General features: G+C 48.8%; 4 protein-coding genes and 1 long non-coding RNA gene across 6 annotated transcripts in view; 2 read left to right on the top strand and 3 right to left on the bottom strand.

The window, feature by feature from the left end:
- Positions 1–30,237: 30,237 nt before the first annotated feature.
- Positions 30,238–66,363, bottom strand: cct7 (chaperonin containing TCP1, subunit 7 (eta)). The gene is made up of 12 exons (XM_069923407.1): positions 66,274–66,363; positions 50,261–50,414; positions 48,907–49,013; positions 48,663–48,788; positions 47,741–47,793; positions 45,583–45,754; positions 44,585–44,749; positions 39,185–39,373; positions 38,218–38,315; positions 36,172–36,304; positions 33,168–33,374; positions 30,238–30,687 (listed from the first exon to the last, which is right to left on the bottom strand). The coding sequence occupies exons 1-12, from the start codon at positions 66,277–66,279 to the stop codon at positions 30,463–30,465; spliced, it is 1,635 nt and encodes a 544-aa protein (XP_069779508.1). The 5' UTR covers positions 66,280–66,363; the 3' UTR covers positions 30,238–30,462.
- An 11-nt stretch (positions 66,364–66,374) lies between these two features.
- On the top strand, positions 66,375–69,895 carry LOC138756656 (basic proline-rich protein-like). Its single transcript, XM_069923042.1, has 4 exons — positions 66,375–66,460; positions 66,591–68,579; positions 68,919–69,081; positions 69,644–69,895. Exons 1-4 carry the CDS (start codon positions 66,375–66,377, stop codon positions 69,893–69,895), a joined length of 2,490 nt encoding a protein of 829 aa, XP_069779143.1.
- A 1,516-nt stretch (positions 69,896–71,411) lies between these two features.
- smyd5 (SMYD family member 5) lies at positions 71,412–115,619 on the bottom strand. The gene is made up of 13 exons (XM_069923408.1): positions 115,509–115,619; positions 109,708–109,816; positions 106,390–106,529; positions 103,502–103,623; positions 100,526–100,595; positions 97,074–97,178; positions 85,452–85,514; positions 84,687–84,757; positions 81,458–81,564; positions 79,395–79,451; positions 78,765–78,859; positions 74,435–74,505; positions 71,412–73,938 (listed from the first exon to the last, which is right to left on the bottom strand). Exons 1-13 carry the CDS (start codon positions 115,599–115,601, stop codon positions 73,800–73,802), a joined length of 1,242 nt encoding a protein of 413 aa, XP_069779509.1. The 5' UTR covers positions 115,602–115,619; the 3' UTR covers positions 71,412–73,799.
- A 14,256-nt stretch (positions 115,620–129,875) lies between these two features.
- On the bottom strand, positions 129,876–131,889 carry LOC138756037 (testis-specific serine/threonine-protein kinase 1-like). Its single transcript, XM_069922723.1, has one exon. It carries the CDS (start codon positions 131,730–131,732, stop codon positions 130,335–130,337), a length of 1,398 nt encoding a protein of 465 aa, XP_069778824.1. The 5' UTR covers positions 131,733–131,889; the 3' UTR covers positions 129,876–130,334.
- Positions 131,890–132,018: 129 nt separating this feature from the next.
- The window catches only part of LOC138756944 (uncharacterized), a 25,459-nt gene continuing 13,298 nt past the window's right edge, over positions 132,019–144,179 (top strand). Inside the window, exons 1-2 of one of the 2 annotated variants that reach the window (XR_011353240.1) lie at positions 132,019–132,080; positions 136,238–136,371. This is a non-coding gene — a long non-coding RNA (uncharacterized lncRNA). Of the gene's footprint in view, positions 132,081–134,844; positions 136,114–136,237; positions 136,372–144,179 lie in introns of those variants that run through there. The other variant, XR_011353239.1, reaches the window with a different exon arrangement.

Consider the following 144,179-nt stretch of genomic DNA (forward strand, 5'->3'; position numbering starts at 1 on the left):
GTATATTAGCTTGGAGGAAGCCCTGAGAATCGGGACACGGAGTATAGGAGCTTGGAGGGAGCCCTGAGAATCGATACACGGTGTATAGGAGCTTGGAGGGAGCCCTGAGAATCGGGACACGGGGTATATGAGCTTGGAGGGAGCCCTGAGAATGGGGACACGGGGTATATGAGCTTGGAGGGAGCCCTGAGAATCGGGACACGGAGTATAGGAGCTTGGAGGGAGCCCTGAGAATCGGGACACGGGGTATATGAGCTCGGAGGGAGCCCTGAGAATCGGGACACGGAGTATAGGAACTTGGAGGGAGACCTGAGAATCGGGACATGGAGTATATGAGCTTGGAGGGAGCCCTGAGAACGGGACATGGGGTTTATGAGCTTGGAGGGAACCCTGAAAATCGGGACATGGAGTATATGAGCTTGGAGGGAGCCCTGAGAATCGGGACACGGGGTATATTAGCTTGGAGGGAGCCATGAGAATCGGGACACGGAGTATAGGAGTTTGGAGGAGCCCTGAGAACGGGACACGGAGTATAGGAGCTTCGAGGGAGCAATGAGAATCGGGACATGGGGTATATTAGATTGGAGGGAGCCCTGAGAATCGGGACATGGAGTATACGAGCTTGGAGGGAGCCCTGAGAATCGGGACATGGAGTATATGAGCTTGGAGGGAGCCCTGAGAACGGGACACGGGGTATATGAGCTTGGAGGGAGCCCTGAGAATCGGGACATGGAGTATATGAGCTTGGAGGTAGCCCTGAGAACGGGACATGGGGTTTATGTGCTTGGAGGGAGCCCTGAAAATCGGGACTTGGAGTATATGAGCTTGGAGGGAGCCCTGAGAATCGGGACACGGGGTATATTAGCTTGGAGGGAGCCCTGAGAATCGGGACACGGAGTATAGGAGTTTGGAGGAGCCCTGAGAACGGGACACGGAGTATAGGAGCTTGGAGGGAGCAATGAGAATCGGGACACGGGGTATATTAGATTGGAGGGAGCCCTGAGAATCGGGACATGGAGTATACGGGCTTGGAGGGAGCCCTGAGAATCGGGACATGGAGTATATGAGCTTGGAGGGAGCCCTGAGAACGGGACACGGGGTATATGAGCTTGGAGGGAGCCCTGAGAATCGGGACATGGAGTATATGAGCTTGGAGGGAGCCCTGAGAATCGGGACGCGTGGTATATTAGCTTGGAGGAAGACCTGAGAATCGGGACACGGAGTATAGGAGCTTGGAGGGAGCCCTGAGAATCGGGACACGGAGTATAGGAGCTTGGAGGGAGCCCTGATAATCGCGACATGGAGTATATGAGCTTGGAGGGAGCCCTGAGAACGGGACACGGGGTATATGAGCTTGGAGGGAGCCCTGAGAATCGGGACACGGGGTATATTAGCTTGGAGGGAGCCCTGAGAATCGATACACGGAGCATAGGAGCTTGGAGGGAGCCCTGAGAATAGGGACACGGGGTATATGAGCTTGGAGGGAGCCCTGAGAATCGGGACACGGAGTATATGAGTTTGGAGGGAGCCCTGAGAATCGGGACACGGAGTATAGGAGCTTGGAGGGAGCACTGAGAATCGGGACACGGGGTATATGAGCTTGGAGGGAGCCCTGAGAACGGGACACGGGGTATATGAGCTTGGAGGGAGCCCTGAGTATCGGGACATGGAGTATATGAGCTTGGAGGGAGCCCTGAGAATCGATACACGGAGTATAGGAGCTTGGAGGGAGCCCTGAGAATCGGAACACGGGGTATATGAGCTTGGAGGGAGCCCTGAGAATGAGGACACGGGGTATATGAGCTTGGAGGGAGCCCTGAGAATAGGGACACGGAGTATAGGAGCTTTGAGGGAGCCCTGAGAATCGGGACACTGGTTATATGAGATTGGAGGGAGCCCTGAGGATCGGAACATGGAGTATATGAGCTTGGAGGTAGCCCTGAGAATCGGGACACAGGCTATATGAGCTTGGAGGGAGCCCTGAGAATCGGGACACGGAGTATATGAGCTTGGAGGGAGCCCTGAGAATCGGGACATGGAGTATATGAGCTTGGAGGGAGCCCTGAGAATCGGGACATGGAGTATATGAGCTTGGAGGGAGCCCTCAGAATCGGGACACGGAGTAAAGGAGCTTGGAGGGAGCCCTGAGAATCGGGACACGGGGTATATGACCTTGGAGGGAGCCCTGAGAACGGGACACGGAGTATAGGAGCTTGGAGGGAGCCGTGAAAATCGGGACATGGAGTATATGAGCTTGGAGGGAGCCCTGAGGATCGGAACATGGAGTATATGAGCTTGGAGGGAGCCCTGACAATCGGGACATGGAGTATATGAGCTTGGAGGGAGCCCTGAGAACGGGACCCGGGGTATATGAGCTTGGAGGGAACCCTGAGAATCGGGACATGAAGTATATGAGCTTGGAGGGAGCCCTGAGAATCGATACACGGAGTATAGGAGCTGGGAGGGAGCCCTGAGAATCGGGACACGGGGTATATGAGCCTGGAGGGAGCCCTGAGAATGTGGACACGGGGTATATGAGCTTGGAGGGAGCCCTGAGAATCGGGAACGGAGTATAGGAGGTTGGAGGGAGCCCTGAGAATCGGGACACGGGGTATATGAGCTTGGAGGGAGCCCTGAGAATCGGGACACGTTTTATAGGAGCTTGGAGGGAGACCTGAGAATCGGGACATGGAGTATATGAGCTTGGAGGGAGCCCAGAGAAAAGGACACGGGGTTTATGCGCTTGGAGGGAGCCCTGAGAATCGGGACATGGAGTATATGAGCTTGGAGGGAGCCCTGAGAATCGGGACAAGGGGTATATTAGCTTGGAGGGAGCCCTGAGAATCGGGACACGGAGTATAGGAGTTTGGAGGAGCCCTGAGAACGGGACACGGAGTATAGGAGTTTGGAGGGAGCACTGAGAATCGGGACATGGAGTACATGAGCTTGGAGGGAGCCCTGAGGATCGGAACATGGAGTATATGAGCTTCGAGGCAGCCCTGAGAACGGGACACGGGGTATATAAGCTTGGAGGGAGCCCTGAGAATCGGGACATGGAGTATATGAGCTTGGAGGGAGCCCTGAGAATCGGGACGCGGGGTATATTAGCTTGGAGGAAGCCCTGAGAATCGGGACACGGAGTATAGGAGCTTGGAGGGAGCCCTGAGAATCGATACACGGTGTATAGGAGCTTGGAGGGAGCCCTGAGAATCGGGACACGGGGTATATGAGCTTGGAGGGAGCCCTGAGAATGGGGACACGGGGTATATGAGCTTGGAGGGAGCCCTGAGAATCGGGACACGGAGTATAGGAGCTTGGAGGGAGCCCTGAGAATCGGGACACGGGGTATATGAGCTCGGAGGGAGCCCTGAGAATCGGGACACGGAGTATAGGAACTTGGAGGGAGACCTGAGAATCGGGACATGGAGTATATGAGCTTGGAGGGAGCCCTGAGAACGGGACATGGGGTTTATGAGCTTGGAGGGAACCCTGAAAATCGGGACATGGAGTATATGAGCTTGGAGGGAGCCCTGAGAATCGGGACACGGGGTATATTAGCTTGGAGGGAGCCATGAGAATCGGGACACGGAGTATAGGAGTTTGGAGGAGCCCTGAGAACGGGACACGGAGTATAGGAGCTTCGAGGGAGCAATGAGAATCGGGACATGGGGTATATTAGATTGGAGGGAGCCCTGAGAATCGGGACATGGAGTATACGAGCTTGGAGGGAGCCCTGAGAATCGGGACATGGAGTATATGAGCTTGGAGGGAGCCCTGAGAACGGGACACGGGGTATATGAGCTTGGAGGGAGCGCTGAGAATCGGGACATGGAGTATATGAGCTTGGAGGTAGCCCTGAGAACGGGACATGGGGTTTATGTGCTTGGAGGGAGCCCTGAAAATCGGGACTTGGAGTATATGAGCTTGGAGGGAGCCCTGAGAATCGGGACACGGGGTATATTAGCTTGGAGGGAGCCCTGAGAATCGGGACACGGAGTATAGGAGTTTGGAGGAGCCCTGAGAACGGGACACGGAGTATAGGAGCTTGGAGGGAGCAATGAGAATCGGGACACGGGGTATATTAGATTGGAGGGAGCCCTGAGAATCGGGACATGGAGTATACGGGCTTGGAGGGAGCCCTGAGAATCGGGACATGGAGTATATGAGCTTGGAGGGAGCCCTGAGAACGGGACACGGGGTATATGAGCTTGGAGGGAGCCCTGAGAATCGGGACATGGAGTATATGAGCTTGGAGGGAGCCCTGAGAATCGGGACGCGTGGTATATTAGCTTGGAGGAAGACCTGAGAATCGGGACACGGAGTATAGGAGCTTGGAGGGAGCCCTGAGAATCGGGACACGGAGTATAGGAGCTTGGAGGGAGCCCTGATAATCGCGACATGGAGTATATGAGCTTGGAGGGAGCCCTGAGAACGGGACACGGGGTATATGAGCTTGGAGGGAGCCCTGAGAATCGGGACACGGGGTATATTAGCTTGGAGGGAGCCCTGAGAATCGATACACGGAGCATAGGAGCTTGGAGGGAGCCCTGAGAATAGGGACACGGGGTATATGAGCTTGGAGGGAGCCCTGAGAATCGGGACACGGAGTATATGAGTTTGGAGGGAGCCCTGAGAATCGGGACACGGAGTATAGGAGCTTGGAGGGAGCACTGAGAATCGGGACACGGGGTATATGAGCTTGGAGGGAGCCCTGAGAATCGGGACAAGGAGTATATGAGCCTTGAGGGAGCCCTGATAATCGGGACACGGTGTATATGAGCTTGGAGTGAGCCCTGAGAATCGGGACACGGAGTATAGGAGCTTGGAGGGAGCCCTGAGAATCGGGACACGGGGTATATGAGCTTGGAGGGAGCCCTGAGAACGGGACACGGTGTATATTAGCTTGGAGGGAGACCTGAGAATCGGGACATGGAGTATATGAGCTTGGTGGGAGCCCTGAGAACGGGACACGGGGTATATGAGCTTGGAGGGAGCCCTGAGAATCGGGATATGGAGTATATGAGCTTGGAGGGAGCCCTGAGAATCGGGACATGGAGTATATGAGCTTGGAGGGAGCCCTGAGAACGGGACACGGAGTATATGAGCTTGGAGGGAGCCCTGAGAATCGGGACATGGAGTATATGAGCTTGGAGGGAGCCCTGAGAATCGGGACACGGGGTATATTAGCTTGGAGGGAGCCCTGAGAATAGGGACACGGAGTATAGGAGCCTGGAGGGAGCCCTGAGAATCGGGACATGGAGTATATGAGCTTGGAGGGAGCCCTGAGAACGGGTCACGGGGTATATGAGCTTGGAGGTAGCCCTGAGAATCGGGACATGGAGTATATGAGCTTGGAGGGAGCCCTGAGAATCGATACACCGAGTATAGTAGCTTGGAGGGAGCCCTGAGAATCGGGACACGGGGTATATGAGCTTGGAGGGAGCACTGAGAATCGGGAAACGGGGTATATGAGCTTGGAGGGAGCCCTGAGAACGGGACACGCTGTATATGAGCTTGGAGGGAGCCCTGAGAATCGGGACACGGAGAATATGAGCTTGGAGGGAGCCCTGAGAATCGGGACACGGAGTATATGACATTACAGGGATTCCTCAGAATCGGGACACGGAGTATATGAGCTTCGACGGAGCCCTGAGAACGGGACAGGGATTCTATGAGCTTGGAGGAAGCCCTGAAAATTGGGTCATGGAGTATATGAGCGTGGAGGGAGCCCTGAGAATCGGGACACGGAGTATATGAGCTTGGAGGGAGCCCTCAGAATCGGGACACGGAGTATAGGAGCTTGGAGGGAGCCCTGAGAATCGGGACACGGGGTATATGAGCTTGGAGGGAGCCCTGAGAATCGGGACACGGAGTTTAGGAGCTTGGAGGGAGCCCTGAGAACGGGACACGGGGTATATGAGCTTGGAGGGAGCCCTGAGAATCGGGACATGGAGTATATGAGCTTGGAGGGAGCCCTGAGAATCGGGACGCGGGGTATATTAGCTTGGAGGAAGCCCTGAGAATCGGGACACGGAGTATAGGAGCTTGGAGGGAGCCCTGAGAATCGGGACACGAGGTATATGAGCTTGGAGGGAGCCCTGAGAATGGGGACACGGGGTATATGAGCTTGGAGGGAGCCCTGAGAATCGGGACATGGAGTATATGAGCTTGGAGGCAGCCCTGAGAACGGGACACGGGGTATAGGAGCTTGGAGGGAGCCCTGAGAATCGGGACACGGGGTATATGAGCTTGGAGGGAGCCCTGAGAATCGGGACATGGAGTATATGAGCTTGGAGGGAGCCCTGAGAACGGGACACGGGGTATATGAGCTTGGAGGGAGCCCTGAGAATCGGGACATGGAGTATATGAGCTTGGAGGGAGCCCTGAGAATCGATACACGGAGTATAGGAGCTTGGAGGGAGCCCTGAGAATCGGAACACGGGGTATATGAGCTTGGAGGGAGCCCTGAGAATGGGGACACGGGGTATATGAGCTTGGAGGGAGCCCTGAAAATCGGGTCACGGAGTATAGGAGCTTGGAGGGAGCCCTGAGAATCGGGACACTGGGTATATGAGATTGGATGGAGCCCTGAGGATCGGAACATGGAGTATATGAGCTTGGAGGTAGCCCTGAGAATCGGGACACAGGGTATATGAGCTTGGAGGGAGCCCTGAGAATCGGGACACGGAGTATAGGAGCTTGGAGGGAGCCCTGAGAATCGGGACATGGAGTATATGAGCTTGGAGGGAGCCCTGAGAATCGGGACATGGAGTATATGAGCTTGGAGGGAGCCCTCTGAATCGGGACACGGAGTAAAGGAGCTTGGAGGGAGCCCGGAGAAGCGAGTCACGGGGTATATGTCCTTGGAGGGAGCCCTGAGAACTGGACACGGAGTATAGGAGCTTGGAGGGAGCCGTGAGAATCGGGACATGGAGTATATGAGCTTGGAGGGAGCCCTGAGGATCGGAACATGGAGTATATGAGCTTGGAGGCAGCCGTGAGAACGGGACACGGGGTATATGAGCTTGGAGGGAGCCCTGAGAATCGGGACATGGAGTATATGAGCTTGGAGGGAGCCCTGAGAATCGGGACGCGGGGTATATTAGCTTGGAGGAAGCCCTGAGAATCGGGACACGGAGTATAGGAGCTTGGAGGGAGCCCTGAGAATCGATACACGGTGTATAGGAGCTTGGAGGGAGCCCTGATAATCGGGACACGGGTTATATGAGCTTGGAGGGAGCCCTGAGAATGGGGACACGGGGTATATGAGCTTGGAGGGAGCCCTGAGAATCGGGACACGGAATATAGGAGCTTGGAGGGAGCCCTGAGAATCGGGACACGGGGTATATGAGCTCGGAGGGAGCCCTGAGAATCGGGACACGGAGTCTAGGAACTTGGAGGGAGACCTGAGAATCGGGACATGGAGTATATGAGCTTGGAGGGAGCCCTGAGAACGGGACATGGGGTTTATGAGCTTGGAGGGAGCCCTGAAAATCGGGACATGGAGTATATGAGCTTGGAGGGAGCCCTGAGAATCGGGACACGGGGTATATTAGCTTGTAGGGAGCCCTGAGAATCGGGACACGGAGTATAGGAGTTTGGAGGAGCCCTGAGAACGGGACACGGAGTATAGGAGCTTGGAGGGAGCAATGAGAATCGGGACACGGGGTATATTAGATTGGAGGGAGCCCTGAGAATCGGGACATAGAGTATACGAGCTTGGAGGGAGCCCTGAGAATCGGGACATGGAGTATATGAGCTTGGAGGGAGCCCTGAGAACGGGACACGGGGTATATGAGCTTGGAGGGAGCCCTGAGAATCGGGACATGGAGTATATGAGCTTGGAGTGAGCCCTGAGAATCGGGACGCGTGGTATATTAGCTTGGAGGAAACCCTGAGAATCGGGACACGGAGTATAGGAGCTTGGAGGGAGCCCTGAGAATCGGGACACGAAGTATAGGAGCTTGGAGGGAGCCCTGATAATCGCGACATGGAGTATATGAGCTTGGAGGGAGCCCTGAGAACGGGACACGGGGTATATGAGCTTGGAGGGAGCCCTGAGAATCGGGACATGGAGTATATGAGCTTGGAGGGAGTCCTGAGAATCGGGACACGGGGTATATTAGCTTGGAGGGAGCCCTGAGAATCGATACACGGAGCATAGGAGCTTGGAGGGAGCCCTGAGAATAGGGACACGGGGTATATGAGCTTGGAGGGAGCCCTGAGAATCGGGACACGGAGTATATGAGCTTGGAGGGAGCCCTGAGAATCGGGACACGGAGTATAGGAGCTTGGAGGGAGCACTGAGAATCGGGACACGGGGTATATGAGCTTGGAGGGAGCCCTGAGAATCGGGACAAGGAGTATATGAGCCTTGAGGGAGCCCTGATAATCGGGACACGGAGTATATGAGCTTGGAGTGAGCCCTGAGAATCGGGACACGGAGTATAGGAGCTTGGAGGGAGCCCTGAGAATCGGGACACGGGGTATATGAGCTTGGAGGGAGCCCTGAGAATCGGGACAAGGAGTATATGAGCCTTGAGGGAGCCCTGATAATCGGGACACGGAGTATATGAGCTTGGAGTGAGCCCTGAGAATCGGGACACGGAGTATAGGAGCTTGGAGGGAGCCCTGAGAACGGGACACGGGGTATATGAGCTTGGAGGGAGCCCTGAGAACGGGACACGGAGTATATGAGCTTGGAGGGAGCCCTGAGAATCGGGACATGGAGTATATGAGCTTGGAGGGAGCCCTGAGAATAGGGACACGGAGTATAGGAGCCTGGAGGGAGCCCTGAGAATCGGGACACGGAGTATAGGAGCTTGGAGGGAGCCCTGAGAATCGGGACATGGAGTATATGAACTTGGAGGGAGCCCTGAGAACGGGTCACGGGGTATATGAGCTTGGAGGTAGCCCTGAGAATCGGGACATGGAGTATATGAGCTTGGAGGGAGCCCTGAGAATCGATACACGGAGTATAGGAGCTTGGAGGGAGCCCTGAGAATCGGGACACGGGGTATATGAGCTTGGAGGGAGCACTGAGAATCGGGACACGGAGTATATGAGCTTGGAGGGAGCCCTGAGAATCGGGACACGGAGAATATGAGCTTGGAGGGAGCCCTGAGAATCGGGACACGGAGTATATGACATTACAGGGATTCCTCAGAATCGGGATACGGAGTATATGAGCTTTGACGGAGCCCTGAGAACGGGACAGGGATTCTATGAGCTTGGAGGAAGCCCTGAAAATTGGGTCATGGAGTATATGAGCGTGGAGGGAGCCCTGAGAATCGGGACACGGAGTATATGAGCTTGGAGGGAGCCCTGAGAATCGGGACACGGAGTATAGGAGCTTGGAGGGAGCCCTGAGAATCGGGACACGGGGTATATGAGCTTGGAGGGAGCCCTGAGAATCGGGACACGGAGTATAGGCGCTTGGAGGGAGCCCTGAGAACGGGACACGGGGTATATGAGCTTGGAGGGAGCCCTGAGAATCGGGACATGGAGTATATGAGCTTGGAGGGAGCCCTGAGAATCGGGACGCGGGGTATATTAGCTTGGAGGAAGCCCTGAGAATCGGGACACGGAGTATAGGAGCTTGGAGGGAGCCCTGAGAATCGATACACGGAGTATAGGAGCTTGGAGGGAGCCCTGAGAATCGGGACACGAGGTATATGAGCTTGGAGGGAGCCCTGAGAATGGGGACACGGGGTATATGAGCTTGGAGGGAGCCCTGAGAATCGGGACATGGAGTATATGAGCTTGGAGGCAGCCCTGAGAACGGGACACGGGGTATATGAGCTTGGAGGGAGCCCTGAGAACGGGACACGGAGTATATGAGCTTGGAGGGAGCCCTGAGAATCGGGACATGGAGTATAGGAGCTTGGAGGGAGCCCTCAGAATCGCGACACGGAGTATAGGAGCTTGGAGGGAGCCCTGAGAATCGGGACACGGGGTATATGAGCTTGGAGGGAGCCCTGAGAATCGGGACATGGAGTATATGAGCTTGGAGGCAGCCCTGAGAACGGGACACGGGGTATATGAGCTTGGAGGGAGCCCTGAGAACGGGACACGGAGTATATGAGCTTGGAGGGAGCCCTGAGAATCGGGACATGGAGTATAGGAGCTTGGAGGGAGCCCTCAGAATCGCGACACGGAGTATAGGAGCTTGGAGGTAGCCCTGAGAATCGGGACACGGGGTATATGAGCTTGGAGGGAGCCCTGAGAATCGGGACATGGAGTATATGAGCTTGGAGTAAGCCCTGAGAACGGGACACGGGGTATATGAGCTTGGAGGGAGCCCTGAGAATCGGAACACGGGGTATATGAGCTTGGAGGGAGCCCTGAGAATGAGGACACGGGGTATATGAGCTTGGAGGGAGCCCTGAGAATAGGGACACGGAGTATAGGAGCTTTGAGGGAGCCCTGAGAATCGGGACACTGGTTATATGAGATTGGAGGGAGCCCTGAGGATCGGAACATGGAGTATATGAGCTTGGAGGTAGCCCTGAGAATCGGGACACAGGCTATATGAGCTTGGAGGGAGCCCTGAGAATCGGGACACGGAGTATATGAGCTTGGAGGGAGCCCTGAGAATCGGGACATGGAGTATATGAGCTTGGAGGGAGCCCTGAGAATCGGGACATGGAGTATATGAGCTTGGAGGGAGCCCTCAGAATCGGGACACGGAGTAAAGGAGCTTGGAGGGAGCCCTGAGAATCGGGACACGGGGTATATGACCTTGGAGGGAGCCCTGAGAACGGGACACGGAGTATAGGAGCTTGGAGGGAGCCGTGAAAATCGGGACATGGAGTATATGAGCTTGGAGGGAGCCCTGAGGATCGGAACATGGAGTATATGAGCTTGGAGGGAGCCCTGACAATCGGGACATGGAGTATATGAGCTTGGAGGGAGCCCTGAGAACGGGACCCGGGGTATATGAGCTTGGAGGGAACCCTGAGAATCGGGACATGAAGTATATGAGCTTGGAGGGAGCCCTGAGAATCGATACACGGAGTATAGGAGCTGGGAGGGAGCCCTGAGAATCGGGACACGGGGTATATGAGCCTGGAGGGAGCCCTGAGAATGTGGACACGGGGTATATGAGCTTGGAGGGAGCCCTGAGAATCGGGAACGGAGTATAGGAGGTTGGAGGGAGCCCTGAGAATCGGGACACGGGGTATATGAGCTTGGAGGGAGCCCTGAGAATCGGGACACGTTTTATAGGAGCTTGGAGGGAGACCTGAGAATCGGGACATGGAGTATATGAGCTTGGAGGGAGCCCAGAGAAAAGGACACGGGGTTTATGCGCTTGGAGGGAGCCCTGAGAATCGGGACATGGAGTATATGAGCTTGGAGGGAGCCCTGAGAATCGGGACAAGGGGTATATTAGCTTGGAGGGAGCCCTGAGAATCGGGACACGGAGTATAGGAGTTTGGAGGAGCCCTGAGAACGGGACACGGAGTATAGGAGTTTGGAGGGAGCACTGAGAATCGGGACATGGAGTACATGAGCTTGGAGGGAGCCCTGAGGATCGGAACATGGAGTATATGAGCTTCGAGGCAGCCCTGAGAACGGGACACGGGGTATATGAGCTTGGAGGGAGCCCTGAGAATCGGGACATGGAGTATATGAGCTTGGAGGGAGCCCTGAGAATCGGGACGCGGGGTATATTAGCTTGGAGGAAGCCCTGAGAATCGGGACACGGAGTATAGGAGCTTGGAGGGAGCCCTGAGAATCGATACACGGTGTATAGGAGCTTGGAGGGAGCCCTGAGAATCGGGACACGGGGTATATGAGCTTGGAGGGAGCCCTGAGAATGGGGACACGGGGTATATGAGCTTGGAGGGAGCCCTGAGAATCGGGACACGGAGTATAGGAGCTTGGAGGGAGCCCTGAGAATCGGGACACGGGGTATATGAGCTCGGAGGGAGCCCTGAGAATCGGGACACGGAGTATAGGAACTTGGAGGGAGACCTGAGAATCGGGACATGGAGTATATGAGCTTGGAGGGAGCCCTGAGAACGGGACATGGGGTTTATGAGCTTGGAGGGAACCCTGAAAATCGGGACATGGAGTATATGAGCTTGGAGGGAGCCCTGAGAATCGGGACACGGGGTATATTAGCTTGGAGGGAGCCATGAGAATCGGGACACGGAGTATAGGAGTTTGGAGGAGCCCTGAGAACGGGACACGGAGTATAGGAGCTTCGAGGGAGCAATGAGAATCGGGACATGGGGTATATTAGATTGGAGGGAGCCCTGAGAATCGGGACATGGAGTATACGAGCTTGGAGGGAGCCCTGAGAATCGGGACATGGAGTATATGAGCTTGGAGGGAGCCCTGAGAACGGGACACGGGGTATATGAGCTTGGAGGGAGCGCTGAGAATCGGGACATGGAGTATATGAGCTTGGAGGTAGCCCTGAGAACGGGACATGGGGTTTATGTGCTTGGAGGGAGCCCTGAAAATCGGGACTTGGAGTATATGAGCTTGGAGGGAGCCCTGAGAATCGGGACACGGGGTATATTAGCTTGGAGGGAGCCCTGAGAATCGGGACACGGAGTATAGGAGTTTGGAGGAGCCCTGAGAACGGGACACGGAGTATAGGAGCTTGGAGGGAGCAATGAGAATCGGGACACGGGGTATATTAGATTGGAGGGAGCCCTGAGAATCGGGACATGGAGTATACGGGCTTGGAGGGAGCCCTGAGAATCGGGACATGGAGTATATGAGCTTGGAGGGAGCCCTGAGAACGGGACACGGGGTATATGAGCTTGGAAGGAGCCCTGAGAATCGGGACATGGAGTATATGAGCTTGGAGGGAGCCCTGAGAATCGGGACGCGTGGTATATTAGCTTGGAGGAAGACCTGAGAATCGGGACACGGAGTATAGGAGCTTGGAGGGAGCCCTGAGAATCGGGACACGGAGTATAGGAGCTTGGAGGGAGCCCTGATAATCGCGACATGGAGTATATGAGCTTGGAGGGAGCCCTGAGAACGGGACACGGGGTATATGAGCTTGGAGGGAGCCCTGAGAATCGGGACACGGGGTATATTAGCTTGGAGGGAGCCCTGAGAATCGATACACGGAGCATAGGAGCTTGGAGGGAGCCCTGAGAATAGGGACACGGGGTATATGAGCTTGGAGGGAGCCCTGAGAATCGGGACACGGAGTATATGAGTTTGGAGGGAGCCCTGAGAATCGGGACACGGAGTATAGGAGCTTGGAGGGAGCACTGAGAATCGGGACACGGGGTATATGAGCTTGGAGGGAGCGCTGAGAATCGGGACAAGGAGTATATGAGCCTTGAGGGAGCCCTGATAATCGGGACACGGTGTATATGAGCTTGGAGTGAGCCCTGAGAATCGGGACACGGAGTATAGGAGCTTGGAGGGAGCCCTGAGAATCGGGACACGGGGTATATGAGCTTGGAGGGAGCCCTGAGAACGGGACACGGTGTATATTAGCTTGGAGGGAGACCTGAGAATCGGGACATGGAGTATATGAGCTTGGTGGGAGCCCTGAGAACGGGACACGGGGTATATGAGCTTGGAGGGAGCCCTGAGAATCGGGATATGGAGTATATGAGCTTGGAGGGAGCCCTGAGAATCGGGACATGGAGTATATGAGCTTGGAGGGAGCCCTGAGAACGGGACACGGAGTATATGAGCTTGGAGGGAGCCCTGAGAATCGGGACATGCAGTATATGAGCTTGGAGGGAGCCCTGAGAATCGGGACACGGGGTATATTAGCTTGGAGGGAGCCCTGAGAATAGGGACACGGAGTATAGGAGCCTGGAGGGAGCCCTGAGAATCGGGACATGGAGTATATGAGCTTGGAGGGAGCCCTGAGAACGGGTCACGGGGTATATGAGCTTGGAGGTAGCCCTGAGAATCGGGACATGGAGTATATGAGCTTGGAGGGAGCCCTGAGAATCGATACACCGAGTATAGTAGCTTGGAGGGAGCCCTGAGAATCGGGACACGGGGTATATGAGCTTGGAGGGAGCACTGAGAATCGGGAAACGGGGTATATGAGCTTGGAGGGAGCCCTGAGAACGGGACACGCTGTATATGAGCTTGGAGGGAGCCCTGAGAATCGGGACACGGAGAATATGAGCTTGGAGGGAGCCCTGAGAATCGGGACACGGAGTATATGACATTACAGGGATTCCTCAGAATCGGGACACGGAGTATATGAGCTTCGACGGAGCCCTGAGAACGGGACAGGGATTCTATGAGCTTGGAGGAAGCCCTGAAAATTGGGTCATGGAGTATATGAGCGTGGAGGGAGCCCTGAGAATCGGGACACGGAGTATATGAGCTTGGAGGGAGCCCTCAGAATCGGGACACGGAGTATAGGAGCTTGGAGGGAGCCCTGAGAATCGGGACACGGGGTATATGAGCTTGGAGGGAGCCCTGAGAATCGGGACACGGAGTTTAGGAGCTTGGAGGGAGCCCTGAGAACGGGACACGGGGTATATGAGCTTGGAGGGAGCCCTGAGAATCGGGACATGGAGTATATGAGCTTGGAGGGAGCCCTGAGAATCGGGACGCGGGGTATATTAGCTTGGAGGAAGCCCTGAGAATCGGGACACGGAGTATAGGAGCTTGGAGGGAGCCCTGAGAATCGGGACACGAGGTATATGAGCTTGGAGGGAGCCCTGAGAATGGGGACACGGGGTATATGAGCTTGGAGGGAGCCCTGAGAATCGGGACATGGAGTATATGAGCTTGGAGGCAGCCCTGAGAACGGGACACGGGGTATAGGAGCTTGGAGGGAGCCCTGAGAATCGGGACACGGGGTATATGAGCTTGGAGGGAGCCCTGAGAATCGGGACATGGAGTATATGAGCTTGGAGGGAGCCCTGAGAACGGGACACGGGGTATATGAGCTTGGAGGGAGCCCTGAGAATCGATACACGGAGTATAGGAGCTTGGAGGGAGCCCTGAGAATCGGAACACGGGGTATATGAGCTTGGAGGGAGCCCTGAGAATGGGGACACGGGGTATATGAGCTTGGAGGGAGCCCTGAAAATCGGGTCACGGAGTATAGGAGCTTGGAGGGAGCCCTGAGAATCGGGACACTGGGTATATGAGATTGGATGGAGCCCTGAGGATCGGAACATGGAGTATATGAGCTTGGAGGTAGCCCTGAGAATCGGGACACAGGGTATATGAGCTTGGAGGGAGCCCTGAGAATCGGGACACGGAGTATAGGAGCTTGGAGGGAGCCCTGAGAATCGGGACATGGAGTATATGAGCTTGGAGGGAGCCCTGAGAATCGGGACATGGAGTATATGAGCTTGGAGGGAGCCCTCTGAATCGGGACACGGAGTAAAGGAGCTTGGAGGGAGCCCGGAGAAGCGAGTCACGGGGTATATGTCCTTGGAGGGAGCCCTGAGAACTGGACACGGAGTATAGGAGCTTGGAGGGAGCCGTGAGAATCGGGACATGGAGTATATGAGCTTGGAGGGAGCCCTGAGGATCGGAACATGGAGTATATGAGCTTGGAGGGAGCCCTGAGAACGGGACATGGGGTTTATGAGCTTGGAGGGAGCCCTGAAAATCGGGACATGGAGTATATGAGCTTGGAGGGAGCCCTGAGAATCGGGACACGGGGTATATTAGCTTGTAGGGAGCCCTGAGAATCGGGACACGGAGTATAGGAGTTTGGAGGAGCCCTGAGAACGGGACACGGAGTATAGGAGCTTGGAGGGAGCAATGAGAATCGGGACACGGGGTATATTAGATTGGAGGGAGCCCTGAGAATCGGGACATAGAGTATACGAGCTTGGAGGGAGCCCTGAGAATCGGGACATGGAGTATATGAGCTTGGAGGGAGCCCTGAGAACGGGACACGGGGTATATGAGCTTGGAGGGAGCCCTGAGAATCGGGACATGGAGTATATGAGCTTGGAGTGAGCCCTGAGAATCGGGACGCGTGGTATATTAGCTTGGAGGAAACCCTGAGAATCGGGACACGGAGTATAGGAGCTTGGAGGGAGCCCTGAGAATCGGGACACGAAGTATAGGAGCTTGGAGGGAGCCCTGATAATCGCGACATGGAGTATATGAGCTTGGAGGGAGCCCTGAGAACGGGACACGGGGTATATGAGCTTGGAGGGAGCCCTGAGAATCGGGACATGGAGTATATGAGCTTGGAGGGAGTCCTGAGAATCGGGACACGGGGTATATTAGCTTGGAGGGAGCCCTGAGAATCGATACACGGAGCATAGGAGCTTGGAGGGAGCCCTGAGAATAGGGACACGGGGTATATGAGCTTGGAGGGAGCCCTGAGAATCGGGACACGGAGTATATGAGCTTGGAGGGAGCCCTGAGAATCGGGACACGGAGTATAGGAGCTTGGAGGGAGCACTGAGAATCGGGACACGGGGTATATGAGCTTGGAGGGAGCCCTGAGAATCGGGACAAGGAGTATATGAGCCTTGAGGGAGCCCTGATAATCGGGACACGGAGTATATGAGCTTGGAGTGAGCCCTGAGAATCGGGACACGGAGTATAGGAGCTTGGAGGGAGCCCTGAGAATCGGGACACGGGGTATATGAGCTTGGAGGGAGCCCTGAGAATCGGGACAAGGAGTATATGAGCCTTGAGGGAGCCCTGATAATCGGGACACGGAGTATATGAGCTTGGAGTGAGCCCTGAGAATCGGGACACGGAGTATAGGAGCTTGGAGGGAGCCCTGAGAACGGGACACGGGGTATATGAGCTTGGAGGGAGCCCTGAGAACGGGACACGGAGTATATGAGCTTGGAGGGAGCCCTGAGAATCGGGACATGGAGTATATGAGCTTGGAGGGAGCCCTGAGAACGGGTCACGGGGTATATGAGCTTGGAGGTAGCCCTGAGAATCGGGACATGGAGTATATGAGCTTGGAGGGAGCCCTGAGAATCGATACACCGAGTATAGTAGCTTGGAGGGAGCCCTGAGAATCGGGACACGGGGTATATGAGCTTGGAGGGAGCACTGAGAATCGGGAAACGGGGTATATGAGCTTGGAGGGAGCCCTGAGAACGGGACACGCTGTATATGAGCTTGGAGGGAGCCCTGAGAATCGGGGCACGGAGAATATGAGCTTGGAGGGAGCCCTGAGAATCGGGACACGGAGTATATGACATTACAGGGATTCCTCAGAATCGGGACACGGAGTATATGAGCTTCGACGGAGCCCTGAGAACGGGACAGGGATTCTATGAGCTTGGAGGAAGCCCTGAAAATTGGGTCATGGAGTATATGAGCGTGGAGGGAGCCCTGAGAATCGGGACACGGAGTATATGAGCTTGGAGGGAGCCCTCAGAATCGGGACACGGAGTATAGGAGCTTGGAGGGAGCCCTGAGAATCGGGACACGGGGTATATGAGCTTGGAGGGAGCCCTGAGAATCGGGACACGGAGTTTAGGAGCTTGGAGGGAGCCCTGAGAACGGGACACGGGGTATATGAGCTTGGAGGGAGCCCTGAGAATCGGGACATGGAGTATATGAGCTTGGAGGGAGCCCTGAGAATCGGGACGCGGGGTATATTAGCTTGGAGGAAGCCCTGAGAATCGGGACACGGAGTATAGGAGCTTGGAGGGAGCCCTGAGAATCGGGACACGAGGTATATGAGCTTGGAGGGAGCCCTGAGAATGGGGACACGGGGTATATGAGCTTGGAGGGAGCCCTGAGAATCGGGACATGGAGTATATGAGCTTGGAGGCAGCCCTGAGAACGGGACACGGGGTATAGGAGCTTGGAGGGAGCCCTGAGAATCGGGACACGGGGTATATGAGCTTGGAGGGAGCCCTGAGAATCGGGACATGGAGTATATGAGCTTGGAGGGAGCCCTGAGAACGGGACACGGGGTATATGAGCTTGGAGGGAGCCCTGAGAATCGGGACATGGAGTATATGAGCTTGGAGGGAGCCCTGAGAATCGATACACGGAGTATAGGAGCTTGGAGGGAGCCCTGAGAATCGGAACACGGGGTATATGAGCTTGGAGGGAGCCCTGAGAATGGGGACACGGGGTATATGAGCTTGGAGGGAGCCCTGAAAATCGGGTCACGGAGTATAGGAGCTTGGAGGGAGCCCTGAGAATCGGGACACTGGGTATATGAGATTGGATGGAGCCCTGAGGATCGGAACATGGAGTATATGAGCTTGGAGGTAGCCCTGAGAATCGGGACACAGGGTATATGAGCTTGGAGGGAGCCCTGAGAATCGGGACACGGAGTATAGGAGCTTGGAGGGAGCCCTGAGAATCGGGACATGGAGTATATGAGCTTGGAGGGAGCCCTGAGAATCGGGACATGGAGTATATGAGCTTGGAGGGAGCCCTCTGAATCGGGACACGGAGTAAAGGAGCTTGGAGGGAGCCCGGAGAAGCGAGTCACGGGGTATATGTCCTTGGAGGGAGCCCTGAGAACTGGACACGGAGTATAGGAGCTTGGAGGGAGCCGTGAGAATCGGGACATGGAGTATATGAGCTTGGAGGGAGCCCTGAGGATCGGAACATGGAGTATATGAGCTTGGAGGCAGCCGTGAGAACGGGACACGGGGTATATGAGCTTGGAGGGAGCCCTGAGAATCGGGACATGGAGTATATGAGCTTGGAGGGAGCCCTGAGAATCGGGACGCGGGGTATATTAGCTTGGAGGAAGCCCTGAGAATCGGGACACGGAGTATAGGAGCTTGGAGGGAGCCCTGAGAATCGATACACGGTGTATAGGAGCTTGGAGGGAGCCCTGATAATCGGGACACGGGTTATATGAGCTTGGAGGGAGCCCTGAGAATGGGGACACGGGGTATATGAGCTTGGAGGGAGCCCTGAGAATCGGGACACGGAATATAGGAGCTTGGAGGGAGCCCTGAGAATCGGGACACGGGGTATATGAGCTCGGAGGGAGCCCTGAGAATCGGGACACGGAGTCTAGGAACTTGGAGGGAGACCTGAGAATCGGGACATGGAGTATATGAGCTTGGAGGGAGCCCTGAGAACGGGACATGGGGTTTATGAGCTTGGAGGGAGCCCTGAAAATCGGGACATGGAGTATATGAGCTTGGAGGGAGACCTGAGAATCGGGACACGGGGTATATTAGCTTGTAGGGAGCCCTGAGAATCGGGACACGGAGTATAGGAGTTTGGAGGAGCCCTGAGAACGGGACACGGAGTATAGGAGCTTGGAGGGAGCAATGAGAATCGGGACACGGGGTATATTAGATTGGAGGGAGCCCTGAGAATCGGGACATAGAGTATACGAGCTTGGAGGGAGCCCTGAGAATCGGGACATGGAGTATATGAGCTTGGAGGGAGCCCTGAGAACGGGACACGGGGTATATGAGCTTGGAGGGAGCCCTGAGAATCGGGACATGGAGTATATGAGCTTGGAGTGAGCCCTGAGAATCGGGACGCGTGGTATATTAGCTTGGAGGAAACCCTGAGAATCGGGACACGGAGTATAGGAGCTTGGAGGGAGCCCTGAGAATCGGGACACGAAGTATAGGAGCTTGGAGGGAGCCCTGATAATCGCGACATGGAGTATATGAGCTTGGAGGGAGCCCTGAGAACGGGACACGGGGTATATGAGCTTGGAGGGAGCCCTGAGAATCGGGACATGGAGTATATGAGCTTGGAGGGAGTCCTGAGAATCGGGACACGGGGTATATTAGCTTGGAGGGAGCCCTGAGAATCGATACACGGAGCATAGGAGCTTGGAGGGAGCCCTGAGAATAGGGACACGGGGTATATGAGCTTGGAGGGAGCCCTGAGAATCGGGACACGGAGTATATGAGCTTGGAGGGAGCCCTGAGAATCGGGACACGGAGTATAGGAGCTTGGAGGGAGCACTGAGAATCGGGACACGGGGTATATGAGCTTGGAGGGAGCCCTGAGAATCGGGACAAGGAGTATATGAGCCTTGAGGGAGCCCTGATAATCGGGACACGGAGTATATGAGCTTGGAGTGAGCCCTGAGAATCGGGACACGGAGTATAGGAGCTTGGAGGGAGCCCTGAGAATCGGGACACGGGGTATATGAGCTTGGAGGGAGCCCTGAGAATCGGGACAAGGAGTATATGAGCCTTGAGGGAGCCCTGATAATCGGGACACGGAGTATATGAGCTTGGAGTGAGCCCTGAGAATCGGGACACGGAGTATAGGAGCTTGGAGGGAGCCCTGAGAACGGGACACGGGGTATATGAGCTTGGAGGGAGCCCTGAGAACGGGACACGGAGTATATGAGCTTGGAGGGAGCCCTGAGAATCGGGACATGGAGTATATGAGCTTGGAGGGAGCCCTGAGAATAGGGACACGGAGTATAGGAGCCTGGAGGGAGCCCTGAGAATCGGGACACGGAGTATAGGAGCTTGGAGGGAGCCCTGAGAATCGGGACATGGAGTATATGAACTTGGAGGGAGCCCTGAGAACGGGTCACGGGGTATATGAGCTTGGAGGTAGCCCTGAGAATCGGGACATGGAGTATATGAGCTTGGAGGGAGCCCTGAGAATCGATACACGGAGTATAGGAGCTTGGAGGGAGCCCTGAGAATCGGGACACGGGGTATATGAGCTTGGAGGGAGCACTGAGAATCGGGACACGGAGTATATGAGCTTGGAGGGAGCCCTGAGAATCGGGACACGGAGAATATGAGCTTGGAGGGAGCCCTGAGAATCGGGACACGGAGTATATGACATTACAGGGATTCCTCAGAATCGGGATACGGAGTATATGAGCTTTGACGGAGCCCTGAGAACGGGACAGGGATTCTATGAGCTTGGAGGAAGCCCTGAAAATTGGGTCATGGAGTATATGAGCGTGGAGGGAGCCCTGAGAATCGGGACACGGAGTATATGAGCTTGGAGGGAGCCCTGAGAATCGGGACACGGAGTATAGGAGCTTGGAGGGAGCCCTGAGAATCGGGACACGGGGTATATGAGCTTGGAGGGAGCCCTGAGAATCGGGACACGGAGTATAGGCGCTTGGAGGGAGCCCTGAGAACGGGACACGGGGTATATGAGCTTGGAGGGAGCCCTGAGAATCGGGACATGGAGTATATGAGCTTGGAGGGAGCCCTGAGAATCGGGACGCGGGGTATATTAGCTTGGAGGAAGCCCTGAGAATCGGGACACGGAGTATAGGAGCTTGGAGGGAGCCCTGAGAATCGATACACGGAGTATAGGAGCTTGGAGGGAGCCCTGAGAATCGGGACACGAGGTATATGAGCTTGGAGGGAGCCCTGAGAATGGGGACACGGGGTATATGAGCTTGGAGGGAGCCCTGAGAATCGGGACATGGAGTATATGAGCTTGGAGGCAGCCCTGAGAACGGGACACGGGGTATATGAGCTTGGAGGGAGCCCTGAGAACGGGACACGGAGTATATGAGCTTGGAGGGAGCCCTGAGAATCGGGACATGGAGTATAGGAGCTTGGAGGGAGCCCTCAGAATCGCGACACGGAGTATAGGAGCTTGGAGGGAGCCCTGAGAATCGGGACACGGGGTATATGAGCTTGGAGGGAGCCCTGAGAATCGGGACATGGAGTATATGAGCTTGGAGGCAGCCCTGAGAACGGGACACGGGGTATATGAGCTTGGAGGGAGCCCTGAGAACGGGACACGGAGTATATGAGCTTGGAGGGAGCCCTGAGAATCGGGACATGGAGTATAGGAGCTTGGAGGGAGCCCTCAGAATCGCGACACGGAGTATAGGAGCTTGGAGGTAGCCCTGAGAATCGGGACACGGGGTATATGAGCTTGGAGGGAGCCCTGAGAATCGGGACATGGAGTATATGAGCTTGGAGTAAGCCCTGAGAACGGGACACGGGGTATATGAGCTTGGAGGGAGCCCTGAGAATCGGGACATGGAGTATATGAGCTTGGAGGGAGCCCTGAGAATCGATACACGGAGTATAGGAGCTTGGAGGGAGCCCTGAGAATCGGAACACGGTGTATATGAGCTTGGAGGGAGCCCTGAGAATGGGGACACGGGGTATATGAGCTTGGAGGGAGCCCTGAGAATCGGGACACGGAGTATAGGAGCTTGGAGGGAGCCCTGAGAATCGGGAAACTGGGTATATGAGATTGGAGGGAGCCCTGAGGATCGGAACATGGAGTATATGAGCTTGGAGGTAGCCCTGAGAATCGGGACACAGGGTATATGAGCTTGGAGGGAGCCCTGAGAATCGGGACACGGAGTATAGGAGCTTGGAGGGAGCCCTGAGAATCGGGACATGGAGTATATGAGCTTGGAGGGAGCCCTGAGAATCGGGACATGGAGTATATGAGCTTGGAGGGAGCCCTCTGAATCGGGACACGGAGTAAAGGAGCTTGGAGGGAGCCCTGAGAAGCGAGTCACGGGGTATATGACCTTGGAGGGAGCCCTGAGAACTGGACACGGCGTATAGGAGCTTGGAGGGAGCCGTGAGAATCGGGACATGGAGTATATGAGCTTGGAGGGAGCCCTGAGGATCGGAACATGGAGTATATGAGCTTGGAGGGAGCCCTGAGAATCGGGACATGGAGTATATTAGCTTGGAGGGAGTCCTGAGAACGGGACACGGGGTATATGAGCTTGGAGGGAACCCTGAGAATCGGGAAATGAAGTATATGAGCTTGGAGGGAGCCCTGAGAATCGATACACGGAGTATAGGAGCTGGGAGGGAGCCCTGAGTGTCGGGACACCGGGTATATGAGCTTGGAGGGAGCCCTGAGAATGTGGACACGGGGTATATGAGCTTGGAGGGAGCCCTGAGAATCGGGACACGGAGTATAGGAGGTTGGAGGGAGCCCTGAGAATCGGGACACGGGGTATATGAGCTTGGAGGGAGCCCTGAGAATCGGGACACGGAGTATAGGAGCTTGGAGGGAGCCCTGAGAATCGGGAAACTGGGTATATGAGATTGGAGGGAGCCCTGAGAATCGATACACGGAGTATAGGAGCTTGGAGGGAGCCCTGAGAATAGGGACACGGGGTATATGAGCTTGGAGGGAGCCCTGAGAATCGGGACACGGAGTATATGAGCTTGGAGGGAGCCCTGAGAATCGGGACACGGAGTATAGGAGCTTGGAGGGAGCACTGAGTATCGGGACACGGGGTATATGAGCTTGGAGGGAGCCCTGAGAATCGGGACAAGGAGTATATGAGCCTGGAGGGAGCCCTGATAAACGGGACACGGAGTATATGAGCTTGGAGGTAGCCCTGAGAATCGGGACACGGAGTATAGGAGCTTGGAGGGAGCCCTGAGAAACGGGACACGGGGTATATGAGCTTGGAGGGAGCCCTGAGAACGGGACACGGGGTATATTAGCTTGGAGGGAGCCCTGAGAATCGGGACATGGAGTATATGAGCTTGGAGGGAGCCCTGAGAACGGGACACGGGGTATATGAGCTTGGAGGGAGCCCTGAGAATCTGGACATGGAGTATATGACCTTGGAGGGAGCCCTGAGAATCGGGACATGGAGTATATGAGCTTGGAGGGAGCCCTGAAAACGGGACACGGGGTATATGAGCTTGGAGGGAGCCCTGAGAATCGGGACATGGAGATTATGAGCTTGGAGGGAGCCCTGAGAATCGGGACACGGGGTATATTAGCTTGGAGGGAGCCCTGAGAATCGGGACACGGAGTATAGGAGCTTGGAGGGAGCCCTGAGAATCGGGACACGGAGTATAGGAGCTTGGAGGGAGCGCTGAGAATCGGGACATGGAGTATATGAGCTTGGAGGGAGCCCTGAGAACGGGACACGGGGTATATGAGCTTGGAGGGAGCCCTGAGAATCGGGACATGGAGTATATGAGCTTGGAGGGAGCCCTGAGAATCGATACACGGAGTATAGAAGCTTGGAGGGAGCCCTGAGAATCGGGACACGGGGTATATGTCCCAGTTTGTCTTTTAAATAAGTTTTCAATTCATAATATGTAAATATTGTACCTTATATTATTCCATATTTATATTTTAATTGCTCAAATGTCAATGAATTATTTCCCAAAAAGCAATCTTCTATTTTCTTGATTCGTTTTCTAGCCCATTCCATGAAAGATAAATTATCTATTCTAAAGGGGATTAAGGAGTTTTGTGTCAATAATATTTTTGGTATTCGATAATTTATCTTTTTTTCTTCCAGATGTATTCTTTTCCATAATTTAAGTATGTGATGTAGTACTAGTGAATTGTTGTAGTGCACCAATTTTTCATCCTATTTATAAAGTATATGTTCCGGGATATTTTCTCCCAATTTGTCTCATTCTATCTTAGCCCAGTCTGGTTTTTTTCTCCTCTCTGATAAAAATCTGATAAATATCTTAACTGCGCAGTCCTGTAGTAATTTTTGAAGTTTGGTAGCTGTAACCCTCCTTGTCCATGTTAATTTTTCAAGTGGTATTCTTGATTTCTTGCCTTTCCATAAAAATCTTCTTACTATTTACTTCAGTTTTGCAAAAAAAAATTCTGTCAGGGGAATTGGTAACATTTAGAATAGATATTGCACTCATGGGAACACATTCATCTTAATACAGTTTACTCTCCCTATTAAAGTTAACGGTAGTTCTTTCCAATTCTCTAAATCTTCCTGTAATTTTTAATTAATGGTTCATAGTTTAAGTTGTATAAATGTTTTGGGTTGTTATCTATTCTGATACCAAGGTAACGTATTGCCTGTGATTGCCATTTAAAAGTGGTTTCTTTTTAAAATTCTGAATAATCAACTTTGTTCATTGGCATCACTTTGCTTTTATTGATGTTGATCTTGGACCCTGAGATCTCTCCATATTTTTTCAATTTCATATGTAGTTTTTTAAATTGAATTATCTGGTTCTGTTATATATACCATGATGTCATCTGCAAATAGGCTGATTTTATATTCTTTCTCTTTTATTTTTATTCCTTTTATGATAGTTTCCTTCCCTATCAATTCAATAACCAAAGCGAACAATGAAGGGGATAATGGGCATCCCTGTCATGTTGACCTACTTAATTTAAAGTGATCTGATACTTATCCATTTATTACTACCTTTGCAAATGGTCCATAATATAAATCTCTAATCCAGTTAATAAATTTTTCCGGTAGTTTAAATTTCTGTAACACTTTAAACAAATAGTTCCACTCTACCCTGTTGAAGGCTTTCTCTGCATCTAAAATAACAGCTACCATTGGGGTTTTATTTATTTGTGCTGCATGAATTAAATTGATACATTTACGAACATTATCAGCTGCCTGTCTTTTTTTTAAACAAATCCAGTTTGGTCTTGCCTCACTAGTTTCGGTCACAGTCATTCAGTCTGTTTGCTAGTAATTTTGATATTAATTTATAATCTGTATTCAATAATGATATCGGTCTGTATGATGTTGGGAATAACGGGTCTTTCCCCTCTTTCAGAATTACTGTTTTACATGATTCTGGTAAGTTTTGAGTCTCTTCCACTTGATTCATTATTTCAAGGAGCGGCTGGATTAATAGATTCTTAAATACTTTATAAAACTCTATTGGGAATCCATCTTCCCCCGCTGTTTTATTGTTTGGTAGTTTCATTAATATATCCTATACTTCTTCAATCATAAAAAGTGATGTCACGCTGATGGGGTAGTGGCTGGTGTAAACCAGCCCTCCACAGAGAAAAGAAAAAAAAAAGCTGGACAGAAAAAACATAGAAGGCCTGAAAGATAAAGAAACCAAGAAAACCCAAGAGATGGCACCAAAATGGAGAAGATCAGAGAGACAGATAAAGAAGACAGGAAAAAAAGAACGTCTGATCCCCAAAGCTATTATTTTTTTTTTATTTTTTTTTTATTTTTTAAATTTTTTATTTATCCCCAAAGCTATTAGACGTCCAGATGGTTAACGGCCCTTCCCGAAACAGACTACAAAAATGGCTCGCTGAAAAAAATGCACAAAAAGAATGCACATAACAAAAAAGACACTGACAGGAGGGAGGTCCAACAATGGGATACAACTGAAGTGACAGAGAGAGTCGGGCAGGCGGCATCTCGGCAAGAAGAGGTGAACAGAAGACAAGAGAAGGAGCCAGAGAGAGAAGAAAAAGAAGACAAAGACTTACACGGAAAAGAGGAAGATAAAAAAGATAAACAGTTCATAGATAGAGAATATTTTGATGAACAAATGAAGACATTAAAAGACATTTTAACAACAGAATTTAACATAATAAAAATAAAAATGGAAAAAGCAGAAGATAGAATACAAAGATTAGAACTGGCCATAGCAGATAGAGGAAAAAGAACAGATGAAGTGGAAGAAAGTCAGGCAGCTGTGGAATTAGAAATGAATGAACTAAAAGAAAGGCTGAAAGATAGAGACAAGGAAATTAAAGAGATACAAGATATAATCATTCAAAAAATTGATGTGTTGGAGAATTATAGCAAATGAAACAATATAAAAATAGTAGGTATGCAAGAAGGCGTAGAAGGGTCAGACATAGAGGGATTTATAAAAAGATGGATCCCACAAGTCTCAGAAGTGGAAGATCTGCAAGACAAAATAGAAATCGAAAGAGCACATGGAACATCGGCACCAAAGCTGCATTCAAACCAGAAACCACGTTCCATAATAATAAAGTTACTAAGGCACACAACAAGAGAAAAAATATTAGAGTGGGAAAAGGATAAAGTAAAAGAAAATAAACAACCACTGGAATATAAAGGACAAAAAATATTTTTCTATCCGGACATCAGCTTCAAGCTCTTAAAGAAATGAAAGGAGTTTAACTTGACAAAACAGACATTGTGGAAGAAAGGCTATAATTTTGTGCTACGACATCCAGCATTAAAAGTCTTCATTCCTGGGGAAAGAAATAGACTGTTCTCAGACCCAAAAGATGCCCAACACTTTGCAGAACAATTGCCGAACAGACAACAAAACGAGAAGTACTAAAAAAGTGTTGTAAAGATAATAATGTGAATAAGGTTGAAAAAGATAAGGGGAAAAAGAAAGAAGAGGAAAAAAGGGAGCTTTGTTATAATTTTGGAAAATGTATAATGTTTCTCGGGGGGGGGTGGGCTGGGGAGGGAAGAAGAACTGCTACTGCAAAATCTGTTGATAAGGGACTTTTGGCTGTGGTTGTCTGGCAAGAAGTCAAACATGTTTATTCTTGAGTAGGTCTTATGTTTATTCGAGTAATATTAATATTCTCGCTCTTTTGGGTGTTGCTTCCTCCATATATCAATTAATTTCATGTCCTGCATTGATTTTAGTGTAAATTTATTTACTTTATTCTTATCGTTAATTGTCTTCCCAGTTTTGTCTATCATTGGGTCCATGTTGAAGTTGAAATCCCCTCCTAGCAAGATATATCTCTGTGTATCTGCTATGTTTAGGAAGATGTTTTGCAGAAATTCCTGATCTTCTTTGTTAGGTGCATAGATGTTTAGTAAATTCCAAAATTCTGAATAAATCTGGCACTTTGTCATTACATACCTGCCCATTGTATCTGTAATTATTTCCTTTATATTGATTGATAAATTTTTGTTAACTAATACAGCTACTCCCCTGGATTTTGAATTGTATGACAATGTCACTACATGGTCTACCCAGTCTCTCTTTAATTTATTATGTTCTATCTCAGTTAAGTGTGTTTCTTGCACAAAAGCAATGTCCACTTTTCTTTTTAGTAATATCAGTAACCTCTTCATTTTAATTTGGTTTGTTTCATGTTTACGGTCATGAAATTTAATGTACCCATCAATTCTCTCTCGTCTCCTCAACTCTTCCATCTCTCTTTATCCAATATTTTAATACTATTTTTGCACATCTCAATATACAACAAAATGATTAAAAAACAAATTATCCGAGAAACCCCTACAAAAAAAACCACATAAAATATTCCTACCCAAAATAACATTAACCCCCCCCCCCCCGCCCCACAACATTGGGTTGTCTTCTTCAGTTTTTATTTTTGGTTGCCTTGGTCGTTTAGTTCTAGTTTATTCATTTTTGCAATGAAGTTCTGATTTTTGAGCTTTCAAACCATCTTTTCCTGGAGAGTTCTCTCAGAACACATCTGCTCAGATCCTCTGCATGGCCACCCCCCCCCTAGAGGCTGATGCCCTTGATGGTGCAGGGCTAATTAACAACTTTAGCCTGTTTCTGTCCTGTGCAGTGGCACCTCCATACAATCGGCCAGAATGCTCTCCACGGTACACATGGAGAGGTTTTCAAGAGTCTTTGGTGACGTATCAAATCTCCTCAAGCATCTCACAAAATATAGCCATTGGCGAGCTTTCTTCACAATTGCATTGACCCGGAGGCTCCAGGACAGAACTTCGGAGATGTTGACACCCAGGGATTTGAAGTTCTTGACCCTCTCCACTGCGGACCCCTCGATGAGGACTGGGTCTCTCCTTGGTTTTGCTGATGTGACACCACTCAAAGAGCTGATCCGTCTCTCTCCTGAACACCTCTCATTGCCGTTTGTGATTCTGCCGAAAACTGAGGTGTCTTCAGCAAATTTGTAGATGGCCTTGGAATTGTGCCCGGCCACGCGGTCATGGGTGTAAAGCATCAACATCACATCCCTGCTCTTATATCCTATTCTTGATATGAACCCCAACAATGCATTTGCTTTCTTCACCACTGACTCAGGATATCTTAGGGTATCCTGCACGAACATAGAACAGTCCCATCCAGGCCCTTCGGCCCCCCAATGTTGTGCTGACCTTTAGACCCTGCCTCCCACATCACCTTCCACTTTAAATTCCTCCATGTGCTTGCCTCGTCGTCTCTTGACTTTCCCCAATGTACCTGCCTCCACCACTGACCCAGGTTGTGCATTCCGCGCACCAACCCCTCTCTAGATAAAAATCCTTCTTCTAGAATCTCCCTTGAACTTCCTTAAAGCCATGCCCTCTTGTATTGAGCAGTGGTGCCCTGGAAGGAGGTGCTGGCCTCCCACTCTATCGATGCCTCTTAATTCACGTCTCCTCTCATCCTCCTTCTCTCCAGAGTAAAACCCTCACTCGCTTAATCTCTGTTCATAATGCATCCTCTCTGAACCAGGTAAATCTCCACTGCCCCCTTTCCAACCCCTCCATGTCTTTCCTAATGAGGTGACCAGAACTGGACAAGGTACTCCAAGTGTGGTCTAACCAGTTTTGTAGAGCTGAATCATTACCTCTCGGCTCTTAAACTCAATGCCTCATGCCCCAAAAGTCAACCTCGAGGTTGAGTCGGTGATGTTGCAACTCACCAATTTTGCTAATGAGGCCATCATTTGGTCTGGTTTCAGGTCGATGAGGTTGTGAATAAGTTTGGTACTGACGAGATGGGCGTTTCTGTGGCACCATGTTCTACAGATGTTCAACATGATCTCCCTCTGAAGGTGCTAGAGGTGTGCATGGATTGACATGAAGGATCATGGTCAGACCTCTCCCTCACTGCAGACAAAATCTTGGCATGCATAGCCTTCAAGGAATGGATCCAAATCAGAATCTTGGGTGAGCACTGGCTTAACTGGAGAGTGTGAAACTCACAACGAGCGGTTGAAGCAATCAGATATGGTGTTTCAGGGGACTGAATCATGGAATTGGAAGGATATGGCTACAGAATGAGGCGCTGTAGGATTCGAGGATTGCAGTCTGTTGTCCTGTGTACGGATTCAAGCTGAGAACATAGATCTAAGGTGGGGGTGGGAAGAGATTTAAGTAACTTGATTCCCCCCCCCCCCCCACCTATATGGAACAGGTTGCCAGAGGTGGTGGTTGGGCAGGTATTATTGAAACATTTTAGAAATGTGGATGAATACATGGATAGGATGGGTTTACGGGCCAAATCCAGGCAGATGGGACATTTTCGTTGATTTGGCCCGTTATGTGGTTCTATGACCAGTTTGGCTGAATAACCGGTTCCTCTGCTGTGAGGGTCAACAGAGGTCAAAAGACTCACACAGGCTGCTGGAGACAGGGCTCACGAGAACCAGGGGTCGGAACTGGGATTCGAGAAGGCGCCGAGGGCAAGGAAGACTCCCAAAGGCTTCCTCATCATGCCAGAAGTTTGGACCTGGAGCTTGGGTTGCGATGGATCGGACAGGAGTCTGTGCGGCTGCAGGAGGTGAATCCACAGATACTCAGTGACTCTTTTGCTTCTCTTAGCGCCAGGCAATGCTAATGTTGAATATTTATCTGCCCTATGGCATATTAAAGAGAATTTTGTGTAATATTACATTTCTGTATTATGAAATGACAATAAATAGTATCTGATCTGACCACATAAAAGAGCATCAAAACTTCCATCACATGCTAACTGCAACTTTTATTTCTTAAGACAACTTTCTGTCAGAAATAAAAAAAAGATGAAATCAATAAATAGATCTAAAGGGGCTGCTTCTTCTTCAGGGCTGGAGCTGCATCTTGTCTGCAATGTGCCAAAGCCCAGAGGTTTCAGGCAGGACAATACCCCTGCATGTATTGACTCCACTGGTAACTGGAAGCCAAGGGAATGGAATGGATGGGCTGCCTCAGTGGGCAAAGGGCTTGCCTCTGCCCCGGCCCTTGGATGCAGCCGAAGAATCCACTGTGGAGCGGGGGTTCCTGATGGTTTCATCGACAGATAGGATCAGGCAGGCAGCCTCCGACGCAGCAGTCAGGGCATTGATCCTCACCACGGACGGCTCCCAGACACAGGCCTCAAAGTTATCCGCAATGTCCTCGTTGTTCACGTCAACTCCGTACCACATTCCTCCCTGAGAACAGAGTGGCAAACTTCAGAATAGGCATTGCTGCATCAAATTATCCCCTCTCCAATAACCCCTTTTCTCCCCCTCATGGTGCATTCCCCCTGCCAGACTATGGACGCATCAGTCCCCTACCCCAGAGTTCTGTGCCCGATTACTTCCACAAGATGAGGCTACAGGCCTGAGCCAGAGTACACCATATATAACCAAAATAACAATTATAGCATAGAAACAGACCAACTTGGCCCTTCTAGTCCATGCCAAACACTTTCTCCCATCTAATCCCACTGACCAACACTCAACCTATAACCCTCCATTCCTTTCCCATCCATATACATATCCAACCTGCTAATATCGAGCCTGCCTCCATCACTTCGAATGGAAGCTCATTCCACACACCCTCCACTCGCTAAGTAAGGACGTCTTCCCTCATGTTTCCTCTAAACTTTTGCCCCCTCTCAACTTATGTCCTCTCCTTCATATCGCCCCCTTTCTTAAAGGAAAAAGCCTCTCCACGTCAACTCTATCTATACCCCTAATAATTTTAAATACCTCAATCAAATCCCCTCTCAACCTACTCTCCAAAGAATAAAGACCTAACTTATTTAACCTTTCCATGTAACCCCAGTCACATTCTAGTAAATCTTCTCTCCACTCTCTCCAAATTTGGCCTCACCAATGCCTTGTACAATTTTAACATTACATCCCTAACCCTACATTCAATGTTCTGATTTTTAAAGGCCAACACACCATAAGCTTTCTTCCCGCCCTATCCACATGTGACTTCACCTTCAGGGAATTATGTACCATTATTCCTACATCCCTGTTTTACTGCACTCCTCAGTGCCCTACTATTCAACCATGTATGTCCTATTTCAAATAGCTCTACCAATATGTAACGCCTCACTCTTATCTGCATTAAACTCCATCTGCCATCTTTCAGCCCATCTTCTCACTGGCCGAAATCCCTCGACAAGCTTTAAAACCCTTCTTCACTGTCCACAGCTCCATCTATCTTACTATCATCCGCATACTTACTAATCCAATTGACCACAATCTAGGGTGACACTTTTAGCACCAGCGACCCTGGTTCAATCCCTCGCTGCCTGTACGGAGTTTGTTCGTTCTCCCCATGTCTGCGTGGGATTTCTCCAGGGGCTTCTGTTTCCTTCCACCGCTTCAAATGTACCGGGGATCAATTGAGGGTAATTTGGCAGCACGGGCTTGTGGGCTGGAAGGGCCTGTTACCATGCTGTATGTCTAAATTTATATTAAATGTAAACTCTTTTCTGCATCTTTTCCAGCTTCATGACCTCCTTCCTTTCACTCCGCGTAATGCTCTAGATACGGCTTTACCATTGTCTTTACAGCTGTAAAATGAAGTCCTAACTCCTTTCATCACTGCCCGGCCTACTTGCACACACTCTGTAGGCTATTCGGCCCATCTTGTCTGCTTCATCGCAAGTTGACTGGACGCAGAGTTGGGCGGAAAGTGGCATATGAGGTTCATGTGTGTGCGCGGTGATGCATTTTGGAAGGACAAACCCGAAGGCTGAGTCCAGGGTTAATGGTCGGTTACTTCAGGGTGTGGATAAACAGAAGGGACCTTGGGGCCCAATCCATACATCCCTCAAGGTTGCCGCAGAGGTTGATAGGGTAGTTAAGAAGGCCTATGGGATGCTGGGATTCATTAGTGGGGGGGGGGGGGGGTTGCGTTCAGGAGTAGAAGGGATATATGGATCGGCACAACATTGTGGGCTGAAGGACCTGTACTATACTGTAGTGTTCTATGATCCATACTCCCACTCAGTCTCACTTTCCTGCCTTTCCCCATAACCTTTGACATCCCGACTATTCAGAATCTGGCACACGGATTCCCAAGTCCCTTTGCACCTCCAAATTTTATCTCCATCCAAATAATAGCCTGTCCTTTTATTTAATAATAGCCTGTCCTTTTATTCCTTCTCCCAAAGTGCACGACCGAACAGGTCCCAACATTGTTTTTTATTTGCCACTTCCTTGCCCGCTCTCCTCATCTGTCCTGCAGCCTCGGTTTCCTCCTTACCACCTGACCCTCCACCTATCTTTGTAGCACCTGCAGTGTGCGCTGTAATAAACACACAGGACACTCCAGAACAGTACAGGCCCTTCGGCCCATGATGTTGTGCCGACCCATAGTCCTTAAAAAAAAATACTAAACCCTCCCAATTCTGTCATCCTCTATTTTTCCTGCATCCATGAGTCTCTTAACTGCCTCTATTGTTTCAGCCTCTGCCACCAACCCATTCCAGGCCCCCACAACTCTGTGTTTTAAAAAAATTCTTACCCCTGATGTCTCCCCTAAACTTCCCTCCCTTCACTTTCTACACAAGTCCTCTGGTGTTTGCTGATCCTGCCCTGGGAAACAGGTGCTGGCCGTCCACCCTATCTCCGCCTCTCCGAATCTTGGCGACAATATATGACAATGGAGCTCGGAGACGCACCCTTACCTGAGCATGTTTGGCCCGCAGCTTGTTGAGGATGTTGGTGGCGTCAAACCCAGCGTTGTCACACAGCTGGCGTGGGATCACCTCCAGGGCCTTGGCGTACGCCCCGATCAGCAGCTGCGGTTTGCCAGGGATGGTTCGAGAGTAGTCCCGCAGATACTTGGAGATTTCCATCTCAATAGCACCTCCCCCGGCAACCACAGAGTCATTCTGATAAAATAAGAAGGACACGTGATTTGCACATCTTGCCATTCCACGCTGTGTCAGCACCAACACCTCAGAGCAGTGAGCCAGTCAAAAGAACAGGCAGGAGTTGGTCCACCCATCATTGTAATGATGCTGGTTTTTTATTCATTCAAGGACGACTTCCTAGATTGGGCCAGTACCATACATAAAAGTACAGGAGACCCTCAGCAGGTCAGGCAGTGTTCCTCACTGGTTAACACAATGCTCTGACAGCACTGGTGACCTGGGATCGAATCCAGCGCTCTCTGCAAGGAGTTTGTATCTTCTCCCTGTGTCTGCAAGGGTTTTCCCCAAGGGCTCCAGTTTCCTCCCATCTTTCAAAATAAGTGGTATAGGGTTTAGATGGGCTGCACTGGCTCATGGGTGGCAGGGCCAGTTGCCCTGCTGTATTGGCTAAATTTAAAATAGCCAAAATTTCAGTTCTGAGCCCACCAAAACGTCTTTGCTATAAAAACACTGCGTGACCTGCCAAATTTTCTCCAGCACATTTGTGAATCTACCTACAATTAGACACACATGGACGGGCCTTTTGGGGAAGATGCAGCAAGCACCAGGGAATCTTGTTTGGTGCTGATATTGAAAATGGAACTCCAAGCAGCAACTTCTACCATGTCCTCAGACCGAAACTCCTGCAGGGCCAATCAGGAACGGGGAGACAGGAAATCTGTAGGCCCTGCCCCAGCCAGATTCTACTGGGCCCAAAAGCACCTAAATCAGGGCTCAATGCCAGCGGTATCAGCAGGTCGTTACATCTCATACACTATCAAAGTGTTACTTCAGTACCAGCCTCTCCTCAATCTGGTTTTGGGACGTGATTAACGCATCAGGAAAGCTACTCCATAGAACAAAAGAACAGCACAGAAGCAGCCCCTTCAGCCCTTCGAGTCTATGCCGAGCCTTTTTTTAAAAACCTAGTTCCACTGACCTGCACCCATCCCATAGCCCTCCACAGGCTTCCCATCCATGTATCTGTCCAAATTCTTAAATGTTAATATTGAGCTCTCATTCACTTCTCTGTGAGAAGTTCCCCCTCAACTTTTCCCCTTTCACCCTTAACCCATGTCCTCTGGTTTGTATCCCATCTACCCTTAGTGGAAAAAGCCGACCTACATTTACTCTGTCTGTCCCCTCATAATTTTAAATTCCTCGATCAAATCTCTCCTCATTCTCCTACACTTCAGGGAATAAAGTCTTAACCTGTTTAACCTTTCCCTGTAACTCAGTTCCCAACATCCAGGGAACATCCTGGTAAATCTTCTCTGCACTCTTTCTATCTTATTGGTATCTTTCCTGTAGTTAGGTGACCAAAACTGCACACAATGGTCCAATGTCTTAAACAACTTTACCATAACATCCCAACTCCTATACTCAATACTTTGATTTATGAAAGCCAAAAGCTCTCCTTATAACGCTATCCACCTGTGATGCCACTTTCAGGGAATTGTGTATTCCCAGATCCCTCTGTTCTACTGCATTCCTCAGTGTCCGACCATTCACCATGTACGTCCTTTCTTGGTTTGTCCTTCCAAAATGCAACACCTCACATTTATCTGCATTTAATTCCATCTGTTGTTTTTCAGCCCATTTTTCCAGCTGGTCCAGATCCCTCTGCAAATTTTGAAAACCGTCCTCACTGTCCACAACGTCTCCAATCTTAGTGTCATCTGCAAACTTGCTGATCCAATTGACCACATCATCATCTAGATCATTGATATGGAAGACAAACAACAATGGTCCCAGTACCGATCCCTGAGGCATATCTCTAATCCCAGGCATCCAGTCTGAGAAGCAATCATCTACCTCTACTCCTTCCCTTCTCCTGTTCAGCCATTGTCCAATCCAGTTCACTCCTTCCCTTCACCTGTTCAGCCATTGTCCAATCCAGTTCACTACTTCACCATGAATACCCAGTGTCTGAACCTTCCTGACTAACCTCCCATGTGGGACCTTGTCAAAGGCCTTACTAAAGACAATGTAAACAACATCCACAGCCTTTCCTTCATCAACTTTACTGGTAACCTCCTCAAAAGACTGTATTAAGATTTGTTGAACACTACCTACCATGCACAAAGCCATGCTGACCATCCCTAATCAGTTCCACATGGAATAACCAGATTCCATGATTCTAGAACTAGAGGCTATAGATTTAAGTTGAACATGGAAAAACCTTCCAGGGACTTGAGAGGAAACAGAGGGTGGTCCATATGAGAAAATTGTAGAAGCAGTAAAAAATAACAATGTCCAAAAGACATTTGGATAGAACACAGAACATTCCAACACAGTAGTGGCCCTTCATCCCACGATGTTGTGTTGACAAATGTTAACCTACACCACAACAATCATACCCTTCCCCCTCTCACACCCATAGCCCTCTATTTTCTTACATCCACGTCTGTTAAAGGCCTCTATTGTTCCAGCCTCGACTACCTGCCCCCAGCAATATATTCCAGGCATCCAGCACTCCCTGACATCTCCTCTAAACTTTCCTCCACTCACCTGAAACCGATGCTCTCTCGTGTTTGCTGTTGTTGCCCCAGGGTGCTGGCCGTCCATCCTATCTATGCCCCTCATAATCTTATAGATCTCTATTAAATCTCCTCTCATTACAGGTTTATGGACAGGAAGAGGTGACAAAGATATAGACCAAATTCAGGCAAATGGGTCCACTCCAGAATTCTAATGTGGTCAGCACTAGGGAATTGGGCTGAAGGGTCTGCTCTTTGCTGTATGATTCTCTGGGATGTTATTTTTAAGGTCTCACCTTGATGGCCCGCCTTACGATCATTATTGCATCATGTAGGGAGCGCTCAGTCTCATCCATAAACTGCTCCGAACCACCTCGAAGGATGATCGTGCAAGTCTTGGCCTTGGGGCACCCAGTGAAGAAATTGTACCTTGGGGTGGAGGAGAGAGGTTAAAGTGTCCATTAGAGAGCTCCAAAATAAGCAAATGTTTACACCACAGAAGATCTGCAGCAACACAAGAGCATGGTAACTCATTCAGGGAGAAACGCTAATGCTCTTTACAAAGCTGCACCTCTCGGTTCAATAGTTTCACTGCCTTTACCTTCACTGGATCGCTCCATGTCCCCCAAGGATTCACTTCCTGAGAGGCATATAAATCTATTATTGCACAGTGATAGATGAGAGGAAGGCGGCTCAGAGGAGATCCAAGAAGAAATCTTTCAGCCAGCGTGTTACTGAATTCTGGAACACACTGTAATTCTCTATTTGGTTCATTTCAAGAGGAATAAAAAACAAGAGCACGGCGGTGATGTTGAGACTTTATAAGGCACTGGTGAAACCTCACTTGGGGTATTGTGAGCAGTTCTGGGCTCCTCATTTAAGAAAGGATATGCTGACATTGGAGAGGGTTCAGAGGAGGTTCACTAGGATGATTCTGGGAATGAAAGGGTTATCATATGAGGAACATTTAACAGCTCTTGGCCTGTACTCGTTGGAATTTAGGAGAATGAGAGGGGAACTCATTGAAACTTTTTAAATGTAGAAAGATTCTTTCCCTCGGTGGGAGAGTCTAGGACAAGAGGGCACAACTTCAAGATTGAAGGGCATCCACTTAGAACAGAGATGCGGAGGAATTTCTTCAGCCAGAGGGCGGTGAAGCTGTGGAATTTGTTGCCACAGGCAGTTGTGGAGGCCGGGTCATTGGGTGAGATTGATAGGTTCTTGATTAGTCAGGGCATCAGAGGTTATGAGTGGGGAAATGGATCAACTCATGTTGGAATGGTAGGGAAGACTTGATGCGGTGAATGGCTGATTTCTGCTCCTTATGATTTATCTGCACTAGTTGGTAAAATTCAGACAGTGTCTGTCTCAGATCTTTAATCGGCCCCATATGAGGTTATTTGCCCTGTTTTAACCAGTTGTATGTCATGTCTAATTCATTCTTCTGCTAATTCTATTGTCCACTCTGATGTGGCATTATTTCCAAATGTAACCACTTGGCAGGGCTTTTATGAATCTAGATCATTATGAACTCAAAGAAGCGATAGTCCCAAGAGTTATGAATCGCCTCACTTCTTTGGCTTGGCTTCGCGGACGAAGATTTATGGAGGGGGTAAAAGTCCACGTCAGCTGCAGGCTCGTTTGTGGCTGACAAGTCCGATGCGGGACAGGCACACACGGTTGCAGCGGCTGCAGGGGAAAATTGGTGGGTTGGGTTTTTCCTCCTTTGCCTTTTGTCACTATAGAAGTGGGAAATATAATACATCTCGGATTCTCCGAAATCGGATTCTCCGAAATTTGAAAATGAGGGTATCCAAAACAAATCAGAAATCCTTATTTATCTGAAACTTTCGGAGCTGAACTAACCAGGGACATTGGGCTCCGGCAGCAGCGGGACCCTCGGGTTCCCAGCACGAGCTGGACCCTCGGTGGGGAAGTATCGGTGATCGGCCGTGGCCAGCACTTTTTTTGGGTGAGAATTAAACATTATTTTAATGCTTATAAAAAGCCTTCCCTTGTTGTTTATTGGTGTTTAAACACAATTACAAGTGATTTGCTGTTGCTACTGGGCTGGATTTAAAAAAAAATAAAGACCAATTCTCCAAAAAAACTGTTTATCTGAAGTAGGCCCGGTCACAACCATTTCGGATAATCGGAGTTGTACTGCAAGTTATGTGTTATTGTCCTGCCAGTGCATGGACTCAGTCAGGTCTATTTTTTTTGGTTTGTACACTAAGACCATTCCAGAACTGCTGCTGGTAAACACATGGTGAACCCAGAGTGATTCCAGGTATCAACCAACAAGTCGATTCTGGTCTATAAGACAATTAGTTCTTGGTTACCTTTCACTTCCAACCTGGACCTCCTCAAAATGCTCACACTGTCCCAACACATCCTCTGTCATGGCATTAACACTGATCTGAATGGATCCACCGCAGGCCTAAAAGACAGGAAGGAAAAAGCACACAAAGTTGTTTGCAGAGACTCCACACGTGTACCCGTTTTATTAAAAGCAAGCAGTTTTGACTATTCATCCCATCACATACATAGGTCCGTGGACCAGAGAGGATTCTTCATGCTGTGCCGTGAACAGCATCAGGCTTGTGGCAGGGGCTGCACAGATGGTGGAAAAGATGATGGGTTCTGCCACAAACTCACCCTGAAGTACAACTGGCTGCTGTTGAGGACCAGACACAGGTTAAGCTCCATTTCAATGGCTGTGAAGTCCAAGAGTCAACCAATCTCTATGATAAGTGTTACGGGTGAACAAAGAGTGGCTAGAGTTAGAAACTTGGAAAATATAAAGCAAGAAAACCCTTTTCCCTCACATAACTCAAACTCAAAGCCGATTGAACTACAAACCAATTTCACTGACACCCACACAATTTTATTAGCAATATATAAAGAAGCATTAGAGGTTCCATGATCAGGCAGCCTGCGGCCTTGCATCTAAATTTCACCAGATATTGTGCCACTTCCTCCTCAATTGAAAGAAAGATCATTGACCTGAAATGTCATTCTATCCTCTGTAGATGCTGCCTGACCCATCGTTCTCTGATTTGTTTTCAGATTTCCAGAGTGTGTGAGTACTTTTTGCTTTTAGCCTTTTATTCAATGTTTCCTGGAGACGAGCGACTATCTATTGGTGACAGATTGAACAGGCCCTAATATAATGACCAGCCATGAGGTTCAAAGTTAGAGAGACTGGTGACAGGAGCAAATCCCATCCCCCCCATCTATCAAACAGCAAAGTTACATTGTGTAAACACTTCAGACAGCTCAGTTCCATTCAAACGTTTCATCACTGACCATCATGGTCCGCTTTAGATCCTCCTCTGGGACCCTGCCAGCACAAAACAGGTCCCGATCTGCAAAGTACTGGGTCGCCACATCTCCTATGGGGAGCTTCGAGAGCACGACCTTAGCTCCAGACTGGTAGATCTTCTCGAGCTTGTCATAAAGAATATTCCATTCTGCATCAACAATGGCTTGATAGTCCTAGAAACAGGAAAAAAAATAATTAATAGCGAGATCAAGAGTGGAATCAGGTTGAACACTGCTGTGGGGAGTGAAATACACTAAGACAATTGTTATTCATTACCAGATGCTGAAAATTGTTAGCAGGTACAAAAGGACCCACATGATTTGGGAAATTATAGGCCAGTGTGCCTGACATCAGTCATGGGTAATTACTGGAAGGGATTATAAGAGATCGGATATACGAGTATTTGTATAGACAGGGATTGATTAGGAATAGTCAACATGGCCTTGTATGTGAAAGATCGAGTTTAACCAATCTTATAGAGCTTTTCGAGGAGGTTACTAGGAAAGTTGATGAAGGAAAGGCTGTGGATATGTCTACAGGGACTTAAGAAAGGCTTTTGACAAGATTCCCCCATGGAAGGTTGGTCAAGAAGGTTCACTCACTTAGCATTCATGGTGAGGTAGTGAACTGGATCAGACATTGGCTTTTTGGGAAGAAGCTAAAGAGTAGTAGTGGATGATTGCCACTCTAACAGGAGGCCTGTGACTAGTGGTGGGCCTCAATGGATCTGTGCTGGATCCACTGCTGTTTGTCATCTATATCAAGCATCTGGATAATATGATCAATTGGATAAATGGATCAGCAACTTTGCAGATAATACAAAGGACAGAGCTGTAGTGGAAAATAAGGAAGGTTTTCAAAGCTCGCAGAGGGATCTGGACCAGCTGGAAAAATGGGCTGAAAAACAACAGATGGAATTTAATGCAGACAAGGGGGAGGTGTTGCACTTTGCTAGGACACACCAAAGTAGGAGATACACAGTAAATGGTAGAGCACTGAGGAGTGCGGAGGAACAAAGGAATCTGGGAAGACAGGTCCATATTTCCCTGAAAGTGGCCTCATAGATACATGGGGTTGTGAAGAGAGTTTTTGGCAGATTGGTCTTCATAAGTCAAAGTACTGAATATAGGAGTTGGCATGCTATAGTGAAGTGGTACAAGACTTTGTTGAGATCAAATTTGGTTTTGCACTAATACTCCAAGTACAAGGAGAATATCAATGATTGAAAAAGTGCAGAGAAGATGTACTTGGATGTTGCCCGAATTTCAAGAACTGAATTACAGGGAAAGATTAAATAGGTTAGGATCTTATTCCCTGGAGTGTAGAAGAAGGAAGGAGGGGAGATTTGATTGAGGAATTTAAAATTATGAGAGGGATAGAGTAAATGCATGCAGGCTTTTTCCACTGAGGGTAGGTGAGACTAGGACTAAGGGTGAAAGGTGAAATGTTTAAAGGGCGTGGTGGGAGTGTGGAATGAGCTGCCAGCTGAAGTGGTGAACACAAGTTTGGTTTTTACATTTAAGATAAGACTGGATCGGTATATGGATGGGAGGGGCATGGAGGGATATGGTCTGGGTGCAACTCAATAGGACAACGCAGAATAATAGTTTGACACAGACTAGATGGACCAAAGGGCCTGTGCTGTAGCATTCTATGGTTCTAAAGACAGTTATGGTTCTAAAGACAGTTCATGGGGACCATCTCTGTTGATGAGCTGTTATCGAACCGACATATAAACTCTATTTCTCTCTCCACATTGTTGATTATCTCCAGCACTCTTTAGTTTTATTTCAAATCCAGGGCAAGCCTCCCAAAAAGTTGGTTATGTATCTTTATGTTCCTAATATAAAGTACACTGGTCGACCTGTTAAGAGTTTCACCAGGATTGTGTTTTTACTTCGATCTCCGTGCTTGTAGACTTTTGTGTTTTACTCCTAAATTTGAACCCAGTTTTACAGGCTTCACACAACTAACTGTCAGTATTGGATGCATCACAAGGAGCCACTGCTGTAAACTCAAAAACTTGTGGCGAAAGAAAGGAAGACTGATGCAGACTTGATTCAAACACTTCTTCTCACATCCCGTGGGCTTCAGAGTACTGCAGGAGTGGGTAGGGAAAGTATTTATTTAACTGTATATGCCGTGGCACAAGACAATCTGTGAAACTTTAAAATTTCACCTTAAAACCACCTATATAGTGGGTCTAAATTCCAAACCCTGCCGACAAAGTCTCAACACCACCGCCATCTTCCCACCGGCTGCGACGCAATCTCGCGCAGGGCCTGTTAGTTATCAGCCAAGTCTCAGCGCCCCCTTGTGGGGTCCATCTACCCAGTCCAACTGCAGTTGGCTCTGAACAGGCTTTAAACATGTCACAGGAGCTGATGGTGATTTATTTTAAAAACATGCAAAAAAAATTTAAACCTTTACGTGGTCATTTGCTATTAATATATTGTGATTTGATTTTAACAGCATCGGGTGGAAATTGGTGGAGAAATCGAGTGCAGAATTGGGTGGGAAAGTGGCAGATGGAGTTCAATCTGGATAAGTTTGAAGTGATGCACTTTGATCGATCAAACATGAAGGAAGAGAACATGATTAACTGTGTGGGGGAACAGAGGGATCTTGGGGCCCAAAGCCATAGTTCTCTTTCATGGTTGCGACACAGGTTGATAGGGTAGTAAAAAGAATTATGGTATGCTGGCCTTCATTAGTCAGGGGAATGTCGTGAGGTAATGTTGAAGCTCTAGAAAACTCTGGTTAGAGAGCATTTGGAATGTTGTGTTCAGTTGTGGTCACTTCATTACAGGAAGGATGTGGAAGCTATGGAGCAAGTACAGAGGAGATTTACCAGAATGACGTCTTGATTGAAGAACCTGTCTAATAAGGAAAGGTTAACTTCTCTTTGAAGTGAATAAGTACAAGATGCAACTTAATAGAGGCCTACAAGTTATAAGAGGCACAGGTGGGGTGGGCAGTCAGCCAGCACCTTTTTCCCTGGGTGAGAGTAGAAAACACCAGAGAATGTCTGTACAAGGTGAGGGATCAAAGTTTAGGAGAGATGGCAAGGCTAAGTTTTTTTTTAAACTGAGAGTAGTGGACACTTGGAATGCATTGCCAGGGGTGGTGGTGGAGGCTGGTCAATGGAGACTTTTAAAAGACTCTTAGATAGGCAAATGAAGGTCAGAAAAATAGAGGGCTAGGGATATAAATTAGGGAAGGTTTAATTTGTTGAGTCGGCTCAGCACATCCTGTTCTTTGCTGGAATGTTCTATAATCATCAATGTCCATTTGAACATTATAATTGTATCCATTTCTACAGTTTTCACTCACAGCCAGTTCCAAAAACAGATCACCCTCTCTCTGGGTGAAAAACACCTCTCAGCTCCCTCTTAAATCTGACCAACTCTTTGGTTAGCACAATGCAATGAGCTGAAGGGCCTGTACTGTGCTGCAGTTCTCTGTTCTAAATCTTACCCTCTTATCTTAAATCTATGTCCCCTAGTTCTAGAATCATCTACCCCAGGGAAAAAGACTGGTGCATTCACTTTATATAGGCCCTAATGATTTTATAAACTTCCACAAGATCACCCTTCAAATGTCACCAAAGACCTGCAAATTTCTACAGGTGTACCGTGGAGAGCATTCTGACTGGACAGATCACAGTCTGGTACGGAGGTGCCAATGCACAGGACAGGAAAAAGCCAGAGAGTTGTGAACATGGTCAGCGTCATCACAGGCACCAGTCTCCATCGAGGACATTAAGAGATTAAGAGATGGGGAAGTGCAGAGAGACCTAGGGGTACTTGTACATCAGTCTCTGAAGGCGAGCATGCAGGTACAGCAGGTGGTTAAAAAGGCAAATGGTATGTTGGCCTTCATTTCAAGAGGGTTTGAGTCTAGGAACAAGGATACCTTACTGCAGCTGATCAGGGCCTTGGAGAGACCCCACCTGGAGTATTGTGTGCAGTTTTGGTCACCTTATCTAAGGAAGGATGTTCTTGCAATGGAGGGAGTGCAGAGGCGATTCACCAGGCTGAGACCTGGAATGGCAGGAATGACTTATGAGGAAAGCTTGCGCAAATTGGGATTGTACTCGCTGGAGTTTAGAAGATTGAGAGGGGATCTCATAGAGACCTACAAAATTCTGGCAGGACTGGACAGAATGGATGCGGAAGGGATGTTTCCAAGGATGGGAAAATCCAGAACCCGGGGCCATGGTTCGAGGATAATAGGCAAACAATTTAGGACCGAGATGAGGAGGAATTTCTTTACCCAGAGGGTGGTGAATCTGCGGAATTCATTGCCACAGAGGGCAGTAGAGGCAGGTTCATTGAATATATTTAAGAGGGAATTAGATCTATTTCTTCAGTATAAGGGTATTAAAGGTTACGGAGAGAAGGCGGGGACGGGGTACTGAACTTTAAGATCAGCCATGATCTCGTTGAATGGCGGAACAGGCTCGAAGGGTTGAATGACCTACTCCTGCTCTTATCTTCTATGTTTCTATGTTTATCTACAAGAGGTGGTGTCTCAAGGAAGCAGTCTCTATCCTCAAAGATTCTCACCGCCCAGGCCATGCCCTCTTCTCACTGCTACTATCAGGAAGGAGGTACAGGAGCCTAAAGATGAGCATCCAAAGGCACAAGGACAGCTTCCTCCTCTCTGCCATCAGATTTCTGAACAGACAACGAACCACAGGCTCTAACATCACTTTCTCTTCTTCTGCACGGATTTATTTTTTAAAAACCGTGTATTTACAGAAATATGATTTATTTGGAATCTATTTTTCATGATACCAGTGCCGCAAAACATTAGAATTTCACGACACGTCTATTAAAATAAATTCTGATTCTGATGAATAACAGTGGGCCCAGTATTGACCTAAGGCAACACCACTGTGACAGGCCTCTAATCTGAAAACATCTCTCCACTGCCACGAGCCAGTTTTCAATCCAGTGGGTTACCTCCTCTTGCATGCCAAGGGATCTAACCTCCCAGACTGACAGCACCCATGTGGGATGTAGAATTGAAATACAGTGAGAGTAAGGAATAGCTGAGAGCACAAGACTACATCTTGACTCTAATACTGAAGATCTGCAATCCAGAACTGGGCTTCTCTAGAGCAGCCATTCTCAACCTTTTATTTTGGCTATGGCCTCCTTCCCTGTGAAGCAGTCAAGTTTAGTTGGTTTCTTCCGTACTTCTCTCCGACTGATGACATAAAAAACATTTTGATTTGAGTCCATGCCCCCCAATGAGAATGGCTGCTCTGGAGGTTAACAGTTCTCAATGAGAAGACAGATAACCAGGCTAACGTTCCCTCCACTTTCTGCACTCACCCATAATGGAATCAGAATGGAACGGTCCTGAAATGTACTCACCTCAACATTGTCCACCCGGACCTCCGCATTGTCCTTCTCAGCTTTGAGCTCCAATTCCACATTGAGCAGCGCTATCTTTAGCTTTTCGTATTTCTTGGGTTGCATTTCAAATCCAGCATAAGAGAATGTTTTCTTGAAGGCCACACCAGCAATCAGTTGGGATTCCTGTGATTAAGAGAAAGAACATGCAAGGAGAGATGAGAAGCAAACCTTTCAATCTGATGGTCCAGCATTCTAGTTCAAGGTTTTCAAGTGTTAATGCATTTAAGTCCATCAGCAACTGAGATACCCCCATCTTAACTAATGAATTTAAACTCGCCCTCCAACAGTCAACACTAACATCACCTTCTCAGTTTCTGTTAGCCCACCTATCTTTCTGTCTCCTTTCCTGTAGCTCTCTCTCTCTCCCTCTTCTCTTTCTCCTTTCAGAGCCAAAAACAAACCCCTCCCCTCAATCCGTTGGCACTGTCCTCTTATCAAATCCAATTAACACCTTTTGTCTGTTGGTCTGACCTCCTCCCCCTCCCTCTCTTCCCTTTTAACATAGGACCCTGCGTGTTTTTTGCTCATACTTTGAGGAAGGGCTCACGCTACAAACATCATTAGTACATCTTTATCCCTTGTGGATGCTGAGTTCCTCAAGCATTTCAGTGTTTTTACTACAATCAGTGTCTGAAGACCTTTGTGTTTTACTCAATTTAAATTCACTGATTTGACATTGGATGACTGAATGCTGATCTCTCTCATTGCCGAGCCTGCAGTGTCCCATGGGACTGCTTCCACGAGGACAGAGTGCTGACAGACCACAGCATTCCACAGACCCTTGCAGAACCGAATAAAGAACAAAACATAATCGATCAGGAAACAACCGGGCAGAGAAAGGGCTTGTGATGTACTGGTAAAAACCCTAAATCTACAGGCCCTCGGAAGACCAGGTCTTTGGCAAAACAACAATGAACTCAAGACAGCTGCAGATAGAATAAATGTTGGACACTTACCTCCAAACCACCTCCTTGGACTTTCTTTATTCCAATCATTTTCAGCGGGAGGAGGTCGTCCAACATCATGACTGCATCCACCACCATCTTGGAGAAGAACCCTTTCTGCAAAGCAATCAGCTTGGAACTGAGGGCAGTGGCAGCACATTTCTCGAAAAGTTCTCGAAGATGCCTGCGTGGGCACAGGATAAGAGAGAAAAATGTTGAAAGGGCCAAAATTAAAAACAGGTAGAAGTTCCTATCTGCATCTGACTCGTTCAAAAGAATTTCAAAGCTGCCCACTTGACCCGCAGCCTAATGTAGTTAAACAAGCAAATCTCCAGTTGCTGCAGTCAAGAGCAACACACGAACATGCTGGAGAAAATCAGCAGGTCACGCCCCATTCATAGGAAAGTAAAGGGTAACCAACGTTTCAGCCCTGGGCCTTTAGTCAGGGAAAAGGAAAAACAGGAAAACATCTGAATAAAAAGGTGAGGGAGGTTTGGCAGTCTCCAACCACACAACAATAATGAGTTCTCCAATTTATTAATCCCTCCCCTGTCTCTCTTTTCCCTTATCGCTGTCTCCTTTCCTCCAGCTCCCCTTCCTTTTAGCCCCTCCCCATCACTTCTCAGCTTCTTTCTCTTCCACCCTCCCACCTGTGACCTTCTTACCTGTTAGCTTGTGCCCCCCACCCCCACCTCCTTTTATCATCTGCTTGTTTTTTTCTTATTCTTGACAAAGGGCTCAGGTCCAAAACATCGGCTGTCTTTTACTTCCTGTAGATGCGGTGTGACCTGCTGGGTTTCTCCAGCACATTTGTGTATGACAAACAGCCCCTCCATCCAGTACCACAAACATTAAATGCCTCCATCAAATGAATAACGTGGCACAAATGGAAGGATGCGGTGCATCACCTCACCAACATCCTACAGAAATCATAAAATATTTATGACACAGGAGAATCTTCAAAAACTGCCCCAACAAAGGGCTAAGGCCTGAAACGTGATAAATTGTTGCCTCCGAAAACAGCATCTGCAGACTTTCTTGTTTCACTCTAGCCTAATCTGACACCCAGTTAATATTCTGGAAAGTTATGCCCAAGATTTTTCCAAATGTGATGAGATTCTGTCTCCATCGTTCCACACTTCCAACAAAGGTGGAAAATGACTTTAAATTCCCTTTCAATCCACTGGCTCCTTGGACAGATCCTTCCTAATTACTTGGATGAAATTCCTCATAAACTTAGTACATTCCACTCACCATTTGCCCTTCTAAACTGCAGCCAATTCAATGTTTCCCGTATCCTGGCAACAAAGAATTACATAGGATGCAGAGCCTGGAAATAGGCCAAGGTTTCTACCACATCAAGCCTCTTCCAATCGTGACTCAATCTAATCTATTTCCTCCATCCACATACTTGACAAATCTCAGTTAAATGGTTCTCCACTACGCCCTCCCTGCCCGTGGAAGTGAATTCCACATTCTCACCACTCTTCTGGTTAGGAATTCTCTCCTGGATTTCTGGTGATTGATGAATCCTCATTTCGCTCTTCCTCACAAATTGAAGCGTATTGCGTATCCATTTCATGAAACCCTCTGATCATTTTGAAGACCTCTATTAGGTCACCCTCAGCTTACTTTTCTCAAGTGGGACCAGTTCCAATACAGTGATTGATGTAATATTTCTCAAAGCCATTCTGTGGCATACAATATTACCAATTTCATTTCTCATTGTAAATACTATATATTCATGGCACTCCCCCCCCCCCCCCCCCCCACGGACATAATCTACTGGGATCGTTGTTTGAAGAGGGCTCGCAAAATTGTTGAGGACCGCTTCAACCCTGCACACTGCTCCCACCTGGAGAGATATATAGGTGCCTCAGAGCCAGCACCACATGGGCAGTGAGAATGTCAAATGACTGATAAATTGCTCATGTAAACCCTCCAAGTCTCTATTTAACCATTAAAAATAAATAAATAGAAAAGAAAATTTATATATATATAGGTACATAGGTACTGGATATGTATTATTTGTATATGTGATATGCCTGGTTGTGTGTCTGCATGTTTTGCACCAAGGACCAGACAATAATAAACAATCGACAATAATAAACTTGAACATATATTTGAACTTTGTTACTGCAGATTTAAATTCTGAGACAAGAACACTTACTCCTTGTTGTCTTTTTTCACAGTTACCGCAATGGATTTAATTTTTTCCACAGCCTGTTCCAGAAAACAAAGATTAAAATCATGTACGGGGTTAAACTAAAAATAATCCCAAGGCTTTCCTGCTGTCAAAGTTAATAAATAACCCTTTTGCTATGTGTAGGTTGGGGGAGGGTGGGGGGGTTAAAAAGTCTTAACAGTTCTAGTGCACCTTTTATACCCTTGGGACATTCCAGAACAGTGTGCAGCCATAGTAATGAAGTTATAAAACAACTTGCACACAAGTTGGGATAAGCAGCAAGGTGATAGTGAGCATGTAATCTGTTCAGTGATGTTGGCGTCAAATATTAACACCAAAAGAGCTGCCATATTGTTCTTTCAAAGTCATGGATCTTGGTGGAAATGTACGTCACCGCCAATCTAAAATAATGTCAGCAAACCTCTGGTTTCACTATGTGCACCTTCAAGGTGGTAAAGTATCTGAAGCAAAATCTCAGAAGGCACTAACAAATAAAGATCAACACCAAGGAAAGTAACACGAGGGATTGAGAAATGGTTGGTCCTTTCAAGTGGATTTGTTAATGAAAGGCACATTTAATAAGGAGGGAATTCTACAGGGCGGGTCCTTGAAAAGTGAACAGTGCCCCATACTTTGGGAAGTCAAATGTAAGAACAAAGAATACAGTAAACGACAGAACCCTTAGGAGCACTGATATAAAAAGAGATGCTCAAGTGTGTCCATAACTCCCTGAAACCAGCAACACACACGTGAAGAGATTGACAAGAAGGAATACAATATTCTTGCCTTCATCAGTGGGGGCATTGAGTTTACAAATTGGCAAGTCATGTTGAAACTATATAAAACTTTGCCCATCTCTACTAAACCCTTACCAGGACATTATAAAATTATTGAAAAGGCCTATTACCAGCTGGGTTGCTGTACGAAAAGATCGGATAATAATCTGGGGGTGAAGCCCCTCTTCAACGTATGGTTTGATCTGTCTGAGGAATTCTGCAGCCAAGAGGGTAACTGAAGTGGTCCCATCGCCCACCTGAAAACACAGGAAGTCAACGTAATAATGTTACAAATGCGCACATTTTAAACTATAATGATCAAACACTCAAGGACAATTTGTGATGCCACCCAAGGGGAAGAGTGGTTTGCTTTACCTCAGCATCTTGTGATTTTGCGATGTCTACAAGAGTCTTAGCAGCTGGGTGAACAACGTCAAGTAGCTTCAAGATGGTGGCTCCATCGTTTGAAATGGTAGCTTTCCCTTTTAAAAAAAAATGGGTAGTTAAATTGGGGATCACGTGAGAAGAGCATAGAGTGGATTATCATATGAGGAGCATTTGACAGCTCTTGATTTATACTCGTTAGAATTTAGAATGAGGTTTGAATCTCATTGAAACATTTTGAATGTTGAAAGGCACGGACAGAGTAGATGTAGAAAGGTTGTTTCCCACGGTGGGAGAGTCTAGGACAAGAGGGCACAATTTGAGGATTGAAGGGTGTCTGCTCAAAAACAGAGATGTGTGGAATCTCTTTTGCCAGAGGGTGGTGAGTCTCTGGAATTCATTGCCACAGCCAGTTGTGGAGGCCAGGCTATTGTTGAATGCAGAGGTTGATAGGTTTGTTCTTGATTAGCCAGGGCATCAAAGGTTATGGGGAGAAGGCTGGGCACGGAGGCTGAGTGGGAAAATGGATCAGCTCATGATTAAATGGACGGGCAAAATAGTCTGTTTCTGAGCCTATGTCATATGGTCTTCTATTGTGAGCAAACAGGTGCTCTTTTCTTGAGGCAACAATAGCTAATACCAGAGGACATCTGTATAAGGTGAGTAGAAAAATGTTTTGCTAAAGCAAATTTTTGTTACTCAGAGAGTTGTAGGTGCCTAGAATGCATTGTCAGGGGTGGTGGAGGAGGCTGGTACAATAGGTACATTCAAAAGACACTTAGACAGGTGCATGGATGGAAGAAAAATAGAGGGTTATGGGTGTGAGGGAGAGAAGGGTAGATTGTGGAGTAGGTTTATATACTGTAGGTCAGCACAACATCGTGGGCTGAAGGGCTAATGTGGTCCAAGCTGTAAACCCTGAAAATGGGGAACATGATGTACACAACAATAACTCACAGAACTCCTGCCAATTGTTCAATGCACATCAGGCACCTTATCAAGTCAGAAGTTACTGGGCAAGACAACAAGCAGAATTGGCATCAACACTCTAGACTGGGCTAGTTTGAATTATATTTGGGCCACGTTCCATTGTAAAGTAAATGTCTGGGACTTTTTTGGGAACAGTACCACCTTTTCTAATGACAGTAATGATCTCAAACCACAATGTAGACCATGAACCAGTTGATAGACTATTGATGGCCCTGGCCTATTTGGTGGCATTAAACATTACAACGATATAGAGATATTTAAATACCATCAAATGAAGCAATCTGGAACAGTTCCTCAGCATCTTTACAGATTTGTGGAGACAGAAATGTCAGAACAAAGTGATCAATGCCTTTACCTCTATCATCCACGATCAGTTTGTCCATCCCACGTGGTCCCAGTGTGGTTCGAATGGCCTCAGCGATAACCTGGCAGGCATTAATGTTACTGACCAGCTGTGGGGTCCCTTGAGAAGTGTCTGTCCCCTCCTTGAGGAGGATAACTGGTGCGGACTGGGAAACCAATGGAAACCATTAATATTTGTTTACTACAAATACATTTTAAAACTAAAATTTTGAGTACAAGGTTGAAAAGACTATTCAAAGTTTAACAACTGGCATCAGTGGAGTATCAAAAACAGTTTCTGAAAGAGCTCCCATTCTCCCACTCTCCAGACCTTTTTAATGTTTTTAAAATTTAGACATACAGCATGGTCAGGCCTTTCTGGCTCACGAGCCTGTACTGCTCAATTAACCTACACCTCCCGTACGTTTTGAAGATGGGAGGAAACCCACACAGACATGGAGAAAAGGTACAAACTCCTTAGACAGCACCGGATTCGAACCCTGGTCACTGGTACTGTAACGGCTTTGTATATCGAATATATGAACTACTATTTGAAAGCGACCACAGGTGATTCTACTTCCAACACCTCCTACGTGGAATAATTCTGCCTAATTTCTCTGCTCTTGTGATAATCTTCATTAGGTTTCTCTCATGACGACCCATGGTGATGGATAGTTCAAAAAGGATGCGACAGAGGAGCAGCCAGCCCAAGGTACCCATGCTGACCTGTTGACAGATCTCTCAGATCAGCCGACTCCATGCTCTTCCCCTGGGATCCTGCCTCACAAGTAACTTACCCTACTCTCTATTGAGAGTTACATCTGAATTTACTTTAACTGCTTCTTTTAAAAAATAAATTTAGACATACAAACTCGGTAACAGCCGATCAGCTATTAAACCGTGCGGTATGTTAAAATTATTCAAGTAAAGCTCCAGCCCACAAGCCCATGCTTCTCAAATACCCTAATTAACCATCATTCCCTGCACATTTCTGAAGGGTGAGAGGAAACTGGAGTGCCCAGAGGAAACCCACGCAGACAAGGGGGAACAGTGCGGGATTCAAACCTGAGTCGCTTGCATTGCAATAGGCTAAACGCGCTTTATCGGGTGGTACATTCCAACTCATGAATGAATGCCATTTCGAGTTCTGCCAATAATTCTTTAACTCTGTTAAGTTTGTTTTCATCATCCCCAATACATTTCATGATTTTAAAATTTCTCCTCAAATTATTCCACTGCAAGTTAAAAACCTAGCTTCCCCCAGCTCATCAATGATACCATTTCAGTCACTAGTTTCTGCACTTCATCCATATTTTTCACATCCTTTCACAAATATAGCACCAATAATTCCATGTAGCCCTCCACACAATACTGGCAAAGCCAAAGCAAAAGGTTTAGCTGAATTTCTTTTAACCAGTCATCAATACAGTTCACCACAGCCTAACTGCTCACATGCCATGGCCATAAAAGGAAAGTATCCCATTTTCCTTCAACACTTTCTCTCTTGTTTTAAATTTTATTTCATTGTTTGCATCATTAAGGGAAAAAAACAAATAAAACATTAATCAAATATCCATATCCAATTATACAAAAAAAAAATTTTTCTCACCATCCCCCGTCCCACCCAAAATAAGAAATGGAAAGAAACACCTACCATTTAATATACAATTAGCATAAACATTGTTATTAAAAATTACTAATTAAGGGGAGTGGATAAGATAGAAGAGGTGGATGAGAAATTATCTGTGAAATCCATATATTGTTTCCAAATATTACAAGAACTTTCGACTCGATTCCTTAAACTGTACGTAATTTTTTCCCAAAGGACTACAATTTCGCATCTCATTCTACCATCTACTTAATAACACTTCTCTGCCATCTTTCCATAATATTGTTATACATTTCTTTGCAGTTGCTATTGCAATAGTTACAAATATTTCTTGGTATTTGTCCAATTTCAATTTTATATCCTTTTCATAAATATCTCCAAGTGAAAATATTCTTGGATCCTTTGGTATCTTTATCTTCCAAATTTGCCCTGATAATAAACTCAGTTCATTCCAAAACCTTCCCACTTTTTTCCACAAGACCACACTGAATGCAAAAAAGGCCCTGTTTCTTTCACACATCGAAAACACTTATTTGAATAATTAGGATTAAGCCCATTTAACTTATGTGGAGTATAATATAGTTGATGAAGGATATATTGAACCATTCAAATCAAGCATTTACTGTATTTGTAACATTTTCATAACATAATTTCGACCAAATCTCCTCCTGAATTTGTACATACAAGTTTTTCTCCCATCACATTTTTGATTGATATAAAGATTTTTTCTTCGCAGTCTCTTGTAATTTTATATAAATATTAGTAATAAATTTCCTAACAACAAATGTATCTGTTATATCTTCAAATCGACTTTGTTTAGGGAGTCTCAAATCTGCTCCCAGTCTCTTTTTCAAATGCATTTTTAATTGATAATATGCAAAAATTGTATTATTATGTATATTTATATTTCAATTGATCAAAAGTTAAGAAAAAAGATCCTAAAAACAATCTTTTATTCTCTGTATACCTTTACTAAACCAATTATCAAATAAAGAATTATTCAAGTAAAACAAGTTGATTTTATTTTAACATTTTTGCTAATTGATCATTTTTAATTCCTCTCTCTATGATTTAATTCCTCTTTCTATTTCATATTTTTAATATATGTTTCAATATAGAAACATTTTTAGTTCCTTTTTCACCTATTATTTTATTCAAGTTTTGAAAGAAAAATTCTGGCACTCGAATGGGCAATGATGAAACAAATATTGTATTCTTGGTAAAATGTTCATTTTAATACAATTCACTCATCCAATTAACATTATTGGTATATCTTTCCATCTTTTCAAATCCTCTTCCAATTTTTTTGAACAATGGAAAATAATTTAAACAAATTACTTAAATTTCTACTAATTTTAATTCCTAAATATGTAATTGCCTCATTTTGCCATTTAAATTTTGTCAATCTTTTACATTGAGAGTAATCCATATCCACCATAGGCATTACTTTACTTTTATCAACATTAACTTTATAACCCGATAATAACCCATACTCTTTTAATCTCTCATTCAGTTTATTTAAAGATATTTCTGGTCTCGTTAAATATACTAGAACATCATCAGCAAATAAACTAATTTTATATTCTTTATTACCTACTTCAAATCCTTTAATTTCATTACCAGTTCTAATTACTTTTGCCAATGCTTCAATTGCTAATGCAAACAAAAAAGGTGATAATAGACAACCGTGTCTAGAAGACCTTTCAAGCAAAAAGGGTTGTGAGATTTGTTTATTTGTAATCACTTTTGCTTTTGGTTGATCATATCCAGTTTATAAAAGTATTTGGAATCCCAAAACCAAGATCCATTTTAGTAAAATTCTTAAGATATATAACAAGAGAAAATATATTGGAGAAAGCAATGAAGAAAGTAAGAGAGGACAAAAAGCCACTGGAATATAAAGGTCAAAAATTTTTTTTCTATCCAGACATAAGTTTTGAACTCCTGAAGAAGAGGAAGGAGTTCAATACAGCGAAAACGATCTTATGGAAAAAGGATATAAATTTATGTTAAAGTACCCAGCGGTACTTAAAATAGTTATTCCAGGGCAACAAAACAGACTATTCTCGGATCCAAGGGAAGCAAGGAAATTTGCAGAACAACTACAAAACAAGCAGAGAGAGGAAGACATGTAATGAGAGTAAAAATGACCACGAACTATATGTATGTGTGTAAAGGGGTATACGTGTGTGTGTATATATATATATATATATATATATATAGTGTGTATACATGAATGTATCCGTAGTTCGAGGAAAATATATAGAGCATAGACAAGAATTAATAAGGGAGGGAAAGGGAATAGAGGGAATAAGGAGGGAATTAAAAGAGTGACCTTTGTTACATATGAAAATTGAAATCTTTTTTGGGGGGGGCTGGGTGGGGAGGAGTTACGGTCACTACAAAATCAGTTGACGTTTGCGAGTGAATTCGCAAATCCAAATGGAGAGGGGAGATGTGGTTGCCCGACAAGGGATAAAGGGCAACTCAGGAGGGGGAGGGGAGAATGGGGTTAAAGAAGTTTTAAATAGGAGAATAAGGAAAATGTTTGATGTTTTAGAAATGTTGTCTTATAAAATGTTCAAAACAAGAAAGCAGAAATGGATAAGAAGGAAAGGTGATGATGGAGAAACGGAAAGGGAAGATAAACAAAGTATGAAATGGCTACGCCGAACTATATGACTTTAAATATTAACGGAATACATAACCAAATTAAAAGGAAGAAACTGCTAAATTTACTGAAAAAAGAAAAAATTGATATAGCATTTGTACAAGAAACACATTTAACTGAATTGGAGCACAAGAAATTAAAGAGAGATTGGGTAGGAAACGTAACAGCAGCGTCGTATAATTCAAAAGCAAGAGGAGTAGCTATATTAATTAGTAAAAATGTGCCAATTAAAATAGAAGAGGAAATAATAGATCCAGCAGGGAGATATGTAATGATAAAATGTCAGATATATTCAGAGTTTTGGAATTTACTCAATGTATATTCACCTAACGAAGAAGATCAAAAGTTTATGCAAGATATTTTTTTGAAGATAGCAGATATGCAAGGGAACATATTAATAGGAGGGGATTTCAACCTGAATTTGGATTCAAATATGGACAAAACTGGGAAAAAAAATTTAACAGAAAGAACAAAGTAACCAAATTTATAATTAAATCGATGCAAGAAATGCAACTTTTGGATATATGGAGGAAACAACACCCAAATGAAAAGGAATATTCATATTACTCGGCTAGACATAAAACATACTCAAGAATAGACCTATTTTTGTAATCAGCTCGTATGCAAGATAGAGTAAGAAAAACAGAATATAAAGCTAGAATATTATCGGACCATTCACCCTTGATATTGACAATAGAGTTAGAGGACATCCCTCCAAGAATGTATAGATGGAGATTAAACTCTATGCTACTCAAAAGGCAGGATTTTAGAGAATTCATTGAAAGACAAATTAAAATGTATTTTGAAATAAATACGGAATCAGTGAAAGATAAGTTTATACTATGGGATGCAATGAAAGCATTCATTAGAGGGCAAATAATAAGTTATGTAACCAAGATTAAGAAGGACTATAATCAGGAAACAGAGCAGTTGGAAAGGGAAATAGTAAATATAGAAAAAGAATTAGCAATGAAGGAAGATACAACTAAAAGAGAATTGGCAGATAAAAAAATAAACTATGAAACACTACAAACATATAAGGTGGAGAAGAACATAATGAAGACAAAACAGAAATATTATGAACTATGGGAAAAAACGCACAAAATTCAAGCATGGCAGCTTAAGACAGAACAAGCTAAGAAAATGGTATTGGCATCAAGGAAAAAAGACAAACAAATCACATATAATCCAAAGGAGATCAAAGAAAACTTTAGAGAATTCTATGAACAATTATACCAAACTGAAAACGATGGGAAAGAAGACAAAATGGATGAATTTTTAACTAAAATTGAACTACCAAAATTACAAATAGAGGAACAAAATAAATTAACAGAACCATTTGAAATAGTAGAAATACAAGAGATAATAAAAAAATTACCAAATAATAAAACACCAGGAGAGGATGGATTCCCAATAGAATTCTATAAAACATTTAAAGATTTATTAATTCCTCCCCTCCTGGAAGTAATCAACCAGATTGATAAAACACAAAGCTTACCAGATTCATGTAAAACAGCAATAATTACAGTAATACTAAAGCAAGGGAAAGATCCACTCGCACCAGCGTCATATAGACCAATATCATTACTTAACATAGATTATAAGATAATAGCTAAACTATTAGCAAACAGATTAGCAGAGTATGTACCGAAAATGGTAAATCTAGACCAAACTGGATTTATTAAAAAAAGACGCACAACAGACAATATTTGTAAATTTATTAACTTAATTTATCCAGTAGAAGGGAGTAAAGCGCCAACAGTAGCAGTTGCTTTAGACGCAGAGAAGGCCTTTGACAGAGTAGAATGGAATTATTTATTCAAAGTATTGCAAAAATTCAGTTTTCAGAGAAGTATATTAATTGGATTAAAGCATTATATAAGGGGCCATTGGCGAAAGTGACAGTAAATGGATATATATCAAAGCAATTTAACTTAAGCAGGTCAACACGGCAGGGATGCCCACTATCACCCTTATTGTTCGCGTTAGCTATAGAACCACTAGCAGAATTGATAAGAACAGAAAATAATATAAAAGGGGTAAAAATAAAGACAAGGAATATAAAATCAGTTTATTTGCGGACGATGTTATAGTATACTTAACAGAACCAGAACTATCAATAAAAGAATTATATAAGAAATTGAAGGAATATGGAGAAGTGTCGGGTTACAAGATTAACGTAAATAAAAGTGAACCAATGCCAATGAATAATGCGGATTTCACAAAGTTTAAGAAGGAATCACCATTCAGATGGCAAATGCAAGCAATAAGATACCTAGGTGTACAAATAAATAAAAATCTCTCTCACAAATTCGCTGATGATACCACGGCAGTGAGTTGTATAAAGGAAGGAGATGAGCCAGCATACAGGATGGAGATTGAAAACTTGGCTGAATGATGCACCACCAACAACCTTGCGCTCAATGTCACCAAATCTAAGGAGTTGATTGACTTCAGGAAGGGAAAACTAAAGATGTACGATCCAGCGATCACTGGGGGTCACAATGGGTTTAAGGTGAGACGGGGGTGGTTTAATTGGAAGCCAAGGGGGGTAACACTTTGTTGCACAGAGGGTGGTGAGAGCCAGCAGAGGTTTTGAGGCAGGTACCATTGCAATGTTTAAAGATAACTGGGATGGAGTCCATTTGCCATTGTCCCCCATCTGACATCACTCCGTTATTGCCTGCAACCTCTCTTCCTATCAATCAGACCGCCAAGTTATAGTTCTTCCACAAATCCCAAACTTGTATCCCAGTCACGGAAACTCACTGATTACCCTTTCCTTCAGTCTCTGAGCCATGAATCGAAACTTCAGCACATTCGAATATGCAGTCCTGAATTTCAGGCACGCCAAAGATAAACCTATGGAGATCATAAGTACTTTCCGGACGGACTGCCTCAAATCATTCAGACAATGAGACAACTGATGTAAATGAAGATACATCAGAGAGATAATTTTTTAAATAAAACATAACAACAATGGTTCAGCAATTAACACTTTTACTTTTTAATAGTGTTGGGGTCTCTCATATTCCAGCCAGCAAACCAGACCTGTTTTGTTCCCAAAATACTGCACCATTTATGCAATGCAGCCTTTGGCTCCAATAGAATGTAGAACTGTACCAGTCTAGATGACACCTTCAGGTGTTCTTTAACCAGTGACCTCGCAGACAAACGACCCAACAAAGTAAAGAAATTCAAACTCGCTCAAGACAAACTTAGTAGGATTACTCAAATTTACCAAGGTTTGATTTAGGAAGGACGAGATCTCCGTGGAAAGGGTGCGAAGATTTACCAGTTTGTTGGCTGGAGGTACTTTCAAACATCCTAAAGTTGTCAAATACACTGCAGAAGGACTACATGGCCATTGAGCCGGGTCTTCCATTCAATAAGAGCGAGTCTTATCTGGATGTGGACTCAACTCCACATACCCGCCTGTCCTCCACAAACCTTAAGAGAATTGAGGACAAACACCCAGCCCAATGCTGGAATGTTGTGGTGAAAGAGAACAGAGGGCTGCTGGCAACTTGCAGTCGGGGGACCCACATGGGCTGCGGGCTGCCGGAGACAGGCTCCTGGGAACCAGATATCAGTGCGGGATTCAAGAGAGGACTGAGGGCAAGAATGGCTTCTAAAAGGCCTCAGGTGCTGAAGGCTTCCTGATCGTGATGGTGGCTCGAGTTGGCAATGGTTTGAACAGATAATATACTAGGATTTTTGTCTGAAGAGGGCACACAAAATTGTTGAGGATCTCTACCACGCTGGAGAGCATCTTTACTGTCGGGGAAGAGATACAGGAGTATCAGAACCAGCACCACCAGGCTGAGGAACAGCTTCTTCCCACGGGCAGTGAGGATGCTGAACGACCAAATGAACAGCTCACACTGAACCTCCGAGACTCTACTATTTATTGAACAACAATTATTTATTTTTACACATGTATATTTATCCTGCAAATGTATCACTTGCATGTGGGATATGTTTGCATGTTTTGGCAATGAGGGCTGGAGTTCGCTGCTTTGTCAGGCTGTACTTGGTTCAATCAGATGATAAACAAACTTGAACTGGAGGCGAATCCATGGACACTCAGTGACTCTGAAGGGACTTAATTTTGCTTCTCTTTCTTATTGGTAGGGGCGCCGGGCAATGCTCATGGTGAGCAGGCTCGAAGGGTCGAATGACCTACTCCTGCTCCTATCTCCTATCTTCCATGACTCTTGGTTTGGCTTACAGCAGACAAAAGTTGAAGTATATTAGATTACATTTTTATGTATTATTACATGACAACAAAAGGAACCTTGAACCAACGGTCAATCTTAAAACACCAAAGTCTACAGACACCATGGTTGGAGAAATGCCTTGATGAAGGGCTCAAGCCCGAAACTTGGTTGGTTATATATCTTTATCTTTGCTGGATGAAGTACAGTCTGACCTGCTGAGTTTCCCCAGTATCGTGCTTTTACCAAGGATCAGTCAGTGGGGTCAGGGGTGCATGGGAGAGGGGAGTGGTTCCCTGAGGTAATTGCAGCAAGGCAGTATTGGAGAGCAGTGGGAAATGAAGAGCTGACACCACACTAAGGGGCAGAGGGGGGAAAAGAGTATACCCTTGGGGGTACCAACATTAAAATAAAAACAGAAATGCTGGAGGAATCCGGTCTTGCAGCAGATGTGCTCCTCAGCATTTCTCCGTTTATGCTACTATCTCACCATCAAACCCATGGATAAGGGTGGAGCTGCTGTGGTCTGCCGCACTGACCTCTACCTTGCAGAGGTCAGACGACAGCTCTCAGGCACCTTCTAGTTACCCCTTCCACAACCTGCTGAGTTTCTCTAGCATTGTTTTTCCTTCAACCAGTGTCTGCAGACTTTCTTCCGCTACATTGACTTTCTGTCCTCTACTACTCACTGCATTTTACGTGCAAGCCAATTTTTAATCCACGCAGCCACGGTTCTGTGCCTCACAATTTTTCTGAATTAACCTCTCATGGAAGACCTTATCAAATGCCTTATTAAAATCCATCTACTACACTCCTCTCATCAATTTCTTTTGTTATCTCCTCCAAAAACTCAATTAGACTCATGATTAGATGAATTAGACTTCCAACTGGAGCAGCCCATGGGATCTTACTGAGCTGTGGGCAGAGCTGCCCTGCCTGGACCCGAGTACATACAGATCCCAGCTAACTGGCGCAGCCCGTGGGATCTTACTGAGCTGTGGGCAGAGCTGCCCTGCCTGGACCCGAGTACATACAGATCCCAGCCAACTGCAGCAGCCCGTGGGATCTTGCTGAACTGTGGGCAGAGCTGGCCTGCCTGGACCCTAGTACATACAGATCCCAGCCAACTGGAGCAGCCCGTGGGATCTTGCTGAACTGTGGGCAGAGCTGCCCTTCCTGGACCCTAGTACATACAGATCCCAGCCAACTGGCGCAGCCCGTGGGATCTTGCTGAGCTATGGGCAGAGCTGCCCTGCCTAGACCCTAGTACATACAGATCCCAGCCAACTGGCGCAGCCCGTGGGATCTTGCTGAGCTGTGGGCAGAGCTGGCCTGCCTGGACCCTAGTACATACAGATCCCAGCCAACTGGAGCAGCCCGTGGGATCTTGCTGAGCTGTGGGCAGAGCTGCCCTGCCTAGACCCTAGTACATACAGATCCCAGCTAACTGGCGCAGCCCGTGGGATCTTACTGAGCTGTGGGCAGAGCTGGCCTGCCTGGACCCGAGTACATACAGATCCCAGCCAACTGGCGCAGCCCATGGGATCTTACTGAGCTGAGGGGAGAGCTGGCCTGCCTGGACCCTAGTACATACAGATCCCAGCCAACTGGCGCAGCCCGTGGGATCTTGCTGAGCTGTGGGCAGAGCTGCCCTGCCTGGACCCGAGTACATACAGATCCCAGCCAAATGGAGCAGCCCGTGGGATCTTGCTGAGCTGTGGGCAGAGCTGTCCTGCCTGGACCCTAGACATACAGATCCCAGCCAACTGGCGCAGCCCGTGGGATCTTACTGAGCTGTGGGCAGAGCTGGCCTGCCTGGACCCTAGTACATACAGATCCCAGCCAACTGGCGCAGCCCGTGGGATCTTGCTGAGCTGTGGGCAGAGCTGCCCTTCCTGGACCCGAGTACATACAGATCCCAGCCAACTGGCGCAGCCCATGGGATCTTACTGAGCTGAGGGGAGAGCTGGCCTGCCTGGACCCTAGTACATACAGATCCCAGCCAACTGGCGCAGCCCGTGGGATCTTGCTGAGCTGTGGGCAGAGCTGCCCTGCCTGGACCCGAGTACATACAGATCCCAGCCAAATGGAGCAGCCCGTGGGATCTTGCTGAGCTGTGGGCAGAGCTGTCCTGCCTGGACCCTAGTACATACAGATCCCAGCCAACTGGCGCAGCCCGTGGGATCTTACTGAGCTGTGGGCAGAGCTGGCCTGCCTGGACCCTAGTACATACAGATCCCAGCCAACTGGCGCAGCCCGTGGGATCTTGCTGAGCTGTGGGCAGCGCTGCCCTTCCTGGACCCGAGTACATACAGATCCCAGCCAACTGGCGCAGCCCATGGGATCTTACTGAGCTGAGGGGAGAGCTGGCCTGCCTGGACCCTAGTACATACAGATCCCAGCCAACTGGCGCAGCCCGTGGGATCTTGCTGAGCTGTGGGCAGAGCTGCCCTTCCTGGACCCGAGTACATACGGATCCCAGCCAAATGGAGCAGCCCGTGGGATCTTGCTGAGCTGTGGGCAGAGCTGTCCTGCCTGGACCCTAGACATACAGATCCCAGCCAACTGGCGCAGCCCGTGGGATCTTACTGAGCTGTGGGCAGAGCTGGCCTGCCTGGACCCTAGTACATACAGATCCCAGCCAACTGGCGCAGCCCGTGGGATCTTGCTGAGCTGTGGGCAGAGCTGCCCTTCCTGGACCCGAGTACATACAGATCCCAGCCAACTGGCGCAGCCCATGGGATCTTACTGAGCTGAGGGGAGAGCTGGCCTGCCTGGACCCTAGTACATACAGATCCCAGCCAACTGGCGCAGCCCGTGGGATCTTGCTGAGCTGTGGGCAGAGCTGCCCTGCCTGGACCCGAGTACATACAGATCCCAGCCAAATGGAGCAGCCCGTGGGATCTTGCTGAGCTGTGGGCAGAGCTGTCCTGCCTGGACCCTAGTACATACAGATCCCAGCCAACTGGCGCAGCCCGTGGGATCTTACTGAGCTGTGGGCAGAGCTGGCCTGCCTGGACCCTAGTACATACAGATCCCAGCCAACTGGCGCAGCCCGTGGGATCTTGCTGAGCTGTGGGCAGCGCTGCCCTTCCTGGACCCGAGTACATACAGATCCCAGCCAACTGGCGCAGCCCATGGGATCTTACTGAGCTGAGGGGAGAGCTGGCCTGCCTGGACCCTAGTACATACAGATCCCAGCCAACTGGCGCAGCCCGTGGGATCTTGCTGAGCTGTGGGCAGAGCTGCCCTTCCTGGACCCGAGTACATACAGATCCCAGCCAACTGGCGCAGCCCATGGGATCTTACTGAGCTGAGGGCAGAGCAGTCCTGCCTGGACCCTAGTACATAAAGATCCCAGCCAACTGGCGCAGCCCGTGGGATCTTACTGAGCTGTGGGCAGAACTGGCCTGCCTGGACCCTAGTACATACAGATCCCAGCCAACTGGCGCAGCCCGTGGGATCTTGCTGAGCTGTGGGCAGAGCTGCCCTTCCTGGACCCGAGTACATACGGATCCCAGCCAAATGGAGCAGCCCGTGGGATCTTGCTGAGCTGTGGGCAGAGCTGCCCTCCCTGGACCCGAGTACATACAGATCCCAGCCAAATGGAGCAGCCCGTGGGATCTTCCTGAGCTGTGGGCAGAGATGCCCTTCCTGGACCCGAGTACATACAGATCCCAGCCAACTGGCGCAGCCCATGGGATCTTACTGAGCTGAGGGGAGAGCTGGCCTGCCTGGACCCTAGTACATACAGATCCCAGCCAACTGGCGCAGCCCGTGGGATCTTGCTGAGCTGTGGGCAGAGCTGCCCTTCCTGGACCCGAGTACATACAGATCCCAGCCAACTGGCGCAGCCCATGGGATCTTACTGAGCTGAGGGCAGAGCAGTCCTGCCTGGACCCTAGTACATAAAGATCCCAGCCAACTGGCGCAGCCCGTGGGATCTTACTGAGCTGTGGGCAGAACTGGCCTGCCTGGACCCTAGTACATACAGATCCCAGCCAACTGGCGCAGCCCGTGGGATCTTGCTGAGCTGTGGGCAGAGCTGCCCTTCCTGGACCCGAGTACATACGGATCCCAGCCAAATGGAGCAGCCCGTGGGATCTTGCTGAGCTGTGGGCAGAGCTGCCCTCCCTGGACCCGAGTACATACAGATCCCAGCCAAATGGAGCAGCCCGTGGGATCTTCCTGAGCTGTGGGCAGTGATGCCCTTCCTGGACCCGAGTACATACAGATCCCAGCCAACTGGCGCAGCCCATGGGATCTTACTGAGCTTAGGGGAGAACTGGCCTGCCTGGACCCTAGTACATACAGATCCCAGCCAACTGGCGCAGCCCGTGGGATCTTGCTGAGCTGTGGGCAGAGCTGCCCTTCCTGGACCCGAGTACATACGGATCCCAGCCAAATGGAGCAGCCCGTGGGATCTTGCTGAGCTGTGGGCAGAGCTGCCCTCCCTGGACCCGAGTACATACAGATCCCAGCCAAATGGAGCAGCCCGTGGGATCTTCCTGAGCTGTGGGCAGAGATGCCCTTCCTGGACCCGAGAACATACAGATCCCAGCCAACTGGCGCAGCCCATTGGATCTTACTGAGCTTAGGGGAGAGCTGGCCTGCAGGGACCCTAGTACATACAGATCCCAGCCAACTGGCGCAGCCCATGGGATCTTACTGAGCTGAGGGCAGAGCTGGCCTGCCTGGACCCGAGTACATACAGATCCCAGCCAACTGGCGCAGCCCATGGGATCTTACTGAGCTGAGGGGAGAGCTGGCCTGCCTGGACCCTAGTACATACAGATCCCAGCCAACTGGCGCAGCCCGTGGGATCTTGCTGAGCTGTGGGCAGAGCTGCCCTTCCTGGACCCGAGTACATACAGATCCCAGCCAACTGGCGCAGCCCATGGGATGTGACTGAGCTGAGGGCAGAGCTGTCCTGCCTGGACCCTAGTACATACAGATCCCAGCCAACTGGCGCAGCCCGTGGGATCTTACTGAGCTGTGGGCAGAGCTGGCCTGCCTGGACCCTAGTACATACAGATCCCAGCCAACTGGCGCAGCCCGTGGGATCTTGCTGAGCTGTGGGCAGAGCTGCCCTTCCTGGACCCGAGTACATACAGATCCCAGCCAAATGGAGCAGCCCGTGGGATCTTGCTGTGCTGTGGGCAGAGCTGCCCTTCCTGGACCCGAGTACATACAGATCCCAGCCAAATGGAGCAGCCCGTGGGATCTTGCTGAGCTGTGGGCAGAGCTGCCCTTCCTGGACCCGAGTACATACAGATCCCAGCCAACTGGCGCAGCCCATGGGATCTTACTGAGCTGAGGGGAGAGCTGGCCTGCCTGGACCCTAGTACATACAGATCCCAGCCAAATGGAGCAGCCCGTGGGATCTTGCTGAGCTGTGGGCAGAGCTGTCCTGCCTGGACCCTAGTACATACAGATCCCAGCCAACTGGCGCAGCCCGTGGGATCTTACTGAGCTGTGGGCAGAGCTGGCCTGCCTGGACCCTAGTACATACAGATCCCAGCCAACTGGCGCAGCCCGTGGGATCTTGCTGAGCTGTGGACAGCGCTGCCCTTCCTGGACCCGAGTACATACAGATCCCAGCCAACTGGCGCAGCCCATGGGATCTTACTGAGCTGAGGGGAGAGCTGGCCTGCCTGGACCCGAGTACATACAGATCCCAGCCAACTGGCGCAGCCCGTGGGATCTTGCTGAGCTGTGGGCAGAGCTGCCCTGCCTGGACCCTAGTACATACAGATCCCAGCCAACTGGCGCAGCCCGTGGGATCTTGCTGAGCTGTGGGCAGAGCTGCCCTTCCTGGACCCGAGTACATACAGATCCCAGCCAACTGGCGCAGCCCATGGGATCTTACTGAGCTGAGGGCAGAGCTGTCCTGCCTGGACCCTAGTACATACAGATCCCAGCCAACTGGCGCAGCCCGTGGGATCTTGCTGAGCTGTGGGCAGAGCTGCCCTTCCTGGACCCGAGTACATACAGATCCCAGCCAAATGGAGCAGCCCGTGGGATCTTGCTGAGCTGTGGGCAGAGCTGCCCTTCCTGGACCCGAGTACATACAGATCCCAGCCAAATGGAGCAGCCCGTGGGATCTTGCTGAGCTGTGGGCAGAGCTGCCCTTCCTGGACCCGAGTACATACAGATCCCAGCCAACTGGCGCAGCCCGTGGGATCTTGCTGAGCTGAGGGCAGAGCTGGCCTGCCTGGACCCTAGTACATACAGATCCCAGCCAACTGGCACAGCCCGTGGGATCTTGCTGAGCTGAGGGCAGAGCTGGCCTGCCTGGACCCGAGTACATACGGATCCCAGCCAACTGGCGCAGCCCGTGGGATCTTACTGAGCTGTGGGCAGAGCTGGCCTGCCTGGACCCTAGTACATACAGATCCCAGCCAACTGGCGCAGCCCGTGGGATCTTGCTGAGCTGTGGACAGCGCTGCCCTTCCTGGACCCGAGTACATACAGATCCCAGCCAACTGGCGCAGCCCATGGGATCTTACTGAGCTGAGGGGAGAGCTGGCCTGCCTGGACCCGAGTACATACAGATCCCAGCCAACTGGCGCAGCCCGTGGGATCTTGCTGAGCTGTGGGCAGAGCTGCCCTGCCTGGACCCTAGTACATACAGATCCCAGCCAACTGGCGCAGCCCGTGGGATCTTGCTGAGCTGTGGGCAGAGCTGCCCTTCCTGGACCCGAGTACATACAGATCCCAGCCAACTGGCGCAGCCCATGGGATCTTACTGAGCTGAGGGCAGAGCTGTCCTGCCTGGACCCTAGTACATACAGATCCCAGCCAACTGGCGCAGCCCGTGGGATCTTGCTGAGCTGTGGGCAGAGCTGCCCTTCCTGGACCCGAGTACATACAGATCCCAGCCAAATGGAGCAGCCCGTGGGATCTTGCTGAGCTGTGGGCAGAGCTGCCCTTCCTGGACCCGAGTACATACAGATCCCAGCCAAATGGAGCAGCCCGTGGGATCTTGCTGAGCTGTGGGCAGAGCTGCCCTTCCTGGACCCGAGTACATACAGATCCCAGCCAACTGGCGCAGCCCGTGGGATCTTGCTGAGCTGAGGGCAGAGCTGGCCTGCCTGGACCCTAGTACATACAGATCCCAGCCAACTGGCACAGCCCGTGGGATCTTGCTGAGCTGAGGGCAGAGCTGGCCTGCCTGGACCCGAGTACATACAGATCCCAGCCAACTGGCGCAGCCCGTGGGATCTTGCCGTGCTCTGCCTTGGGCTGGGATCAGGGGACAAAGCCCGGCCTCGGGTCGCGGTGGGCCCCACTCGTTGGGCCGTGCCCCCTTTAAGAGATCCCCCCCTCCCCCCCTTTTAAGCGCCGCCGCTCCGGCCGAGTCGCACCCTCGGGCCGCCCGCGACCACCGAGCCTCAATCGGGGAGTCAAGACCCCCTGCATCGGGCGTCCGCGGCCCTCCGGCCCGCGCCCAGCCTCCCCCCCCGGCCCGACGCGCAACCTGCCCGGCGGATGCCCCCGGATGGCCCGGCACCTCCCCGGCCGCTCACCATCATCTTGCCGCTGCTCTCGACCTCCCAGCACGCACCGCGCCGCCCGAAGTTTCCAGCAACCAGCGGTCGACGCCATCACGTCATGACGCCCTCGCGTCATGACGCCGACAACCATGGTGACCGGGAACGCCTTCATGCCAGCACCAAAGATGGCGGAGGCTTGGTGGCTCCCCTGTTGCGATTGGTGGGGCAAAGGGGCCTCCAGCTCCTTTGAAGCTGAGAGAGGGGGGAGAGGGGGGGTCGTCCCAGTTAATCGCCAACCGGGCAATTTAAGGAGGAATCTGGCCCATGCGATGACACGTCACGCAAACTAGTCTCCCCCCCCCCTCCACTGGCTGTGAGTCTCCCTTCCCCTCGGCCGCGACCCCTCGCCCCTTCCCCTCGGCCGCGACCCCTCGCCCCTTCCCCTCGGCCGCGACCCCCCGCCCCTTCCCCTCGGCCGCGACCCCTCGCCCCTTCCCCTCGGCCGCGACCCCTCGCCCCTTCCCCTCGGCCGCGACCCCTCGCCCCTTCCCCTCGGCCGCGACCCCTCGCCCCTTCCCCTCGGCCGCGACCCCTCGCCCCTTCCCCTCGGCCGCGACCCCTCGCCCCTTCCCCTCGGCCGCGACCCCTCGCCCCTTCCCCTCGGCCGCGACCCCTCGGCCGCGACCCCTCGGCCGCGACCCCTCGGCCGCGACCCCTCGGCCGCGACCCCTCGGCCGCGACCCCTCGCCCCTTCCCCTCGGCCGCGACCCCTCGCCCCTTCCCCTCGGCCGCGACCCCCCGCCCCTTCCCCTCGGCCGCGACCCCTCGCCCCTTCCCCTCGGCCGCGACCCCTCGCCCCTTCCCCTCGGCCGCGACCCCTCGCCCCTTCCCCTCGGCCGCGACCCCTCGCCCCTTCCCCTCGGCCGCGACCCCTCGCCCCTTCCCCTCGGCCGCGACCCCTCGCCCCTTCCCCTCGGCCGCGACCCCTCGCCCCTTCCCCTCGGCCGCGACCCCTCGCCCCTTCCCCTCGGCCGCGACCCCTCGCCCCTTCCCCTCGGCCGCGACCCCACGCCCCTTCCCCTCGGCCGCGACCCCTCGCCCCTTCCCCTCGGCCGCGACCCCTCGCCCCTTCCCCTCGGCCGCGACCCCTCGCCCCTTCCCCTCGGCCGCGACCCCTCGCCCCTTCCCCTCGGCCGCGACCCCTCGCCCCTTCCCCTCGGCCGCGACCCCTCGCCCCTTCCCCTCGGCCGCGACCCCTCGGCCCTTCCCCTCGGCCGCGACCCCCCGCCCCTTCCCCTCGGCCGCGACCCCTCGCCCCTTCCCCTCGGCCGCGACCCCTCGCCCCTTCCCCTCGGCCGCGACCCCTCGCCCCTTCCCCTCGGCCGCGACCCCTCGCCCCTTCCCCTCGGCCGCGACCCCTCGCCCCTTCCCCTCGGCCGCGACCCCTCGCCCCTTCCCCTCGGCCGCGACCCCTCGCCCCTTCCCCTCGGCCGCGACCCCACGCCCCTTCCCCTCGGCCGCGACCCCTCGCCCCTTCCCCTCGGCCGCGACCCCTCGCCCCTTCCCCTCGGCCGCGACCCCTCGCCCCTTCCCCTCGGCCGCGACCCCTCGCCCCTTCCCCTCGGCCGCGACCCCTCGGCCCTTCCCCTCGGCCGCGACCCCCCGCCCCTTCCCCTCGGCCCCTTCCCCTCGGCCGCGACCCCTCGGCCGCGACCCCTCGGCCGCGACCCCTCGGCCGCGACCCCTCGGCCGCGACCCCTCGCCCCTTCCCCTCGGCCGCGACCCCTCGCCCCTTCCCCTCGGCCGCGACCCCCCGCCCCTTCCCCTCGGCCGCGACCCCTCGCCCCTTCCCCTCGGCCGCGACCCCTCGCCCCTTCCCCTCGGCCGCGACCCCTCGCCCCTTCCCCTCGGCCGCGACCCCTCGCCCCTTCCCCTCGGCCGCGACCCCTCGCCCCTTCCCCTCGGCCGCGACCCCTCGCCCCTTCCCCTCGGCCGCGACCCCCCGCCCCTTCCCCTCGGCCGCGACCCCCCGCCCCTTCCCCTCGGCCGCGACCCCCCGCCCCTTCCCCTCGGCCGCGACCCCTCGCCCCTTCCCCTCGGCCGCGACCCCTCGCCCCTTCCCCTCGGCCGCGACCCCTCGCCCCTTCCCCTCGGCCGCGACCCCTCGCCCCTTCCCCTCGCCCCTTCCCCTCGCCCCTTCCCCTCGGCCGCGACCCCTCGGCCGCGACCCCTCGGCCGCGACCCCTCGGCCGCGACCCCTCGCCCCTTCCCCTCGGCCGCGACCCCTCGGCCACCCCTTTCAAGCCACCGGAGGACGCGACCGAGGTATTATCTCCCAGGTAGGAGAAGGACCAGGTTGAATTGGAACGACCCTGAGGGAACCTTTCAACCTTCCACACGAGTGGGGCACTAACTGGGCAAATCGTCCGGTTCACCCCATTTTACACGGCAGCTTAAAAGGGCTTAGCGACTGTAATAAGCACACCAGAAGGCTGGAGGAACTCAGCTGGTCTACTCAGTATCTATGGGAGACAAAGATATATCGCCAAGGAGCCCTTCTTCAAGGAAAAATCTCAGTAAAGGCAGAAAGAAGCAGGTATCTCCGAATCAAACCATGGGGGAGGATTCCAGACCAACAAAAGGTGTTAATTGGATGTGATCAGTGTGGTGCCCTGCAGAACAAACGAGAGGACTGGACACAAGGTCTCGAGCTCCTGGCTCCATGTGCCTGACCACTCCCAAAAGGGTCGGCTGGAGTCTTTAAATGGGCTGGTGATGGACAGCCAGCCTCCCAGGTTGCCTACCTGCAGGTACAATGGTTGCCCCCTGCAGTTGGCTAATGTAGTGGTTGTATCACATCAGGGACTAGGTGGAATTTAGCACGTCACCATTCAGAGCCCCCAAACAGTCCACCCAAGTGGAACAACGCATCTTTGTTTCCTATGGATGCTGTAAAGACCAGCTGAGCATTGATGGATTCCAGTTGCCCTGATACCACTTTTCCATGGTTGCAATGTCCTGGTGAAACCTTTCACCGTGTTCGTCACTGACGGCACCGAGATCAGCAGGGAAGACGTCCAAGTGTGAAGGCAGAAAATGAATTTCCAATGAGATGTTGCATTTCTTAGTTTTGTATGCTTGAAGTGGACTTAAGGTATGACAAGAGATCTCAAAAATTGGTTATATCTATAAAACAGAACATGATAAGAAAACTTTAAGGTGATTTTCATGATCAGCAGGCCAAATTCCATAAAATACACCCAAGAGTGTTCAGGAAGAAAAAGTGTCATTGTCCAGTGTTATTGGTAGTGCAAAAGAAACTGTACTCACAAAAATTGGTGATCTCCCACACCAGCAACCCCCCCGTTTATCAGGGACGAACCCAATGCACTGATACCTGCAGTGGTCTGCGTCCCTCATCTCTGGGGTTAAACAAGGGGCATGGGGCAGTGCTCACCCATTGATCAGTCTGGATTCATTTATGGCAGTACAGCGGGTGGGGCTGCTGCCTCAGGTCCAGAGTCCCAGATTCAATTCCAACCTCTGCCACTGCCTGTGCGGAGTCTGCACGTTGCCCCGGCAACTGAATGAGTTCTCTCCCACCGGGTGCTTGGGTTTCCTCTCACGTCCCAAGAACGTACGAGTCAGTGGGTGAACTGGATTCTAGAAATTCGCCTTGGTGTATGGGTGGAAAGTAAAACTTGGGAGGGGGGGGGGGGGAAACGCGGAAGAAATTAATAGAAATGAATGGCAGCTGGTCAGCATGGAGCCAAATGGACTGTTGGCAGTTGGTCACAAGGTGTGGGAGAAGAAAAGGAGCTTGAACATAACAGCAAAGGCCCAGGCCTGAAAAGCTGGCATCAACATCGACTTCTCCGGTTTGTCAGCCTCCCTGCTGTTCATTTTTCCCCATGACTCCTTTAATCTAATTCGGTCTCTCCCCTTTACCTTCTATCTCCTTTCCCCCAGCTCGAATCAATTCTAACCTCTCCTCTCTCCTGTGTTCCATCCATATCCAATTAACGCCTTTTGCCTGTTAGTCTGTGCTCTTCCCCCTTCTCTTTCTTCCCTCCCCAGCCTTTTAATTCAGGTGCCTGCCTGCTTTTTACTCATACCTTGGCCCAAAAATGTCAGTTATGTAATCTTTACCTCCTATGGATGCTGTGAGACCTGCTGAGTTCTTCCAACACGCCTGTGTTTTCACCAAAATGTCAGCTACCCTAGGATTCCAATCTGCTGACTTTCTCCAGCAAGGTTTATATCGCACCTACAATCACAGCATCTGTTTAACTGCAGCAATAGTTTGTTTTGAGTGTCGTCTAGCCAGGCGCCTCATACGTAGGGCAAGAAGGAAGATACATCACAGCAGGGCAGTGTGAGAGTGCAGAGCAGGGCAGGAATAGAAGGTAGAATACTGCACAGAAACGGGCCCTTTGAGTCCACGCCAAACTATTATTCTCCCTAGTCCCACTGACCTGTACCCTGACCACATCCATACCTCTCCCATCCATGTACCGTCCAAATTCCTCTTCAATGTTAAAATTGAGCCCGCATTTACCACCTCAGCTGGTAGCTTGTTTCACACTCCCACCGCTCTCTGTGTGAACAAGTTCCCCCTCATGTTCCTCTTTCACCCGTAATCCATGTCCTGTGGTTTGTATCTCACCGACCATCAGTGGAAAAAGCCGACCTACATTTACTCTGTCTGTCCCCTCACAATTTTAAATACCTCTATCAAATTTCCCCTCATTCTTCTACACTCCTGGGAATAAAGTCCTAACGTGTTTAACCTTTCCCTGGAACTCAGTTCTTGAATTCCGGGCAACATCTTAGTCAATCTTCTCTGCACTCTTTCTATCTTGTATTTCTTTCCTGTAGTTCGGTGACCAAAACTGCACAATACTCCAAATTTGGTCTCACCAATGTCTTAACAATTTCCATAACATCCCAACTCCTGTACTCAGTACTTTGATTTATGCCAAAAGCTCTCTTTACACCCTATCCACCTGTATACTGTCGCGTACTTACCTTGGTTGGGAGGAGGAGAGTGAATGTCACCCGTGTAGCAGTGAGCTGCTGAGAAGGTCAGGGGTATTTGGCTGGGTGGTGTTTCCAGCACCATTTGGATTGCAGAGAGAAAGAGGACAAGCAGAGAAAACAGTCCTGAGGAGTTTCTTTAACCCTTTATTGAGCACATGCAGACTGATTGTACCCCCTGTGCTTTGCGAGTCCAGCAAGATTGGTATAGCTAGCTGGTGCGTCACTAACTAATTGCAGTGTTCGAAAGGTAAGTGCTTACGTTGAATCTCTTTTCTCTCCGCCACTTGTAACTTAAAAAAATATGGTTTCTCCTCGTTGGTCCTCTCATTGCTTCCTTGGGCATGGAAACTTAAATTCCCCCTCAGCTCTGTGTATGCCGTGCAGCCAGGGATAGTGGCTCCATAGTCCTGCCCTGCTCAGTAACCACTCTGCACTTTCAGGAGACATCTGCGGAGCGACACCCCCACACTGCGGAGCGACACCCCCACACTGCGGAGCGACACCCCCACACTGCGGAGCGACACCCCCACACTGCGGAGCGACACCCCCACACTGCGGAGCGACACCCCCACACTGCGGAGCGACACCCCCACACTGCGGAGCGACACCCCCACACTGCGGAGCGACACCCCCACACTGCGGAGCGACACCCCCACACTGCGGAGCGACACCCCCACACTGCGGAGCGACACCCCCACACTGCGGAGCGACACCCCCACACTGCGGAGCGACACCCCCACACTGCGGAGCGACACCCCCACACTGCGGAGCGACACCCCCACACTGCGGAGCGACACCCCCACACTGCGGAGCGACACCCCCACACTGTTACCCATTCATAAAAGCACAGGCCCTTCGACCCACAATGCTGTGCTGATCTTTCTAAAATGACTCCATCCATCTAACCATTCCCTACTGCACGCCCATGACCCTCCATCTTTGTTACATCCAATTACCTGTCTAAGAGTGTTCTGAATGCCCCTGTTCCAGCCTCCATCACTACCTCCAGCAATGCACCACTCTGTGTAAAAATAAACTTAGCTCATCTTAAACAGACATCCTCTCGTGTTTGTTATCATCACCCAGAAATAAAGTGTTGACTGTCCACCCTACCTAAACCCCTCATAATCTTATACACCTCCATGACATCACCTCTCATTCTCTGTCGCTCCAAAGAGTAAAGCCCTAGCTCTGTCCATGTTGCTTCAAAAGACGTGTTTTCCAAGGGGTTCTCCCTGCCAAGCACTGGCCTTTACTGTGAGATGGAGCCAGTTCTCTGCCCCAGTGGAAACCAGCCCTGACAGTTTCCACAATTGGAGGCTGAACATCGCTCAGTGGAAGCAAGCGTGGCAGGACTCAGAGCACCAGACACACCACTCTAGATCACCCCTTCAACGACTGCTGGTTCCCCTGGCCTTGCCCTGAAAAAGCACACTTCATGGGGGGAGGGGGGGGGAAGAGAGAATGTACAATGGTGCGCATGCCCATACATAGCCGTTCAGATACATGCGTCCTTTCAAACATATATATTACACATGCCCAAATCCATGCGCAAGCCCACACAGACTTGCACGTGCCAACCTACACAGATCCACCCACACAGACCTGCATGTGTTTCTCCGTTTCCCCCCCCCACCCACCGCACAGGCCAAAGTGAGTCTCCACAACCATGCGCATCCACCTACCACCCCCAACACAGGCCTGCGCGAGTCTCCACAAACACTGCATGGGGCTGCATGCGCATCTACATCCCTCCCCCCCCCCCCACAAAGCACCTCCACACCCACGCACAGGCCCACATTGACATGCCCTCACACAGCCCTGTGCGTGCCTCCACCCCCATGCAGACCCTTACACTGCATGCTCCCACCCCATTGCCTCACTGCAGGGTCTGTTCCCCTTCAGACTGAAGGTGATGTTCAGCAGTTGCACAGAGGTGAACGTCCCACATCAAACTCAACTCCTCCCTTAGCAGCAAGAAGTACCCGTTCCCCCTTCCCCACCTCAAGCAGCTGACTCAGGGGTGGGGCACAGCTCCAACAGTGATCCCAGCCCCATTCTAGTCTGAGTCCCGCTCTCTATCCTGAATCTGCCTTTGAGTTCCGCCTGCCTTGTCCCCTGCACCACCACTCCACACCTGGGCCTCTGGCCTCAGCCCTGAATACCCAGGGGGACCGTCAGGCGAAGCTCTGGGGCAGAAGTTGTGACGTTGGCGTGACGTTGGCTTCCCCTTCCTCAAAGAACGAGGGTGAGGCATCGGGAAGCAGAGAGCGAGGAGGGAGAGGAATCCTGTGTGCAAACTCCCTCCTGCCCCTTCCCATCCCCCCAATCAAGCAATGATGTCTCACGACGCACAGAGACCGGGCTGACCAGTTGAGCAGCCTGCCAGTGAGGTGGGCGATGGCCTTGCACAGAGATTCGTGAGCATGTGCGATGGATGTCTCGGCGTGGTTATTGCTTAGGTGGACAGAGGCAATCGGCCAGCATCCTCCCCTGGACTCCTGCTGCCAGAGGCTCCTCTAAACATCTGTCATCTCATCCTCCAACTCAGCGCTCTCTGCTTCCGCCTCAATCTCCTCCTCTTCCTCGGAGGTCATGTCGGGGTCACCGGCCTGAGCCATGCACTTGGGACAGGAGCAGATGAAAAGATAGTTCTCCCTGTGAGAAACGACATGGGTTTCAGAGGTCAGACACAGAGTGAAGATCCCTCCACATCGTCCCATCACACACTCCAGGAGTCAGATATAGAGTAAAGCTCCCTCCACACCATTCCATCACACACATACCCAGTTAGATACAGAGTGAAGCTCCCTCCGCAATGTCCCATCACTCACACCCACAGTTAGATATAGAGTGAAGCTCCCTCCACACCATCCCATCACATACTCCCGCGGTCAGATATAGAGTGAATCTCCCTCCACACCGTTCCATCATACACTCCTGGGGTCAGACACAGAGTGAGGCTCCCTCCACACTGTCCCATCACACACTCCCACCGTTAGATACAGAGTGAAGCTCCTTCCGCACCATCATATTACACACTCCCACAGTCAGATATGGGTGAAGCTCCCTCCACACCATTCCAAGTGTGGGTGGGTGAGTTGGGAGGGGTGAGGTGGGGGCAGGGGCTGAAGGAGGAAGAGGGGGATTGTACCTGAGGATCCGGTGGCGAGAGTGCCTGCTTCTCTCACGTTGGCAGCAGTCCAGGTATGTGATGCAGATCTCCTGTTGACACGGAAACCATGCACCGTGAAAGCCTCACCCACCAACTCTCCCATAACACCGGCACAGTAAGCAAGTCAGTATCAGACCATTCAGCCCCTCAAATGTATTCTGCCATTTGAATTGTCTCCACGATCAACAAAGCTTACAAAGACCCATCAAGTGCGAGGCGCACTCTGGCCGTCACTCTATTGGAAGACGCTGCATGTACGGACAACTCCAAAACTGGTGTTGCCTTTTATCAGAGATTACAATGAATTTCCATGAACTGAGGAAGTGGGCCAAGGAATTGCTGATGGGATTTACTTCTGAAAAGGGTAGGGTGGTAATGATGACATGTTTATTGTTATAGACAGATATGTTGGGGCCTCAGAGCCTTTGCAAAAGCTTTGGAGAGTGCACAAATGACTTCACTAATGGATTGTTGTTTACAAAAAGGCAACAGATGAAAGAGCTTGTTGGAGCTGTATATTGTCTGGAGGGACATGTGGTTTTGCAAGTAGAGAGAGTAAAAGAGGGTTTCTCTCAGAGAGAGAGAGAGACAGACAGACAGACAGATCTATTCTACAGTGTTACAGCCAGCAACAACAGCTGGGACTGGAACAGGACAAGTTGGCAAGCTTGTGGAAAACCCCATTTAGAAGATGGGTTGTGAGTTCTTATTTCAGCCTGGTCAAAGCCCTTGTGGTTCATGCAAGAGGAGAGGACTGGCTAATGTTTCACTTAAAATAGGAGAAACAAGAAGGAACTCTGTGGCAACCTGAAAGAAAGAGGTTATCTTCTGGAGAACTCTGACGGGGCAAGTTTCGTCAGCAAGACACTGAAGTGGCTAATGGAAGTACATCAGTTGTGGGTGTCCTGGAAAAACAAATCTCTCTCTGAAACCCGACAAGAACCTTCCTGAGCGGTAACCATTTACCTTTCAAGCACCAAAGCCTGGTGAACTTTATAAATGTGAAATTCTGTGTACAGTATAAGAATTGCCTGCAACCAGTGAACTTGGAGGAATGAGAAGTGAGATTGTGAGCCAAAGAACTTTTCTGAACTTACACACACATTACATACACGTGCGCTTAGAATTAGAAAGGGATTAAGTTAGTAAAGTCAAGAGTGATAAGTTAAAGTGTGATTCTATTTTCATGTTTAAAGATAACTAAAAGCAACCCTTTGTCTTGGTGAATATCTATTGCTGCTGGGTTTTGGGGTCCTCTGGGCTCATAACAGTAGGAATATACAGGTCGAAGGGCCTGAATTGTGTTGTAATATTCCATGTTCTAAAAAGAGACAACATAAGAGTCTGGTAATTATTTGTGATTACCATAATGCAATAAAAGTGAGGTTTGGCTAAACCAGGGTAGGACTTTCACAGGATCCTGGGGAGTGTTGAGAAACAGGGAGATACTGGTGTAAGTAATGCATTGGCTGATCAGCGGGATATAGAATGGGAATAAAGGAATCCTGTTCTGGTTGGTTACCAGTTACTGGTGGTGTTCAGCAGGGGTCAGTGTTGGGGCCGCTTCTTTTTACGGTGTATGTTAACGATTTGGACTGCGGAATAAATGGATGCGTGACCAAGTTTGCAGATGAAACAAAGATAGATTGAGGGGAAGGTTGTGATGAGGAAACGGACTGCAGAGAGACTTACATAGATTACGAGAATGGGCAGAGACGTGGCAAATGTGATACAATGTTGGAGAGTGTACGGCCACGCACTTTGGCAGAAGGAATAATAGGTCAGATTATTATTTGGATGTGGAGAAAATTCAAAATTTAGAGGTGCAAAGGGACTTGAGAGTCCTCGTGCAGGATACGCTAAAGATTAACTTCCAAGTGGAGTCGGTGGTGAAGAAGGCGAATGCAATGTTGACATTTATATGTAGAGAGATAGGATACAAGAGCAGGGATGTGATGTTGTGGCATTATCAAGCACTGGTGAGGCTTCACTTGGAGGATGGGGTTCAGTTTTGGGCTCCTGATTTAAGAATAAATGTGTTGGTATTGGAGAGGGTTCAGAGAACATTTACAAGGATGAGCATGTGAGGAATGTTTGACAGCTCTTGGACTGGACTCCTTGGAGTTCAGAAGAATGGGGGGGGGGGGGTGGGAATTTAGAATTATTTTGAATGTTGAAAGGCCTGGACAGAGTAGATATGACAAAGTTGTTTCCCATAGTAGGGGACCATAGGACAAGAGGATTGAAGGGTGCCCATTTAAAACAGAGATACGGGGGTGGGGTGGGGGGGTATTTCTTTAGCCAGAGAGCAGGGAACTTCTGAAATTTTCTACCACAGGCAGCTGTGGAGGCAGGTCGTTGGGTGTATTTAAGGCAGAGTCAAGGTATCAAAGATTATGGGGAAAAGGCAGGGGAGTGGGACAATGGATCAGCTCAGGATGGAATGGCGGAACGGACTCGATGGGATGAATGGCCTGCTTCTGTTCCCATATGTTATGGTCTTGTGGAATTGAACACAGGAGCTGGGACCTCATGTTACACCTGTACAAGACAATGGCGAGACCATGAGAAAAATTTTATAGAACCATAGAACACTACAGCCCTTCTAGTCTGTGCCGAAACATCATTCCGCTAGTCCCACTGACCTACGCCCAGTCCATAACCCTCCAGGCCTCTCCTATCTATGTACCTATCCAATTTATTCTTAAAATTTAAGAGTGAACTCGTGTTTACCAAGTCAGATGGCAGCTTGTTCCACACTCCAACCACTGATGTCTCCCTATTGTTTCCCCTTCAGCATTCCCCCCTTCAGCCTAAAGTCAAGCCCTCTCTTATTTATCTCTGCTAATAAAATGGGAAGAGCCTACTCACATTTACTCTGTCAATACCCCTCATAATTTTGTAAACCTCCATCAAATATCCCCTCATTCTTCTTTCACTCAAAGGTATAAAGTCGGAACCTATTTAACCTTTCCCTGTAGGCCTGACAACATCCTAGTAAACCTTCTCTGCATTATGCGCAGCTCTCTCCATTCAGCATCTGGAAGTATGCGGTTAAACTGGAAAAAAGGGGTGCAATAAGAGTCACTGGGTCTGGAGGGCTCGAGTTGAGAGGCAGGATAGGCTGGGACCTTTCTCCCCGGAGGTGAGGAGGCCGAGAGGGTGACTCTGCAATGTTTTACAAAATCAGGAGGGGCATAAATAAGGTGAATATCACCGTCTCTTCTGATATAGGGAAGTGCGAAACTGCAGGCTATAGATTTAAGGTGCTGTGAAAAGATTTAAAAGGGATGTGGGTTTGAGATTTATTGTCAGGGTACACACAACCCTGAGATTCTTTATCCTGTGGGTCAGGCAGAATTACCACTTACTGGCAGTGCAAAATAAAAACTGTACACAATGTACACAAATAAAAAATCTAAACAAACTGACTATGCAATACAGAGAGAGAAAAAAATCTATGAAGTGCGCAAGTACGAGTCCTTAAATGAGTCCCTGATTGAGTTTGTCGTTGAGGGGTCTGATGGTGGAGGGGGAGCAGCTGTTCCTGAATCCGATGGTACGAGTCTTGTGGCACCGAGACCTCTTTCCTGCAGCTGTTTCTGCACAGGGTGGCAGATGCATGGTCTGCACTACCAGAGTGGGACCTGAGAAGTGGGGGAGGGAGGGTGGAAGGGGTCCTGTCCATTGAGGGAGGGAGTGTCGGAGAGTTGCTGGCCGTTGAGGAAGGGGCTGTCAAGGAGAGAGGTGGAAGGGGATCGAGCGTGGAGGGAGGGAGGGTGGGAAGGGGGCCATTCCTTGAGGCCAGGGAGGCCATTGTTGAGGGAGAGAGGTTGGCCATCAAGGGAGGGTGGGAATTGAGGGAGAGAGTGGGACTGGCCATGACCACCAATAAGAGTTATCTGCAAACATGCTGATCCAATTGACCACATTTATCATCCAGATCATTGATATAGATGACAAACAACAATGGTCCCAGCACCGATCCCTGAGGTACACCACCAGTCACAGGCTGGTGAAGCATTATCCACCACTATTCTCTGGCTTCTCCAGTCCAGCCATTGTCGAATCCAGTTCACTAATTCACTATGAATACCGAGCGTCTGAACCTTCCCGACTAATCTCCCATCTGGGATCTTGTCAAAGGCCTTACTAATGTCCATGTAGACAACATCCACAGGTGTTTTGGATAAGGAAAGCCAACCTGTGACCATACTGAGTGAGTGAGTGGCCTTGGAAGGGCAAGTTGGCTGTTTCCTGACAGTACAAACAATCGATGAGAATAACCAATAGTGTGCTGTGGGCTCACCTCCCCAGCCGGGATGTCCTGGAGTGCAGTCAGGTGAAGCAGGAAGTTGTTCTCGGGAAAGGATGTTTCTGCATTGGGAATACAGCTGTGATTACCTGCAGATGGGGAGAAGGGTATACCTGTATTCACATCGTGTCACTCTTATATGACCCTCTCCCTCTTCATTGCCCCCTCACTGGTCATTGACTGTATCCTGACAATCACCCCATCACACTGTCCCTCAGTGACCCCTGTCCCCCAGCATTGTCACTGACTGTAACCCCCCTTCCTCACACCATCCATCAGTGACCTCTCTTCCCCACCATGTCACTGACTGTAATCCCCTCTTCCTCACTGTCCCTCAGTGACCCCTCTCCCCAGCTCGTCACTGACTGTTGACTGTACCCCCCACTGACGTTAATCCCCCTCCCTCAGTGACCCCTCGCCCCAGCGGAATGTCACTGACTGTAACCCCCCACCTTCCTCACACCGTCCCTCAGTGACCCCTCTCTCCCAGTGCCGTGTCATTGACTGATGCTAATCCATTTCCCTCCCCAGTAACTTCATTCACCTGGACTAATTGCCTGGTCTTGGGCTGGAAAAGTTACAGTGCTTTGACACAGAAGGCAAGGTTTGCCAGTGGTTACTTACAGCAGCTCTGCAAGATGTAAAGTCCAGATCCTTCACAGTTCAGAAACCCCCCGCTTTCTGTGGAGAAACCAAACCATCAGTGCCTCGAGTTACTCCCCTTTGGCATCAGTACACCTCTTCCCATATTCAGAGAGGACTATAACTGCATGGCCAGTTTTAATCTTTCCAGGATCAGAGCTTCAGACACAGAGAATGGACAGGGATAGAGCAGGGAACCATAACCTACCACACTGTCCTTCATAAGGGCCACCTGAAAGTGGCATCGCAGAGAGCTTTTGGCCTTCATAAATCAAAGTATTGAGTGCAGGAATTTTGTTGTTGTTGTACAAGATATTGGTGCAGCCAAATCTGGAGGATTGTGTGCAGTTTAGGCCACCTAACTACAGGAAGGATATCAATAAGATAGAAAGAGTGCAGAGAAGATTGACTAGAATGTTGCCCAGACGTCAGGTTCGGAGTTACAGGGAAAGGTTAAACAGGTTAGGACTTTATCCCCTGGAGTGTAGAAGAATGAGGGGAGATTTGATGGAGGTGTTTAAAATTATGAGGGGGACAGAGAGTAAATGTAGGTCGGGCTTTTTCTACTGAGGGTGGGTGAGATACAAACCGGAGGACATGGGTTAAGGGTGAAAGGGTAAGAATTTCGAGAATGTTGGGGGGGGGTGGGGGTGAGAAAATGAGCTGCCAGCTGAATTGCTGAATGCTGGCTCAATTTTAACATTTAAGAAGAATTTGGAAGATACATGAATGTGAGGGGTATGGAGGGATATGGACTGGGTGCAGGAGAGTGGGACTGGACAGAAAAATGGTTCAGAACAGACTAGAAGGGCTTGTTTCAGTGCTGCAATGTTCTATGGTATCGATGGAGCAAATGCAAACAGGATTTTCCACTGCGGGCAACACACTTTAACGTAATAAATTAATAAAATACAATCAAGTTCTGATGTAGGGTCCTTGCCCCGAAACGTTAACTCAAGATTTAAAATGATCCAAACTGGTCCGGGTGCAGATCCATGGGACGAGACAGAAAAATAATTCGGCCAAATGGTCTGCTTCTCTGCTACAGTGTTCTGTGGTTCTATCCAATCATAAGGACAGGCTGGGACTTTTATCTCTGTAGTGTCAGAGAAGGACCCTCCTGAGATTTATAAAATCATGAGGGGGGGGCATGGACAAGGTGACAGTATTTTGCAGGGCAGGGAAGTCCAAAACTAGGAGAGAGAGAGGTTTAAATCTCTGGTTAGACCACCCTTGGAGTATTGTGTTCATTTTCGGTCACCTCATTACAGGAAAGATGTGGAAACTACGGAGAGGATGCAGAGATTTACTAGATTGGAAAATGAGGCAAGGTGAGCAGAGCTGGGACTTTTCACTTTGGAGGGTAGAAGAATGAGAGGAGACTAGATAGAAGTCTACAAGATTATTAGGTGCATAGATAGGGTGGACAGTCAGTAGCTGTTTCCCAGGGCAGGATTAGCAAACACCAGAGGACATGTGTACAAAGTGAAGGGAGGAAAATTTAAGGGAGAAGTCAGAGGCAAGTTTTTGTTATATACTGAGAGTTGTGGGGGCCTGGAATGATTTGCCAGGGATGGTGGTGGAGGCTGGAAACATTAGGGGCATTTGTTAGACTCTTAGATAGGCACATGGATGGAAGAGAAATAGAGGGTTATGGGGTAGGGAGGGTTTAGTACCTTTTTTTAAAGGAATAAATGGGTAGGCACAATGTTGAGGGTTGAATGGCCTGTACTGTGCTATAATGTTCTATGTATGTTACAAGAGGTGAAAAAAAAAGGCTTTTACTTGAATGTGCTGTGGGGGATTGAAAATGGCTGGTCAAGAGGAATATGGACCGAACGGAGGCAAGTGAGACAAGCTCTAATGTTGTCAAAGTGGTCAGCATGTAGGAGTTGGGCCAAAGGGCCTGATTCGAGACAGTATAACAGATCTTGCGTGACCAGATTGTTATCAGTGCTTGGATTGAAATACGAACACAGCTGTACTCATGTTATTGCAAGCTGGCATGCAGGTTGTACAGCGACAGGAACACATGGCCCACCTACCTCTCTCGATGTCTTTATACAACTGGTCGATGAAACCATCCAGCTCCTCTCTGAGTGGTCCAGGAAGCTCCAGTGCATCACAGCCATGGACCCACTGACTCAGGGAGCTGACAGAGAATGTGGAAAGAGATCATTCATTGAAACAGGAGGTGTTTCTGTCCTTCCCTAACCCGTTAAACAGCATGAGGCCTTTCAACCCTGAGGCCCCAACCCTACCTTAGCCAATAGGACGAGGCCATTCATCCCTTAACCCCTCCCAGCCAATGAGACAGGGCCCATCAGCCCTTTTTAAGCCCCTCCTTAGCCTGCAAGTCGGGGCCTCCACCCCCAGAGAAGAGGGTTCTAAAGACAAAGACAAACTAGAATAAATCACACCTCATTTCTGTGTTAAATGAGTGACTTTTTTTTAAAGCTATTCCCTTGTACCAGACCCTCCCACAAGAGGAGGCAGATGGCAGACAGGCGAGTTGGAACATACAGAGAACATTACAACACAGTACAGGCCCTTCAGCCCACAATGTTGAGCCAACTCATATATACCCACCAAAAAAAAACTAAACTCTCCCTACCTCAGACCTTCTAATTTTCCTACATCTACATGGCTGTCTGAGAGACTCTTAAATGGCCCCAATGTTTCAGCTTCCACTACCATCCCCGGCAAGGCATTCCAGGCCCCCACAACTCTGTGTTAAAAACAACTTACCCCTGATGTCTCCCCTAAACTTCCCTCCCTTCACTTTGTACACATGTCCTCTGGTGTTGGCTGATCCTGCCCTGGGAAACAGGTGCTGGCTGTCCACCCTGTCTATGCCTCTCAGAATCTTGTAGACCTCTATTAAGTCTCCTCTCATTCTTCTTCACTCCAAAAAGTCCCAGCTCTGCTAACCTTGCCTCTTAAGACTTATTCTCCAAACCAGGCAATATCCTGGTAAATCTCTTCTGCACCCTCTCCATAGTTTCCCCATCCTTCCTATAACGGGGTGACCAAAACTGGACATGATATTTAGAGCGTGGTCTCATCAGAGTTTCACAGAGCTAAAACATGACTTCATGAATTCTGAACTCAATCCCCCATTAATGAATCCCAGAGGCCTTCTCAACTATCCTATCAACCTAAGAAATATATGGATTTGGACCCCAAGGTCCCTCTGCTCTTCCACATCGTTAACCATCCTAACATTAACCCTGTTCTCTGCCTTCAAGTTTGACCTTCCAAAATGCATCACCTCACACTCCATCTGCCACTTCTCCGCTCAACTCTGCATCCTGTGTATATCCTCCTGTAACCTACAAACTTCAGCTCCATCCACAATTCCTCCAATCTTTGGATGATAAAGACCCATCCTCCTCTTTGACTGATATAGTGGTGGTGTTAGTCAACTCCTCTCGATGGAGAGCCCAACCATTTTGCCTCCCATGGACACTACTCAACTTGTTGAGGTCCTCCGTCAGTCCCACCCTGTAACCTGGAGGATTATCCATCAGGTCAGACAGGAAGTTGGTCAGAGAAGAAGGGATCCATGTGCTTGCTCCTCGAGGAGAAGCAGGTTGAGTCATTTCCCCACGTTAATCAAGGTCAGACCCACCCACAGGCAAAGGCCATGAGTTATGGGAGCAGAAATAGGCCATTCGGCCTGTTGAACCCACTCTACCAGCCCATCATGAGCTGATCCATTCTCCCACTCAGCCCCACTCCCCTGCCTTCTCCCCATAACCCTGACTATTCAAATACCCATCAATCTCTCCCTTAAATACACCCAATAACTTGTCTTGGTCGCAAATTCCAGAGGGGCAACACTCTCTAGCTAAAGAAATGCCTCCTGTTTTAAAGGATACGCTTCAATCCTGAAGATGTGCCCTCTTGTCTTCCCCACCCAAACAACTTTACCCAGGGCCACCTGCAGCTGGCTGCAGGACAAAATCCTAACAAGTAGGCAGGTTCACTTTCTTTTCCTCGAGACCATCCCTGAGCTCCACTCCAGGGTGCGAGCCGCAGGCGACGCTGAAGAACTCATTGTAAGGTGTGTGCGCTGGTAAAGGGTAGGGTGTTTGTGACGTACCCCCTGGAGAGACTCGCATCTCCCCCTTTGTAACTTGCAGCTAGATTGGTATCCATTTGTTAATCACTGAGCTGTGACTGCTTGTCTGCAATCGTTGTCTGAAGAGGGCGTGCAGAATCATTGAGGACCCCTTTCACCCTACACACGGCATCTTTCAGCTGCTCCCATCGGAGAAGAGATTAAGGAGGATCAGAGCCTGCACCACCAGGCTGAGGAACAGCTTCTTCCCATGGTAGTGAGAATGGTGAACGACTAAAGGAACTCCTCCCACTAAGCATCCAAGACGCTACTATTTATTATCAATACATTTTTAATATATATTTGTCCTGCATATCAATCACTTGTCAGTATGTGTTATGCCTGCTTTGCACTGAGGACAAGAATGCTGTTTCGTTGGGTTGTACTTAAGAAGATAGGAAATAGGAGCAGGAGTCGACCATCCGGCCCGTCGAGTCTGCTCCACCAGTCAATGGCTGATCTGATGATCGGATCATCTCCACGGACCTGCCTTTTCCCTATATCCCTTAATTCCCCTTCTATGTAAAAATCTGTTCAACCTTCTCATATATATTTACTGAGGTCCCCTCCATTGTTTCAATGGGCAGCGAATTGTGCAATCAGATGATAGATAAACTTGAACTCGTCAGGGGAGGGGTGACAGTTAATGTTTGTTTTAACTCTCGCTGTACCATCGGGAGTCGTGATCACTAGTAGTTAACGTGTATCTGATTTGCACGATTTTTTAGATTACTGGTTTATGTTTGTGTACTGCTGTGTATTTCCCCCACGTGTAAACAAAGTTTACGGTTTGGTACTAACACGAGTCCAGGATTGCCACTCTTTGAATCCTGCGAACTCGTTCCCTTGTAGCAGACTTCCGCAGGGATTCTATCTGAAGGCTGCACCTGCCAATTGGAGTCAGGTGACTCATGCAGTTGGATTTGAAAAACTCAGATCAGCCGGAAGCTGAATGGGCAACAGAGCTCGAGGGATCCAGGAAACTTGTGACAGCAGGGTGGTAAATTCACTTCAACTCAGCAGTCTAGAGGGATGGCATTTTTTGGCCGAAGTTCCACACAGTACATGCAGAAGTGAGTAGGAAATTTACAACTAACTAGTTCATTTTTCTACACCCTCATCACACACCTAATATCTAAGGCATAGCTCACCTGGTCCCGATGCCTTGTCCATTAGTTCCAACCAAAGCAAATAATGAGCGAAATCCTTCTGGAGTAAACCACTGTGAAAGTGAGAGACAGAGTGTGAGAACAAGTCTGGGAGAACAGGATAGAGCGTTGCAGCGAGAGGACAATGGATAATGAGCTTATTGTCATATACAATGTACGTCTGCACTGAAGTCCTGACCTGCAGCAGCTGAACGGGTTCTTGTAAACAGAAGTTCATTGAATTCAATTAAAAGAAACAATAAGCAGGATAAATAAATATTCACGGCAATCCTCGAGCACAAAAACAGCAGGAGTGGAAGGGGAGCATGTGCGAGAGAGGGATAGAACAAGAGAGCTTGTGAAAAATAATACAAGAAGGGGTGAGGAGGAAAAGAGACACTGAGACAGAATCAAACTACAAAGGGGAATGTCGCCGGAGGGAGAGAATTAATATCCAGATCCTCTGTTACCCAGTTCGGCGCTTGCCTTAGGTTAATGAGTAAAACATGGAAGTCTGCAGACACCATGATGGAAGTAAAACAGGTCACCAGAGAAACTCAGCAGATCAAACTGTGTCCTCTATATAGCAAAGTTGAAGATACAGAACCAACGTTTCGGGCTTGAGTCCATCGAGGTATGGACAAAATGTGAGCAGGCGCGCAACATTTTGGGCTCAAGACCAAAACGTTGGTTATGTATCTTTGCTATATAAAGTACAGTTTGGCCTGCTGAGTTTCTCCAGCACTGTGCTTTAAAGAGTTTACTCACCTGGCTGAGGCTGTCCTCATACAGAGCGCTGGTGAAGAGCTGCCGTAGCATTTCCAACTGACCCTGAAAGAACGGAGGAAGATGTAACACCACAAACTGCAGCAAAAGCATTTGCAATAAGAGGCCGTTCGGCCTCTAACTCAAGAACAGGAGATCGCCCACTCCTCAAATCTTCCACAATCCAAATAACTCTGGGCTATTTGTCAATCCCTCTTTAACCCCAAACCTCCTGTTATATTGGTATGTACTAGACATTGGTGAGGCCAAATCTGGAGGATTGTGTGCAGTTTTGGTCACCGAACTACAGAAAACATATCAATAAAATAGAAAGGGTATAGAGAAGATTTACTAGGATGTTGCTGGGATTTGAGGAACTGAGTAAAAGGTTAAACAGGTTAGGTCTTTAATCCTTGGAGCATCAGAGAATGAGGGAGATTTGACAGAGGTTTACAAAGTTATGAGAGCTAAAGATAGGGTAAATGCAAGCAGGCGGTTTCTAGTGAGGTTAGGTAAAAATAGAATTGGAGTACATGGGTTAAGGGTGAAAGGTGAAATGTTTAGGGTGGTGGTTCTCAACCTTTTTCTTTCCATTCACAAACCACTTCAAGTAATCCCTATGCAGGGGAGGAGTCATGTGATGGAGTAGTGGCCGGTAGGAGAATACCAGCCCTCTCCAGAAAAGAAGAAATAAAGTGAAGAAAATACAAAGTTCAAAAGAAACACAAAATATAACAAATAAAAGATAAAGTTGTGGAGAAAAGAAAAAATGGCACCCAAGAAGGAAAAAGTAAAAACAATGGGAAAAAAGAAGAAAATACGTCGGAAGAGAAAGGAGAAGGCCTTACCTGCATGAAGAAACAGGGAGCCGTCATGGAGAAGAGAGCCCGTTCCCCGAGGTTGGTGACGACCCCACAGAGTCGTGACCTCCCGACTGCTGGACTGCAAAAATGGCTCTATGAGCCAAACAAAAGTGCCCACTAAGGAAAAAGAGAACACCAACAGGAGGGGGGCCCAGCTGAGGAGCAAGCCAACACCAGGGCTCTCAGCTGGAAGAAGAGGAAAGCGACAGGAACGGGAGTGAAAGGATAGAAGAGCAGCAGCAGGAGGCCCAACAGATGAGTAGCCCAGAAGAAGAGGACCAACAGCAAGAGGCCAAGCAAGAAGAAGCCCAGTAAAGTGAGACAAGCAACTCATCAGGAAAGTCAGAAGAGACACAGATACAAGGAAGAGAAATAGAAGACACAAACACAGGGACAGACACAGAAGAAGACCAAGATCTGCACAGAGAAATAGAAGGTAAAACAGATGGACAGAATATAGATAAAGTTTTTTTTTTAAGAACAAATGAGAGCATTAAAAGAATGGTTGACATTAGAATTTAGTGAAATGAAAAGTACAGAAGAAAATGTGAGTAGAATAGAGCTGATCGTAACATGAAGGGAAAGGATTAGAAAATGTGCTGTAGAAATGGAAGTGAACACAAGAGTTATCTCAGAAAATTGATATGTTGGAAAATTATAGTCGGCGAAACAACATAAAAATAGAGGGCCTGAAGGAAGATGAAGAAGGCAAAGATATGAAGGAATTTATAAAAGGATGGATCCCGAAGGTCCTGGGAATGACAGAAATACAGGAAGGAATGGAAATAGAAAGAGCACACAGAACATTAGCCCCGAAAACACAGGCACAACAAAAACCAAGATCCCTTTTAGTAAAATTTCTAAGATACACGACAAGAGAAAATATACTGGTGCGGGCAAGGAATAAAATTAGAGAAGTCAATAAACCATTGGAATACAAGGGTCAAAAAACATTTTTTTACCCAGACATAAGTTTTGAACTCTTAAAGAAGAGGAAGGAGTTTAATACAGCAAAATCAATCCTATGGAAAAAAGATTATAAATTTATGTTAAGATATCCAGCTGTGCTTAAAATATTTATCCCGGGGGAGCAAAACAGACTGTTCTCAGATACAGAGGAAGCACGAGAATTTGCAGAACGCCTGCAGGACAGAAGAAGAGTTGTAACAAGAACAAAGAACAACGACAAAATACTTATAAAGATGTAAAAATAATGTACAAGTAAGAACTAAAGGGAAAGAAAAGGGAAGAAAGGAAGTAAGGGGGAAAAAAAGAGGGTGAGCTTTGATATATGTGAAGATAAAAGTCTTTTCTAGAGGGGGTTGGGTGGGAGAGAATAACCGTCACTGCGAAATCAGTTGACGCTTGCGAGCAGGTTTGCAGCCTGAATGGAGAGGGGAGTTGTGGTTGCCCGGCAAGGGACAAGGGAGGGGAGGGGGACACTTGGGGTTAAGAGAATTTTAGATGTGGGAGTTGTTGAAGTATTTTATGTTTTAAAAGTGTTGTATATAAACATTTTTTTCTTCTTTGTTTTATTCATTTTGTGATTATTTTTGGTATTTAGTAATTGTATTAGATATGTCAAATTTGAAATTTGCTACTTTTAATGTTCAGGGATTAAATAACTCGATTAAGCGTAAGAGAGTTTTGACATATATCAAAAAAATAAAAATTTATGTTGTTTTTCTACAGGAGACACAAATTATTGACCTTAACACCATTATGTAATAATCAACTTATTCTTTTTTTAATGCATAATCAATGTTTACTACATTGGAAATCTAAAGGTATAAAAAATCTGGGGGATTGTTTTAAAGAAGGTAAATTTTTATCCTTAATCAAATGAGAGAAGATTTTGGTATTAATGAGAATTCTTTATTCGTTTATTATCAACTTCGATCTTTAGTAAAATAAATATTTGGTAGAGATATGATTTTACCTAAAATGACTAAGTTTGAATTTTTTCTTGTGACTGTACCAAAGAAGGGATATATTTCATTGATGTACCAAATACTACAGGAGAGTATGGAAAAAAAAGGGATGGGATAGATCTAAGATTAAACAGGAAAAGGATATTAATTTTATTTTTTCTGAGGACGGCTGGTCAGATATCTGTCGTGATAGTTTTACTAGATTGATAAATGTTCGTTATGCAATGGTTAATTATAATTTTTTACACCAATTGTATTTAATACCTGAAAAGTTAAAAAAAAAATGGTTTTAGTGAATCAGACTTGCTTTAGATGTGGTAATTCGGTTGGAACTTTCTTTCATGCTGTTTGGTTATGTGTACATATACAATATTTTTGGAAAGCAATTCAACTGTTTTTGGAACATCTGTATAAGATTAAAATATTTTTAGACCCGAAAATATTTTTGTTGGGTAAGTTGAAGCCTTTGAAAGATTTGGGATTAGATAAATTCCAGACTGCTTTTGTATATTTAGCTTTATATCTATAGCAAAAAAAATGTATAGTAAGTTCATGGAAAAATGCTAATGTGATTGATATTAACAGATGGCATCATGAGATGAAAACTTGTTTGGTAATGGAAAAAAATCACGTATGTTTTACATGATAATTATTCTTTTTTTCTTAAAAAGTGGTCTTTATATTCAGAATATTTACATTTAAATTTACTTTGATTAGATTTTAGTGAATATCTTTTAGTTTATATTTTAGTTTTTTTTTCTTTTTAGTTCTCCTGAAGAGAGCTGGCTGAGAGAGAGGGGGGCTCTTTTTTTTCTTTTCTTTTTTTCCTTTTTATATAATTTTTTTTATTGTTCACAATATCTATCTTTTTCCTACTGTATGTAATAACCTTGTTCAATGAATAAATAAAGTTGTGAAAAAAAAGTGTTGTCATACATTGAGCTCAAAAAGGGAAAACTGAAAGATAAAAATGGGGAAAAGGGATGGTGGTGGTGAGGAAGCGCAAATAAGGTGTAAACAGAATATTAAAAGGCCATGTTGAACTATATGACTATAAATATTAATGGAATACATAACCAAATTAAATGAAAAAGGCTATTAAATTTCCTGAAAAAAGAAAAAATAGATATAGCATTTGTGCAGGAAATGCATCTAACTGAAGTGGAACTTAATAAATTAAGGAGAGACTGGGTAGGGCACGTAACGGCAGCATCATATAATTCAAAAGCTAGAGGTGTAGCTATATTAATTAATAAAAATGTACCAATCAAAATAGAGGAGGAAATAATAGATCCAGCAGGGAGGTATGTAATGATCAAAGTGTCAGATATATTCAGAATTTTGGAATTTGGTCAATATGTCGCCGAAAATGTCCTCCCAGAATCACAGTGTGGCTTTCGCGCAAACAGAGGAACTACTGACATGGTCTTTGCCCTCAGACAGCTCCAAGAAAAGTGCAGAGAACAAAACAAAGGACTCTACATCACCTTTGTTGACCTCACCAAAGCCTTCGACACCGTGAGCAGGAAAGGGCTTTGGCAAATACTAGAGGGACTCGGATGCCCCCCCAAGTTCCTCAACATGGTTATCCAACTGCACGAAAACTAACAAGGTCGGGTCAGATACAGAAATGAGCTCTCCGAACCCTTCTCCATTGACAACGGCGTGAAGCAAGGCTGCGTCCTCGCACCAACCCTCTTTACTATCTTCTTCAGCATGATGCTGAAACAAGCCATGAAAGACCTCAACAATGAAGACGCTGGAGGAGTCACGTGATGGAGTAGTGGCCGGTCGGGGAACTCCAGCCCTCTCCGGAAAAGTTTAAAAAAAACACAGAAAACACAAAGGCACAAACACAAAAATATATTAGAGATGGTCATGTCAGATATAGGAAAAAGAATGGACAAGGTGGAAGAACAGGAAACAGCCGTAGAAATGGAAGTAGAGGACTTAAAAGAGAAATTAGAAGAATTAAATAAATAGTTAAAGAGACACATGAGCTGTTAGCTCAGAAGATAGATATAATGGAAAATTATAATAGAAGAAATAATATAAAGATAGTGGGCCTTAAGGAAGATGAAGAAGGCAAGAATATGAGAGAATTTATAAAAGATTGGATCCCCAGGGTCCTAGGAAGACCAGAATTACAGGAAGAAATGGAAATAGAAAGGGCCCCTAAACCACAGCCACAACAAAAACCAAGATCCATTTTAGTAAAATTCCTAAGATATACAACAAGAGAAAATATATTGGAGAAAGCAATGAAGAAAATAAGAGAAGACAAAAAGCCACTGGAATATAAAGGTCAAAAATTTTTTTTCTATCCAGACATAAGTTTTGAACTCCTGAAGAAGTGAAAGGAGTTTAATACAGCAAAAGCGATCCTATGGAAAAAAGGATATAAATTTATGTTAAAGTACCCAGCGGCACTTAAAATAGTTATTCCAGGGCAGCAAAACAGACTATTCTCGGATCCGGAGGAAGCACGAAAATTTGCAGAACAACTACAAAACAGGAAGAGAGATGAAGACATGTAACGAGAGCAAAAATGACCACAAACTATATATATATATACATATATGTGTGCATGCATATATGTGTGTACATGAGTGTATGTGTATTTAAAGGAAAATATATAGAGTATAGATAAGAATTAATAAGGGAAAGAAAGGGAAGAGAGGAAGTAAGGAGGGAATTAAGAGAGTGGCCTTTGTTGTATATGAAAATTAGAATCTTTTCTGGGGGGGCTGGGTGGGGAGGAGTTACGGTCACTGCGAAATCAGTTGACGCTTGCGAGTGAATTCGCAAATCCAAATGGAAAGGGGAGATGTGGTTGCCTGACAAGGGATAAAGGGCAACTCAGGAAGGGGAGGGGATAGTGGGGTTAAAGAAATTTTAGATAGGAGAATAAGGGAAATGTTTGATGTTTTAGAAATGTTATCTTATAAAGTGTTCAAAACAAGAAAGCAGAAATGGATAAGAAGGAAAGGTGATGATGAAGAAACGGAAAGGGAAGATAAACAAAGTATGAAATCGCTACGTTGAACTATATGACTTTAAATATTAATGGAATACATAACCAAATCAAAAAGAAGAAACTGCTAAATTTACTGAAAAAAGAAAAAAATTGATATAGCATTCGTGCAAGAAACACACTTAACTGAAATGGAGCACAAGAAATTAAAGAGAGATTGGATAGGACATGTAACAGCAGCGTCGTATAATTCAAAAGCAAGAGGAGTAGCTATATTAATCAGTAAAAATGTACCAATTAAAATAGAAGAGGAAATAATAGATCCAGCAGGGAGATATGTAATGATAAAATGACAGATATATTCGGAGTTTTGGAATTTACTCAATGTATATTCACCTAACGAAGAAGATCAAAAATTTATGCAAGATATTTTTTTGAAGATAGCAGACACGCAAGGGAACATACTAATAGGAGGGAATTTCAACCTTAATTTGGATTCAAACATGGATAAAACTGGGAAAAAAATTAACAGAAAGAACAAAGTAACCAAATTTATGATTAAATTGATGCAAGAAATGCAACTTTTGGATATATGGAGGAAACAACACCCAAAGGGAAAGGAATATTCATATTACTCGGGTAGACATAAAACATACTCAAGAATAGACCTATTCCTGTTATCAGCTCGCATGCAAGACAGAGTTAAAAAAACAGAATATAAAGCTAGAATATTATCGGACCATTCACCCTTGATATTGACAATAGAGTTAGAGGACATCCCTCCAAGAATGTATAGATGGAGATTAAACTCCATGCTACTTAAAAGGCAGGATTTTAGAGAATTAATTGAAAGACAAATTAAAATGTACTTTGAAATAAATACGGAATCAGTGAAAGATAAGTTGATACTATGGGATGCAATGAAAGCGTTCATTAGAGGGCAAATAATAAGTTATGTAACCAAGATGAAGAAGGACTATAATCAGGAAACAGAGCAGTTGGAAAGGGAAATAGTAAATATAGAAAAAGAATTAGCAATGAAGGAAGATACAACTAAAAGAAGAGAATTGGCAGATAAAAAAATAAAATATGAAACATTACAAACATATAAGGTGGAGAAGAACATAATGAAGACAAAACAGAAATATTATGAACTAGGGGAAAAAACGCACAAAATTCAAGCATGGCAGCTTAAGACAGAACAAGCTAAGAAAATGGTGTTGGCATCAAGGAAACAAGGCAAATAAATCACATATAATCCAACGGAGATTAATGAAAACTTCAGAGAATTCTACGAACAATTATACCAAACTGAAAACGAAGGGAAAGAAGACAAAATAGATGAATTTTTAACTAAAATTGAACTACCAAAACTACAAAAAGAGGAACAAAATAAATTAACAGAACCATTTGAAATAGTAGAAATACAAGAGATAATAGAAAAAACTACCGAATAATAAAACACCAGGAGAGGATGGATTCCCAATAGAATTCTATAAAACATTTAAATATTTATTAATTCCTCCCCTCCTGATAAAACCCATTCTCTGAAAACTATACACTTGCCCACCAAGGTCTCTTTGTTCTCCAGCACTTTGCTGTTCACTGCATGTCTCCTTCCCTGGTTCCATAACTTCTGTACCTCACAGATGTCAAAGTTCAATTCCATCTGACACTCCCTTGTCTACAGTCCCAGCTGATCCTGTTGTAACCTACTTCACTGACCTCTACAGGGGACAGTACTTGGAGGAGTTTGGGAGGTTCCACATGAATACTTTGTGTCAGTGTTCACAAGAGAAAAGGACCTTGATCAGGGTGAGGTCAGAATAGAACAGGCCTTTCTCAACATGGGCCCTGGGGGCCAGAGCACATTTCAGGGGAGGGGGAACAGAGTGAAATCATAAAATGTTTTTTTACATCATTGTTAGAAATACGGAAGAAATCAACTAAACTTGATGGCTTCACAGGGAAGAGGGCCCAGAAACTTTGAGCAGAGTTCTAGGGGAAAGGGAGGGGGGGGGGGGGTATACTCAAAAAAAGGTTGAGAATGGCTGCCTTGTCCCACCTGTTTTGTTGTCATCCAAAATGCTAGCTGCTGTATTCTCATCCACATGTTAATATAGATGACAACAGTGGACCCCACACTGGACACAGACCCAATCTGGAGAAAACAACAACTTTCCACTACCTCCGCGTGCCTACCTCATTTGCACACCCGCCCTGTGATGCGGCCTTCTGGACTAGGCTACTGAAGTGCCAGTTAATGTAGTTAACCAGGAATCATGGCTTTTATTAGCAGAAACTAGTGGTACAATAATGAAAGACAACGGGTGCCTACACAGTTATACCCAAGGGGAGTGTCTTTCGTGGTTGAGATAATACACGTTCAATGTCAGTAAAGCAGACTAAGCACAGCGGGGATTGACAGTTCAACACCGATTCACCACAGCTACCATGCGGGACCTGTTCAGAGGCCTTGCTGCAGTCCACATAGGCTTCTGTTGCCCTGCCTGAGATTCCTCTTGGTCATCCCTTCAAAAACCTCAAGGAAGGTCACAATTTCCCACGCACAAAGCCTTGGTGCCTCTCCCCAAAAAGAATACGGGCGCGGCGCAGCTGGTGTGAACCCGTGGACAGCGAGGAGACACACCGCTCGTCCGCAGGGTCCAACTGCCGACAGCTCCCTGCAGGCTTTAAGCGGCCCTGTTAAGGTTGCCGACGGTGGTTTATTTTAAAATCCTGTGAACTGGGGTCTAGGCCCAAGATGGTGGCGCCTATGATCGGCAGCATTGATGAGGGGTTGCAGATTCCGGGGAAGCAAAGGACTGAACAGGGCACCGGAAAATGGGGAGAACACCCCCGTTTGAGGAGGAGAAAGAGAAGAAAAGGACAGTGGAGAACTATGATGTTATGGCCATTACTGAAACTTGGCTGGAGGAAGGGCAGGATTGACAGATGCAGGTATTGGGGTTTAAGTGTTTTAAAAGGAATTGGATTAGAGATGGAAAAGGGATGGGGATGGTAGGAGAGTAGCGTTACTGGTCAGGGATAGTATCAAGGCTATAGAAAGGCAGGAGGCTGTAGAGAGAGGGTCCACTGAGTCGATGTGGGTGGAAGTCAGAAACAGGAAGGGAGCTCTCACTGTGCTGGGAGACGCCTATAGGCCCCCAAATAGCCCTCGGGACCCCGAGGAGCAGATGAGCAGGCAGAGTTTGGAACGGTGGGAAATATAGGATTGTAGTTATGGGTGATTTCAACTTCCCTGATATTGACTGGCACCTCCTGACTGCAAGAGGGATAGATGGGGCTGAACTTGTCTGGTGTGTCCAAGAAGGATTCCTGACACAGAGTGTGGACCAGCCGACCAGAGGAGAGGCCAGACTGGATCTGGTTCTGGGCAATGAACCTGGTCAGGGGGCGGACCTCTCAGTGGGGGAGCATTTTGGTGAGAGTGACCACAACTCACTGAGATTTAGTATAGGCATGGACAGGGATAAAATCAGACAAAATGCAAAAGTGTTTCATTGGGGAAGGGTTAATTATGAAGGGATGAGGCAGGAACTAGCGAGAGTAAATTGGAAACCGATGTTCAAGGGAGAAAGCACAGATGTAATGGGAGGGTTTAGGGACCACTTGTGCAGGGTTCAGGATAGGTTTGCCCCAATGGGACAAAGAAAAGATAGTAGGAAAAGGGAACCGTGGCTGACGAAACAGGTCAGGCAACTCGTGAAGAGGAAGAAGGAAGCAAATGTTAGATATAGGAAGTAGGAAACATGAAGGACTCATGAGAAGTACAAGATAGACAGGAAGTAGCTTAAGAAAGGACTTAGGAGAGCTTGAAGCGGGTATGAGGTCTTGTTCTATGCATATGTGAAGAACAGAACAGAAGGATGATGAGAATGAAGGTGGGGCCGCTAAAGGATAAAGGAGGCAATATGTGCCTGGAGGTGGAGGAGTTTGGGGAGGTTCTACATGAATACTTTGTGTCAGTGTTCACAAGAGAAAAGGACTTTGATCAGGGTGAGGTCAGAATAGAACAGGCCTGTGTGATGGACAATGAGAAGATTAAGGAAGAGGATGTGTTGGATCTTAAAAACATTAAGATTGACGTTCTGGAGCCGGATGTGATGTACCCCTGGCTGCTGTGGGAAGTGAGGGAAGGGATAGCTGGGGCAGTAGCTTTGGATGCAGGGGAGGTGTTGAAGGATTGGAGAATGCCAAATGTAGTCCCCTTGTTTAAAAAAGGTAACAGGGAGAATCCTGGGAATTCTAGACCGGTGAGTCTGATGTCAGTGGAGTGTAAACTAATGGAGAGGGTTCTTAAGGGTAGGACTTATGAGCATTTGGAGAAGTCCAGTCTACTCAAGGATAGTCAGCGTGGCTTTGTGAAGGGAAGGTTGTGCCTCACGAGTCTAATTGAGATTTTGCGAGGAGGTAACAAAAGAAATTGATGAGGGACGGGCAGTAGCTGTTGCCTGATTGGATTTTAAATAACAAGATGCCCCACGAGACTCATCCATAAGTCATGAGGGACAGGATCAGTGGAAAATTAGCTGTGTGGATAAAGAATTAACTTGTAAGAAGAAAGCAGAGAGTAGTAGTGGGAGCAAAGGATTCTGCCTGGAGGTCGGTGACTAGTGGAGGGACCGCGGGGATTTGTTCTGGGACCCTCTGCTCTTTGTGATTTTTATAAATGACCTGGATGAAGAGGCGGAAGGATGGGTCAGTAAATTTGTGGATTACATGAAGGTTGGAGGAGTTGTGGATGGAGCTGAAGATTGTTGAAGGTTACAAGATGATATAGACAGGTTGCAGAGTTGGACAGAAAAGTGGAGTTCAACCTGGATAAGTGTAAGGTGATAGATTTTTGAAAGACAAACCAGAAGGCTGAGAACAGGGTTAATGGTCAGAGGGACCTTGGGGGGAAAATTCATCCCTCAAGGTCACCACACAGGCTGATAGGATAGTTAAAGAAGGCCTGTGAGATAATAGGGGGATTGAATTCAGGAGTCAAGAGGTCACATTAACTCTACACAGGAAGGATGTGGAAGCAACGGAAAGGGTACAGACACCAGGATGTTGCCTGGACTGGGAATCAAGTCTTATGAGGCAAGGTGAGCTGGGACTTTTCTCTTTGGAGTGTAGAAGGATGAGAGGAGACTTGATGAGGTCTACAAGATTCTGAGGTGGACAGTCAGCACCTGTTTTCCAGGGCAGGATCAGCAAACACCAGAGGACATGTGTACAAAGTGAAGGGAGGGAAGTTTAGGGGAGATGTCATGGGCAAGTTTTTTTTTAAACACAAGAGTTGTGGATGCTTGGAATGCCTTGCCAGGGGTAGTGGTGGAGGCTGAAACATTGAGGGCATCAAAGAGACTCTTAAGGCACTTTCAGGTAGCCAAATGTCCCGCTTGTAAAGCTGCATATTTTGGCAAAATGCGGCTGTGGGAAGGCCACGTGAATGTGCAGAAGGCACCTGCAAGGCGAGCTTGGTAACCCTTCTCCGAGAGGGATAAACCCTGCAGTACAGTGGCCTCCCCAGCCATCATGAATGTGGCTGCATTCAGATGACAGTCAGCTGGCCAGTGCCTGACCTCTCCCAGTCCCCACACTGTCAGGTGGCCAGCGCGGGGACGTCTCCACACTGATCCCGCTTTCTCCCCACTTATGAAATCAGTCCCCACACTGTCGAGCAGCCGGCGCGGGCTGTCCCCACACTGTCGGGACTGATTTCGGGAGTGGGGAGAAGGGGGCTGGCCGAAACAATGCCAGTACCCAACTCGAGCGCCTCCTCCTCCCCCGCCAGCTGTTCCAGTGAAAGCTGTGCTGAGGGAGTGAACACTGGTGCAACACCTACCTTAAACTTGTCCCCGATCAGTTTATGTACAATCTCCTCCTCCTCGTTGGCCATTCGACTGCAGAACTGGGAAAAGATCTTCATCCAGTGCCCTTTGTTTTTAGCCTTTAGAAAGGTGCAGAAATGGAAGTTAGTTCACAGCACAGAATTGTTGGCAGCTCCAAACATCTGTCATTAGGATGAGGTTCAACAACTGACACCTTCTCCTCCCGCCCAACACTTTGATGGCCAGACAACGGTATAGACAAGGTTATCAATGCTTACAGAACAAAACAGCACCAATACCATACAGTGCTGAGCAAGCCCTTCGGCCCAACCACTCCATGCTGACCAAGCTGACACTCTGGGCTAGTCCTACTTGCCTGCATTTTGCCCATCTTCTTCCTACACACATACTTGTTCAATTCAACTGCAGGCACCAGATTCTTCAGCGAGTAGCGTGAAACTGGAGGAACTCAGCAGGGTAGATAGCATCCGTGGAGAAAATAGGAGTCGATGGTTTGGGTCCAGACGGTTTGCATTGAGTTGGTGGGTTGAATGTGCAGCTCCACTGTGATTGTCACCAGGTTCCTGGGAATCTACTTAACAACTGACCTCTCCTGGACACACATCTCCTCACTTGTCAGGAAGGAGAAAATCAACTGTTCCTCTGAGAAGATGGAGGTGGGCCAGGCTACTGGCCATCATCACGTCAGCTTTCTACAGGAGCTCTATCGGGAGCTTCCTGGTCAGCTGCATCACAGTGTGGTACGGTTACTGCAGAGAAATGTCAATCCACAGGACCATAAGAGTGGCGGAGAGGATCAGTGGAGTCTCTCTCCCTCTCACTCCCAAATCAACATGGTCTACCGACCGGTATTGTTGTATGATGAGGGCACAGAAAATCATTGAGGTCCCCTTCCACCCTGCTCACAGCATCTTTCAGCTGCTCCCATCAGGATCAGAGCTGGCCCCACCAGGTTGAGGAACAGCTTCTTCCCACGGGCAGTGAGAATACTGAACGACCAAAGGAACTGCTCGCACTGACCCTCCGAGACTCTAGTTATTTAACAATATTTATATATATGTATAATTTGTCCTGCAAATGTATTGTAGGTGTGTTATGTCGGGTTGTGTGTCTGTGTGTTTTGCACCCAGGACCGGAGAACGCTGTTTCATCAGGTTGTACTTGTACAATCGGATGATAAATAAACTTGAATGTGGAACTTCACAAGGAGCGCTGCAGTAATGATCCCCAGTGTTATCAGTGGAAACCATCAAAATGTGTAGAATTCTATTCTGCCTAAAAATTACACTGGACGTCGAAGATTTTGCATCCTGAACACTTTTGGGTGTATTTTATGGATTTTGGACTGGCTGATCACGAAAACAAAAATCACCTTAAGATTTTCCTATCTCGTCCTATTTTTCAGGCGCAACCTATTTTTGTGATTTTCTGTCACATTTTTAAAATGCTTCAAGTTTTGAAAATTATGAAGTGCAACATGTCTTATTTTCTGCCTTCGCAATTCGACGTCTTCCTCGCTGATCTTGGTGAAGGGAGTGAGGAACACCAAGACATTGGGACAAGTGGAATCCATCAATGCCCGCCCACCATTGGTGGACACTGACATGAGAGGCATCAGATGCTGAGTACAAATGAAAATCAGCAGGAAAACATTTTTAGGCCAGTTGAACTGACGCAACGTGTCAGCGTCGAGATGTGATTAAACCTGCTAAGTTCAATCAAAGCTCATTTAATATTTCTCCAACTTTCTACGTGATACAGCAAAACTGAAATCATCTTTGTGTTCAGCTTGAAGATGTCTATCATAACCCCAACTTTTTTTTTCCAGGAAGGAAACCTTTTGGTGGGAAAAAAAATTGTTGCCCAAAGTTATTGCAGAATTCTGCGTTTTAAATGTTAATTCTCATCTTATATTTTCAAATAATTACATTTCAGCTTCTAACAGTGTCATGTGAATGATTCAATATTTTTCAATAATTAATCATTTATTTTAGTGTAGCCTTTGCATTTCTGTTCATGAAATCCTCTGTGGACAGTCGTTATTGACGCATCCACACCTGCCTCCTGAGAGTGTTTCTGATCTGTCGGACATAAGTTGGGGATTTCTCTTCATTCTGATGAGAATTCTTCTGTCCTCAGCAGTGGAGGTCTTTCCTGGAATACCAGTCCCTTTGTGATCACTGAGCTCACCAGGATGCCCTGTCTTCTCAACGATGTTCCAAACCGTCGATTTTGCTAATACTAAGGTTTGGGTGACATCTTTTATTGTTTTATTCTTGTTTTTCAGCCTCATAACAACTTCTTTAATTTTCATCGGCACAACTCTGGTCCTCGTGTTGAAAAATGGCAACGACAGACTTCAAAGGTGATCAAAAGCTTAGAAACCAGCCTAGCTCCTTTCTACCTGCACCAATGAAGCAATTAAACATACCCGAGTCCTCACAAACACCTGTGAAGCCAAATGTCCCAAACATTGGGGGGCTGTAATTTCTACACAGTCAAACCAAAATGCACACAAATAACCTTGAATAAAATCTGGAAGGTGCACTTTAATTACATGTGAATGTTTGATTACAAATGTAAAACTGTGGAGCACAGGGGTAAATAAAGGAAACAAAAAATGTCTCTGTCCAAAACATTATGGAGGGCACTGTATATTGGAAGACATTATTCTACATAGATAGTAATTTAATTAATATTAGTGAATCTTCCATGAAAAACTTATTTTCTATTGACTGAATAATGCCTATTGCTTCTCTCCATACCCTGGAGAGAGCAGCGGGGTTCTTGGTTAAAGACCTCATCTGAAAGGCCACACCTCCAGCAGGGCTGCTCCCCTGCGTTATTACACTGGGTGTATCCAGCTAACGCTCAAGGCGATCAGGCAAGGGCCACCCATTACCATAACAAACACCGTACAGGGCATGAATGCAGATCAGCCGATTCAGATGAAGGATTAATCCTGGGAAAGCATACCAGTTCAGCTCATGGCCTGATCACTCACCATCTTCCCACCCAACAATCTGTTTGCAAACCACGTCTGGATAATAATTATCCAAACAATTCACACCGCTTATTGCATCTTATTTGGAATGCATCAAACAGAGCCTGTGTCCCAATATTCATGTGTTGGACCTAGCCCTGATGATAGCCTAGTTGGCCCTTATGATATTTTCCCATGGCTAGCATAGCAGTTAACACAACGCTGTTACAGAGCCAGTGATTGGGACTGGGGTTTGAACCATGTGCTATCTGTAAGGAGTTCATATGCTCTCGTGTCTGTGTGGGTTTTCCTCCCATGGGCTCCGGTTTCCTGCCTCCCACCCTTCAAAATGTACTGGGGGTTGTAGGTCAATCAGGTGTAATTGCGTGATACAGATTTGTGGGCCGAAGTGGCTTCTTACCATGCTGTATGTCCAAATTTAAATTTAGTCTCTTAAATTACCTGTTTCACCTTGGCAACCATTCTGGCCATTAGCATAATACTGGCTGTCTCTGGAGGGTAATGCATGTTCCTAAAATAGAGGGAGAAAACTGATTTAATCACCTAGAGAGAGCACTAACACAACACACACACACACACACACACACACACACACCCACCCACCGACACACACCTTTACATATCACACTCACACCTGTACACACACACACACACACATAGAGAGTCTTCAGAAAAGTGGAGTCAGACGTTGAGGGCAATGAACACAATACAATGTGTTTATAGACTCATTCCCAGATCAAAATTTTAATTACAATCTTTTACCATATTTTTAAGGTTACTTGCCTATAATAATGGTTAGTATAGAAATGCAATGCCATTACATCGCTAGTGACCCAGGTTCGAATCTGGCGCTGTCAGGAGTTTGTATGCTCTCCCCGTGTCTGCACAGGTTTCCTTTGGGACCTCTGTTTTCCTCCCACATTCCAAAGGCGTATAAGGTTACTAAGTTAATTGGGTGTGTTTGGGCGGTGCGGGCTCATGGGCCGGAAGGGCCTGTTACTGCCCTGTATCTCCAAATTAAAAATTAATATCATGGTATATTGTAATTACAAATCACCTGTGGTACTATAATACACAAACATGCTGGAGAAACTCAGCAGGTCATGCAGAATCCATAGGAGATAAAAGGTCAGCAATGTTTTGGGCCTGAGCACTGCCACCTTTGGCAGGGAGGTGTGATTACATCGTGCCTGTTTACAGCCTATGTTATTTGCAATGTTAACACGTTTAACAAAAATTTCTAGAAGGAAAAACTTGGAGCAAATGTGCTTGACACAAATTCCTTTGTTTGTTTTATTGAATGTATTTCATCATCTGGATTTCTCCCCAGAGTAGAAACAAAGTGGTTGACAACTACCAGTCACATTAACTACCTTGAGGCCTGGTGAGCTCCTGCCAACTTCCCACCCCCAAGCTGCTTGCACTTCAACCAGCACCTACTCATACGTGCATCAGAACATCACTAGCGGGAACCAGGGCATGGTTAGCGTGACGCTGTCACAGCACCTGTGTCTCAGGTTCAAATCCAGCACCGTCTGCAAGGAATTTATAAGCTCTCCCAGTGTCTGCGTGGGTTTCCTCCATGTGCTCTGGATTCCTTCCACTCTTCAAAAACATACCGGGGGGGGGGGGGGGGTTTAGGTTAAATTGGACGACACAGCTCATGGGCGAAAAGGGCCTGTTATCGTGCTGTCTGTCTAAATTAAAACCACAGATGACTACTCCTCTCTGCCCCACCTCAATACTGGGGCTGAAAGGAGGTTGTATCCCATGGACATTCGAAATAAAGGGATGATTTGGTGAGACGCTCGAGATAATTCTCAGTAGCACGACGACACAGTGAGTATTCCTCTGACGACTGGAGTTGAATTTATTTCCATCCCTCACACAGGGTCTTTGACCCATTGCCATCAGGAAGGAGGTCCAGGAGCATCAAAATCAGGATGGCCAGGCTGGGGAACAGCTTCGTCCCACAGGCTGTGAGATTGATGAACAGGATCCTGTAACTGAGTAAATCATCTCAAGTATTTATACAGTTTAAAAAAAACCAGGGCAGGAATATCAAAAACCAGAGGACATCTGTTTAAAATGAAGGGGGGCAAATTTAGGGGAGACGTCAAGGCTGCTTTTTTTAATATATAAACACAGAGAGTGGTGGTGCCTGGATTTCCTTGGTAATGATGGTGGGGGAGGCTGGAACATTCGGGACATTTAAAGAGATTCTTAGGCACACGGATGGAAGAAAAATAGAGGGAGGGTTAGTACTTTTTTAAAAAAGGAATACATGCACAACATTGAGGGCTGAAGGGCTGTCGTACTCTATTACATGCTGTGTATTGTGTATGTACTGTGGTCCAGAGAAACACAACTTCGTCTGGTTGTCTATGTACAGTCAGACGATAAACTTGAACTTTGGAATTGGGCAAGGAATAGCAGGTGGAATTTAACTCTGGCAAGTGTGAAGCGATTCATTTTGGGACGTTAAAGCAAGGCAGAACTAACAGGAAGCGGCAGGGTCTAGTGGAGCTTTATTGAGTGCCCTTCTACAGAGGACGGTGGGCTTGTGGAATGAGCTGCCAGATAAGGTGGTCTATTACAAGATGTTTCGAAAAGTACATGGGCAGTACAGGTTTAGAGGGATATGGGCCAAAGAAAGATTAGAGTAGGGGTTATCATGGAAAAGTTGTGCCAAAAAGCCAGTTTCTAAATTAAAGAATTTTTTTTAGATATACAGCATGGTAACAGGCCATTTTGGCCCACAAATCTTGTGCCGCCCAATTAACCTACACCCCCGGTATGTTTTGAAAGGTGGAAGGAAACTGGAGCTCCCAGAGAAAACCCACGCAGACACGGGGAAAATGTACAAACTCCTTATAGACAGCGCGGGATTCGAACCCTTGTCCTGATCATTGACGCTGTAACAGAGTTGCGCTGACCACTATGCCAACCATACTGCGCCGTTTCTACGCCCACTAACCGTGAGTGTATGAATCTATTTTCCCAAGACTGTGATGAGGTCTGGACGCAGATGGTGCAAAGTATCGCTGACCAAGTGCCATTCAATTGCCCTTTAGGATCATGTTGCCAGGGGCTGTCCTAATGATTGAGAGAAGGCCCAGGGAGTGGCCATTCGATGTGGCACCATTTGTCCTGCTTTTTTAATGAACATGGCAAACCAGGGCAAATTGTCCACATGGTCAGGCAATTACCTGTATTGAACCTCCCACAGTTTATCCAGAGACTCAGCTTAACCTTTGGGTCAGGAGTTATGGGGAGAAGACTGGGGAGTGGGTGGTTTTCCAAACCACGTGAAGTGCCATTGAATGGGATTATTATCCCGAGGCCTGTCCCCACAAACTCCCTGACTGCAGTGGTAGTCAGTCTCTCTTGGTGCACCTCATGAGCAAGGACACTCACCTCCACCCCTCCTGCAGCTGGTTCAGCGGATGCTGAGGGTCATCCTTTGAAGGACCAAGGCACAGGACCTGATGATACTGCTTCCACGCAGCCTGCTTGCACTCAGCACTGCAGTAAAGTACCTGGAGAAGAAACAGTGACAATTAACAGGGCAGCAGCGCAACAGTACATCCCTCGCAGAGACAGGGCCCACGTTCCTCCACACCATACTACACTGAGCTCGGACACGGGTCCAGAGTCTGTGGCAACCAGGTTGACTAAGCTACAGTGTTTCCTACAGTTTCTGTTTCCAGAGTCACGCAGTACCAATACCTCTAAATGTAAAGCCCTGCAAAAGATAGTGAACTCATCCCAGGACATCACAGGCAAAACCCTCCCCACCACCGAGAACATCTACAAGGAACGCTGCCGTTGGAGAGCAGCAGCAATCATCAAGGATCCACGCCACCCAGCACATGCTCTTTTCTCACTGCTGCCATCAGGAAAGAGGTCTCGGTACCGTAAGACTCGCACCACCAGGTTCAGGAACAGCTGCTACCCTTCCATTCAGGGTCTTAACATTGACTTCTTTGCTAAACTTGCTCATCTTTTCTTTTCCCTCCCCCTTTCCAATTTTTCCAGTTCTCCCCTCCATTCCCCCCTACCCACACATCCCTTCTCCCCACTCATTCCTTCTGTCCCCTCCCTCCTCTCTCCACCTATCATCTCTGCCTTTGCCCCCCCCCCCCCCCCTTTGTGATTGGGAAGGGAAGATTGAGAATTGTAACAGAAATATTTTGCTTGAGAAAAATTGTCACTGGCCCATTTCCTTTGGAGTTCTGAAGCCATGCACATAACGAGTCAATTAGGGACAATTAAAACAGTGGCTTCAAACTTTTTCTTTCCACCTACATCCCACCTTAAGCAATCCCTTACTAATCACAGAGCACCAATGACATAGGGATTACTTAAAGTGGGATGTGAGTGGAAAGAAAAGTTTGAAAACTACTGCACTAAAGGTTGACCTCCAGATTGAGTCAGTGGTGAAAAAGTTGAATGCAATGTTGGCGTTCATGTCTAAAGGGATGGGATCCAGGAACAGGGATGTGATGTTGAGGCTTGATCAAGCACCAGTGAGACTTCACTTGCAGTGCAGGGAATACTTTTAGGTTCTTTATTGAAGAAAGAATTTGATGGCATTGGAAAAGGTTGAGAGAAGATTCAGAGGAATAATTTGTGGAATGAAGGGATTAGCATCTAAGGAACATTTGACAGCTCTTGGGACTGGACTCCTTGGAGTACAGAAGAACGAAGGACGACCTCATAGAAGCATTCTGAATGTTGAAAGGCTGGGATATGGAGAGTGGTGGTGCCTGGAATGCATTGTCAGGGCTGATGGTGGACGTGGGAACAATAGAGACTTTCAACAGACCCTGGCGACAGGCACGTGAATACAAGAAAAATAGAGGCTTCTGCGTTTAAGGTAGGGAGGGTTAGGTTGTTGAGGATGTTTCTGTCAGTCAGCACAACATTGTGGGCTGAAGGTCCTGCACTGTGCTAGAAGGGTCTATGTTTGGAACGAGAAGTCAGCAGATGCTGGAAAACTGGAGCATTACTGGGTGCTGGAGGGACAGGTAGCATCTCTGGCAGGCAACATCCTTCGAGCAAAGAGGTGATAAAGGAGAAGGCAGAGGGCTGCGAAAGAAGCCCTCCGATGTTAGAAAGGGAAGGGGAAGGGAAAGAGAAGGAGGAAGGACGCCAGAGAAGAGGAATAGCCAAGGAGTGGGTGGGCTACTGAAAACTGGAGGTCAATTCATCTCACATCACAACTTCTGGTTGCCCCCAACATTTCAACCCCCCCATCACCACTTTCCCTCATCCCTCTGGTCACATTTCTCCACTTCTCTTTCCCTTCTGTATAACCATATAACAATTTACAGTACGGAAACAGGTCATATTGGCCCTTCCAGTCCGCACCGATTTACATGAAATTCCACTAGTTCCACCTATCCACTCCCTGTCCATAACCCTCCAACCCGCTCACAACCATGTACTCATCTAATCTCCTCTTAAAGAGAACTGACCCTGCTGCAGCTACCGGATGGTCATTTCACTCAGCCACCACTCTGAGTGAGGAAGCATCCTCTTATATTACTCCTGAAGTTTTGCCCCTTAACTTTACCCACACCTTCCTCCCTCCATCCCCACCCACTTCCTTCCTCCCATCAGAGAACATCTTTCTCAACTCTCTACCCTTTCCCCCTATCATTTACCGTATACACTCGTGTAATAGTCAATCCTGTGTAATAGTCAAATTCCCCTTTACTGGCCCAAAAATTGCTTGTTTTCCGTATGACACTTGTAAAAGTCAAATTCCCCACACCCCTCCCATTTTTGGCTTCAACCACCTGCCCACCCACCAGAGTTCACGATGCCCTGACCACCCGCCTGTCTGTGCTAACAACAACCTGCCCACCTGAGCTCCCAGTGCTCCAACCGCCTGCCCACCAGAGCTCCCAACACCCCTGCCGCAGATTTACCACCTGGACCCACCCATCCGAGCACCCAATGCCTTGATTGACGCAGTATTTACTGTGATCAAAAGTATGACCTGGGCAAATTTGACCCAAAAAATTGATCTAAAAAAACTCAACTATTACATATATATATATATATATAGTAAGCTCTTTTCTTTTTTTTAAAAAACCATCCCCACCCATATTTACCTATCACTCCTCACCCCCTCCTCCCTACACATTTGTTCAGGAATCCATCAAGGACCTGCTGATCCCAATGAAAGGTTCTTACCAAAAACGTTGACCTTCCACAGATGTTGCCTGACGCTCCAGCACTTTGTGTTTTGCTCTTATTCTGGGACAAAACGCTTTTGAACTCTGGACAATACTTACCAGGCACATGGGACAAGTATCGAAGAGCTCCCTCCGGATGGTGCACTGCTCTGGATGGGGAAGATTCAGTTTGGGGTTGGCTGACAGTCGGCGGCTGTTCTCCTGGGCAGTCTCCAGAGACGTCATGCAGTGATCGCATGCTGGGGATAAATCCAAATGCACAACGATTCAGTAAAGTGCTCTCTCCTCTGTCCCATCACAACACTCCCAGGGGCAAAGGCAAGCCAGGCGAGATGCAGAGAAAACCTCCTCCCCATCCCCGACAGACACACGGCAGAGCAGGACAGCAGAGGGAAAAAAAAATCCTGATACTAAAACAGGTGCAACTGTGGATAATGAAGAAGGTTTTCAAAGATTGCAGAGGGATTGCTTAGAAGAGTGGGCTGAAAGATGTCAGGTGGAGTTTAATGCTGAGAAGTGTGAGGTGCTTCATTTTGGAACGAATAATCAAAACAGGACATACGTAGTAAATGGGAGGGTACTGAGGAATGCAGTGGAGCAGAAAGATCTAGGAATAATGGTTCATCGTCGCCTGAAGGTAGAATCTCATGTGGATCGGGTGGTGAAGAAGGCTTTTAGTTTGCTGGCCTTTATAAATCAAAGCATAGAATACAGGAGTTGGGAAGTGATGTTGAGACTGAACAAGGCATTGGTGAGGCCACATTTAGAGCACTGTGTGTAGGTCACCGAATTATAGGAAGGATATCAACAAGGTGGAGAGAGTGCAGAGATTTACGAAAATGTTACCTGGGTTTCAGAATCTAGATTAGAAAGAAAGATTGAGTAGACTGGGTCTTTATTCCTTGGAACGTAGAAGATTGAGGGAGATTTGACAGAGGTATTTAAGATCATGAGGTGGATAGATAGAGTTGATGTGGATAGGCTTTTTCTCTTGAGGGGAGGAAAGATTGAAACAAGAGGTCATAAGAGTTATGGGGCAAAAGTTTAGAAATACAATGAGGGAGAACTTCTTCACTCAGAGAGTGGTGGCTGTGTGGAAAGCTTCCGGGAGAATTAGTGGTGGCGGGGTCAATTTTGGCATTGAAGGAAAAATTGAATAGGTCTATGGATGGGAGGGTTATGGGCAGGGTGCAAGTAGGTGGGATAGAGGAGAGGACTTGGTTTGGTGTGGACTAGAAGGGCCGAAATGGCGGGTTTCCGTGCTGTAGTGGTTATATGGTTTTACATATATGGTTATCCTGGAAGAACTAAATAAGACAGAGGTCGCTTGCAATACGCACAAGTGTTGGAAAATTAAGCAGGTTTTGCGCTGCCTCTTTTTTGCTTGTACCTGTCGAAGGGCCATCCCATTACATTTGTTATCCTTTAGAACCATAGAACATGACAGCACAGAAATAGGGCCCTTCTAGTCCATGGACCTGTCCAAATACTTATTAAATGTTAAAATCGAGCCCACATTCACCACTTCAGCTTGTTCCACACCCCCACCACTCTCTGTGTGAAAAAGTTCCCCCTAAACCTTTCCCATTTCACCCTTACCCCATGTCCTCTGGTTTGTATCTCACCCATCCTCAGTGGAAAAAGCCAACCTACATTTACTCCGTCTGTCTCCCTCATTATTTTAAATACCTCTATCAAATCTCTCCTCATTCTTCTATGCTTCAGGGAATAAAGACCTAACCTGTTTAACTCAGCTCCTGAAGTCCAGGCAACGTCCTAATAAATCTTCTCTGCACTCTTTCTATCTTATTGATATCTTTACTGTAGATAAGTAACCAAAACTGCACACAATACTCCCAATTTGGCCTCATCAATGTCTGATACAACTTTACCATAACATCCCAACTCCTGTACTCAGTACTTTGATTTCTGAGGCCAACGTACTAAAAGCTTTCTTTACAACCCCATCCACCTGTGATGGCACTTTCAGGGAATTATGTATCTGTATTCCCAGATCCCTCTGTTCTACCGCACCCCTCAGTGCCCGACCATTCACCGTGTACGTCCTTTCTTGGTTGATCCTTCCAAAATGCAACACCTCACACTTGACTGCATTAAATTCCATCGGCCATTTTTCAGCCCATTTTTCCAGCTGGTCCAGATCCCTCTGCAAGCTTTGAAAACCTTCCTCACAGTCCACGTCTCCAATCTTAGTGTCATCTGCAAACTTCCTGATCCAATTGACCACATTGTCATCCAGATCAGATGACAAACACAATGGTCCCAGCACTGATTCTTGAGGCAACACTACTTGCCATAGGCCTCCAGTCTGAGAAGCATTATCCACCATCACTTCTTCCGTCTCTCCTGTCCAGCCATTGTCAAATTAATTTCACTATTTCACCATGAATACCCAGTGTCTGAACCTTCCCAACTAACCTCCCACGTGGGACCTTGTCAAAGGCCTTACTAAAGACCATATAGACAACATCCACACCCTTTCTTTCAATAATTTTCCTGAAAACCTCATTGAAAATCTCTATAGGATTAGTTAAATATGACCTACAAACACACAAAGCCATGTTGACTTTCTCTAATCAATTTCTGGCTATCCAAACAATTGTATATCCAATCTCTTAGAACATCTTCCAATAATTTACCTACTACTAATATCAGGCTCATGGCCCTTTACTTCCAGGGCATCCTTTGGAGCCTTTTTTAAACAACGGATCAACACGAGCTTCCCTCCAATCCTCCGGCACCACTCCTGGTATTCCTGGGCGGTCTCCCCTCCAAGCTAAGCATGCTCAGGGCTGGTCAGTACTTGGAGGGGAGACTGCCTGGGAGCACCAGGTACGGTAGGTTTCTGTGAGGAGTGCTGGACAAAGTGGTGACTCTCAACTGTGCGATAGATAGAAATTAAAGAATTTCATGTATGTTACATTCTAAATGTAGTATCACGTGACAATAATGGAACCTTAACCTTAATATTTCTATCAGAGATATTTATATACTAGCCTCCCTCAAGGTCCAAGGGAATATTTTGTCAGACCCTGGGGATTTATCCACCTTATTTGCTTTAAGACAGCAAGCATCTCCTCCTCTTTAATCTGTCCATGACCTACTTGTTTTCCTTACTTCGAAATAATTGTATATCCAATTTTAGAACACTTTCCATAGGAGGTAAAGATATATTACAGACATTTGGAGCCCGAGCTCTTTTTCAAGATATAAAGCAAAAAGCAAGCAGATCAAGAAGGAAAGGTGGAATAAAGGCATAACCACCCAACTATATGAAAAATATTTTAGGATTTCAGTCGCTGGACTCCCTTAAAAGTGCAGTTCCCCTCACCCCCTTGAGGTTTTCATACAGCCCCCTTGACAATGGCTGCTCAAGGATAATGAAGGAGTCCATACCTTTGTACTTATACAAGGCATTCCAGAGGAATTGGGCTGAAACCAAGGGCTGCTCCACAAAGATAGTCTCCCCTTTCCTTATCGTCTTGGTGGCAAAGAGCCCCTTTCCCTTTGAAACAAGAAGAGTACAACAAGGGGTCAGTTTCATCATAAAACACAAGGCATCACTCCTGAAAGAGGGAAGAAGCCAGGCCAAAACACTGCCTGGTCCCTTGACCAGGAAAACAGTGCAGGCTGAAGATGTCGAACAGGCGGTTTCCCTGCTCTTTTCCACCCCTTCAACTGTCAGGTTTATCTGATTACATGGGTGGCTCGGTTGGTGTAGCGGTTAGCTGTTGCAGCACCAGCGATCTGGACCAGAGTTCAAATCCCACGCTGACCATAAGGAGTTTGTACATTCTCCCCATGTCTATGAGAGTTTTCCTGGGGTGGTGGGGGGTGTCGGTGTGGGGCTCCAATTTCCTCCCACCATGTAAAAAGAAAACATACTGGAGGTGATGATCAATCAGGTGTAATTGGGCGGCAGAGGATCATGGGCCGGAAGGGCCTGTAACCATGTTGTATCTCTAGATTTAAATGTAAGTACAGCCCAATGAAACAGCATTCTCCGCTCCTCGGTGCAAAACACAGACACGCAACCAGACATGACACATATTCAGGACAAGCAATACATATGTAGGACAAGTATTCATATGTGCAAATGAATATGAGAGTCTCGGAGGGTCAGTGTGAGCACTTCTTCTGGGTGTTCCAACATTCTCGATGCCTGTGGGAAGAAGCTGTTCCTCACCCTGGTGGTGCTGGCTCTGATCCTCCTCGATGGGAGCAGCTGAAAGATGCCGTGTGCGGGGTGGAAGGGGTCCTCAACGATTTTTGCCGTCTTCAGTCAACAATCCTGGTAATGTCAATGGGGAGAGGGAGACTCAAATGATCCTCTCTGCCATTCTTTTAGTCCTGTGGATTGACCTCTGATCCATTTCTTTGCAGAAACCACACTCCCAAAAGTTGCTCCCAGTGTTTTACTAAATTTAAATTTAGACACACAGCATGGTAACAAGCCCTTTTGGCCCATGAGCCCGTGCTGCGTAATTGCCCTACAACTCCCGTAACGTTTTTGAATGGTGGGAGGAAACTGAAGCCCTCGGGGAAAATCCATGCAGACACAGGGAGAACATATAAACTCCTAATAAGATGGCACAGGATTTGAACCCTCGTCCCAATCACTGGCGCTACGCTAACCACTACGTCAACCTTAGTCACACTGGGTGACGTTGCCCATTGGCTGGGTCCACTCCCAGGATTGGTTAGCCACACCCTCAAAGTGTCAGGATTCCACCATCGGAAGAAGCATTAGCCAGCCTGACACCTCTCGCCACGTCCTGCATCACCGCAGGCAGGCAACGAAAATGGACAATGTAGTGTTGACCTATTTCCAAACCAAGATGTACCAGCAAAGATTCGACTCTTTATTTTAAAAATTTCGTTCACAGGGCATCACTGTCGAGGCTCATCCCTAACTAGAAGGACCTCATTCGACCCATCGAGCCTGCTCTACCATTCAATAAAACGGTGGCTGATCTGGCTGTGGACTCAGCTCCACTTACCCACCTTTTCCCCATCACCCTCAACTTCCTCAACATAGCAAAAATCTATCCAATCATGTCCTAAATATATTTAATGAAGCAGCCCACCACCTCCTGCAGAGAATTCCACAAATTCACCACTCTTTGAAAGAGCAGTTCGTCCTCATCTCTCTCGCAAATCTACTTCTCCAAATTTCGAGGCTATGTCCCCTCGTTCTCGTCTCACCTCCCAGTGGAAATAACTTTCCTGCCTCTACCTCATCTATGGCTTTCATAATTTTATTTTTCGGCAAGATCCCGCTTTTTCCAGCAAGTCCCAGATGACTCCACCTCTCCTCACAGGCTAACTCCTTCATCCTTGGAATCAACTTCAGCGATGCTTTGAGAAGGCGGTGAATTACCTTCTTGAGCTGTTGCTGTCCCTATGGTGAAGGTACACACAGAGTATCCTTGGGATGGGAGTTTGAGGATTTAAGGAGGAAGAAAACATTCCCAAGGCAGGATGACATTCCTGCCAGAAGTAAATCTGCTGCTGTGCTCCTGGTCTGGTACGGGGTCACCAATACCTCTGAGTGTAAAGGCCTGCATAAGGAAGTGGACACAGCCCAGGACAACACAGGCAAAACCCTCCTCACCATCGAGAACATCTACAAGGAACGCTGCCGTCGGAGAGCAGCAGGAATCATCAAGGATCCACACAACCCAGCAAATGCTCTGTTATATATAACATAACAATTACAGCACGGAAACAGGCCATTAGGCCCTTCTAGTCCGCACCGAACCAAACACCCCTTTCTAGTCCCACCTCCCTGCACAATGCCCATAACCCTCCATCTTCTTCTCATCCATATACCTGTCCAACCTTTTCTTAAGTAATATAATTGACTCCGCCGCCACTATTTCTCCCGGAAGATCATTCCACACGGCTACCACTCTCTGAGTAAAGAAGTTCCCCCTCATGTTACCCCTAAACCTCTGCCCCTTAATTCTTAACTCATGTCCTCTTGTTTTAATCTTTCCTCCTCTTAACGGAAATAGTCTATCCACATCCACTCTGTCTATCCCTTTCATAATCTTAAATACTTCTATCAAATCCCCTCTCAACCTTCTACGCTCCAAAGAATAAAGACCTAATCTGTCCAATCTCTCCCTATACTCTCGCTGCTGCCATTAGGAAAGAGGTTTAGGTGCCACAAGACTCACACCACCAGTTCAGGAACAGCTGCTCCCCCTCCACTCTCAGACTGTTCAACGACAAACTCAATCAGGGACTCATTTAAGGACATCTACTTGTGCACTATTGATTTTTTTAATTCTCTCTGTATTGCAGTTTGTTTACATACATTATCTGTTTACATGTGTACAGTTTTTTTTGCACTGCCAGTTAGGGTAATTCTGCCTTGCCCGTAGGTGCTGTCATGTATGCACTTCGACAATAAATCGGAAATCTGCTGTATACCTTACTGATGCTTTTGGGCTGTGAAGAGGTGAAACACTCCCCACAAAACACCTCGCCTTGGAACACTTGCATGGCCCCAACTTTGCCTGCCTCCTCCATACCTGGACACTGGCCTGCTCCTGTCACAGAAACAGGCCCTTCGAGCCTGTGCCAAAATTTTAGCATGCTTAGCACCATTTGCCTTCTCCTTGCCCCCACTCTAATCTCTAAACCATTACACACCCCCACTTGGCCCCTTCCCTGTTTAATTTCCCCTTTCACAGCACAGAAAGAAACAGGCCCTTCAGCCCATCGAGAATGTGCCAAATTGTTATTGTGCTTAGTACTATTTATGGACCATTCACCCTTTCCTTCTCCCTATTCCATTCTCCACATCTTTCTCCCCCTCTCAGTCTCCTATTTGATTCCCCATTCCACAGGACCACGAAGCACAGAAACAGGACCTTTGGCCCAACCTCCACACGGACCTGCATTTGGTCCCTATCCTCTGTAACATTTCCTATCCATCAACCTGTCCAACACACTTCCTCTGGCAACCTCTATGAAAAACCTATCCCTCAGGTCCCCTTTAACTTAAATCCATGCACTCGAACTTTAGACTCTCATAGCATCTGTTTTATTACCACGACAATGAATAGTATCTGATCTGATCACATCCTCGGATAAAAGGGACTGGTTCTTGGAAACCAGGTATCGGAGCAGGAGTCGAGAGGGTCCTGAGCGAAAAAAAAACCTCACAAAGGGCTTCGGGCGCTGAAGGCTTCCTGATCGCATCAGAGGTTTGGATCTGGAGTTCGGGCAGCTGATGGATCGATCAGGACCTTGTGAGGCTGCGGAAGAACTTGAGGTGAATCCACGGACACTCAGTGTCTCTGAAGGGACTCTCTTTTGCTTCTCTTTCTCTCGTACTGTAGGGGGCGCCGGGCGACACTAATGGCGACTCTTTGACTGACAGCAGGCAGAAGGCAATTTTGTATATGAGCTGTACTATTACATGACAATAAAGGAATATGACGATTTTATAAACCACAAAAAGGCCATCCCTTAGCTGCCTATGTTCCAGTGAGAACAATCTCAGCCTAATCACTCTCAGAATGAGAACTTATTGTCACAAACAAGTCCTGAAATTCGCTGTTTTGCAGCAGCGTCATAAAGCAAACGTTACTATAAATTAAAATAATAGTCCACGAGAAGTCAGGCCGTGTCTTTGGTTCATTGATCATTCAGGAATCTGATGGCAGGGGGGAAGAAGCTGTTCTTGTGCCGCTGAGTGCTTGTCTTTAGGCTCCTGGACCTTTTCCCCGACCGTAGCAGAATGAAGAGGGCCTGGCCTGAGTGGTGGGGGGTCCTTGAGGATAGAGGCCGCTTTTTTAAGACACCACCTTGTGTAGATGTCCTCGATGAAGTGAAGTCTGGTGCCTGTGATGTCGCAGATCAAGTTATCAACCCTCTGGAGTTTATTCTTGCCCTGAGAGTTGGGATCTCCAGTGATGCAGCCAGCCAGAATGCTCTCCACAGTACACCTGAAGAAGTTTACGCAAGTCTTCGGTGACATACAGAACCACCTCAGACACCTCACAAAGTATGGCCACTGGTGAGCCTTCCTTGTGATTGCATCCATATGGAGACTCCTGGACAGATCCTTGGAGATGGTGACACCCAGGAATTTGAAGTTCTTGACCCTCTCCACTACTGAGCTCTCGATGAGGACTAGGTCGTGTTCTCCTGACTTCCTCCTGAAGTCCGCAATCATCTACTTGGTTTTGCTAACGTTGAGCACAAGGCCGTTGTCATTACACCATTCAACGAGCTGATCCCTCTCCCTCCTGGACGCTTCCTCATTGCCAGTTGTAATTCTGCCAACAACTGTGGTGTCATCGGCAAACTTGTAGATGGCCTTGGAATTGTACAGTGAGGAGAGCAGTGGGCTATGCACGCATTCTTGGAGTGCACCTTTGTTGATAATCAGTGAGGAGGAGACGATGTTTCCAATTCGTACTATCTGGTCTTCCAATGAGAAAGTCAAGAATCCAGTTGCAGAGTTGGGTACAGAGGCCCAGAGTTTTTAAGCTTCTTGACCAGCACTGAGGGAATAATGGTATTGAAGGCTGAGCTGTAGTTGATGAAGGACAGCTGTATTTAAGAGTTGCTGTTTGAGGTGATCCAGAGCTTAGTGGAGAGCCAGCAAAATTGCATCCGCTCAAGAGCGATTGTGACGATAGGTGAATTGCAGTGGGCCCAGATCTTTGCTTAGTTGCGTGTTAATTCTGGCCATGACCAGAATCTTGTCAGTGGGTTTCTCCTTTGGCTAATTTCTCCAGGTTCAGTCTTCCCCCAAAACCCCACCACTTCCCCTGGGTCCAGTCTCCACATAACTGCTACCCTTCCCCTAGATCCAGTCTCCCCCAATCCCTTCCCTTCCTTTCCCCCGGGTCCAGTCATCCCCTTCCCCTCCCCTTCGCCTGGGTCGAGTCTCCCCCACTCTCCAATTCTCTATGGGCCCAGTCCCCCCTCCCCCACCCCCAGTTTTCTCCACCCCCCACCAACTCCTTGGGCTTGGCCCTTCACCTTGGGTCTGGCTCCGGTCATCCACCCCTGACCACGGGCCCCCTCCTCCACCTCCCCGTTCCTCCTCCCCGGGGCCTCGTCCTCCTCCCCCTGACCCAAGGCCAGGTCACCCCCATCTCCCTCCCTTTTTCCCTCCCCCTTATCTGACTCCACTCCCCCGGGCACCGTCCCCCGTCCCCCGTCCCCCTCACCTTGGGGCCGCCGATGAAGCGAACCTCGAGCCGGGAACCAGCAGCCGCGGGATCGGCGCACAGCGCGAACACCTCGCCCATGGGAGCCGCCATCTTCCTCTCCTCTCAACTCCGACCTCTGATCCCGCCCGCTGCCGTCAGGAACCAATCAGTGAGCGGCGCTCTGTCGTCACCCTCACGCTGACCCGCTGCCGTCAGGAACCAATCAGTGAGCGGCGCTCTGTCGTCACCCTCACGCTGCCGCGGTGCCGTCAGGAACCAATCAGTGAGCGGCGCTCTGTCGTCACCCTCACGCTGCCGCGGTGCCGTCAGGAACCAATCAGTGAGCGGCGCTCTGTCGTCACCCTCACGCTGCCCCGCTGCCGTCAGGAACCAATCAGTGAGCGGCGCTCTGTCGTCACCCTCACGCTGCCCCGCTGCCGTCAGGAACCAATCAGTGAGCGGCGCTCTGTCGTCACCCTACCCCGCTGCCGTCAGGAACCAATCAGTGAGCGGCGCTCTGTCGTCACCCTACCCCGCTGCCGTCAGGAACCAATCAGTGAGCGGCGCTCTGTCGTCACCCTCACGCTGCCCCGCTGCCGTCAGGAACCAATCAGTGAGCGGCGCTCCGTCGTCACCCGCACACGCTGCCCCTCTGCTGGAGCCTCAGCAATCTGGCCATTCCCTCCAGTCCAATTAGAATGACCCCACGTTGCTCAGGTGCAGGTGGAATTCTTGCTGCAAGGTCACAGCGCTGCATTGCATTAGCACCACGGATGATTTAGGCGATTTAGCATGTTTGAGACAATGTAAAGTATCAAAACCATATTAACCCCTGAATAGCCAATGCAATGCATTGCAGGAATTGCATTGGTTATGGTCACATGTGCCGAGATACGGTATTAACCTTTATTTAGCATGCTATCCAGACAGGTCAGCTCATCCATTCAAGTTTAAGTTTATTATCATCCGATTGCACCGTCCTACCCGATGAAACAGCGTTCTTGCGTCTACAGTGCAGGCACGTACTGATAAACAAAAGATATGTGTATTTAAAATAAATATTATGAATAAATAGTGGCGTCTCAGAGAAGATTTTTCTGGTGGTTCAGCTGTCTCACTGTCCGTGGGAATTAAGGTTTATCATCATCAATAGTCCCGTGATAAATTTATCTCTTGATCCAGTTTTTGTTAGGAGATATTAACAGCTTTAAAATCGAAGCTAAATATGGATCAAATTGAGTTTTTTGCATTTATCAATTGCTGTCTCAAAAAAATGTGAAGCTATTATGTGGAAATCTGATTTTAAGTTTAGGGATGAAAAGATGGCATAATGAAATAAAAGCCTGTATTCCTTTAGAAAAGATTACATATAATTTGAGAGCTAAATATTCCTTTTTTATTAAACTTTGGAGCCCTTACTGTTGGTATTAAAGTATGAGGTCTCGAAAGTATGACGTCTTCACTCCTGCACCCGAGAAGCTACTTAGTTATAATTTTAAGATTAAATACCCTCTTCTTTCTTTCTTTCTTTCTTTCTTTCTTTGTAGTTGGGGCAGGGAGGAGGGATGGTAATAGTTGGGAGGTTGGGGAGGTTGAGACATTTTTTGCATATATATAAAAATGACATTAGTGAGCATGGGCTTTGTGAGATTGTTACGTTCATCTGCCATTTTGTGTATCGGGTCACCTCCTGGATAGCGGGCCACTACACGACTGGCGATCTGGGCACTGTCCTTTGATTTAGGTGGCCTGCCCCTGTATCGCGGGGGCTGCATGGTGACCAGTTGGCGAGTGTCCATGTGTGCTTGTTTGAGGTGGTCAATAGTGGATGTCTCCTCCTTTTCCTCAATGTCCAGCACACATGTGGATCGGTTGTGTCTGCTCACTTGGTAGGGCCCCTTGTAGGGTTGATGCAGAGGCATGTGGTGTGCTCCCCATCGCACAAAGACAGTAGATCTTTGGGGATGAATATTTTGGGTTGGCCGTGTGGTGAAGGCTGTGTCAGGGCTGGAATTCCTGGTCACTCCCTTAGTTTTTCCAACATCGCTGCTGGTGGTACTTCTGGGACCTTGACAGCGGCCAATTACTCCCCTGGGATGACTCAGGGCACACCATATACCATTTCTGCCGCTGAGGCATTGAAGTCCTCTTTTGGTGCCATGCGAATACCCAGGATAGCCCACGGTAGTTCGTCCGTCCAATGTGGTCCCTAAGCTGAACCATCAGAGCCACCTTCAGATGTCTGTGGAACCGCTCCACAAACCTGATGGTCTGGAGATGATGTGGTGTGTTGGAGTTGGGTTCCCAGAAGGTTGGCCAGTGTTGCCCCCAGCCCCGAGGTGAATTATGCATCCCTATCTGAAGTCATGTGTTCTGGGACTCCGAACCTTGCCACCCAGGTGTTGATCACGGCCCTAGCGCAGGCCTCGGTCATTGTCTCTGCCAGTGGGACCACTTCTGGCCATCTTGTTTAGCGATCGACCATTATCAAAAGGTTTCTTGCCCCCCGGGAGACTGGCAGCAGTCCTACAATGTTTATGTGGATATGACTGAACCTTCAATGTGCAGGTTCAAAGGTTTGGGGCGGGGGGGGTGCCTTGATATGCATCTGTACCTTCGACAGAGTGTGCAGGCCTTGGCCCATTGACTGACCTGTTTTGGAGGCCATGTCAGATGAACCTGTTGGCTACCATCTTGATAGTGGACCTGATGGCCAGGTGTGGCAGGTGATCACCGCATTGAAAACCTGCCGTCTCCAGGCTGCCAGTATGAACAGGGTTTGCTGGTGAATACTTCACAAAGAGTGTCTGGGTACCTGGGCCAATGATGACGTCCTCTAGCCTGAGTCCTGAAACCGCTATCCTATACGTGGGAATCTCAGGATCTGTCTGCTATGTCTTGGCCAGGGACGTGTAATCTATTCCCTGGGACAGGGTCTGGATGGATTGCTAGCCGTGACAGTGCGTCAGCCACTACAATGGCCTTCCTGGCAATATGTTCAATGTCTGTGGTGAACTCAGGCACTTAGGACAGGTGCCTCTACTGCTTGGACAACCACGGGTCTGATACTTTATTGTTGGCCTGTGATCTGTGAAAACCTTAAGTTGCCTCCCCTCCAAAAAGTACCTGAAGTGTTGGATCGCAAGGTTCAGCACCAAGAATTCATGATCGATGGTGCTGCATTTAAGTTCAGGTGGCAAGAGGTGTCTGCTAAAGAGTGCCAGAGGCTGCCACTTCCCCTCGATCAACTATTTGAGTATGCCCCCAACCGCTGTGTTGGAAGCGTCTACTGTGAGGGTGGTTAGGGCATCTGTCTTGGGGTGCACCAGAAGCATGGCATTGGCCAGTGCGTCTTTTGCCTTCTGGAATGCCTCCAATGCTTCCCTGACCCAGGTTTACCTCTTTTTTCCTTTCTCGTCATTAGTGCGAACAGGGGGTGCCTGATGCTGGCTGCCGCTGGTATGAAGCGGTGGTAAAAATTGATCCTACCGGCAGACAGGGGTGTTGCCCCGTGTTTGTTGATCTGTGGCCCAGGAAGTCTATTGTCTCATGCCCAAAGTGACATTTGGCCGGGTTGATTGTTAAGCGAGTGCACAATTGTCTTAGATGGGCTGCGTGTTCCTTGCAATTGAGGCTGGCTATCAGGATGTCGTCCAGGTAAATGAACCTGAGGTCCCGGCCCACCCCAACCATCAGTCTCCGAAAGGCCTGAGCTGCATTTTTGAGCCCGAAAGGCATTCTTAGGTATTCAAACTGACCAAAGCGGGTGCTGATTGCGATTTTAAGGGTGCCATCGGGGTGGACTGGGATGATCTGACGATAGCCCTGGATGGGGTCGACCTTCGAGAAAATCCGTGCCCCCTGTAGGTTTGCGGTGAAATCCTATGTATGTGGCTCAGGATACCTATCCAGTGTGGTGGCCTCATTGAGCCGGCGGTAGTCTCCACATGGCCTCCACCCTCCTGCTGTATTCGATACCACGTGCAGCAGGGAGGCCCAAGGATTGTCAAAATGCTGCATGATCCCCAACTCCTCCATCTTTTTAAAGAAACCTCCTTCGTGAGGTTGAATTTCTTGGGAGGAAGGCATGGAGTTGGTGGGGGGGCCTTCTGTCAGGATGTGGTGCCGTATACATGGTGCATGGGCTCAGCTGAGGTAAACTGTGGTGCCACGATGGAAGGGAACTCCACCAGGATGGGAGTGAATTCGTTATTAGGAGTCGAGGTGGGGGGGGGGGTGGGGGGTGACCGGTAACTTGGCTTTCAGGGAAGGTCCTGGCATGCACCGACCACTGCCCTTTGTGGTCCACTAGCAGACAGTGGGCCTGGAGGAAGACTGCTCCTAGGAGTAGCAGTGCCACCACGTGAAGCGGCTGTTGCCAAAGTGGAGTGGGATGATGCAGGTGCTGAAGGTCCTTATGCTGCTACTGTTTGCCACCCTCAGGGCCAGCCCTGGCTTCCCGTTCCGGGTGTCGTAGGCTGAGGGGAGGGAAGGACGCTGATCTCAGCACCTGTGTTGACCAGGACATGCCGACCCGAGAGGGAGTCCCAGGCGTATAGGAGGCTGTCACGTTGGCCATCCACCGTAGCCACTAGTGACGACTGGCCACAGTGTTCCCCTGAAATGCGCAGGGGTGGGGCGGCATCAATGGGCCTCTGTACTCCATCGTTGATGATAGAAGCAGGACTGGTTGATGGAGGAGTCCACTTGTCTTTCCGTCGTTGGTTACAAACCTAGTAATTTCTAAGGTAGGGACATGTTCAGCACAACTTTGTGGGCCAAAGGGCCTGTAAGTTTTCTGTTTCAATTAAATATATTCAAAATGCAGATAGGTATAGTTTTGCATGGATGGATAGACTTTTGGGTAGGTGGGCTGAGTCCAAGGCAAGTTCATCCATGATGTTATAGAATGGTGGAGCAGGCTTGATGGGCCGGATGGCCTCCTGCTCCTGTTTCTGATGTTCATAAGTCGTACATTGGTGATAGTGTTCAGAGTGGTGAACCAAGGGTCTCGTGACAAATTAGCACCAAGTGGAGTTCCGCAATGTTCCCAATTATGTGCAATGAATGGGGGGGTGCTGGGGTGCAGCAAACAACACAAAACTCAACGGGCTTCAATCAGCTTAAAGTAGAAAGCACCGGGTATGTGCGCGGACTCCAGTTCCACGTGCCTGACTGGTTTAGGAAGGGGCCGACTCGAGTCTTTATACAGGCCAGTGATTGACAGCCAGCAAGGTGGGTCCGGCCTCCCAGGTTACCTACCTGCTGGTACAGTGGTTGCCCCCTGCAGGAGGCTGGTGGAAGTGCAGCTTTAGTGGTGGTTATATCGCCTCATTCACCAGCTTCTTAAAAAGAATCCCGAGGGTGGGGGTGGGGGGGGCATGGTGGTAGGTTCTAGGGTATTTACAATATTTACAAGTTCATGTGATTCTGCGGTCGCCTTTGTCGTTGGGACCGTTGCAGGTCAGGCTCCTGGTCAATGGTTGGTGGGGGCAGGGCCATTTGAAGTTCGGCCGGGTCTGGGGTGGTCAGGGCAGCCGGTGGGTGCGAGCGGGGTGGTGTCTGATGGAGTGGGAGCGTAGGTGCAGGGTGGGTCTGCGGGGAGGGGGAGAGCAGTAGGTAAACATCATCCTCGTTGCGGGGGGGTGTGGGTTTGGCCAGGGTAGGGGGGCTGGGTTCCTGTTGATGCAAGATCCCTGATTGAGATGGTGTCCTCTTGTCCCTGGGGTACCTGATAGAGGTGTAGTTTGGAGGAAGTGCACCTGCTTGACCAGGGGGTCGGACGTCTGGGTCCTCGCGTGCCTACAGAGGAGCACCGGTCCCGGAGATGTCAGCCACGCTGGCAAGGAGTTGCCAGTCACCTATTTCCTAGGAAAGGAGAAAAGCTGCTTGTGAGGGTAACCATGTGGCATGAAGCACCTCAGGGAGGGCCTCTTGCCAAAAGTTGGTGGACCATCCTTTGGACCTCAGGGCCAGGAGGACTGCCTTCCAGATCATCCTGTTTTCACGCTCCACCTGCCCGTTGCCCCTGGGGTTGTAGCTAGTCATGTGACGAGACACAATATCTCGCACCATCAGGTACTGGTGCAGTTCCTCACTCATGAAGCCAGAACCCCGATCACTGTGGATGAATGCCCGATATCTGAACGTGGTGAAGATCTGCGTCAGTGCCTTGATAACAGTGGCTGTGGAGGTGTCAGGACAAGGGATGGCGAAGAGAAAACAGGAGTATTTGTCTACGACCGCGAGGAAGTAGACGTTCTTGTTCGTGGAAGGCAGTGGTCCCTTGAATTTGATACTGAGTCACTTGAAGGGCCGAATGGCCTTCACCTCTTGGGCCTGTGGTGGGAGAAAGAAGTGCGGTTGCACACTCCTCTCAAACCCTGCAGGGCTCAGTCATGGTCCAAACTTCTTACAGGATCGTGATGCCTGGGTAACAAAAGGAGTCATGTAGCGCCTGCAGTTGGTCGGCCTGCACCGCCACACAGGTCTGGGACAGGGCATTGCGGGAGTCGTTGAACGTCCCCGATTTGTACTGAATGTTGTAGCTGAATGTGGCCAGCTCGACTCTCCAACGCAAGATCTTATTGTTCTTGATCCTGCCCTTATGGGTGGTGCTGAACATGAAAACCACTGCGCGTTGGTTGGTGAGGAGGGTGAACCTTCTGCCTGCCAGGTAGTGGCACCAGGGGCAGACACTTCCATGATCGCCTTGGCCTCCTTTTCAATGACAGAGTGCCCGAGCTCAGAACCGTGGAGGGTCTTGGAGAAAAATGCAACGAGTCACCCCTTTAGGTTGAGGGTGGTTGCAAGGGCAAAATCAGAGACATCGCATTCCACCTGGAATGGGAATGTTTTGTCTGATGCGGTTGAAGGCTGCTAGCGCCTCGGCAGGGAGGGGAAAGGTGGTGGCCTGGGGCAGTGGTCCAACCTTGTCAGGAAGCGGGGGACCCAATAGGAGCAAAACAAAAAGAGGCCAAGGCTCCTGTGGAGGGCCTTGAGCATGTGGGGGAGGGGCAGTTCCATTAGAGGACACATGTGTTCGGGGTTGGGTCTGATGACACCATATTCCATGATGCAAGCCAGGATGGCAAGGCGGGTGGTGCTGTTATAGGTGAGGTTCAACACCCTTGCTGTCTGGAGGAATCTCTCCCAGATGTGGCCGCAGATCCTGACATTGTCCAGGTACGGGAAGGTTGCTTGTAGCTTGTGCCAGTCTACCATGCGGTCCATCACCTGCTGGAAAACAGAGACTCCATTTGTGACCCCAAACGGGACCTGACAGAACTGGTAAAGGCACCCGTCTGCCTTAAAGGCAGTGTAAGGTTTATCCTGGGCATGAATGGGGAGCCGATGATAGGCTGACTTCACGTCAGTGGTGGAGAAGACCCGGTACTGGGCAATCTCAGTGACCATGTCAGCGATGCGGGGCAATGTGTAGGCATCCAGATGGTTGATGGTCTGGCTATAATCAATGACCATCCTCAGTTTGCTGTCCCCTTTTACTACTAGGACCTGGGCTCTCCAAGGTCCGTTGCTGGGTTCTATAACACCCTCCGCCAGGAGCTTTCACCTCAGCCTTGATAAATGCCCCATCGGCTCCACAGTAGCACCTGCTCTTGGCCGCTATAGGTTTGCAGTCTGATGTTAGATAATTGAAAATGGATGATGAGGGTACCCGAAGGGTGCAGGTAGATTTAGAATTGTCGTGGAACTTTGCGTTGTGAACGGTGAGTGCAGGGACTGGGCCACTGAAGGCAAGAGTGAGGCTATGGAGGTGACACTGGAAGTCTAGACCCAGGATGAGTGGGGTACAGAGCTTGGGCATGACCAGTAGCCTGAACCCTTGGTATGTCTCCCCCACCGCCCTACCGCCCCCACCCCCACTGTTAGTTCACTGGGAAGCACCCCGTGCCGTGATTGAGTGGTCCTGGGATGCAAAAGTGATGGGGAGGTTTGCTGGGTACACCGAGTTTCAATGTGCGGACCACCTTCGGGTGCACGAAGCTCTCAGTACTACCATTATCAAACAGGCATTTTGTTACCTTCCCATTGACAATGATGTCCATCATTGAGAACCTGAGTCTGTGGGGAATGTCCTTCATCAATGTGGTGGATGCCAGGACCACCTCGGGGTCCGAATCGCTGCTCTCCAATGGTTGTGGCGAGCAGTAGCCGGTGGACAGCCATCGGAGAGTGGGGTGCGACGAGTGTGTGCACATGTTGATCACGACATCTGGTCAGCGTGCCAGATGGGGTCGGATGGTGGCCCATGATGGTGGCACTCAGGGGATGCATGGAGCATCAGTTAGGCTCGGCCGGAAGTGACATCACTGTTGTGGGTGGAAGTTCGGCCAGAGGCGACGTCATTGGTGTGGGAAGAAGTTTGGCCGGAAGTGACATTGTCTGTGCAGGCAGAAGTTGGGCGGTGAAGGATGGTGGCATCCAAGGAGAGCACAAGGCCGTAGCGTGGGTCGGCAGTCGGGCCGAAAGTGATGTCGGTGTGGGCGGAAGCAATGGGTCGGGTAATAGCATCACCCGGCACTTGCACATGGCTGAGCTCAGAGGGTCGGAACGCGCTCCCAGTTGGTTGCGGAGGGCCACAACTCTCCCTGCGGTTTGGATAGGCGCACCTTGGTGAAGTGGCCTTTCTTCCCACATAACATAACATAACATAACAATTACAGACGGAAACAGGCCATTAGGCCCTTCTAGTCTGCACCGAATCAAACACCCCTCTCTAGTCCCACCTCCCTGCACAATGCCCATAACCCTCCATCTTCTTCTCATCCATATACCTGTCCAACCTTTTCTTAAATAATACAATTGACTCCGCCGCCACTATTTCTCCCGGAAGCTCATTCCACACGGCTACCACTCTCTGAGTAAAGAAGTTCCCCCTCATGTTACCTCTAAACCTCTGCCCCTTAATTCTTAACTCATGTCCTCTTGTTTTAATCTTTCCTCCTCTTAATGGAGCAGAGCGAGTTCCTCACGGGGCAATTCTTATGGGAGTGCCTATCTGACACACAGCGGGACCCACAGTACTTACAGTGGCAGCCAGCAGCAGCGGTGGCGATTGTCTCTGCCCTGTGGGGCCCTTCAGTGACTGCCGCTGCTGTCGGCCGGGCCGGTGAGTGGGGGAGGTGAGCATCGAAGGCCTCCACGTGATGGGCCACAGCTTCTAGGGAGGGAACCACTTCCATGATCCTGACGAGGGAGGCATTGTTCTCCAACAGTCTCTGTCGGGTTACGCGTACATCCCGGACAGGTTGCTCCACTTCCCCATCAGTCACACGGGCTTCCAAGGTGCACGGCTGTGCTCGCTCTCGCAGGGCGCCTGGGCAAGCATCGGCCATCTCCCCTGGCTGCTGTGTCCTGATGCTGAGTAGGTACCAGGCATAAGAGTATAGTTGTCAACAGCTGGTACATACCTTCCAGGTTGGCCATAGCTGGCTCAAAGTCTGTGCAATCTCTGATGGCCTGGAAGATGCGGGGGCCCAGCTTGGTGTGTAGGACCATGAGCCTTTTCTGGTTCATATTGGTGACCTCTGCTTGAGTGTAGATGATCACCTCGATCACATGCTTCCAGACCTCAGAGTACGTTGGAGTGTCTGGATGCTGAGAGTTTATGTCCAGTCTCTCAAGGGTGAGGAATCCCTCCATGGTCCTCAAATGTTTAAGCTGATTAAAGTGTGGGGACATTTTGCGAATTGTTTACGCTCAAGATTCCTTTGTCATGTAATGGTGCGGAACATGTAATACCTGAAATTGCCTTCTGCAAAGAGTTGTCATGAGTGTCACCGGGCATCCCTGACAGTACGGGAGAAAGACAAGTAAAAGAGAGTCACTGAGTGTCCGTGGATTCACCTCTCATTCTCCCACAGCCTCTGCAGACGCACAGGCTCCTGTCCGATCCATCAGCTGTCCAAGCTCCAGATCCAAACCTTCAGTGCCTGACGCCCCTTCGAGAGCCCCTTTTGCCCTCAGCTGCCCTCTCAAATCCCAGTTCCAACACCTGATTCCCACGAGCCAGTCTCCAGCAGCCTTGCAGATGCCCTGACCGCAAGTCGCCCTCAGCCCATGTGGGGGTCCCTCAGCCGCAAAGCCCCTTGCTCGCCCAAGGCATGGTTACCTTCCCCGTAGGGGCATCTCTTCAGCCTCTCCTCAACCGGATGAGGAGAATGTATCCCCCATCTCTGGAGCCCCGCGCCAGTCTGCTGCTCCCCCCGGAGTCTCCAACTCCTCATGAACGCTGGCGCCGCCATCTTGGGCACAGACTCCGTAGTCGCAAGATTCTTACAGACACCGTCTTCTCCTCTAATAGGCCATTTAAAGCCTGTACAGAGCCGGCAGCATTAGGACTGGGTGGGTGAACCCTTCAGAGCAGCCCTGTGTCTCCGCTCTCCGCTCTCCTGAGTCGGTACCAGCTGCCATTTCAGCGGCTCTAACACATCGTCCTTATATCTCCATTCTATCACCTGCCATAATAACTAATATTGTTCTATTACAGCACCATTTTAGTAACACTATACCATGCGTTTTCATAGTATAATTCTTTCATGGCCTGCAGTATTTAAATAAGATCGACTTGCCTGGATAGTGCATCAAACAGAGATTTTCACCGTCTCTTGGTGCACATGAGAATAAACAATTTGCTTCATTTCAATACATTGCGATGCTTTTGATGGAACCAGGGAGTGACAGTCATTTGCTGATGGCTGAGATTCATTAGTAAGTGGTTCCTTCTTCAAACAATGTGGCTTCCCCCTTTTCCACCATCATTTCGGCCCTCACCCACTCTGCCCTTAGATGCCACAAACACTTGTCCTCCCCTTATCACCCTATCAGCCTCCGCGTCCAACACATTATCCTCCAGAATTCCAGGCACCTACAACAGGATCCCACCACCAGATGCATCTTCTCTGCCTTCCTTGGGGACTGCTCCCTCGTTCACTCATCCCTCCTTTTCCCCTGCGGCCGTAGGGAGGTGCCACACCTCCTCCCTCACCACCATTCTTCTGGACACCCTGCTGCAAGGTTTTGTCAGCTCTTGTACATTTGGATGAGAACAAACTTGACATGACACTGTTTGACCCTGCTGAATTTCTGCAGAATTTTGTTTTCAATTTTAATTCAGGTGCCTGTCTGCTTTTTTCTCATACCTTGAAGAAGGGCTCAGGCCCAAAATGTCGATAAAGTACCTTAACCTCTTATGGCTGCTGCGAGATCTGCCGAGTCCCTCCAGCATTTGTGTTTTTAACCACAATTAAAATTAACCACAGACCTACACTTGCAAATGACATCGTAATCCTCTATTTTCCATGTGAGCCCTATTTATGGAACCTTCCCTGATGAATGTCTCTGCAACTGGGTTCTGGGCTTCCTAAGAAACTGCTCACACTAAATCATCCGAGACTCTCATATATACGTAACAATATTTATTTATCTGTATGGATGTTCTGCATGAGTATTGTTTGTCTGTACATGTGTTATGTCAGGTTGTGTGTCTGCGTGTTTTTGCACCGAGGGCCGGGGAACGTTGTTTCGTCAGGTTGTACTTGTACGATCGGATGACAATGAACTTGAACTTGACTGAGCCATGAAAGGGTGAAGGAGTGAAATTCCATTTCCTTCAGGGGGCAGCATCAGCCCATTTTTTAAAAGAAAATCATTTTCAGACTGAGTTGGGCAGCTTGACTCTGGACTGAGCAGTCAGTCAGCAGGGGACGACCAGGAGACTGCAGGTGCCAGAATCTGAAGCTAAACACAATCCGCTGGAAGAGCTCCAGGGTTCCAGCACCCTCCTCCTGCTCAGCCCCTGCCTGCCCCCCATCCGATCCTGTGTGCGGACATCAGAAGAACACAGCGGGTCAGGAAACTCAAATCTCTGGGTGCCAACATCTCCAAGGATCTGACCTGGAGCCTCCATGATGGTGCAATCACAAAGAAGGCTCGCCAGTGGCTGTACTTGGTGAGGAGTTTGAGGAAGTTCGGTAAAATGAACAGGGTGTGGGTTAAAATGGTCAGGACTACTACTTGGAGTCGTGATTATGCAAACACGGTCACCGGTAGAATCGCAGACGGCAATGAGGAAGTGTGCAGGAGGGAGATAGAACAGCAGTCGAGAAGTGTCACAACAACCTTGTGCTCAACATTGGGAAAACCAAGGAACTGATTGTGGACTTCAGTAAGAAATCAGGAGAACATGAACCAGTCATGAACTAGTCATGAACCAGAGAATGGGAGCTGGGCTGTATGGATAAAAAAATTGGCCTGCATGTAGAAAGCAGAGAGTAGTAGTAGTGGGAGGAAAGTATTCTACCTGGAGGTCAATGACTAGTGGAGGGGCCACAGGGATCTATTCTGGGACCCCCTGCTCTTTGTGATTTTTATAAATGAACTGAATGAAGAGGCAGAAGGATGGGTCAGTAAATTTGTGGATGACTCAAAGGTTGGGGGAGTTGTGAATGGAACTGAAGGTTGTTGAAGGTAACAAGAGGATATAGACAGGATGCAGAGTTGGGCGGAAAAGTGGTGGATGGAGTTCAATCTGGATAAGTGTGAGATTATGCATTTTGGAAGGACAAACCAGAAGGCTGAGTACAGGGTTAAAGGTCAGACACTTAAGAGTGTGGATGAACAGAGACCTTGGGGACTTGTGCAAAGTGAAGGGAAGGAAGTTTATGGGAGAGATCAGGGGAAAGTATTTTTACACACAAGAGTTGTGGCGGCCTGTAATACCTTGCCAAGGGTGGTGGTGGGAGGCTGGAACATGAGGGGCATTGAAGAGAATCTTAGACGGGCACATGGATGGAGAGAAATAGAGGGTTACACGGTAGAGAGGATTTTTGTTTTTGGGTAGGAATATATAGGTCCATGCAAGACATCTAGGAAATTATACCACCCACAGTTTGGCGCAAGACATTTTGGCGCTAACAGGTGGATTTCACCATGGGAAGAGGGAAGTGGGGAGATGTTACTTTTGGGAGTGGGGAGATGTCACCCAGGAGAGTGGGGAGGGGGGGAGACATTGCCATGGGGCAAGGGGAGCGGGGAGACGTCACCGTGGGGAGAGTGGAGTGGGGAGATGGCTCCAGGGGGAGAGGGGAGTGGGGAGACCTCATCCCGGGGACAGGGGAGATGTCACCGTGGGGAGAGGGGAGTGGGGAGACGTCATCCCAGGGACAGGGGAGGGGGGAGACATCACCGCGGGGAGAGGGGAGCATGGAGACATCACCCAGGGGAGAGGGGAGATGTCGCTGCGGGGAGAGGGGAGGGGTGAGGCATCATCCTGGGGGGGAGGGGAGGGCGGAGATGTCCTAGGGCTGCAAAAGTCTTGTTTTTTTTTTCCAGAATGTCCAGCAGCCAAATTGGTTTCTCCAAAATGTCCAATTCCATGTCACAACATTGAGGGCTGGAAGGGCCTGTACTGTTCTATAATGTTCGATGTTCTGTGAATGAGAACAGAAGAACTAGGAGTCAGAGTGGATCACTTCCAGACCACACATGGAGCGATGGGTGCAGTTCTGGTCACCCAGCTGTAGGAAGGACATCAGTAAATTGGAAAGGGTGCAGGGGAGATTGACCAGGATATTGCCGCTTCTGGAAGGGTTGGGGATAGAGGGAGAGGTTGGACAAGCTGGGTCCTCATTCACTGGAGTGTAGGAGGCTGAGGGGCGATCTTTATGAAGGATTACAAGGTAATAAGGGGCAAAGTCCTTTTCCCATAAAAGGTCAATTGCCTCAGATTCTGGAACCTGGCAGGAGGGAGAGATCCGGATTAAAAGCAGTCACCATGTTTGTCGACTTAAACAGAAGTGGAAAGGTTTGAGGAAGGTGGCAGAGGAGTGCAACCACTGGGACTGCCCCTCGGAGGTGACAGGGCTGGGCTCTTGGGCTGGAACCTCACCCCAGAGCCTGTGTGAAGCCAGTGCTGAGGGGTAGGGAAAGGGTGGGTTTGATCCCTTCCCTTCATGAGCTCGGTGCCTACTGATGGGGGTGGACAAGGCAGGTGATGGGGTGGGCAGATCCTCTGGGCTGTTTGTGGAGGAAAAGGGCTATGCAGCCATCTGGACTATTGCAGTGTATCCCAATGGAGGGTGCAGGTGGTCTATGAACGTAGTGTCTCCCAGTGGAGGGTGCAGGTGGTCTATGAACGTAGTGTCTCCCAGTGGAGGGTGCAGGTGGTCTATGAATAAAGTGTCTCCCAGTGAAGGATGCAGGTGGTTGAGAAATGTAGTGTCTGCCACTGTAGGATGCAGGTGGATGGGGAATGCAGTGTCTCACAGTGGAGGGTGCAGGTGGTTGAGAAATGCAGTGTCTCCCAGTGGAGGGTGCAGGTGGTTGGGAAAGGTAGTGTAGGAAAAATAACCCAAAAAGCCATAAAGAAAAGTGATTTATTTACAGGAACCGTTCTGGGCTGGCCGGAGAATGCCGCAAACCTGCCTCGGACGCTACAAGCTCAGCAGGGATCGAACTGGGAGTTTGGTGGGATTGACACCAACAGAGCAGGGAGCCCGAGATCCCTCTGTCAGTCCTCACCCGTGGTCCTATTTTATTTTCAGTATATACATCCATTTGGCCTGTGGCCCCTCTCAGTGGCCTGCAGAGAAATCTTTGCTCCTTTTCACGTTCTGCCTAACCCGCACACCTCCACTTCTCAGGTCTTTTATCGAGTTGTTTAGCGGCTGTGCATGCACTGCTGTAAGGCCATATTGACGTCCGAGTTTTCCTCCTGGTTCTTTATGTGTGCAGAAATATTGATTGTAGTAGGTGAGGTGGCCTTATAAAAAGAAACTTTTGTCTTTGGTTACTGACTGAGGACTGTTTGGGGACTTGGAGTTAGTAATGGGATTTCTGCAAATGTTTGCCCTTCTTTTCAGCTGATGTTGACCTGTTCAAACTCTCCTTTTTCAGCTCCGCTTTGCTCATTGCTTCCAAGAAGTTTTCCTGGTCAGAGTAAACCTCGCTGTCATTGGTCAGATCCTTGCTCTTTATTCTCAGGCTCCTGGCTCTCTGTTCCACCGCCAGCGCACCACCAGATCCAGCCTCTGTCCCGGACAGGCCCTGTTCCACCCTTGCCTTGGGCCCATCCTTGTGGTCAGCCTCCATGGCCCCTTGCCGCTGGGGCGCCGCTCCTTCGGTCCGTCCGGGCGGAGAGGCTTCCTTCTCGGGGCCAGCATGCTCTTCCTGCCCCTCCTGCTTGCCGGCCTCTTGGCCTGGCCTCATGTTCATCCACTCGTGCTTCGCCTCGTGCTTTGAATCTGCCTGGCCACGACCTGGATCAGGCTCCCACTCGTACTCACCCCCTTGCTTGTGTTGGCTTTTCCCAGCAGGTTTCCCCTCCTTCTTGTGCCCACCGTGCCTCTCCGCGTGTTTCCCCGCTTTGATGAACAACGAGGACTCTCTCTTCTTGGTGGAGGAGAGCCAGGGGTGCTCCAGGACCTCGCCCACGGTGAGGCGCTTGCTGGCATCGGGATTGAGCATGTGGTAGATCAGGTCCCTGCAATCTCCGGCCACGAGGCTGGACCGGGGAAAATCCACCCGGTGTTCCTTCTGAAGTCGGAGCATCCTCTTGATGTTGGAGTCGTCATACGGCATCGAGCCGCACACCATGATGAAGAGGATGACCCCCAGGCTCCAGATGTCGCAGGACTTGGGCTGGTATGGGGTCGCCTGCAGGACCTCGGGAGCTGCGTATGCTGCGGAACCGCAGAAGGTTTTACTGAGCGAAGGCTTCCCCTGGCTATCATTACCGCACCGCTTGGCGAAACCAAAGTCTGAGAGTTTGACGTTGAAGTCCTTGTCCAGGAGGATGTTCTCGCACTTGAGGTCCCGATGCACCACATCCAGCTCGTGGCAGTATCTGACGGCCAGAGCCAGCTGCCGAAACATCTGGCGCGACACCTCATCTGGCAGGGCGCCCCTGGTCTTGATGAACTCCAGCAAGTCCCCCTGTACCCCCAGCTCCATGATAATGTAAATCTTCCCTTCGGACGTCTCGAAAATCTCGTAGGTCTTGATAACGTAGCGGTGATTAAGCAGGGCCAAGATCTCCAATTCCCGGGGGAGAAACTTCTCCAGGAAGTCAACGGGAGCCTTTTTCCTGTCGATGATTTTAACGGCCACGTTGGTCTTGAGACGTTCAGAGTAGGCGCACTTGACCTTGGCGTAAGACCCCTCTCCCAAGTGGATGCCCAAGGTGTAACCTCGCTTCTTTAAGACCGCTCCGTCATCCATGGCGGTGTGCGGTGGATGTGCGTGAGCTGTCACGTCCAGTGGGGAACCAACGGAGATGCACGTTGGCAGGTGCCTCCTCCCGGCGCTGAAATGCCCAGTTCTCGAGCAGCTGGGTTTTTTCCCCCACCCAGTGACAGTAACTGGTCACTGCCTCAAGGCCAGCATCAACCATTGTGACAGCACTTGCCATGTCATAGAGGGGAAAGGCACAATGGTCACGAGGCAATGGAAATAAAACGGTGCTGTTGATTGGCCACCACAGATTCCCCCTGCCTCTCTGCACCTCTCCAACTGCCATGAGCATTGTAAAAGGCAGACCACCAGCAGGGGCTGATACAAGGACATGTGGTGGGTTAGGTAGGGAGGAGGAAATGGAGTGGTTATGGAGACACTTGGGTAGATTAGGAGAAAGGGCAAATGAAATACAGTGGATGGTCGTGCACTTTGGCAGAAGGAATAATAGGGCAGAATTTTATTTGGATGGGGAGAAAGTTCAGAATTCGGAGGTGCAAAGGGACTCGGGAGCCCTCGTATAGGATACCCTACACCAGTGGTTCTCAACCTTTTTCTCTCCACTCACATCCCACTTTAAGTAATCCCTGTGCCATCGGTGCTCTGTGATTAGTGAGGGATTACTTATAGTGGAATGTGGGTGGAAAGAAAATGGTTGAAAGCCACTGTTTTAATGGCCCCTCATTGACTCGTTATGTGCACAGTTTCAGAACTCCAAAGGAAATGGGCCAGAGACAATTTTTCTCAAGTCAAATATTTCAGTAACAAACTGGGTCTAGAGCAGTGATTCTCAACCTTCCCTTCCCACTCACATCCCACCTTAAGCAATCCCTCACAAATCACAGAGCCCCGATGACAGAGGGTTACTTAAAGTGGGATGTGAGTGGAAAAAAAAGGTTGAAATCCACTGCCCTAAAGGTCAACCTCCAGAATGAGTCGGTGGTGAAGAGGGCGAATATCTATATCTAGAGGAACAGGATACAAGAGCAGGGATGTGATGTTGAGGCTTGATCGGGCACTGGTGAGACCTCACGTGGAGCACGGGGTACAGTTTTGAGCTCCTCATTTAGGAAAGGATGTGCTGGCATTGGAGAGGGTTCAGAGAAGATTCACAAGAATGATTCCTGGAATGAAGGGATTAGCCTGTGAGGAATGTTTGACAGCTCTTGGACTGGACTCCTTGGAGTTCAGAAGAATGAGGGGGGACTTCTTGGAAGCATTTCAAACGTTGAAAGATGTGGACGGAGTAGATGTGGCAAAGTTGTTTCCCATGATGGGAGAGTCTTGGACAAGAGGGCATAACTTCAGCATTGAAGGTACCCATTTGAATCAGAGATGCTGAGGGAATTTCTTTAGCCGGAGAGCGATGAAACTCTGGAATTTTCTGCCACTTGTGGCTGTGGACACCAAGTCGTTGGGTGCATTTAAAGCAGAGATTGAATATCTGAATAGTCAGGGGATCAAAGGTTATGGGGAGAAGGCCGGGGAGTGGGGCTGAGAGGGAGAATGAATCAGCTCATGATGGAATGGCAGGGCAGACTCAATGGGCCGATTGGCCACCTTCTGCTCCTATATCTTATGGTCCTAGTGATAATGCATTTTCCATTGGGATTCTCAATCAAACTCCAATGTAAAAGCTTGCGTCAGAACTCAGCAAATTGCAATTTGTGGAAATGGGAGGGTGGGAAATGTTGTGTCTCCATTCCAAAAGGGCTGCAGGGAAATATCTGGGATCTACAGGCCAGTGAGTCCAATGTCTGTGATTGGGAAATTAGTAGTCAGAATTCTGACTGGCTGCATCACTCTCTGGTACGGAGGTGCCAGAAAACGCTACAGAGGGTTGTTAACTCAGCCAGCGCCATCATGGCCACCAGTCTCCACTCCTTCGAGGACATCGACGAGGCGTTGTCTTAAGAAAGCAGCCTCTATCCTCAAGGACCTTCACCATCCAGGCCATGCCCTCTTCACTCTGCTACCACCTGGAAGGAGGTACAGGTGCCCGAAGATGAACAGGGACAGCTTCTTCCCCTCCGCCATCGGATTCCTGAATGGACAATGAACCACAGATGCTTTCTCTTTTGCACAAATTTATTTACAGCAATATTTGCCCTGTTTTTCTTTGGCTTGGCTTCACGGACGAAGATTTATGGAGGGGGTAAATGTCCACGTCAGCTGCAGGCTCGTTTGTGGCTGACAAGTCCGATGCGGGACAGGCAGACACGGTTGCAGCGGTTGCAGGGGAAAATTGGTGGGTTGGGGTTGGGTGTTGGGTTTTTCCTCCTTTGCCTTTTGTCAGTGAGGTGGGCTGGGACACTGCTGGAAAACAACAAATTTCATGACTTGTTCATGACAAGAAATTCTCATTCTGATTCTGAGATTGGTTGGGTTGAATGTCCTTTTCTGTGCTGTAAGCTCTATATATGTTATAATGCATGTCGCATGTACATACATACTTGCGTGTAGATACACTGCCTTCCCTGGCCTCCTGATGCATGCCACGTGCTCAGCTGACTGATGCCCATCGTCCAGGAGAGTGTGGGGGGGGGGGGGTGGGTTGAGTGGGCAATGACTCATGTGTGTACCTCTGTGCAGGGGGCCTCTGACAGAGCTGGGGATTCTTGTGCCTCCAGCAGAGTGGAGAGTGTCACAATTCCCAGCTCATTAGCAAAGAGTGAAAATCTTAAAAGGATTTGAAAGCAATAAGATCTCACGCCACTAATGAGGGGTATAATGTGACTTTAACTGCTGGCTATAATTCATTGTAAAGCAGAACTCCCCAGATTGCATCCCGGGTATTGCAAAGAGACTGGGAGAATTTTGTTACTTGCTTCCTTCTGCTCTGCCGCCATATATCAGAATCAGAATCAGGATTTATTGTCATGAACAACTCATGAAATTCGGTGTTTTGCAGCAATATCGTGGTGCGAACATTGATCTATAACCATCTTACGACATTAGTATATTAAAAATAATAGTGACTGAAAAGTAAGGCCGTGTCTTTGGTTCATTCAGGAATCTGATGGCGGAGGGGAAGAAGCTGTCCTGTGCTCATCTTTAGGCTCCTGGATCTTTTCCCCGATGGTAACAGAGTGAAGAGGGCATGGCCTGGGTGTTGGGGTCTTTGAGGATAGAGGCTGCTTTTTTTAAGATACCGCCTCATGTAGATGTCCTCGATGGAGTGGAGTCTGGTGCCTGTGATGTTGCAGGCCGAGTTAACAACCCTCTTGTCCTGAGAGTTGGCGCCTCCGTACCAGGCAGTGATGCAACTGGCCAGAATGTTCTCCACGATACACCTGTAGAAATTTACGAGAGTTTTTGGTGACAAACTGAATCTCCTCAGACACCTCACAAAGTTCAGCCACTGGCGAGACTTCTTTGTGATTGCATCGACATGGAGGCTCCAGGACAGATCTTTGGAGATGTTGACACCCAGGAATTTAAGTTCTCGACCCTCTCCACTACTGAGCCCTTGATGAGGGCTGGATCATGTTCTCTGGGCTTCCTCCTGAAGTCCACAATCATCTTGATTTTGCTAACGTTGAGCACAAGGTTGTTGTCATTACACCACTCAACGAGCTGATCCATCTCCCTCCTGGACGCTTCCTCATTGCCGTTTGTGATTCTGCCGACAACTGTGGTCTCATCAGCAAACTTGTAGATGGCCTTGGAATTGTGTCTGAATGGACAATGAACCAATGGACACAGAACTCAAATAGTTGACTACTGGGAAGTCCCCATCACGGGTGTGGACGTGGGCTGTAGGGTCTGTACTGTGCTATAATATTCAATGTTTAATGTGCACCATATAATACAACAAAAAGCTGTGTTGTACATGCCATCCAGGCAGGTCAGCCCATAACTACACACAGCAGGAAGTGCCATAATCACAAGTGTGGGTGGAGAATCACGGAGTCAAAAGGTCAAACTAAGATAAAATACCTCACTGAAGTTTTTCATCATTTGTTTCACTTAGAGTATTGTGTTCTGTTCTGGTCACCTCATTAGAGGAAGGATGTGGAAGCTACGGAGAGGGGGCAGAGGAGATTTACCAGGATGTTGCCTGGATTGGAGAATGTCTTATGAGGTAAGGTTAGCAGAGCTGGGACTTTTCTCTTTGGAGTGAAGAAGGATGAGAGGAGACTTAATAGAGGTCTACAAGATTATGGGAGGCATAGATAGGGTGGACGGCCAGTGCCTGTTTCCCAGGGGCGGGAATAGCAAACACCAGAGGATGTGTACAAAGTGAAGGGAGGGAAGTTTAGGGGAGACATCAGGCAATTCTTTTTACACAGAGAGTTGTGTGCCAGGGGTGGAATATTAGTGGCATTTATAGGAGGTACATGGATGAATGAAAAATAGAGGGTTACAGGTAAGGAGGTTTTTGGTTTTTTTTTAAGGAATATGGGGTCAGCTCAACATTGAGGGCCGTAGGGCCTGACCTATGTGGTCGTGTTCTACGTTCTAACTGTGACATTTATTAACATTATTAATAGGTCACCGCCTGGTTTTGAAGCTGGTAGCTGTACTTCCTCAGACCATAAGACCTTGTAGAGGAGAGTGAAGCCAGTGGAAAATATCAGTGGGGGCTCTCTTCCTACGTGGAGGACATCGACAACACTCGATGCAGGTGAAAGGCCATAAACATTGTGAAGGACACCACACACCCCTCACATAAACTGTCTCCCTTCTGCCATCTGGTAGGAGGTAGCGTGGTACTCAGGCCCTGATGTCCAGATTGGGCAACAGTTTTCCTCCCCCACAAGACATCAGGGTCCTGAATTCCCAGAACAGATGTGGATAGTGAACCGTGGACTTTTACTGTAAATGTCTTAATATTCAACATGTTTAACTTCAAACTTATATTTATGTAAATCTGCTCCGTGGTCCTGGAGAAACACTGTCTCATCTTTACTGTACAATAACTAAATGCGCCTTAACTTGACTTGACTTGACATTACCAATGTCAGTTCTTCCACAAAATTAGTATCATGTGAGACAGACTGAAAGATGTTAGGAATGAAAACCCATACACAATAAGCCTGAATTAGCTTTTGGTTATTATACTGTTTAGTTCTTTATAAATTTAAATGGGAACAGGCCCTTCTGCCCCACGAGCCTGTGCCATCCACTTATACCCAATTAACCTACCACCCCCACCCCCGAATGTTTTTGAAGGAAGGGGGGAAACCCACGCAGACACTGGGGGTAATGTACAAACACCGGATTCAAACCCGGGTCTCGATCATGTTGAACTATGGAGCAATACTGCAGGCTGAAGGGGTACCAGGTATCGGAACTGGGATGCGAGAGGCTATGGGCGGGGCGGGGGGGTAGCTGAAGGCTTCCTGATCGTGTCGGAGGTTAGGATCTGGACCTGGACCAGTCTCTGTGCGGCTGCAGAGGCTGCGGGAGGGCTGGAGGCCAATCCACGGACACTCGGTGTCTCTGGGGGGACCTCTCTTTTGCTTCTCATTTTCCTGACTGTAAGAGACACCGGGAAATTTCTGCTGATGGTGAATCTTTTCCTGCCTTATGGCCAATTAAATGCAATTTTGTGTAATACTACATCTGTTTTATTGCATGTCAATCAAAGAATCTTAAATACAAATCTGAATCTTGATGAACAAACAGTTCTGCGTTATCTTGAGAGAGCTACAAGGGCAGAGGCATCTGCGCAATCACTTTCAGGTTCAAGGTCCTGTTATAATGGTGGAACAGTGCACAAAAATGTAATCTGCACGGCCACAAGGCAAAGAGTCGCCAATAGTGTCGCCACCCGACAGTCCGAGAGAAAGAGAAGCAAAAGGGAGCCCCTTCAGAGACACCGAGAGTCTGTGGACTCGCCTCCAGTGGACTCGCCTCCAGTGGACTCGCCTCCAGTGGACTCGCCTCCAGTGGACTCACCTCCTGTGGACTCGCCTCCAGTAGACTCGCCTCCAGTGGACTCGCCTCCAGTGGACTCGCCTCCTGTGGACTCGCCTCCAGTGGACTCGCCTCCAGTGGACTCACCTCCTGTGGATTCGTCTCCAGTGGACTCGCCTCAAATGGGCTCGCCTCCAGCCGACTCTCCTCCAGTGGATTCTCCTGCAGCCTCTGCAGCCGCACAGACTCCTCCTGTTTCATCCATCGGCCGCCTGAGCTCCGGATCCAAACCCCCGACACGGACAGGAAGCCTCCATTGTCCCAGGCTCTTTGGAGCCCTCAGCCCACTCTCGAATCCCGTCTTCGTTACCTGGTTCCCGTGAGCCGGTCTCCAGCAGCCCCCCCCCCCCCACCCCTGACCCGACCACAGGTCACCCGCAGCCCCGCTACCCCCCCCCCCCCCCGGTCCCTCTGCCCCTGGCTGGGCCGCCGCTGTCACCATCCCGTCCGGTCGCCTCCTCTTCCTCCTCTTCTCCACGAGGGATGTGGAGCCCGTCCGCTGCTACCCCGGGGTCTGACACCCCTCGTGACGAGCACAGGTGCCGCCAACTTGGGCACAGACCCCGAAGTCGCCGGCTTTAAAAATAATCCATTGGTTCCTCTGACAGGCAGATTAAAACGTGTCCAGAAACCAACGGGCAGCAGGATCCTGTGGAGCAGTGCTGAGTCTCTGCTTCCCGCTCCCCCCGGGCCCCGCCCCAGCCTGGCCCGTCATTGGGTGAGGGTCAGAGGACGCTGTGATTGGACTGAAACATGGAAATGGAGGGGAAGCTCAGCCGGTCTCTTCGCCGATGTTTCGGGCCTGAGCCCTTCTTCGAGGAATGAGCCCAAAGAGGAACCCAGACCATAGAACATGACAGCACAGAAAGCAGGGCATTCGGCCCTTCTAGGCTGTGCCGAAACATCATTCTGCTCCTCCCATTGACTGGCACCCTTTCCATAACCCGCTAGACCTCTCCCATCCATGTCTCTATCCGATTTATTCACAGTCCTACCACTTGCTGAGTGAAGAAGTTCCCCCTAAACCTTTCCCCTTTCACCCTCATTGATATGATCAGGGGAGAGGTGAGAATTTATCTGTGCAAAAGGAGGGAGGGAAGGGAGAGACAGTGCTGGGGGAAGGCGACGGGGAGGGGGAAGAAGTGAGCAGGGGGGGGGGGGGGGGTTTAACGAAAGCCGGAGAAGCCAATGTCAATGCTATCCGTTTGGAGGGAGCTCAGTCGGAAGATGAGGTGTTGTTCTTCCAGTTTATGGGTGGTTTCAGTCTGGCCGTGCAAGAGACCATGGACAGACATGTCGGCAAGGGAATGGTTGGGGAAATAAAATGGGTGGCCACTGGGAGATCCTCGATATTGCGGTGGACAGAGCCGAGGTGCTCCACAAAGCGATCTCCCAGTCTGCGCCCAGTCTCTCCGACGTAGAGGAGATCACAACGGGAGGACCGGATGCAGTAGACGACCCTGTAGATTCACAAGTGAAACATTGCTTCAGCTGGAAGGACAGTTTTGGGCCCCAAATGGCGGTGAGGAAGGAGGTGTGGGAGTATGTGGAGCATCTCTCACGGTCACAGGGGTGATTGGTGGGGAGGGAGGAGTGGACAAGGGAGTCATGGAGGGAGTGGTCCCAGTGGAAGGCGGGGAGAGGAGGAGAGGGGAATCTGTGTTTAGTAGTGGGATCATGTGGCAGAAATGGCGGAGGAGGATGTGTTGGATGCGGAGGCCAGCGGGGATGAGAGGAATCCTGTCTTTCTTGTGCATGGGTGGGGAGAGGTGCGGGTAACGGAGGAGATGCAGGTGAGCGCCAAGTTGATGGCAGTCAAGGGGAAGAAGGAGGACATCTCTGAGAAAGGATATCTCCTCCCCGGAGGGAGATGAATTTATGAGAGAGTAGGTGAGAGCAGGGGGGGGGGGTGGTGGGGAGAAGAGGCAGGGACTTGCAACCCCCACGGCCGTGAAGCCTTGACACTTGTTGAAGTTTAACTTGAGTCAACAGAGAAAGGCAGCAGGTTTTCAGGTCATCCTCTCAGCACCAACCACCCCCCCCCCCCCCCCACACTCCCTCACCTGAACAAATTACTTGTTGCTTAATAGTGTGTTTGCTTTCACTTAATTAAAGAGAAAATGTGGCACTTCTGTGCTGAAGGGAAGTGAGCACTGGCCACAGGATGTAAAAGATTAGCAGGTTTGAAGTAAGGAGCAGAAAGCTGACCGTGGGGGGGTGGGGGGGGGGGCGGGTGGTGGGGGGTGGGGGTTGGGGGATGGTCTATTGTCACCAATTCAAACTTCCTCTTTTTCCACCATCTCATTCTCCTGTGAGAGCACCACTCTCAAGGTCAGAGTACCTGCCCCTGGAGAAGGACGGGGAGGGTGTTTGGGGATCACATCCTCAAATTGCTGTGGGCTCTCTGAACCTACGAAATAGGATCAGGAGTAGGCCGTCTGGCCCGTCGAGCCTGCTACGCCATTTGTGGCTGATCTTTTAAAAAATATTTTGACATTTTTAAAATTGTAGGCGTCCAGCACGGTAACGGGCCATTTCGGCCCACGAGTCCATGCCGTCCAATTTACACCCCGTTAACCTGTGAACCCCCCACTATGTTTCGAATGGTGGGAGGAAACTGGAGTCCCCGGGGGAGAACCCACGCAGACTCGGGAAAAACTACAAGCTCCTCACAGACAGCGTGGGATTCGAACCCATGTCCTGATTGCTGGGGTTGTAACAGCGTTGTACTAACTGCTGCCAACCGTGACGTCCCAATCTGAAGATCGGCTCATCTCCACCCACCTGCCTTTTCCCGATATCCCTTCATTCCCCGACTCTGTAAAAATCTATCCAACCTTGTCTTAAATATATTCACTGAGGTCCCCTCCACTGCTTCAATGGGCAGCGAATTCCACAGATTCACCACCCTCTGGGGAAAACAGTTCCTCCTCATCTCCATTTTAAATCTACTCCCCTAAATTCTGAGGCTACATCCCCTAGTTCTGGCTCCCCCACAAATGGAAACAACTTATCTGCCTCTATCTTACAGTACACTAAAGCACAGTACAGGCCCTTCAGCCCTCAATGCTGTGCTGACCCATATAGTCCTTAAAAAAAAGTACTAAACTCTCCCGACCCTTTAACCCTCTATTTTTCTTCCATCCATGTGCCCGTTTAAGAGTCTCTTTGATGCCCCGAATGTTCCAACCTCCACCACCACCCCTGGCAAGGCATTCCAGGGACTCACGACTCTCAGTGTAAAACACCCCTTACGTCTCCCCTAAGCTTCCCTCCCTTCACTTTGTACACACGTCCTCTGCTGACCCTGCCCTGGGAAACAGGCGCTAACTGACCACTCTATCTCTGCCTCTCATAATCCTGTTGACCTCTATTAAATCTCCTCTCATCCTTCTATGCCCCAAAGAGAAAAGTCCCAGCTCTGCTAACCCTTCCCAATCCAGGTAAATCTCTTCTGCACCCTCTCCATAACTTCCACATCCTTGTAATGAGCTGACCAGAACTGAAGACAATGCTCCGAGTTGGTCTCACCAGAGATTTGTATATTTATCCATATCTTTCATAATGTTATGTTTCCATAAGATCCCCTCTTCTTCTAAATTCCAGCGAGAACAGCCCCAGATGACTCAATCTCTTCTCATAGGCTAACCCCCTCATCTCTGGAATCAACTTGGTAAACCTCCTCTAGTGAAGGGAAATGTGCCCACCCATCCTGTCTCATGGTTCTGATGGGGAGGGAGGTCCAGGTTTTAGACCCAGTGATGGTGAAGGATGGGGAGATATTTCCAAGTTGGGGGAGGGGGGAAGGAGGTGTGGGGGGGGGGGAGAGGTGGAAATCTTCTTGTTGAGTGGAAGACATGGGGATTTGGGAGATGGTGCCCTCACGGAATCTGTCCCTCCTGGCGTGGTCCCAGGCCTGACAGTGATCACAGAGTGAAGCCAATCCCCCAGGGTGAGAAGGGGGTGCTAGGCTGGTGGTTTGATGTGATGCCTTCAGAAGGCAGGACGATGAACCATGGAGATTGCTTATTGAGGGTCCAGTGACATGGTGCTAATATCCTTTCTGTTAATGTCAGTGAGGCTCTGAAGGGGGAGTGAGGAAGGTGTGGGGAAGGGAGTGAGTGAAGGGTTGTGATGGGAAGGTGAGGTGGTGTAAGGGGAGGAGTGAGAGGGTGTGTGAGGGGGGTGTGAGGTGGAATGAGGGGAGAGTGGGGATGAGAGGGGAGTGGGGGGCAGTAAGGGAGGAGTGAGGGAGAAAGAGGGGGTTGTGGGGGGGTTGAGGGGAGTGAGGGAGGTGACAGGGAGTGAGGGTGAGTGATGGAATGAGGGGAGTGAGGGGAAGTGACGGGGATGAGGGGGAATGAGTGGGAGTGAGGGGCAGTGAGGGAGAAAGAGGGGGTTGTGGGGGGGGATGAGGGGAGTGAGGGAGGTGACAGGAAGTGAGGGTGAGTGACAGGGAATGAGGGGAGTGAGGGGAAGTGACGGGGAGTGATGGAGTGAGGAGGTGAGGGGGAGTGACAGGAAATGAGGGGGAGTGACAGGAAATGAGGGGGAGTGACAGGAAATGAGGGGGAGTGAGGGGGTGATGAGGAGTGAGGGGAAGTGAGGGTGAGTGATGGGGAGTGAGGGGGAGTGAGGAAAGTGAGGGGGAGTGAGGGGAAGTGAGTGGAAGTGAGGGGAGTGAGTGGAAGTGAGGGGAAGTAAGGGGAAATGAGGGGTAGTGACTGGAAATGAGGGGAAGTGAGGCTGAGTGATGGGGTGTGAGGGGAAGTGAATGTGAGTGACAGGAAATGAGGGGGGAGTGAGGGGAAGTGATGGGGAGTGAGGAAGAGTGAGGGGAAGTGAGAGTGAGTGAGTGGAAGTGAGGGTTAGTGCAGAGGAGTGAGGGGGAGTGACAGGGAGTGAGGGGGAGTGACAGGGAGTGAGGGGGAGTGAGGGGGAGGGAGGGGAGTGAGGGGTAGAGGGGAAGTGATGGGGAGTGACAGGGAGTGAGGGGGAGTGAGCGGATGTGAGGAGAGTGAGGGGAATGAGGGGTAGTGAGGGGGTGGTGAAGCAGCAGTGGGAACCCTGAATACACCATTATGTGGCTGTGCACATAGAATGCGAACCATATTGTGAATGTCGATCCCAGACATGGGGAGGTCGGGGACCCATCCCAGCCCAGAGAACACACTCTACAGAGACTCCCCCCCCTCCCCCACCACCCCCCCCTTCCCCCCCCCGTCCAGTTGCATGGCGCTGTGTTTAGATTCAGTGCGGACCAAGACCCATTCACCTCCCCATCTCTAACACAGCTCATAGCCCAGACCTGAGGCTTGTCCTGCCCTGTGTTGGTGTCAACATAAGGGACATATATTACTGCCTCAACTTGGGGAATGTGGTGTGAGACTGAGACAGGGGTTGGAAGAGATGCTGAGGAAGAGAAGGGGAGGGAAATTGGGATCATTTATTGGTACAGCAAGATAGAAGGCCCTTCCAGCCATGAAACTTGTGCCACCCAATTACACCCCATAAATCTCCAGTATGTTTTGAAGGGTGGGAGGAAACCAGAGCACCCAGTCATGGGGAGAACGTACAAACTCCTTACAGACAGCATCAGATTCAAACCCCGGTCACTGGCGTTGCCCGGCTGCAGGGAGACCCTGGCACTTCTGATGGCAGGAACATGCCATGCCCTGCTGGGGCCATACAGACAAGCATTGCCTCCAGCCATCTGACCCCAGCGACATCACCAATCAGCGGGATTTGCAGACGCAGGGCTGGTGCAGACTAATCTGGTTTGAGCAATCACGGGAGCTGGTGGTTACCACTTTGCACTGCAGCCCCCTTCACCCTGACAATGTCACTGGGCTCAGGGTGAATGAAGGAATCTCTACCTCCATCCCACCCCCGACTCCCGCCTCGCCACCTCAGCCATACTGCCCGCTCCTACAGCCATGGTCGTCATGTGTTGGTACATCGACATACTTCATTCCCTGCCCCACTAAACAGACCATAAATGGTGTCAGACTCTAGTTCCATTGTGATCAGTTAGCTGCCTGCACCATCTGCCTGTCTGTCTCTCTATCTCTGTGTCCCTCTGTATCTTACCACCTCGCTATCATTTCATTCTTGATGTGTGATTTTACCTATTCTTCATCCATAGCTCAGTGGTTAGAGGGGTCACGAGCTCGTTCCTCACTGTGGCCTCATTTCTGAGGGGCGCTGGACAAAGTGGAAACTCTATCTTCCTTACAGTAGACAAAGTTAAAGAATTTCATGTGTGTTACATTCTAAACAGGCCAATAATGGAACTCTGACCTTTTACATTTATCATCCACCTGCTCTCCTCACCTTTCGATTTTCCCCTCCCTTTCACTCGCTTTTTCCCCCATCCTCTCTCACTGTCCCACTTTCGGTCAGTCACTCTCTGTTCCTCCCGACCTCACTTTCTCTCTCCTGTCTTTCTCTCCATCCATCTCCCTTTCTCTTTCTCTTCTCCCCTTTCTCTCTCCCTCCCCTTTCTCAGTCTCC

The sequence above is a fragment of the Narcine bancroftii genome, chromosome 3 (assembly GCF_036971445.1).
Source record: "Narcine bancroftii isolate sNarBan1 chromosome 3, sNarBan1.hap1, whole genome shotgun sequence".
Lineage (NCBI taxonomy): Eukaryota > Metazoa > Chordata > Chondrichthyes > Torpediniformes > Narcinidae > Narcine > Narcine bancroftii.

Coding starts and splice junctions, on each gene's coding strand:
- cct7 (XM_069923407.1), bottom strand. Junction 49,014..50,260: donor ACTGATCGTGGATGATAGAG/GTAAAGGCATTG, acceptor TTTTTTTAAAAG/GGAAAGCTACCATTTCAAAC. Junction 36,305..38,217: donor GTCCAGGTTGGAAGTGAAAG/GTAACCAAGAAC, acceptor CTCCACCCCAAG/GTACAATTTCTTCACTGGGT.
- LOC138756656 (XM_069923042.1), top strand. CDS start 66,375: ATGACGCCGACAACCATGGTGACCGGGAACGCCTTCATGCCAGCACCA. Junction 68,580..68,918: donor ACCGAGGTATTATCTCCCAG/GTAGGAGAAGGA, acceptor GGTGCCCTGCAG/AACAAACGAGAGGACTGGAC. Junction 69,082..69,643: donor GCCCCCTGCAGTTGGCTAAT/GTAGTGGTTGTA, acceptor TGATACCTGCAG/TGGTCTGCGTCCCTCATCTC.
- smyd5 (XM_069923408.1), bottom strand. CDS start 115,601: ATGGCGGCTCCCATGGGCGAGGTGTTCGCGCTGTGCGCCGATCCCGCG. Junction 79,452..81,457: donor GTATAAAGACATCGAGAGAG/GTAGGTGGGCCA, acceptor GTTTCTCCACAG/AAAGCGGGGGGTTTCTGAAC. Junction 73,939..74,434: donor TCTCGCCACCGGATCCTCAG/GTACAATCCCCC, acceptor CGTTTCTCACAG/GGAGAACTATCTTTTCATCT.
- LOC138756037 (XM_069922723.1), bottom strand. CDS start 131,732: ATGGATGACGGAGCGGTCTTAAAGAAGCGAGGTTACACCTTGGGCATC.